This window comes from Carcharodon carcharias, chromosome 15, assembly GCF_017639515.1.
Source record: "Carcharodon carcharias isolate sCarCar2 chromosome 15, sCarCar2.pri, whole genome shotgun sequence".
NCBI lineage: Eukaryota > Metazoa > Chordata > Chondrichthyes > Lamniformes > Lamnidae > Carcharodon > Carcharodon carcharias.
In genome coordinates this window covers 107,721,014-107,859,190 of record NC_054481.1, presented here as the reverse complement: position 1 = coordinate 107,859,190, position 138,177 = coordinate 107,721,014, and the positions used below count along the sequence as shown (strand labels likewise).

General features: G+C 43.4%; 3 protein-coding genes and 1 long non-coding RNA gene across 4 annotated transcripts in view; all 4 read right to left on the bottom strand.

Annotated features, from left to right (window-relative positions):
* LOC121288446 (tumor necrosis factor receptor superfamily member 4-like) overlaps positions 1 to 9,161 on the bottom strand; it is a 17,767-nt gene extending 8,606 nt beyond the window's left edge. Inside the window, exon 1 of the mRNA XM_041206979.1 lies at positions 9,020 to 9,161. Coding sequence (XP_041062913.1) covers positions 9,020 to 9,161 — 142 coding nt within the window. The remainder of the gene's footprint in view (positions 1 to 9,019) is intronic.
* A 7,375-nt stretch (positions 9,162 to 16,536) lies between these two features.
* On the bottom strand, positions 16,537 to 21,706 carry LOC121288652. Its single transcript, XR_005945401.1, has 3 exons — positions 21,636 to 21,706; positions 21,078 to 21,207; positions 16,537 to 17,909 (listed from the first exon to the last, which is right to left on the bottom strand). It is a non-coding gene; the product is annotated as an uncharacterized LOC121288652 (long non-coding RNA).
* Positions 21,707 to 24,470: 2,764 nt separating this feature from the next.
* On the bottom strand, positions 24,471 to 101,880 carry sdf4 (stromal cell derived factor 4). The gene is made up of 6 exons (XM_041206616.1): positions 101,244 to 101,880; positions 71,137 to 71,273; positions 56,117 to 56,230; positions 39,724 to 39,882; positions 32,381 to 32,556; positions 24,471 to 25,775 (listed from the first exon to the last, which is right to left on the bottom strand). Exons 1-6 carry the CDS (start codon positions 101,606 to 101,608, stop codon positions 25,599 to 25,601), a joined length of 1,128 nt encoding a protein of 375 aa, XP_041062550.1. The 5' UTR covers positions 101,609 to 101,880; the 3' UTR covers positions 24,471 to 25,598.
* Positions 101,881 to 107,666: 5,786 nt separating this feature from the next.
* On the bottom strand, positions 107,667 to 118,273 carry b3galt6 (UDP-Gal:betaGal beta 1,3-galactosyltransferase polypeptide 6). The gene is made up of 2 exons (XM_041207211.1): positions 118,074 to 118,273; positions 107,667 to 113,035 (listed from the first exon to the last, which is right to left on the bottom strand). The coding sequence occupies exon 2, from the start codon at positions 112,999 to 113,001 to the stop codon at positions 112,009 to 112,011; it is 993 nt and encodes a 330-aa protein (XP_041063145.1). The 5' UTR covers positions 113,002 to 113,035; positions 118,074 to 118,273; the 3' UTR covers positions 107,667 to 112,008.
* Positions 118,274 to 138,177: the final 19,904 nt, after the last annotated feature.

Below are 138,177 nucleotides of genomic sequence, written 5' to 3'. Positions count from 1 at the left end.
AGGGGAATATCACACAGCTCAATACACCACTGAGTGCTGCATTAAGAATGCACTGTTTTACCATACATGAAATGCATTTAAGTTGAGCAGCTCTTTTGACAGGAATAATTTGCAGGACTCTCTGGAATGAGCAGTGAAGAGGGTCAAATTAAGTAGCTCCTACAAAAAGCCAGTACAGACACGATTGCTGAAAGTCCTCTTTCTGTGCCGTGGGACTCTGTGGTTCAACATTAGGTTGAAAGGCAGTTTTTTTTTTAAATGCTGTTGGAGTGTGACAGACTACTATTCCTCCATGTCCAAATATTATGGGAGCAGCAAAGCCTGCTGCATGTAAGTACATGTTCCATGGCTTATAGACGATGCTTATATTCTAAAGTGCTCCAAAACCCCAAAGGTATGCTTTTTGAGAAGGAAAAACAGATAGCTGGTTTATTTGACAACATGGAATGTGCTGTTGTATCTCAAGACACCTCTACACAACATTTGCAAGTACATCAGGGGACAAAATACATGTGGTATTTATGAACAGGGATATACACTGAGCAAACATTTAGCATGTTCAAGCGGCACATCAGGTATTTCAACCACTAAGCGAGCAAGAAGCCTACAACAGTCTTCACAAAATCAAGGCAAAATGATGGCGCTATATGTTTCATCTAGCACAATATGGCCAAAGACAGAGCCTAGTTTGAATAAGCAGCAGCACACCAAAGGGAGTAGAATAAAAGAGTTAAATATATAGTAACTGAACAACCACCATAAAGAGGGAGGTAGAGCTATCAGCAATTGATTCAAAGTGTCTTTCAACAGGTGCACATTAGCTTACCACAGGACATGCACATGTGAACATGGGTGCCTTTTGTCATGCCAGGCATTTGCATGCAAAACATCATAAAAGACCTTTTGTAACTAACTGGTGCTACCTTTTGTACTTCAATCGAGAGCTATTGATTTTTGACCATTCAATAAAATATACTTCTCTTCTCCGGAACATTGTGTATCTGTGCCAATTATTTTTACTGTATGTCAAAATGTCATAGTGCTCATAACTAAATCTGGCTTCAAATCTGCCCCTCGTTGTACTACTCAGTGTCCAGTGGGATGACTATAATGCCAAGTGCTTGCCAAGGTCATCTATCTATATCTGTAATGGGTAAAATCATGTTTTTGCATAAATCACCAGTATGAAAGTGAACTATAGTGCCATATATTCATACGTCCAATGTCATTCACACATAACAGCAGAAAGCAGAAGACAACTTTCCATTCTGTTAATTCTATAGTCATTGAGTACTTAGCTGTATTCAGGTGATGGGCATTAACCGGGGATTCACTTGGGCTCCTACAAATAGGAGCTGACTACGTGACGGTTGATTTAGGAGGTACAGGTTTGAAATGTCTCTTTGTAAATAAAAGCTTGTAAGTGTGTAAAGATTAGGCTTCAGTTCTATCCTTCATGACCTGGCTAACTGGAGTAAAACAAATTCAATCTGTGGTTGTAAGTAACATGTGCTTTCTTAGGACCAAAAATAAGAAACAAGGTGCACACAGCAGCCACTGCCTGCTCATTGAACAACCTGGAACCCAAAGTACTATGTTTACTCGTCAGGAATTCATGGGTGAATTGCTTTGCTTTTTAATGCATGCATTTTTTTTTACTTTTAAGATCTTTGAACTGCAAACAGGAAGTTTCTGAACCTGAATTGTCACAAACTATTAATAATTTTAACATGCTGCAGTTTGTAAAAATATCAATTTTTGGAAATTATAGAGGCAGTGGTTATTTATTTTAATTTTAGCAAAGTACTCATAAAATAGGAATTTACAGATATATAAATGCTCATTGATGAAACTACTGATAGAAAATATTATGGATTTCAATTTCTAGTGGAAACATTCATTTCTAGATGTTTACTGCAATGGAATTTATGATGAGACCATTTATAAACTTTCTTCACAAGTGACTCACTTACCTTTCATATATTTTCCATAGCAATCTGTCTGCAAAGTCTCTGGATCGCCCACTTTTTTTTAACATCTACCTTTTTGCTGTCTACTCCTCATAAGAAGCAATAACTGTGTTTTCTTCTTCTTTGGTACATTCTTTCAGTCATAGTTATGCACCAACCTTTTTTGCTATTGCTGCCCACTTATGTTGTGAAGCTATTAATGTATGTAATATTATTGGAAAATATTTTTCTTTTAAAATAGAAGTTTAGTCTGTGGGTATGCCTTAATTGGATTAAAGCCAACTAGTCTAGGTGCTTTGATGTGTATTAGCTTTGATATGTAACAGAGATAGAGGGCATTTGCACTTTTTGAATAAAGCATTCAAGAAGGTGAGTGAATTCTGGCACCTAGCGAACAGAGACCAAGCAATATGTTTATATTACTAATAAAATTGATACTATGAAAGGGGTTTTATTATTAAAAGGTGGAGTTCAAACAGGCTGGTGATACATGAGAATTTACATTCAATGGGCTATGCTAGGTATAACTTCAGCAGTTTTGTGTGTAGAGCAGAGGCAATGTGAGGTCAAAAGCAGCTGTAAGCCTTCAGCTGTCTCCACAGGAAACCAAAGTGAAAAGAACCTCATTTGAATTTGTAAGGTGAAAATGTTTTGCCTGGTGTCTGGTAACGTCTATGGGTTGCTGTTGCCTTAATGGAGATTGGTTTGGGAATTTGTTAAAAGTTATGATTGTTATAATTTGTAGCCATGTGTATATATTTAGCTTGTGTAAATTAATAAAATGTTTCACTTAGTTTAATATAAATCCTCTTGAGAACTGGTGTTTTGTTTCCTGAATTTAGAGTTGCATCTCAAACATAACACTTACAATTATGACAGTTATTTAAAGTTTCCCTCTGGGATTTTTTTTAAGTAACAGCTTTACCAACTGCTCGGTCATAACAACTTACCATTTGGTTCTTCTGATTGTCTTGCCTACTTCAACACCATATTTGGTTTATAAGTGCTTTTGGTCCTTAAAGCAAGTTATAAATGACTGATTAGTGTCTTGCATAGCTACTTTCTGCTTACAATAACTGACTGTTATCACTGAATGTTTCATTTCTTTCAAATGACTGAAAGCACAACAATTCTGCCTTTTATTCACATTGTTAGACTGTGCAAATCAAGTCCTAGTAATAGCCTGTAATTAGGTTTTATTAAATAAAAAATCAGACATCAGAATGGGATAATTTACATGTAGTGGATGTTGCCCACATATTTCTTGCACTAACATAGCCAAGTTACACCATTAGTGTCATGCAATCATTCTGTCAAACCCTTCCAGTGAACTTATAGTATTCCTGGCTAATTAGCATAAACATGTTAAAGCAAGTGAACCTGTTTGTACACTAAAGCTGCATAAATGTTCTTAATGCTCTCAATCCCTGAATCTTATGGCCAGTTCCAATGACTTTAACAGGCTTGGTTGAATAGATTTTTTTCTGTAAATTATAATTCAGCCTTAATCTTGATGCAAGGTGCACAGAAATGCAGCTACTTCAATACTCCATTTTATTGTACTTGGTTGCAGTATCAGCGAAACAATGCTTTAAGATTATAAAAATAAGGCTGCCTGGGCTAGCTGTAGTCCCAGCTACAAATTTCTTTAGAAGTGCTATTTGCAGGTGGGAAAAATATAAGTTCTGGCCATAAAAGTACCAAATTGAAAGCCTGCAGATTAAGCTGGGCACTCCAATGATTATGATGTTTTGAATGCAACATGATTCCTAAATATGAGTTAATAGAAGCAAAGTGCAGGCTTCTGAATGAAATGCCCTTTTTTTTCTTAAAACCATTTCTGTTCCATTTCCTTTGTTTTGCCTAGCTATACCACACACCATCCCCTTCCCCATCTGTCAAGGCAGGGTGACCTACTCCCCAATCTCTCCCAATGCTGCTCTGGACTGAATTACTTGGAGATGATAGATACTTGGATCTTCTTTCTGTGAGGAGTTGTCTGAACTCCACTCAGCACTTCCAGCGATGATCGAGCTGATACCCGTAGCACAGTAAGTGATTGTAATCCAGTGCTCTACCATCTGCTGGGTTTTCAATGCACCATACCACTTTAGTGACTGTATTAACACATTCTCTTTATCTGACATCATGAAGGTTATTTTAAAGGTTAGATAGTTGATCAAATATTCTTAACCACACATCATCATTTTATAGTTATGGACAGTAGTTACAGTTATTATTTTTAACTTATAGTCTAACGTTTGCTACAGAGGTCCCATCGTCATGCGCCCTCTAAATAAGGGTAACTTGCTCTCCCCTACAACTTAGAAGGGGTTTACTGAAATGGCAGCTGAAAAATAATGATTGCTATAAATGTCCAACATTCTCTTCACGGAGGTAAATTTGTAAATGCATTGTTTATGAATGTATTTGCTTTGAAATACACAACGGAAAACGGTGGGGATTGTGTGACACACACATTGGATTGTGTGGGAAATGAGTTGCCGTGCCCACATTTATTGGTCTTGAAAGTCATCAAAGTCTTTCTAAACGTCTTCGTATCAACAACTGAGACATTGATATTAAAATGTCAGACCACTGGCATGTCATTGCAACTGTTTTATCACCTCGACAGTCTAGTGGTGTAGTGGTAATGGCACGGGGATCATAATCCAGAGGCTCATGTTGATGCTCTGGGGACATGGGTTCAAGTTCTACTGCAGCAGCTGGTGAAATTTGAATTCAGTTTACAAAATTTGGAATATAACGTTATCCATAGGAATGTGGTCGACTCTTAACTGCCCTCTGAAATGGCCTAGCAAGCCACTCAGTTCAAGGGCAACAATTAGGGATGGGCAACAAATCCCTTGCCCACATCCCATGAAAGAATACATTAAAAAAAAACACAACTGTAGACTGTAAAACATTGCATATGAAGACTCTAAGTCATTACACATACATAACTAGAAAAAATGGCTCCCACCACCCGGCTCGCGGTATATATCTTCAATATCTGCCCATTCGCTCTTTCCTCACTCTCAGACACACACATTTCCTTTTCATCTCACTCACACCCGGTCACGGAGATGAAAATCGCATCACGAGATTGCTGAAGTTAAGCATTTTTTGCCGGGCGTACTTTTTGCTCTTTCGGTGAGGTTTGTGTGTCTCAACCCTTAACTCGTAACAATTTGTCACAATTCTGAAAATGAAGCAGACTCAACGGAACGAAGATATCCTCTGAATATTTCCTGATCAGAGGTCGCCTTCCTCTTCCTCCTGTGTCACCTCTTCCCTGTCCCTTCTCGTGACTGAAATTCCCCCTCCCACTTCAGACAGATTCTGCTTCAAATATTCCCTCCTCAGCCCACTTCTGGACTTGTTCCTTGGTCATCTGAAGCCACCACCTTCAACCCATGACTACTCTGACCTCTAACTCCGCAGTGACTGCCGCACTTTCCGCCTCCGTCTCCTTTACTTTGACAGAGGTTAGCTGGTGGCAGAGCCACTGCAGAAATCTCAGTGCCATGTAAAAGTGCTACAGTCCTTTCACTGAAGTTCAGAATCCCGGAATCATTTCGGATAGTTTCACAGCCAAGTAGGTGCCATTGAACGGCCGTGCAAGAAACTGCAGGGGCTGCCCTGGTGGGGGCGGAAATTGAGCTAACAATTCAATGCTAAACGTGAAAAGATGCCAACTATCAATGAATTTATCACGCCTGCATCAGGATTGGAGAGGGTGGTGCACCATTGACTGGATATCAGTAACAACCAACTCAAATATTGTTTCTCTATTTTCCTGTTGTGGTCTAATGTCATGTGTCCATGTTCTGAACAAACAGAAGATAATATAAAGAAAACACACGTGAATTAAACATGCCAACATATCACACCGAAAACTTAGGCAGCATAGGAACATGGGAGCATAGGACTTAGGAGCAGGAGTAGGTCATTTAAGCCTGCTCCGCTATTCATGGCTGATCTGACTGTGGTCTCAACTACACTTTCCTGTCTGCACCGCCCATCCCATCCCATCCCATCCCCATCCCCATCCCCATCCCCATTATAACCGTTGATTCCCCTGTCTATCAAAAATCTACCTAATTCAGCCTTGAATAAATTCAATGACTCAGCCGCCACCGTTTTCTGGGGAAGAGAATTCCACAGACTAATAACCACCTGAGAGAAAATAAATTCTCCTCATCTCCATCTTAAAAGGGAGACTTCTTATTTTTAAACAGTGTCCCCTAGTTCTAGTCACCCCACAAAAGGAAACACCATCCCAGTATTCATCCTATAAAATCCAGCGCGCTATCAAATCCTAAGTAAACTTGGTTAAACATTCAGTATAGATTATGATTCCATTTCACTTGCTGCAGTTGACTGTCTCTAAGCTATACCAGCGACTGCAGAGCTTTAACAGTGGCCCCTTTATGTCTTTACCTTTACTTCCAGGTATCTTTTTGAAAGCAACTTCTACCTGTCGTTATCTTTTTAAGCTGTTTGTAACATGTTGGTTCTAAATCATTAACAGATCTATAACTATAAGTTTGTCAATCTCCTGATGAGTTAGACACAAGACTGTGTGTAGTCTTCGGGCGAAACTGGATTTATTAAATAAAAGCAACCACATGACCATTTTAAAACCATGCCCTCTGTCCAGAGTTTATAAACTTTCATTTTATCGCTATAAAGTAAAATGTTTGGCAGTTTGGGAAGTTGGGATTTCTTGCAGCAAAGGCTGATGAACTGGTGGACAACAAAACTAAGATGCTACATCTCCCTCATTGGTGGGAGGGTGAAATTACAGCATCACAAGTTTACATAGGCAGTTTCCATTATCAACTGGAATCTACAATGGAAAAGTTGACAGCATTGCATGCAGATATAAGAATTTAAATATAAGATCTATTGATAACAATGAATTGAAAGACATGAATATCTGTACTTTTACCCCACCATTGCTCCTTTCAGCTTTGTCTTCTGCTGTAACACCTTAGTGAATATAAGATTCTTCAATAAAAGACCAGTGGGCTTACAAGGTAATTATGTAAGTCAAATACATTCATCACATCTTAGTTCATTCGTTCGGAAAGATTCTCAAGTCCCCAACAATTGCTGCATACTGTTTCTTGAATGGTTCCAAGATCTTCACATTTCCCAAAAGCCATGTATTGATGATGCTGTATGTGAAGATCATCCTACTATCAGTCCTACTTTTGCCATTTACATGTTTGAATTTGTGAACCTGGTTCTCCTCTTGCAGTTTAGTTACAAATATTTATCTGACATTTGCTTTTCTCACATCATTCATTATCTTACACATTTCCATCAGATTAATTCTCAGACACTTCTTGGTTGAAAAGCCCAATTTTCATCATGACTCATGGCTTTATTAAATGAGACCAGTCTTGCAGTTCTTCTCTGCCTATAAGTGCTGGAATGTCTCCCTTGTCTTTCAGTAACCAGAATGGCATTACTTGAGGGGTAGTATAACCAGAGCACATTACAGTTAGATTGCATCTTCCTCTGACTTTTATTCTTCTGACCACATAGCGCAACTTCATACTAATTTTGATCCCTTTTGTTCAACGTTGTTTGGGGGTGTTGATGGTGAGCCTGTCGAGACTGCTATACCTCTCAATGCTGTTCTTACCCATAGGGAACATGTGTCACTTATAATTCTCTCTTATCTGAAGAATGCTACAATTGTCTTCATTAAATTTCATCCAGCAAGGTTCTGCCTGCTTATGCATTTTGTCTAACTCATTCTGCCATTTTTGAGCTGCCTGTTCCATTTCTACCACCCTACTAGTTTGGTAGACCAGCAAATTTGACTAATTTTCATTAGTCTTCATCAAGTTACTGATGTGAACTAGAAATACTAGCTGCCCTCATTATTCAGCACTGAAGACAACCCATTCCCCACACCCCAACATAACTCCTCTAGCAAGTACCCATTCAGCTAGTTTTTTAAATGCATTCATTGCATAACAATACATACCATCCTGACTTGGAGTTATATTTCTGTTCCTTCAGTGATGCTGGGTCAAAATCCTGGAACCTGCTCTCTAGGCCACATGGACTGCAGTGGTTTAAAAAGGCAGCTCACCACCACCTTCTCAAGGGCAATTAGGAATGGGCAATAAATGCTGGCCTAGCCAGAGACACCCACATCCCGTGAATGAATAAAGTGAAATTCCCAATGTCCACCTAGCATCACGACAGCATTGAGCTCAACTAATAGACCTTTATGTTGAACTTTGTCAAACACCTATTGGAATTTTAGGTATGGTACCTGGCATGACTTCTCACTTGGGTTGGCATGTCCTCAGGTTGGTCTGGGACCATCTTCCCCTTTGAACCCATGTTGCCTACTGTTGAGCAACGCCATCGTTCGACAGGTCAACCACACTTTTGAAACCATATCCCCAAGGTCCCTCTCCAAGCATTACATGAATTAGACCGATATCCCCGATAAGGTTCGAAGGTCTGGGCGAAATATCTTGACGATTCTCCCAGTTGGAACTGCTTGGTGGGTTCAATGGCCCCGGCTGCCTTGCTAACACTCTGGCAATTGTGACGGACACAAAAAACCCTAATAACAGGAACGCACGATGCTCCACCAGGCAGTAGCACTTCCTACAAAATCAAGAAATTGCTATTCCACCCTGTGTACATCGGGAAGGGGAATCTTCCTGTTTTAAGGAAGTTTGGTGGAATCTGACCATTAACTGAAGTTATACTTCATATATCAAACGTACATCAAAACCTTTGAAAACAGCAACAGAACTGAAAGCAGGCAACGCATCCGCGTTAAAATGCTTGTTTATAAACAGCTGAGCCGTTCTAGCGGACGACAGGGCACATACAAAATCTCATTTCAAACTCATCTGCCCGGACCCTGCAGCCCCTGTCACGGAGGGACAGGCTGCTCTGCTCGGATGGTTCGGCGAGAGCAAAGGGCTTTGAAAGCCATCTATTGAGAGCCCAGGGATGGATCTTGAGAGCGTTTTAGAAGTTGGTCCCCGGCTATGTGAGGCACTTACCCGCTCGACACTTGGCGCAGCAGCCCTCGACACCACCGATACTCCATCTATATTCTTCGAATCGACAGGATACAGTTATACCAGGACGAACGACCAAGAAAACTATTAACAGCGCTAGATGTTTGGAAACTAGAGGGGACATATCGCCTTTCTGGTGTCAGACAACCCCACAGGAAGATGTTTGTCAATCAGGCCCGAGCAGCCACCTAAACTTGCTCTTTATACAAAGCGCAGGGAACTTCCCTCGTCCCTCCCTATCCCACTGAAAGTTTCCTCTGAATAATCAATCGTGTCAGCTGGAACTTATAAGTACAAGAAATTCAAGAGACCAGAGAAGCTGCAATTATTCTCAGAGAGGGGACGTTGAAAGCGGATTCATAGAAATTGTGGAGAGTTTGTTGTTGATGGGATAGAGGGAACATTGCTTCCCATTAGCAGGAGGATCGGTAACCAGAGGACGCCGGTTTAGAATAATTGGCAAAAAAAAACAGGCAGCTGATGAGATTTTTTTTTACCCAGCGCGATCTGGATGCACAATAATAACTGTCAGATAGAAACTAGATATATCCTTCAAAAAGCTGAAATCCCATCTGCAGGGCGATGGGGGAAAGAGCTGGGTGATTGGATAGGTCAAAGGACAAGCAACAAGGGCTGAATGGTCTTCTGTACTCTGTGATTTGCTGAACAAGTGTCATAGAGAGGAATCATAGAATGGCGCCGATCGAGGCCATTCAGCCCGTCCTGCCTGCACGGGCACTCTTAAGGGGCTCACTGAGTACCAGTCCCCTGCCTTCTCTCCGTACCCTGCACATTCTTCCTTTTCAGATAACAGTCTTGAATGTCTTGACTGAACCTGCCTCCACCACTCTGTCAGGCAGTTCATACCAGATCCGAATCACTCGCTGGGTGAAAATGTTTTTCCTCATTATCCGGTTGCTTCTTTTACCAATTACCCCAAATCTGGGTCCTCTGTGTCTCAATCCTGCCACCAATGGGAACAATTTCTCCCTATCTACTCTATCCCTATGTTTCTACCAATCCACTCAATTATCTTCCTCTATCCCCATGCTCCTGCTCTTTTCCCATGCTCCTGCTCTTTTCCCGTGCTCCTGCTCCCTCCCCATGCTCCTGCTCTCCAGGTGCTCCTGCTGTACTCATGCTCCCACTCTTCCCATGCTCCTGCTCTCTTCCTGAGTCCATTTCTAACTTGTGTGACACTAACATGTGGCACTGAGGTACTGTCATGAATCTAACATTTTTTCATTATACTGTTGTGTTTTATTGTAAAATAGGTTTACATGTGTGAGCGTAAGTGGCTCTGTCTTTGTGATTGAATTAGAGTAGAGTCAGATAGATTGAAAACTTGAAACTACCAAAAGAAGTTAGAGGTAAAAGCATTTGAAATGCTTATCAGTCAACATAGATGACGATATAGCATGTAGGGTGTGTCGGAAATTTTCATTTTAGATATGTGAAGTGGTTGTTTGTGTTTCAAAGTGGGGACAGGATGTTTACACCTCAGAAGATTAAACAAGGCCAAGGAGCATGTTTAGTTCTTTCCCAAAGGTACTGAACATATTGGTAACATGAAAAAATTTTATATTATGGGAAAAGTAAATTTCCAAAGGCATATAGAACAATGTAATTTACAGATTAAAGGGAGAGAAACTTATATAAAGAAGTAGGGAAGGTTATGTTGTTGGGCCATGTAAGATCTGAAAGAACAATATAAAACAGTCTTGGGAGACCCTCCAGCTACTTTTGAAGAAGTCTAGTAACCAAAGATAGAGTAAAGCCTTTGCGATCCCACTGTCGAGTTGGTGCTGTGGGAAATTTGCTGGCTTGCTGTTTAAATTTATAATCTATTTTGGACTGTTGCCTTAAAGGGATGTATAGTTGGGAGTCAGGTTAATTAGGAATTTTGGGATTTGTTACAGTATTAAGTAACTGTAATCTTATGCATGTGCTTGAACTCTTCTTTTGCTAATAAATGTTTTAGTTTAGTTTTTAAAACCTCTTAAGATGTTAGTGGACCATTACTTCCGATTTCAATGCAGAAATCTTCTTGTAATAAATGCAAATTGCAAAACCATAGTGATAGCATGGCCAAGTTTCCCTAATGGATTTGATCTGCCTGGCACACATCAGCTGCCACGTTAATACAGCATTGCTGTTTATTCTGGATCAGGTAGTTACTGTCATCTCTCAGAATAGACTTATGCATGCCACGTGGGATCTGAAATCTGCCATACTCGCCCACTTACTGAGATTGAAAGGTTGGATAGGTGTTTCCAAAACTTAAGACCATAAGACGTAGGAGCAGAAGTGGGCCATTCAGCCCATCGAGTCTGCTCCCACCATTCAATGAGAACATGGCCGATCTGATAATCCTCAACTCCACTTTCCACTAACCCTTGATTCCCTTCATTGCACACTTACAACCACTTGTCCTACAGAATAGTGGGGGTGCTGGGTAGCAGAACCATTGCAATTGGCAGTGGTACCATAGGAGAGGCATTTTTCAGAATGGCAGCACACTTGCTCCCTTGCCACCCTGGAATGCCAACTGAACTAGACTGCCCCAGTAGCAACGAGGCATGACAGTCTATAGCATTGACTTCCTGATTCCAAATTCCTCAAGGACTCCAACCACGGTCAATGCAAGTGCTCTCATTGTGGGCAGTGGAGCCTGCCACATTCCAAGCTATAACCCCTGGGAAAATGCCTCATAGGACCATAAAGGGTGGGTGGAATATAAGACAGGCATTAGGGAACTGAATAAACATTACTCCCTGTATGTGTTACTGATATTTGCATATTTATATGGCTTTCATGTTGTGTTGTGTTTTGATAGGAGATTTGAACAGTGACAGAGAAAATTCCCATGCTGGTGTTTGGCAGGAGGGTATTGTATTGCAGAATGGAAGGACAGGGTGTTTGAGGTGCAGGTGGGAAGAAGTGAATCCTGCAAAGCTCCCCAGGCTAACTTGCTCAGGTGGAGCATTAGCTGCAGGTGGGGTCACTGACACTTGGGCTCTTCATTGTCACCCTCCGCTCACTCCAGCTCCACAACAGCTAGCTTCAAGGCTTGCCCCATTTGCAGGAGCAGACTGCTGTGCACAGGACACCATGAAGATCCTCAACATGTTTTAGCTAGTAAATCAATCTTGTCTTCAGCATTGCTGCTAGTTTGTCAATAACTGCTAAATGTGTACCTCTGTGCAGATGCTAACAATTTTTTAGAGCCTAATCCCAGCTCAGGCCTTGAAGTGCTGTGGTAATGTCCCCACCTCTGGGCTAAAGGCTCTGGGTTCAAATCCCACTCCAGGCCTTGATGGCCATGGAAGGGAAGGTGCATTCATAATGTGGCCAAACAGGTTGATTATCAAGCTGTAAATCCTTCCTATATGTCTATGGCCATACTACAGAGGCAATGGCAACCTATTGCAGTACTTTGCCAAGCATAATCATGGACCAATCAAATGGAAGTCCATGGTTGCCAATGCCCTCTTAGGGCATGGGACCTGAAGGTGGAGGAATCTCCAGCCCATCAAAACAAAAACAACCACCCACAGACTATGGCAATGTATTCTTCATACCAAAAGGCAGGACTCGCACAGTCCTGATGACATCAAATGCTGAGCTCAATTGGACCTCTTCACTAAGTCCACCATCCAATAAGCCTCAGGTTGACTGATATTTAGTGCGCCCTAGTTTATGAATCTCCTCTCTGCAAAGCTTAAGCACCAGTCTTTCTCAAGTAATTGATTTTTACCATTATCTGTCCAAACCTCTTATGATCTTGCCCTTCTTTAGGACCACAAGTGATTGCTGATGGCATGGTGAAGGATGGCCATATTATTCCCAGGTTCAGCATCTCCTGTGTTTCCTGAGCGATGTGCTCCTACACACCATGCGGTATGGAGTATCCATGTTGGTGCATGGGGTATCTGTTGGGCCTGGGATATCAATGCCAGACAAGAGGCATTTGTATGGGGTATCCATGTTGGTACTTCAGATCGAAGTGCTTGTGTTCATCTCAGCATAAACCACTTAGCTAGTTGATTCTGTGCAGGAGATAACAGATAAGTTGATTCCGTAACCTTATCCACCAAAGAACTTGTGTTACTTCTGGGTAAGAAATTTGCAATCTTGCCTTCTTGTAATCTTGCCCTTGCACGAGGCAGTGACAACACAGACTCCATCGCTTTGCGGGACTGATAGAGTTTTGCAATAAACTCACCGCTTGTCTGATCGATTGAATAATGAGTTTTTACAGTAATTTGAATGCCAAATTCAATGGTAATTTGAATGACAAGAACATTGCTTACACCCACATGCCCTAAGAATCCAAAGTGAATATGGCAGCATACATCCCAACATGGCAGTCAGTGTACCTTCAAACCTCTTTCTCTGAGGATGATGGGCGGTGACACCAGTGCATTGACTGGTTAATGGATATTGCTATCCCAGTGATTGAATAAAACACGGCCAAAATGCATTTCACCAGTTTTACATTCAAAAAATAGGTACAAGGCAAATTAATTTAAATAGGATTTTTGTTTTTATTTGTTCTTTCATGGGATATGGGCTTTGCTGGCAAGGCCTACATTTGTTGCCCATCCCTAATCACCCTTGAACTGACTGGCTTGCTAGGACATTTCAGAGGGCAGTTAAGAATCAACCACATGGCTGTGGGCCTGGAGTCACATGCAAGCCAGACCAGGTAAGGACGGCAGGTTTCCTTCCCTAAAGGATAACATGGCCTGCACTCAAGCTGCACTGGGGTCAGACCCCCTGCAAAATTCATGGGCCCTGTTTTTCAAGACTCCAGGAAGAATACCTAAAACAGATGATGGACCTGTTGAGTACATTAGAAGCCTAATCCCAGTTGGGATCCCTTTACAATTTTTGTTCTGTATGAGTGGGACAGTTATCAGGATTGCCCAGGTCCAAAAAGCCTTGCTGATGTTGGGTCTAAGAGGCATTCATGTTGATTGCTCTTTGTCCCTGAGCCCTAGATATCCTCAACCTTGCAAAGAGTATTCTGCATAATGGAATCTCTGTCCACAGGGCTGGGGCTCAGGGGATTCAGCCAATCAAAGTCCTGCTCTGCTCCCATTGCCCTCAGAAATGGGGTTGCTGTAGATCTTTTACCACAAAATGATGGGGAGATCCCTCTTATTCAACTTAAGTTCAACATGCAGCAGATTTTCCCATTTTTCATATTACAGATTGTCCAGTTAAGCATGCAGAGTTCAAAAAAGCACAAGTCAAGGAAGCTGTACAAAATACATTTGCTGAACATTTTGCCACTTTTGTTCCTGTCTTTATTGCTGCACATTCACTCATTACATATCTACCCATGCATATTTGCAAAGACGTACAGTACAAAATTTGAGCTGTTACTTTGTGTTGATGCTGGTACTAATGTGTCTGTGGAAAAGCCGAATTGTTTTACAAACAGGAATTTCACACCATCTGTAGATTTGTCAGATAAATCCGGTTTACCAAATGAGAATGAAAGCTGACTATTCATCTCCCTTACTTTGAATAACTGGGAATATTGGAGAATAATACTCACTCACAAAAAGGCCATCATGAAATGATATAAGAAACAGTATAAGAGATGGCATAATGTTAAGAAGGGTATATAGACCAAATCTAATTGTCACTGTAAATGCACAGGAACTGAATTTTCAAAACACTGCCAGTAATGCAAATCATTTATATGCATTTTAGTGCAAAATTCTCATCTGCAATTTTAGCACTTGCGTGCTATTCTTTTTATATTGGTGTTAAAGGCTATTTTTATTCAAGGTTAAGTTTGTGACAATGCATGTATACACATCGAAATAATGAATAGGGCCAGAGAGAGAAAACAGCTCAAACATCTTTGGTTTTAAGCCTCTTGACAGTTTTCTGCCGTTAGAAATCAAAGAAATTCATTGGGACAATTTAGGGGGCAGTTTTGGAAACAATTTTCCTTGAGTAAACCATGTGTGCCCTCTTAAACTAAAGGGCATCAAATAATGGAAAAAAAAGCCAGCATTTATTTTGATTTCTAAGTAGCTACATCTAGATGGTTGTAGGCGTACAAATATGAAGCATCGCAGTACAACGTCACCACAATGAGCACACAATGTTCACAAAAGTTCGTAGGTAGTAGATACTATTTACATTATGCTTTCAAAGTCCTTGTTATCATTTGCAAAAAAAGGTCTTTAAATGTATGTTTGGAAAGTATCAATCATTAGAGTACTCATTATCCATACAAGGGCAAATGAAATTCAGGGACAAAGCAGTCATTCTGATCTTCAAAGCTGACAACCCTGGTGACATTACTGTCCCTAGTGTTTTCACTGATTATTCCATACATTTACCTCTCTGATTAAAGTTCTTCTCTATCAGTTTTAAATTTCCTTTCTGACAATTTAAATTTGAGTTTCTTCAGTTTATTTTGAATTATATTTCTGGGCTTATCTCATCTGTATCATTTTATATTTTATATACTTTTAAGTGGGGATCCCTCTTAACCTCCTCCTGACTGGATTGTAAAGCTCAAGATTCTTTAATTCTTTCATATCCCTTTACGCTTGGGTATCCATCTCTCTTTGGGGTTATCTCCAACCTTTTATGGATGGCCTGAACTGAACACAAATGCTCCGAGGCACTGCATTGTGAAGTCTTAACATACAAGGGAGCGTAAGGAACAATGAAAGTCAACAGATCGGTTAGATGGAACTACTTTACACAGGGATGTTGATTATATGAACTGACCAACTGGGGTGTAATAGAAAACTGGATAGATAGTTAACAGAGTATAAGACTGAGTATAGGTGGAGTAGGGGTTTGGTATTTTTCAAAGCTTGCAACTGATCAGAGAGATTGTAATGGCCTCTGTCTGGTTCCCATATTCTCAATCTCTCTAGATTTGTATTCTGCTGTTCTGGCTGGACAATTCTACTAGTTTTTGAAGTTGGTTATCACAAGGTCCAAAGATTGAAAACGACAAGTCTACTATTACACCAGGGATCTTTTCCAAGTCACTGGGTGGAATTTTACGGTCCTGCCAGTGGCGGGTTTTGTGGTGGGTGGGAGCGGAAAATTTGGAGAGGAGCCAAAGTCGGATTCCCACCGGCGGGAAACCAAGCCGGAGTTTTTCCCCTCGCTACCTTCATGGTGGGATCATGCTGGGCCGGCTTTCCTGCTGATCCATGTCAGGAATGCCATTTGCATGTATTATCATCTCATGAATGCTCATTAAAAATGCAACTCGCCGGAATCACGCTTCTCCTCCTAATTATGTGCCACGCCAGCGGGAAATTAGACCGGTCTGAATCACGACCGAATATAAGTGGCGTGCAGCTGCCCACCCTCACTTCGCTCGTGACTTCGAGGTGACGGCCTCATTCAAAGTCGACCTGCAACAGCGTTGCTCTGGTTTCTCACCGATGCCAGTGTTAGCCCACACGGGTGGGGGGGTGGGTGTAGGGGTGGTCTGCTCACAGTGGGTGTCTCTGTACTCCAGGAGGACAGCAATGAGTGCGTGCTGTGGATCTCAGGCAGGGCTGCACTCAGAAACAAAAACCAGCATTGCAACTAAGGGCTGGGGGTAGAGGGGGGAAAGATGACAGAGACATGAGGAACAATGGGGTATGGTGGGGTTGGAGAGGGGGAAAGGATGACAGAGACAAGGGTGTCAATGGGGTATGGGGGGCGGGGGAGGGGATGACAGAGATATGAGGGACAATAGGGTATGGTGAGGTTGAGGGAGGCAGGACGGTGGCAGGCAGAGGGAAGACAGAGGGTGTGGAAGTTGGAGCATGACATGGAAGACTAGAACACAGACACAGGAGGGGGTGGATGGGAATCGAACAGTTTGAATGGGAGGAGATGCACACAGGCTTGGGAATTGGGAGGGTGGGCGGATTGTGTTAGTGTGGCACAAGAGGAATGGATGGGTTGCACAGAGACTCATGGAGTGGAGGGGAGAAGGGAGACTGTGTCATGATCAGTTATGAAGGAACTGGAGAGCTCATTGAAAGACACTCATAGTCCTGGTATGGGGTCAAGGGGTTGGAGTGAAAGATGAAAGGCAGTCCTGAGGCTTTGCAGGCCATGCTACAGGGCTATGCTTGGCACGCACGTCATAGACCCACTCCAGGGAGGGGCAAGGCCTGCGTGATCAATTGGGATAAGGCACAGCTTGATGTGCAGGGTATGTTCATTGTCTTACTGTTGGTGGTGATGGGGTTGTCCGGCTTGGTGCTGGGTTGCAGATGGGATGGTCATGGTTAGGGGAGGCGTCTGCAGTCTCTAAGTGGGGAAAAGGTGATGTCGGGGGGTAGTCGAAGCTCTCCTGGAGGTGGGATGGTGGGAGAGTTGGCTGGTGTGGTTGTTCTCCTCTGTATGCAACCGTGCACACAGCCTTGAGATGGGGAGGGGTGAGGTCCACATGGGGCATGGGGATATCAAAAGTGATGGGTTCAAGGGAGAGGGCAGGAATGTCCATGACAATGACAATGGGATCCAGGGTTACTGGGGGAGGCTGGAGAATCACTGGAGGGAGTTCTACCTGCACACTGTGAGGTTCCAGGAAGATTGGAGGGATCCTACAACATCTATGTCAACAAGGTGCTGAAGCAGTTCCACCCCGACATGAGGTGGAGATCTCCAAGGCCATGAGTGTCATCAACTCATCCGTCAGCGACATCTTCGAGCGGATCACCGGCAAGACTTCCAGCCTGGTCCATTACACCAGGCAGCAGATCATCTCCTGCAGGGGGATCCAGAGCGCCGCCTGCCTCCTGCTGCTGGGGGAACTGGCCAAACACACCATCTGAGGGCACCAAGGCAGTCACCAAGTACACCAGCTCCAAGTAGAGCTCTGCAATTAAGAAAAAAGGCAGGGGGAGGGTCAAAGCTGGTCTCAAAGTAAAAATGCAGCACCACCATCTTGAAACCTCAAAGTTATTGTGCAGTTTAAAATTGTAACTGGGAAAGAATCTGCCAGGGAGGGGGTTGAGGCAGTGTGGGAGGACCCCATGGCGGGTCTAAGGGAGCACCCTCAAACTGCTTAGAGTCACAACATAGAAATAGAGTCAGAGTTGAGAGAAAAGATGTAGACTTCCTTGAGAAGATGCAATTGGAGCCACTGCCTTTTGGTGCACTTTAACGAGAGACAATGCAGGAGTCAGCGACTTCACAATACAGTTGCTCCATTTGAGCGTTAAAAGAGAGGTTTATGAGAATGGAAAATGCAGGGAACTGTTAAGGAAGCACAGCTGCTGCATATCTGCCAGATCATCAATGAAAGCCTCCAATGTGCTTTTCCCAGTTGGCATGGATAACGGGCCAAAGATCATTGCTGAAGTGCAAGTTGAGCTTAATCAGCATATGAGATCAGATATTGCAGGAGTGCCTTTGCTAATGTGGCACACTCCATGAATGTGTCGAAACTTCTTCTAACCTCTGTGACATTGAGGTGTCAAGTATCAGGGTTGGCATCTTGGTCACCTAGATCTGTGAGTTTGTGCCTGAGCTGCAAGGATGTATCAGCGATAAGCTAATAGCGCAGATGCAGCTCTAGGGCATGACAGTGGCTTTCTGTTTGCGAATGGGAGGTCTACTATATTTACCCAGTAATTCATTAATCTGTTGCATCTATCAGTCCGCAGGGAGGAGGAGGATTAAATAATGGAATCTGAGCTCAATGCTGCCTTCTTGATGGCAATGATCCGACTAAGGAGGAGAAGAAGGGCCCGGCTCTGCCCAGCACAGCTTCGAGAAGAGGCCCGGCCTGGTCCTGGGGAGCCCCAGCAAGCCCTGGAGGATGAGGAGGTCAGACACATCCCTTGGAGGCAACTTGCACAACCAAGGGTCTATCAAAGATGCCTTTCCTATCTGGAGATGAGCAAGAGACAATGCCACACACATCTACGCTTGTCAAGAGATGTGGCGGATCATATCTGCCACATTCTGCAGGAGGATCCAACGCCCTGTAGACTGGGTGGGACAACTCCTGCCAGTGCTCAATTTCTTTGACTGAGGATCATTCCAGGGATCCACAGGGACCTATGTGGCATCTTGCAGGCCGCCCCACACATGAACAAATCACAGAAATGACGGATGCCCTCTACAGTGAGGCTCATTATTGTGTGAAGTTCACACTGGGTGAAGCTAGCCAGGCTGCTAGATTCCAGGGTTTTGGAGGAGAGATACAACGTGGCGCATAGTTTGATAAGATCCATCATAGAGCAGACCATTGGCATCCTTAAGGTGCACTTCCGCTACTTGGACCACTCAGATGGGGCTCTGCAGTACTCTCCTGAGAGGGTTCGCTGCGTCTGTCACTTCAAACGGGAGATCCTTTGTCAGAGGGAGACATGAGGGAGGCTGAGAGCTCCTGTGACCAATGAAGAGCAGGAAGGGCAGGAACCTGAAGAGGGAGATGAGGGTCAGCTTCCACATGATGATGCCATGGAAGAAGCCCAACGTGGAAAACGCGTGCCATGCTGATAGCCACAAGATTCCAGGAGTAAGGTGCAGGCAATGGGACATGGCCACACTCCCCCTGTCCCTTAGCACAAGGCCTGTGCACAGAAAGACCTTTCCAACAGTAACATCGAGAGCAAGTTCAGCATTTAGACTTGCACTTTCAACCCTCATGATTCACCAGGCCCTAACCTTTGGAAAGGTTAGTGGCAAACCCTGTATCTGTACGCTCTGGGAAGTGAAAGTCGGCACAACAGTGCAAACGTCGAATCAAAGGACTTGATGCAGTCATCACTACATTAGTGAGAAACTACAGCGCACACTGAGACACTCGCATGATTGGAGAGACCATCGTGGCTGCAGGTCTTGTGCCTTGATACTACCAAAGAAGACAGCCATCTCATTTTTAGAAACAATTACAGCTAAATTTCCAAGGCTATTGAGCACTCCTAACTCCATGTTATCTTGTAAGAGTAGAGGTTACTAATACATTATGCACTTCCAGTAAAGAGTTTGACACATTTCCCTGACATAACACAGGAGCTGAGTAACTATTATGACAGCTACACTTAGCACGATTGTGAGGCTCACACAGGGAGGCAATCACGGAGTTGGAGCATGTCTCAAAATGCACGACGCTTTCAAACAACGAGACCATTCTCATGAACAGCAAAGGTATTTACAAAGGTGCATGATATATACACTGATTGAACACCTATGACGCAAAAGCGATGTCAAATTTTCTTAATTTTTCTAACCGCACTGCTATGTCTAGGTGCATCCCCAACACCTGCAGGAGCGGTGGAGGCAGCCTGCTGACTTCTATGCCCTATTGTCTTTGATGGCTTTGTTGGGCGTCCTCTAGAGGGCCAAGACCTTGAGTGCCCTGGCCTGCTTTGGGTCTCCTGCTGTGGGGCAGGTGCACCCTCCTCAGCCTGTACAGCTGCAGGTGATGGTGTCACAGGCTGAGGGAATTGGATCAGCTGAACACTCTCGGAGTCACCTGGGTGGATGGCCCCAGGGTCTCCAGTTGCTGGTCCTCCTCCCTATGAGCACCCCAGGGCTCCTGACTGGCTCCCTGAGGACAAGACGCTCCTGGAGGGAGGTCAATGTGTCCTGCCCCCCCTTTCACCTAGCCACTGATGGATCCCACCAATGCCTATGGTGAGGGAGTGCAGGCCCAAGTGCAAATCTAGCAGATCTGCTGGACCAAGGTTTCCAAGGCAGCTGCCACGCTTCTCATGCAGACTTCGAAGTACTCGCATGTTGGAACATTGGACATCAGGCAGAACGTGGACGGACTCCTCCACCCTTCGTTCCACAGACTACCTCTCAACTCTACCTGATTTTCCACCACCTGTTGTTGCACCTCCAGCATGTTAGAGACGGCCGCTTCAGGGGCTCATCATTTGGCTTGGGCTCGGCAGGTGTCTGATCTCCAGCAGTCTTCTGAGTGCCAGAGACCTGGGCTGTCATTGCCTCCAGCTGCTGCGGAGGTGTGTTTGTGAGGTGTTCCCCAGAATGTGACCCCGAACCTATTCTAGAACTATGTATGACCCACCGGCATGTGTGTCTTTGCACTGGTTGAGGATGCAGGTGAATACTGTGATGGCTCCTCATCCTCAGCATCCTCCTCTGAGGTGGCCTGGGGATTATGGCAGCTCTGGTGATCTTCCTGGACCTGCTGGTGCCTTTAAGAGAAAGAAGATAGATTTAGTTCATGAGCAGGCTGAATGCAACATTGCATGTTTTTTAGCCCTTACCACTACGGTTCGCACTCCCTTTGACCTTTTGTTGATGACATCTTTAGCAACCTCCCCTTTGCCCCCACCTATCGCTGGCCTTCTATCCAACTTCAGCTGCTCCACCCACCTTAAACAGTATAAATTTCACCACATTCCTACTTCTCCATAGCTCTGAAGAAGGGTCATTTGGACTCAGAAGGTCAACTCTGTTTCTCTCTCCACAGATGCTGTCAGACTTGCTGAGTTTTTCCAGCATTTTCTGTTTCTCATTGCACCTTACTCCCTGAGAATATCAAGATGTGGTCAACACATGGAGGGCTCATCCATACTGGCTTGCTGGGAGAGGTCGATTTCGCCTTCCCCACTGGACCGACCTTTGTCTTCGCCTGCCAGCTCGGCCCCATCCTCCTCAAACTGGGGCATCTCCTGGATGTCCGCTGTCTGTCCTCCGGTCTGGGATATCAGCCTCCGGCTGTGGGCGAGTTTGGCCTGCATGAAGAGAAATGGATGGAATGTGGTGAGAAGGGACGGAGCAGAGGTTGGGAAGCATGCATGTCTGCCGTGTGTGCTCTGCCCTCCCAGTAAAGGCTGAGGATGGAGTCTGTGAAGCATGGTAGATGAGACGCTGGTGATGTTAAAATGTCTGTGAGACGATCAGTGCTGATGTCCCCCCCCCCAACTAATATTGTGTGAGTTCCCTGAGCAGTGTAACCCTTTGAGTGCATGATGCCATTACGAGAGTGTGAGATTGGACTGAGCTGAATGTTGACTTACCCTGGTGGTACAGATCAGATCATTCACCCTCTTCCTGCACTAGATGGCATTTCTCCGGCAGGCGCCCGGTGAGCTGACCTCCCTTGCAACTGCCTCCCAGGTCGGCGACGTGAGGCTGGTGGGCCTCCTGAAGCCATCCCTTGGGTAGAGGACATCCCGGTGCTGACGGACTCTGGTGATGAGGGCATCAAGGTAGTCACTGCTGAACCTGGGAGTAACTTTTCTCTTTGGTGGAGCTATATCGGGAAGTTCCCTGCACATGGCTGGCCTGCTGAGAGTAATGCGTGTGCTCGGGTGGTGTTTAAATGCGGTGCCCAGACCATCGACCCGTTAGGTAACAGCGGGGGAGCCGAATCACTTCCTGCCCTGCCATGTGATTCAGAGAGCTGCTCACTGATGCATAACTAATGAGCTTCTGAACATGAAATCTGACTTCACTGCTTTCTCTGTTTCATTCTGAAAAATCAATACTCGCTTTTGGTGGCCAGGTCAGTTTGTGGCTCATGTTATCCCAGATTCCTATGGCTTCCAGGTTATAAGGTTAGGTTGGACTTCATGAAGCAAACCAAAAAAAAAGTCAAAAATCCACCATAAAATGTACAAAAAAGTGCATTTGGCAAGCAGTTGGAAAATCACAGTTCTGTAATAGTGTGAATTTTACATGATTTGGTTACACAAGCTTGCAAAAACAATGCACGTGGGGCATGATATCCCAAAGTGGGTCATGATGTAGGGCTGCTCTCTCAAGCCACCTTAAAACACAGTGGGCTGAATGTTATGTACCCCCGATGGGCATATTTCCCGTGGAGTGGGCACATAAATTGGGGTGGGCGACCATCCTGTCACCTTCCTGCTCACATCCGAGTTCACCAGGAGCTGCCCCAGTTTGAGGAGGATGGGGCCGAGCTGGCAGGCAAAGACAAAGGTCGCTCCTGTGGGGAAGGCGAGATCGGCCTCTCCCAGCAAGGCAGTATGGATGACCCCTCCATGTGTTGATCATATCTTGATATTCGCAGTGAGAGGTATGCACTGTTGTATTCTGCCTGCTCATGAACTAAATCCGTCTTCTTTCTCTTATAGGCACCAGGGTGTTGCTGGATGCTGAAATCTGATAATACACAGCTCGTACCATAAAATGTTTGGCATGGGCAGCAGAGCAGGAAGCTCAATTTTTAACCTCAAATGATCAAAGGGCAAGAATGGGGGTGGATGGAGTGTTGCTTTTCGGGGGTTGCCCTTTGCCGATCGCAGGGCGGCACCTCCGTTAGACTACCTACTCCTTCCCTTAAACCCACCCCCTCCCTCTCTTCCTAACCCTCGCGGGCCAGGACTCCGGACTTACCTGCTCTGGGAGGGTCCTAGGCCTGAGGCGTTACCTGCAGCCAGATGCCACTGACACCTTCCTGGCACCGCAAGACTGAGGGAGCTGCCGGCCAATCCGATTAGCCGGCAGCTCCAGGGGGCGGAAGTCCCACTTGGCTCTCGTTAATAAGCCCCGCAGTGCTTAATTGCTGCAGGGCAGGTCGGCATGGAGCGTGTTAGCCCCACGTTGCTGTGGTTTTGTGCCATCTGCCCCCCTGCCCCATATTATTCCACCCACTGGTTCTCATTTAAACACGTTCCAAAAAGTTATTCACTATTTTCTTCAGTAAAAACACTCTTGTTTCTCTAATCCATGATTTTATTTGATTTGGTAAGTGCGTGTGTGATAAACAGATTCACTTGAACAATAAATATTAAGAACAATAAATGTAATCAAAGTCAAACCTAAAGAATAGCAAGATAAAGCTGGTTGAAATTTTTGAAGCAAATGTTCACATAATAAATTATCAGGCTTCCCACTGGGAATTCAACTGGGATTATTATCCATGGTGGTTTATTGAACTTCCAGCAGCACAACAGCATATCATGGCACAGTTTCTATTTTTAAGAGAATTATGTCGGAGTTCATTCTGGAGTTGCTTTCCTGTGGCCTGAACACATATTACAAGCTTTCTGCAAAACTATGAAATTAAATACTTAAGTAGCTGTTGCAAAAGATAATTCTAGAAAAAAAATTTCTGAAGTAATCCCTCATCGTGCATTACCCTGATTATCTGCCACCACAAAACAGTTGAAAGATTTCCTTGTTGATATAGATATATCAGTTCAAATTGCTGTATCGGTTGCCAAACACTAATCTTGCTTCAGAGGGTAACACTTAGATTAATACTAAAGATCACCAACTATCTCCTTCAAGCACAACTCAGTCTCTGGTAACTACCATTTCTTAATTGCAAAACAAAAACAGAATTACCTGGAAAAACTCAGCAGGTCTGGCAGCATCGGCGGAGAAGAAAAGAGTTGACGTTTCGAGTCCTCAAGTTCTGTCGAAGGGTCATGAGGACTCGAAACGTCAACTCTTCTCTGCCGATGCTGCCAGACCTGCTGAGTTCTTCCAGGTAATTCTGTTTTTGTTTTGGATTTCCAGCATCCGCAGTTTTTTTGTTTTTATTTCTTAATTGCAATCTGGCAGTGTTCTGCAGTGCCTCTTTATGGCAAATGAGCTTAAAACAAAATGACTCGAGCTGTGTACATTTTTCGATCGGGAGACAATTCTTTTGCTTATTCACGTAAATCTGTGGTGTAGTAATCACACACATAAAGCCAGAATTCTAGAAACAGAATTAAAGAATCCTGCGTCCACAACTGGATTAAATTTGCTCTTTTGCACTTACACTATTTTTGCACTTTCAAAGATGTAACAAACCAACTGGCTGAGCAGGGAAACACTCTTTCAGCCCAAATAATTGACCGTCATTATGAACACATGCCATGGAAATCAGGAGAAAATCCCATGTAGCATGTCTATGGGCTATTTCAAAACACTTTAGTTAGTGATCATGGTTAGAAGTCTCACACTCTTAGCAGATGCTGCTGTATTGGCTTCTAGACACCTTTGAGGTGAGTCTTAGCAGATCCACATTGTGTGTCAACAAACTGGAGCTGCCAGGTAGCTTTTAAAGAAAACTAAGATTTTTGACCATTAATGGGACATGTGGTACCAAGTAATTAAACAACTGAGTCCTGGTTACAGACAGCAGTACCCTTTCTGATTGCAGGATGAGCTAGAAGCTCTTCAGCACAGCCTAGTGGTGTTTCACATTCCATTTAAGCAACAATGTGCCAGTGGTAACATGCTCATCTTGAAGATAAGTATAAGCTAGACATGGTGCAGCAAGAGTCCTCTGTGGACCAGCATGGCCCAGTGATGCATAGTGCAGTCATACTCATTGCTCCCTGAACACTGCTCCATCAATCTCACTTTGCGGCCCATCAAAAATTATAGCATTAAAGCAGGGGCTGTTTTGGCCTTTTCTTTGATACGAGATTTTAAACAAAGCAATAAAGTGGTCTTACTGCTTTAAGGTTAAGGAGCTGTCTCAAACAGTTGGGAAAATTGTACACACACAGGATACAAACAGCAGTATTACAAATAGCATTTTGTTTTGTTAAGCAACATTTCTGGTTGATACAGCTTAAGAGATTCCAAGTATATGATTTTGATAGGGGCTCCTCACTCTTCAGAATTCTTCATGTACGCTCTGAGCATAATTCATCAGTTTACTTCCTGTGAAGTACTCGCTGTATTTCAGGATTTCTTCCAGTTCAAGATAGTGGTCCTGGTTCTCATCTGCAACAGCTATCATCTGCTTAGCCTCATTCAGGGCACTGTATTCGTTCATGGGATCCATGTATTCCTGTCAATCAAACAATAATGAGTTAATTATACCTGATTTTCTTTTTCTCTATGCGGGAGAGCGAAGCAGAAACAAGAAGGGGCAGAATTTTTTAAAATTAAAAGGGAAAGCAATATTAAAGCCATAATATATTATTATTTCAAATACTTATCTCAATTTAGCTGAAGATTCAGGTTTATTGGCCTCAGCCTATTGTTGATAATGTGGTGTTATTTATTTAATTTTTGGGGGTATGATGGTAAGCAGCAACGTAACCTGACACAACATCTAATTCAAGCTGCCTCTCCCATCTCTCTGGGTCTGGGAAGGAGATCAGATGCAGCTATAGTGTTACACAAGTGTAATACTTTTCATAATAATTTTCTGATTTGTTGTAAAGTAGGTTTATGGGTATGAGTGTAGATGGGTTTGTCTGTGTGATTTAATTACATTTGGAGTCAGGTAGACTGCAAGCTTGGAATTATCAAAAGAAGCCAGGTGTAGAAATGTGTTTGAAATGATAATGAGTAAATGGATGCTGGTTTAGCATGTAAGGTGTGAAGGGAATTTGCATTTTTAGATAAATGAAGGGATTGTTTGGATTTCAAAGGGATGTTAGTCTGTTTACAACCAGCCAGATAAGCAAGATTAGGGAGTGTGGTTATTTTTCCCAATGGTTACTGACAATATTAGCAACATGGAAGTTTTATATTATGGAAAAGGTACCGTTCCAAAGACATATGGGACAATGGAATTTATATATTAAAGAGAAAGAAATATATATAAAGGAGAATGAAAGGCTATGTGAGGAATGGTCCATGTAAGATCTAACAGGAGTGTGTGAAACAGCCTTGAAGAAGCCTCTAGCCATTTGTGCATAAGTCGGCTATGTCCATGAGCTGAAGCTGGAGAAAAGCATTTGGAATTCCATTGTCAAGTGGGTACTGTGTTAACTTGCTGGTTTTATTTTTAAATCTAAAATCTATTTTGGACTGTTGCCTTAAAGGAGGTGTGTAACTGGGAGTCAGGTTAATTATGAATTTTAGGGGCAGAATTTTGCCCTTGGCGGGCTGGCTCAGCAGGGACAATCAGGAAGCTGACCACCACCCACGATCAGGACCAGACCACGATTTCATGCTGGCAGGCCAATTAAGGCCCACCCACTGAGAAACGCGAGCAGCAGCTCTGTGCTTGGGGGAGGGGGGGGAAGGTGGTGCTGATGAGTGTGAATGGGCTGAGTGTGAACTTTGTGCATGCGTGCAAGTGAGCACTTCATAATCTCCCCGAGGCACAGAGATGAAGCTCAGGGAGATGAAGCACTGTTTAAAAAAAAGGAAATGAAGAAAATAAAAATGTAAGAAAACATGTCCCCTCATGTCATGAGCAGGGGCATGTTATTAAAACAATTTAAAAACTTTTATTTTATCTTTATTTGCTTTTGGAAACCTCATCCCACCATTAGGTTGGACGGGCAGTGAAAAATTTAAGTTAATTGATTAGTTAATGACCTTAACAGGTCTTTTAATTGTTGGCGAACGCACTGACAGCTCTGGCGCGTGCCTGCCAACTGAACTATCGCGTGACTGTGCATTGACGTTGGCAAGCTCGGCTGAAGTCAGTGCGCATCATTTCAGCTCGAGCAGGTCGGGAACGCGCCCGCCCGCCAAGTAAAGATTTCTGCCCTAGGATTTGTTATAGTATGAAGTAATTGTAGCCTTATGTACATGCTTGAAACCTTTTATTTTGTTAATAAATATTATCATTTAATTTTTAAAATCTTTTAAAGGTCTTGGTGGACTCATTACTTCTGAATTCAATGTACACATCGTCTCGTAATAAATACAAATTCCAAAACCGTTGTGAAAGCCTGACCAAGTTTCTCTTGTGAATTTGGTCCATCTGGCACACATCATCTGCCAGGTCGTAACAAGAGATTGTGGGAAGAGCTGAGAAAGGGCTGAAGAAGGGGTCGCGATTCATTTTGATCACTTAAATTCTTTTCTCTTGCTGACATGAGGCTCTCCTCCATGTTTACTTGGTCAAGCTATCACAACGGTTTTGGAATTTGTATTTATTACGAGAAGGTGTGTACACTGAATTCAGAAGTAATGAGTCCACCAAGACCTCTGAAAGATTTTAAAAATTAAATGATAATATTTATTAACAAAATAAAAGATTTCAAGCACGTACATAAGGCTACAATTACTTCATACTATAACAAATCCTGTACTTGAAGAACATTCTGTGACTCTGTCCTCCAAGCATTCACCCACTTTCTCTCAGGTTAATATCCACATAGAGATGGAACCATTTTAACAAATTCAAAGCTGTGCACTTTCCTGCTGTCTGCTTATGGTCACAGTCCAGCCCTTGTTGCCTCCAACTTTGTGCTCGTTCAATTCGAACCTCCTGCTTCTCTTTGCTGTGTCCTGGTTGGCTGCAGCTTTTGAGGGATCTGGCTAATTAGCTTCCAGCAGCAGTCTTACCGTGTCAGCTGTGGCTTGGTTGATAGCACTCTCGCCTCTGAGTCACAAGGGTCAAATCCTACTCCGGGGCTTGCGTACAAAAGTCAAAGCTGACACTCTGGTGAAATACTGAGCTAGCACTGTTGGAGGTGTCGTCTTTTGCATGAGCTATTAAACCCAAGGCCCCATCTGCCTTTTTGGGTGGATATTAGAGATCCCATGGCATTATTTCGAAGAAGAGCAGCAAAGTTATTTGTGGTGTCCTGGCCAAGATGTACCCTCAATCAACATCACAAAAACAGATTATGTGGTCATTATCACATTGCTGTTCATGGGAGCTTGCTGTGCACATACTCTCTGCTACTTTTTCCTACATTACAGCAGTGACTACCCTTCAAAAAGCACTTTTGACTGTGACATTTTTTGGTTATCTCCACCTATCACTGGCTCTACGTGTCCCAACAGCACCCCCCCGCACAGCCACAAACCCCCCCCCCACCCCCCACACACCCACCAACCACCAACCAACCAGCTTATATTTCACCCCTGTTCTATTTTTACTTAGTTTTGTTGAAGGGTCATTCAGACTCGAAACATTAACTGTGTTCCTCTCCACAGATGCTGCCAGACCTGCTGAGTTTTTCCAGGTATTTTTGTTTTTGTTTTAGTACTTTTGAGGTGTCTGGTGGATGTGAAAGGCACTATATGAGTTGCAACTCTTTCTTTCTTTTAAAGCGGATTGAGGTAGCAGCTTGTTCCCTTTGGTTGCAGGCTACATTCTCTAAGAAAGTAGAGTGGCTCCCATAGTCATTTATGGCAGTTCCTCAACATCCATCCTGAAGGGAGCCAGGAATCTGAGGGAAGCACCTTGCCTCTATTGTTTGCCCAAGGTTAGAAATTATTATTTAAAACATCCAGCAACATTATGTGCCCTGTTCCTCAGAACATTTGAATGTCAATATTGGACACCAGGCCTCACATGCATTTTCTTACAGCAAACATTGGGCAGACATTACATTGGCTGCTGGATTGGCAAGGTTTATTTCAAGGGTCACCATTCTGCTGGTTCTGCCTCTTTCAATTACTCCAACATGGCAAGGATATGGGATCAGGAGCAGCTGCACCATCGCGGTTGGATGTGCTCTTGGTTGAAATGATAAACTGAGATCTGTGTCTGTCCTCTCACGTGGATACAAAAGATCCCATTGCACCATTATGAAAGCAAGCAGGCGAGTTCTCCCTGGTATCCAAATCAATGTGTATGCCTAAGCCAACTTGGCTAAAACAAATTACCTACTCATTATCATAAGTATATTCATAACATTTCTCTGATTTGTTGTAAAGTAGGTTTATGGGTGTGAGTGTAGACAGGTCTGTCTGTGTGATTTATTTACATTTGGAGTCAGGTAGACTACAAGCTTGGAATTACCAAAAGAAGTTAGGTGTAGAAATGTGTTTGAAATGCTAATGAGTAAACAGATGCTGGTTTAGCATTTAAGGTGTGAAGGGAATTTGCATTTTTAGATAAGTGAAGGGATTGTTTGGATTTCAAAGGGATGTTAGTCTGTTTACAACTAGCCAGATAAGCAAGATTAAGGAGTATGTTTATTTTTCCCAACGGTTACTTACAATATTAACAGCATGGAAGTTTTATGTTATGGGAAAGGTACTGTTCAAAAGACATATGGAAGAATGGAATTTACATATTAAAGAGAAATAAACATATATAAAGGAGAATGAAAGGCTATGTGAAGAGAGGGCCATGTAAGATTTAACAGGCTTTGTGAAACAGTCTTGAAGAAGCCTCCAGCCATTTGTGCATAAGTCGGCTATGTCCACTAACTGAAGCTGAAGTAAGCCATTTGGTATTCCATTGTCAAGTGGGTACTGTGTTAACTTATTGGTTTTATTTTTAAATCTAAAATCTATTTTGGACTGTTGCCTTAAAAATGGGGCATGTAACTGGGAGTCAGGTTAATTAGGAATTTTAGGAGCAGAATTTTGCCCTTGGTGGGCGGGCTCAGCGGGGACAATTGGGAAGCCAACCGCCACCTGCAATTTGATATTGGCGGACCGATTAAGGCCCGCCCAGTGTGAAACGTGAGCAGCAGTGATTGAGTGCTTTTGTGAGCAAATTACAACATAGGAAACACAGCCGCCAATGGTGACTATATTTTAAAGGTACTTAATTGACTATAAAGTACTTTGGGACATCCTGAAGTCATGAAAGGCTCCATTTAAATGCAATCTTTATTTTCTTAGTCATGAAGTGACTTTGTGACTCTGAATCCAAGTCCTGGAACTGGAGTGTGGAAGAAGAAACATTTAATTGGAATCATTACCAACTTGAATACCCTTGGAAGGGGGTCTATAAAATGGACCTTACAAAGAAAACATCAAACATTCTTATCACTCAGTAGAAAAACTATTAGCAAGAAGCCATACCCACTTCCCTTTGCAAAAGGTAAGGCTCACAGTATCTAAACGACTCCTTAAAAGTGGTAAATTCTGTTCTCAGAAACAGATTGCTTGGGTTTTACACTTAAATGAAATTTAACCATAAGGTCTTTATATCTTTAATCTTTATCAACGTAGTACAAGGGCTCTGTTATGATGTGACTAACCATGCAAAAAAAATCCGCTGGTTCATTGACAAGGCTGCAAAAACACAGATAAAAGCACATGTTTCAGAGTTCTATTTCCTTTTTTTTTAAATTAAACTGCGCTAGAGCGCATCACGTTGCTTGTGATAGGGAAAAAGTCTCCTCATTCAACAACTGGACAATTTGTTCCATCAATGAGGTTCAGCCAATGGTCAACATTCTAAATATCCCTTGTAGAAAGAAAAACTCACATTTATGGTGCCTTTCACCAGCTCAGGACATTCCAAAGCACTTTACAACCAATGAAGTGGAGCCACTGTTGTAATGTACAAAGCACAGCAGCCAAATTGCACACAGCAAGCTCCCACAAACAGCAGTGTGATAATGACCAGTTAATCTGTTTTTGCGATGATTGAGATGTAAATATTGGTCATGAGACTGGGGAGACCTCCCCTACTCTTCAAAATAGTGCCATGGGATCTTTTCCATCTCCGAAAGGAAGATAGGGCTACCTAGGTTTAATGTCTCATCCGACAGTTGCATCTCTGACGGTGCAGCACTCTTTCAACACTGCTGCCGTCCTTTAAAGGCACTGAAGCTCCTAAGGCAGGCAATTAACTGCCTGATGGGCATCAAATCCTGTGATGGCTTCCAAAAGCAGACATAGCAGGGTCCCCTCTGGCTTTCTGGCTGGTGGATGGGGCCATCTCTGCGGCCATTAAATTCAGCCCATAGAGTCAATAAGACCAATTGTCGTACGTGAACTGCTGGCTAGACTGATAGTAGGTAACTGAGCAGAGACTGCGGATCAAACCTAGACCTTGTGGATAGTTATGACTAAATGCTACACCAGGCAGTGCTTTCATGCTCTGGACCTTTACAGAGTCGGCATCAGGGATTTTAGTTTGTTGCTGGAAGACTAAAGAGTAATGTTCAGCAGGCATTAGCCTTTCAAACAGTTAACTCTCCTTAGCTGGCAGACAGAGCAGAAGAGGATACTAACCACCACCTTAGGCAGTCGCTAAGCCATCAGGAATTATCTTTAAGCTCTTACAGTTTACAGCTGATGAATCAGCCCAGTAGAGTTCAGGAAAAAGTTAATCATACTCTCTGGATGGTTTTTGTATGATGCTTATTTGCCTAAGTTTTGAGGCAAAATAGGTTTCTGGAGGTTCATAATTAATAACACAGAAAGAAGTAAGACAAATAACACAGAGCCCATTTTACTATAAAGCAAATACGTTTGTGAGCTGCTACAGATTTGCACCCAGAACTGAGGTTTCCAACATCGAACGTAGATAGGTGTTGATCTCAAATGTTGATTGAGGGGTGGCGGAACAGGAAAACAATACACCAATTTAAACAGCAAAAATTAAAATGCTTGCATGGCGTCCACCAATTGTGTGGCTGCCAAAGTCTTCCCTTCAATAATAAGTAATTTTACATTGAATCAGCTGAAGCCAAATATTCACGTTTTCAATACAAAAGTTCAAATAAAAAAAAAGTAGCTGTGGTTTAACAACTCTTACCATAAAAGAGTTTTGAAGAAAGTACTCACCTCCAGCTCTTCCATTGTGACGATGCCATTTCGATCAGCATCAATAACCTCCTCAAACTCCTTTCTTCTTTCTTTGACCCAATCATCATCAACATCTTGAGCCTCTTGGTTTTCCACTGTGCCGACTGGCAACGAAATGAACTCTGATACTGTCAACCTTTTGTCTCCATCTTGATCTGCAGGAGGGAACCCAGGTCCATTAGTACCGTAGCACACCAGAAAAAACAAAATTCCATCAAGCAATGGTTGGGACACATTTCAAACCCTGGCATTTATTGTTCAACCGTACTGTCTGTATAACAGCAGAACAATAAAATAAAAAGAGATGTCGTATAGAATTCTAGTGATCAAAGTATCAGTGAGGCACTAACTGCGCATTATACTAAGACTTTTTAAATGCCAAAGTGTCTTTGTATTGTAGTTCAGAGATCCACTATTCAACCTTCTTCTCTAATCATGAAAGGTTTTCTACAGCTTCCTTTGTGGGATGTCAAGGAATTCTTTTTTTTAGTTCATGCATGGGATGTGGGGGGTCACTGGCTAAACCAGCATTTATTGCCCATCACTAATTGTCCTTGAGAAATTCTGCCCAACAGAGTCTTCTTCCATCCCCAAAAAGGGATTGATCTACCTCTCGCATGCTCCTGTTTCAATTCCCTTTTGGCAAAAAAACTGCTTTACAGGTTGGCAATAAAGTGTTTTCTACTCACATCTTCAGCCCATTCAAAAGGGTGGCAAGGCTAGGCTGCGCTCTCTCTTCCCCCACTCCCCTCCACCCAACAAAGAGGCAGTGTAGTTCTCCCATTTTCCAGCATCATTTTTCAACAGGTGCCTCTGTTGTGCTTCACCTGGCTTGGCCAGGCTACCTTCCCCAAGTGTCACAGTGGACCCCACCCTGGAATTTGGGGCCCATTTAAGATGGGGCCGATAGCCTTCCACAGAGGTTACCAGAAGCACCGTCACCAGTGCTGGAGCGACATTCCCGTTGAAAAGCTATTTCATATTCTCTCTTCACTCCTTTTCTGAGATATCTCAGCAACAAGCACCATTTCCCTGGCAACAGTAGGTAATGTTTTTCTGGGTTAAGGGCTTCTCAGTGTGTGTCATCGGATTCCATATTCAGTTAATGCAAATTTCCACGTACTGGCAATGTGAATATGTGACTGATCTAGATACAAGAAAACATCACAGGAACCCACAGAATGGGTCCTTTTACAAAAAGGTGAAAAATAACAATGGGATCACTCGCCATCTTTAACCTGTTAGCAAGTTTTTGGGGTCAGCTGTGGAAAACAAAAGAATTTCAGAGCTATTCATTTCAACCTCCAGTGGTGCCACCTAACTGGCTTAAAAAAAACCCTTGATGGAAAACCTGCATTTGTATAGAACCTACTACTCTCCAGGATGTCACAACACACTTTACAACCAATTACGATATTGGTTGCGGGACAAATGCTGAGCACGAAATCTAAAGGGCTCCTGGGCCAGAATTTTCTGTTCGGCGTGAGGGGGCTGGCCCCGCACGCTGACACGTAAAATGACGCGTGGTGACATCAGGCGTGCGTCCCGTCACCGCGCGTCATTTTGATTTTTCATTCGGCGGGCGCGCACCAGAGTCAGCTGCGCGCCCGCCAAATGGTCAAAGGCCTGTTAAGGCCATTTATAAACTAATTAACCTAATTGTCAGGGCTGCCCATCCAACCTTAAGGTTGGCAGGCGGGCGAAGAGCCCAAAGCAACCTTCGCATTTTTCACGAAACCTCATCCACGGGCGGGATGAAGTTTCATGAAGGGTTTATTAAATTAATAAATATTTTTCAAACATTCGATAAACAGGTCCCGGCTCCTGTGACGCTGTCACTTGAGGGGACATGTGGAAATGATTTTTTTTATCTTGATGTTTCAATTGAACATAATCTCCCTGAGGCAGCTCTGTGCCTCAGGGAGATTTCTGTGCTCTTTCATGCGCATATGCACGAAAGCGTGCAGGTCCCGACTCTCCGTCCTCCCCCCACCCACACAGGTAGCTCTGAGCACTACCAGGCGCGCGTCAAACTGGGTGGGCCTTAATTGGCCCACCCACGTAAAATGGCGACAAGCAGCTGATTGCAGGTGGCGATCAGCTCCGCGCCTGCCCCCTACTGGCCCACCCGAAGGGGAGGAAATTCTCCCCCTCATTTTCTTCAAATGATGCCATGTGATCTTTTACAATCCACCTTTATTTGTTTGTATGGCTGGGGAAGCAGTTGTAGCTCAATGTCAAGGTTTAACAATCCCTTCAGCGGCTTCAGCTGACGTAACGTAAGTTTGTAGGGTGTGGAGTGTAGGGGTTAGGGTTTTCAGAGGTGTGTGTGGGTTTTTTTTTGAGGTCCTGTAACAATGGGAGAGCTTCGTTAGCTGCGAGTCAATAGCGTTGTTTGAGGAGAAGGTTTTCCCCTGGGACATCAGGAGGTTCAATGCGCGCTAACACCGGAAGCTACTCGAACATCCACCTAAACCAGGCAGATAGAGACTCTGTTTTAAGGCTCAGCAGAAAGATGGCATCTGCAACAATGCTGCACTCCTATGGTACCACACAGTTGGGTCATGTTAGTGTCGTGATGTGTATTTTTGTGAGATAGTCAAAGGCTTCAGTCCTAGTCCTATGTTCTAAGGATGAGTATGAGACTGGCAACCAACTATTTTCCTTGTTTTTTAAGACGTTCACAGACAACACCCAGGTAGCATAGGCTGATATGCAGAGATGCTCTGCTGCACTAGAACACATCTCGCAGCTGGGTGAGCTCAATCTGTGCTCCCCTCTCTCCTAATTTATGGCTGTGCACTCACTCTATTACCACTGCTTCTAACTGCAATAACCTGTAAGCACCTGCAACCCATAATCCTTTATCCACTTCTGATACCAGTCTGTACCAGCGGGCATTAGACATTCCAGGCTACCTAAACATTTCCCTCCCTATCTAGTGTTCATCGTTTTGCAAGGGAACAGAAAATCACAACCTTTCGGGTTAGCAAGACACAAAAAAGGAGTGTGGAGTCTGCAGTTTACAGGGATAAAGCAAATATAAATGTATGCATGTGCAAACTGGCCTCAAAGACAGCCGTAGCTTACATTTAGATAGGCCAGGAGTCTGCAACCTGCAGCCCCAGAGCCGCACACGCTCATTCACGCACACACGCAGCTCCTGACTTTGATCGAACGAACCCATTTTGATGGTTAGTAAATGGCTTGATTTGTTTTTTAAACTTTTAATAACATCGAATGATACTTTCTCAAAAGTACAATTAAGAACTTTTTTGTAAAAACTTTTAAATGCTGTTGATTATCAAATTCCGTCTTTCATAGATATTACGAATGATATTTGGGTAACAGGATCTTGGCTCTTAAGATAATGCATTTTTGACTAGGTTTAATAAATGGTTGTTTGTATAATTAAGGTTACTGACCCCTGGTACAGACTTACTGTTGGCTGCATTTGCAGTCTTTCAGATATAGACTTCTAACTATAAAGCTTAATATGAAGTGAAACTTAATATTAATTAATTATTTTCATATAAGACGGATTTCTTTACTAACTCTTGACCCTGATCTCGAACAATTTGCACTGAAGCTTCCAACTCTGAGGTGACAGTGCTGCTGACTGATTCAAACTGATACTTGAAACCTCAAATGAACTTATCTTTCTGCCAATGTCTCTGCTTTATGAATGACTTGTCAGGTGCAAGCTTAAAGTGCTCTGCAGCTGAACCACAAGAGTTGTCCATGGGAGGCTGGAAAGCATTTCAACTGCTGTATAGCAGACCTACTATAGTGGCACAGAAAGAGATCTTTGAGTCAAAACCAGTCAGAAATCATATTCAAGTTCTCAATAGCATGCGTACTAGTTTAACAAGAAAAGAAATAACCTTTCAAATTCTGCAAGCAGTGGAGTACAAGCAAGTTGTAAAAATGTGGAGGACTGTTTACAACATGTCAGCGGAAAACCCAAAGTTGAAAGGAAGCACGTCATGTCTCAGAGTATCTGCTCTGTAAAAGTGTTCAGATGGAAAGTGCTACATTTTGAGAGGCTCTTGTATAATTTGAGTTTCTCAGCGTTTTTCTTGAAGGTCTATAATTTTCCCTCAGCATCTTGTGTCGAAATTCCCTCCACCAACTGGGCATCAGACCTGCTCTCAGCCTTCTGCCAATCTTGCTGCCTGAAAGCTGGTGTCAGGGCAGATCGGGAAGGCAGTGACCTCATTTTCCCTCGCTCTCCGACTCAGCATTTCCCAGCACATCCCTAATGGTATCTGTGCTACAAGATAGTGATCACTCACCACACCCTACTGATAAAAAAAAGTTTGCGTGTGTTCCTTGGCAGCATATTACCGCAGTGAAATGGGACATTTGTTCTTTACACAGACAGTGCAAACAGGTTAGATATACTACGAGTTCGACACAGGGCAAAGCTTGCTCTACTTCACTCAGTAATGTCCTTCAAATCCAACTTCAGAACATCATTTCCAAGTGCCCCTCTGTCATACATCACCCAGATTAGAACAGACATTGCCATTAGATGGAATTTCCTATTAGGAACATTGTGAGAACGCCATTACTACCAACCTGTAGACCATCACCCTCTTAGAAATGCGAAAAGGCAACAAATGTGGCCTAATCTGCCCTTCCAACAACCTGCAAACAAGCTTAAAAGAAAAAGCAGTGTGTTCAATTGCACCAGTTTGGTATTTCAGCTTCTTAATTCTCCTGGCCTCAGAGCAAGACTGCCAGCCCTAACCCTGGCAACAGCGAGCTATGGGACATTTCTGTCACAAGACCCCATGAGTCACCTCAAGCACAATTCTTGAAGACTGGACACAGGAAACTTTGATCAGTCTGGTTCGTTACCATACCATTATTTTTCATTGTTTCATTTGAAGGTCTTCATGAGCTCCAAACCAACCTAGAAAACTAGTAAAACTTCACCATTTAAAACCAGCTTTTCTGAAGTGTGAACATAATCTATATGTATGCTCAACTTATCAGCAATTACAGAGCAGAGGAAAATCATGGGGGCTCTCCTCATTTTTGTGGAGAAATTCTGGGCTTTGTTGGATATGGATTGATAAGCTCAGCCGCTCAGACTGACTGTGTCAGAATGCTTTTAAGGTTGTCACATGGACACGTCTCCTCTCCTTAACTCCTAGGGCATTCTCTATGCCCTTTTCTCCTGAATACTACTGGAAATCATCACCCATTACCCACCCTGCCCCCCCACAGTTAGTCTTCCCCCGCTCCTCCTGAATCGCTCAGGCCAACAATCCCAACAGTTCCCATCCGGATTATTCTGCTCACTGTGTCCTTCCAGTTCATGCTGTTGTGAGATTCCGACTCCAGATTCACAGCAATGTGGTTGACTCTTAATTGCCCTCTGAAATGGCCTAGCAAGCCATGCAATTCAAGGACAATTAGGGATTGGCAACAAATACTGGCCTTGCCCGTGATGCCCACATTACATGAAAGAGTAAAGAAAAAAAAACAAGATAAAGGCCGTTTGACAAGCATCGTCCAAGCGAGGAATTAAGAGACTGTTCCCCTCCAATTGGTGTGTGAGAATGTGGTACACAGTAAGAATGGATATATCGGTTGAGCCAAGAGCAGGAGTGTGGAGATGGGGCAGTCGGAAACAGGAGGCAGAGAGTGAAATCTCCAGGATTAGACCCCAACAGAGTTTGCAACCCTTTCCTGTGTTGTCATTACCAGAATGGTCATCAGCCAGGAAAGTCCGACCTGTTAAAACTGCAAAAGGTGCCCACCTGTTACATTTGCAGGCATTGTCACAAAGATGGCGAGGAGCTGGGTTTCAGATCAGTAGAGAGCCAGATGCAGAGTTAGTGCCATCTGCTACAGGTAGAGCTGCCAACATGTACCATCAGGCTGGCACAGCCAGTGACTCAACTGATCAGCTGTGGTCTTATACCCGCTACCATCCCCTTCCAGGCAATTGACAGGACATATCTATGGGAATGTCAAACAGAACAACCATCCTCGCAATGAGCTCGCACAGCACCATCTCCATTTCAGCAGCCACTAAATAGGGAGTTGCTCGTCACTTCCCTGTAGACACCTTGACTTTCCTTCCCCTTCAATTTTGCCCATAACCTCTTAGGCTGACACAGATAGTGGAGGGGATGAGTGGGGGTTGGTGGGGTGAGGAAGGAGAGAGAGATAGATATTAAATTAGTTACAGCACAAAAGGAGGCTATTCACACTGTTTATCCTTACCGACTCTCTGCAAAAACAACTCAACTAGTCCCTTTTCTCGCTTCAGATAAATCGTTTAGTTTCCTTTTGAAAGCCAAGGTTGAATTTACCTCCACCACATTCTCGGGCTGGGATGTTCTAGTCCAATCTACGGTGAGAATTGTCGCAGGCAGGATGGAAAATTCGGAGAGGCAGCCAAAAGTCCATTGACTTTGGGTGGGAGTTTCTGGTCCTGCTGCAGACGGGACCAGAACATTCCGGCCTCAGGCAGTGAACTCCAAATCCTAAGCATCCGTTGTGTAAAAAAGATAATTCCTCGTGTCGTTTCTGATTTTTTTTTTGCCATTTCACTTTAAGTTGATGTCCTCTGGTTTTTGATCCTTCCACCAATGGGAAGGTTTCTCTCTATCTACTCGGCTCAGACCCCTCATGATTTTGAACACCTCTATCAAATTTCCTCTCAAGCTTCACTTCCCTGAGAATATCCCCAACTTCTCCATTCTATCTACGTAACTGAAGTCTCTCATATCCCCGGAATCATTCCTGTAAATATTTCCCGTGCCCTCTCTAATGCTTTCACATCCTTCCTAAAGCGCGGTACCCAGAATTTGACAATACTCAAGTTGAGACCAAACTAGTGTTTTATAAATGTTTGTCATAACTTCCTTGCTTTTGTACTCTATGCCTCTATTTACAAAGCCCAGGACCCCCGATTGCCTTATTAGCCACTCTCTCAACCCGGCCTTTTATAAGTGATTTTATTCAAGAAAATCTTGTGTGTAATTTGCATCTGTTCCATACTAGCCATCGCACAATGAAGAACATACACAACGAGAGTCAGTCTCTGATCAAAATTCACAAAAGACTCCAATCTGCAAAGTTCCCTCATCAAGCAAGAATTATACTCCAACTGACCTTAAGCCTTGTTTATTAAAAACAGGCTGGTGCATTGTGCATTACAGGACAAGGCACTACAGGTCTTGCAATTTGCAAATCAGACCCCGCATCGCATGTGCTGTGAGCAATGCCCAAGAAGCTCAGCTAATTTTAATTAAAGTAATAAAAAATACTCACTCCATTAAAACGGTTGAAATCATTTTTACCTAAATCACGGATAATCTCCTTCACCATGAATTTGAGCATTCCACGGCTGTGTTCTGGGTGAAGAAAAGCCAAGAATTCCTCTTCATTCAGGAGATGGTCTGCTGGAGGTTCATCAGCCTGAAACCACCGATCTTTCAGGTTATCCAGGACTTCCTGAGCTGCGAGCCAACAAAAGCAGAATTTACTAAACATAGTTTTTAAGGAAGACTTTCCACTGGGGGACCCAAAATGAATGCATTGAATAACAGAACATTTCCAGGTTCATGTCCAGGGGATAAAGTTAATGCGCAATCCGACACCATGCTTAGTACTTTTGTTGGATAATTCAACTTGGGTTTTTATGGAATTAGCATTCCCCTCATCGTTAGTTTTTCAAATAATAACATCTTAGACAGTACAATTAAGGTGTGCCCGTCAGTCGCAACAGCCACTCCCAGTGCTCCAGAAATCAACAGCAAAGTGGTTCCAGTGCCTGGACCGCTATACGTAACGCGTGCTGGGCCTATGTGCTCACCTTGTCACACAGGAGGAGGTCAGCTCATTCCCACATTTAGTAGGGCCTCACAGCACCCAACACCCTTAGACATGGGTGAGTTGCAAGGCTGAGGGTTTAACGTTTGGGTACCAGCAGCTGTTAAAGGGCTGCTGGCTGTCTGTAGAACTGTGACTGTGTTTTCTGAGCAAAGAGGAGAAAAATAAGTCGGTTGGGGAACCCGGCTCCATTTACTGATTGCAAAAGGTGCTAGAATGAAGGGTTGCCTTAACTGCACGGAAATGGAGTCGCACACATTAAAACCCGAATGTGACCTATTCAGTTTTGGCAATGCTGTAAACCTACATTCAGGCCCATTTTAAAATTTTTTTTAAATGGAAATTTTTATTGCTAAATTGATATGAAGATCACAGTAATCCTCTGTTGGCGATCGCAGAGGGTTTACAATAATTTCCTCTACTCCTCTCTGTAACGAATAGGTGGCCTTGTGGAGCAGTGGGTAGGGTCCCTGCCTCTGAGCCAGAAGCTCCGGGTTTGAGTCCCACTCCAGGACTCGATGGCCACAGGAGGCGTGTTCACAAAGCAGCCAAACAGATTTGACGATCAACCTGGAAACCCTACCATCACGCTTATGGCAGGCAGTAAGAGTGGGAGAAACTGCTGGTAAGCCATGTTTGATGTGGAGTGGTGCCTCTCAAGCTGTAGCCTCTGACTTCAGGCTAGTGACATGTTCCAGGAAAAATAAACTATGGAAAGCACGTGCTTTGTTTGCTTCATGTGCCTCTACATGTGGGAAGCCTTCTAAGTCTAAGTCTCCATAATGAATCTCTTGGATCCTTTACAGGGACACTGCAATATGTTATCATTGTGCATTAGGATTGGAGTCCAGAATTGCATGCTTTTTGCATTTTGGCATCAATTACCAGTTTTTACAGTCACGACTGACAACTTTGAATAAATACATGCGGCCAATCTGCGAAACGTTGAAAAAATTAAACAGAACAAGGGCAGAATTTTACGGCCCTGTTTCAGTGGGGCCGGGGCTGTAAAGTGCAGCGGGCGTTATAAATCCCATTGACGACAGCGGGAACGTAAAATCCCACTGTCGTAAAAATCTGCCCCAAGAGTGCCTTTCCTAACCAAGAGTTTCCTTTCCAGTCATTTCACCGACTGACCTGGGTTCACTGCACTAATACGGCAATGATCCATACCAACCAGATTGCCAGTTACCTTATGACAATAAAACTACAGAAGGCACGCACAACTTGGTGGTGAGGTTGAAATTTGTTTAATCATCATGCCAGTTGGCCACACGAAATAAAAAAGAACGCCCACTAAATCACGTAACACAATTATAAAGGAAGTGTTTGGCTAAATGTCAGTTCAAAGAAGTACCTAATCTCTGGCAAAGATCCAAAAGATGAAAAACTAAAGTTTAGAAAGCGAAGTCGGGGGTTCTCATCACCACCTGGTTCGTTAATGCTCTATAGGGAAGGGAATCTGCCATCCTTACCTGGTCTGGCCTACATGTGACTCCAGACCTGCAGCAATATGGTTGACTCTTAACTGTTCTCTGAGACAGCCTAGCAAGCCATTCAGTCCTTCCTACTTTAAGGGTCAAAAAAGTAGTAGGTAGTAGTTACTAGCCCAGATTTTCCAACCTATTATGCTGGCTGATGGCAGCCTGTTTTAATGCCCTGTCCAATTCTCTGCCTTTATTTCTAGTGTGTTTAAACAGTGCAAGTGCTAGGGTCCCATTTTTCATCATTGCCACCTCATTACAATCAGCAGTGGTCAAACCTGTGGAAAATTGCGGGGTAATACAGAACAACTAAAAATGGATATTAGATAGTCACTTGCGTTGCCATAGCCTCCAAGGCTATGGGCTAAGTGCTGCAAAATGGGATTAGTATAGTCAGATCTTTGTTGACTGGCGCAGACACAACGTGCTGAATGGCCTCCTTCTGTGCTGTAAACATCTAAGTCTATGAGTCTATAAAGCAGGTGCTTTACAAACATATGAAGATACTAAATAGGAGCAGAAGTAGGCCATTTGGGCCCTCAAACCTGCTCCGCCATTCAATAAGATCATGGCTGATCTGTTTGTGTTGAGTTCCACATTCCCATCTACCCTCGATAACCTTTGATTCCCTTGCCTAACAAGAATCTATCTACCTCTGCCTTAAAAATATTCAGTGACCCGGCCTCCACTGCCTTCTGAGGCAGAGAGTTCCAAAGTCACACAACCCTCTGAGAGAAAAAAAAATCTAATCTCTGTTCTATAATGCCAACCCTTAATATTAAAACAGTGCCCCCCTAGTTCTGGATTCACCCACAACAGGAAGCATTCCACGTGCTCCTTGGCAAGACCATTCAGGATCTTATGTACTTCAATCAAATCACCCCTCACACTTCTAAACTCCAGTGGAAACAAGCCCAGCTTATCCTTATAAGACAACCCACTCATTCCAGGTATCAATCTAGTAAACCTCCTCTGAACCACCTCCAAAGCATTTACATCCTTCCTTAAATAAGGAGACCAAAACTGCGCGTAGTGTTCGAGATGTGGCCCCACCAATGCCCTGTATAACTGAAGCGTGAGATTCTTATCTTTATGTTCAATTCCTCTTGTAATAAAGGAGAGCATTCCATCAGCCTTCTTAATTACATGCTGTACCGACATAATATCTTTTTGTGACTCACGCACGAGAACACCTAGATCCCTCTGTACCTCGGAATTCTGTTGTCGTTCTCTATTTAAGTAATACTCTGCTTTTTTATTCTTCCTACTAAAGTGAACAGCTTTATATTTTCCCACATTATACTCCATCTGCTAAATTTTTGCCCACTTACTCAACTTACCTATATCCATCTGCAAACTCCTTATGTCTTCTTCACAAGATACTTTCCTACCTATCTTTGTCTTATCTGCAAATTTAGCTACCATGTCTTCACTCCCCTCATCTAATTCATTGATGTAAATTGTAAAAAGTTGAGGCCCCAGCACAGACCCCTGCAGGACTCCACTCAGCACATCCTGCCAATCAGACAAAGACCCATTTATGCATACTCTCTATTTTCTGCCAGCCAGCCAGTATTCTATCCAGGCTAACATGTTACCCCCTAGATTATGAGCTTCTATTTTCTGCAATAACCATTGATGTGGCGCCTTATCAAATGATTTCTGGAAACCACGTTCACAGGAAGCTTATTTCCTGGCCACTTCTGGGCATTTATTTTACAACTAACAAGTATTTTATATTTTATCTTTTGTGTTTCTGTTCTTTGTTTCCATTTTGAACACCCACCCCTGCCAAATCAAAGGGGCTTCCCAATGTGAATATTGTTTTTTGGAACAGAAATAACAGGGAGGACAAAGAGGTTGGGCAGCCCATGAGGCACCCGGCACCCACCTGAAATACAGAACACCAGGTGCACCAAGCTCCTATCCTTCCTGAGTCAGAATCAGTGCTTGGGGAGACCACACTTTGTGAAGGAAGCCAGCAGACTCTGCAACCCCACTAGACCAAGTCCATCACAGGTAAATAAAAAAATCGCCACGGATTTTTATGCAATAAGAAGCATTTAAATCTACCATTGGGAACATCAATAATATTAATCAATTAGCTGTGCACAGAAAGCGGGGAGATGTGGCACAGTGGTAATGTCACTGGACTGGCAATCCAGAGGCCCAGGCTAATACCCTGGGGACATGGGTCCAAATGGCAGCTGGCGGAGTTTAAACTCAATTCATAACATTTGGAATTAGTTTCATGGTCACCATTACTGAGACTATCAGTGTAAAAGCCCATCTGGTTCACTAATGCCCTTTAGAGAAGAAAATCTGCCATCCTTACCGGGTCTGGCCTACATGTGACTCCAGACCCACAGCAATGTGGGTGACTCTTAACTGCCCTCTGAAATGGCCTAACAAGCCATTCAGTTCAAGGGCAGATGGGGATGGGCAACAAATGCTGACCTTGCCAGTGATGCCCACATCCCATGAAAGAATACACTTTTTAAAAAGATGCAGATTTAGGTTACTCCCTACAGCCATGGCTGGTGACACCTCAGCACTTTCCCAGGATAACAGCTGAGCATCATTATTAGTAAATCCATTCTCATACCCATGCCATTATAGAGACCATAAGACTATAAGACGTAGGAGAAGTAGGCCATTCGGCCCATTGAGTCTGCTCCACCATTCAATGGGATAATGGCTGATCTGATAATCCTCAACTCCACTTTCCTGTCTTTTCCCCATAAACCTTGATTCCCTTACTGATTAAAAATCTGTCTATTCAGCCTTGAATATACTTAACGACCCAGCCTCTACAGCCTTCTGTGGTAAAGAATTCCACTGATTCACTACCCGCTGACAGAAGAAATTCCTCCTCATTTCTGTTTTAAATGGGCGCCCCCTTACTCTGAGATTATACCCTCTGATCCTAGACTCTCCCACAAGGGGAAACAACCTCTCAGCATCTACCCTGTCAAGCCCCCTAAGAATCTTATATGCTTCAATAAGGTCATCCATCATTCTTCTAAACTCCAATGAGTACAGGCCCAACCTACTTAACCTCTCCTCATAAGAAAATCCCCCCATACCCATGATCAACCTAGTGAACCTTCTCTGGACTGATATCTTTCCTTGGAGAAGGGGACCAAAATTGTTCACAGTATTCTAGGTGTGGTCTAACTTGTGCCTTGTATAGCTTTAGCAAGACTTCCTTATTTTTACATTCCGTTCCCTTTGAAATAAAGGCCAACATTCCATTTGCCTTCCCTATTATCTGCTGAACTTGTATGTTAGCTTTTTGGGATTCATGCACAAGGACCCCCAAATCCGTCTGTGTTGCAGCCTTCTGCAGTCTTTCTCCATTTAAATAATATTCAGCTCCTCTATTCTTCCTGCATAACCTCACATTTTCCCACATTATATTCCATCTGCCAAGTTTTTGCCCACTCGTTTAACCTGTCTATATCCCTCTGTAAACTCCTTGTGTCATCTTCACCACTTGCCTTCTCACCTATTTTTGTGTCATCCACAAACTTGGTGATAGTATATTCACTTCCCTCATCTAAGTCATTAATATATATTGTAAATAATTGAAACCCTAGCACTGATCCCTGTCGTACTCCACTAGTTACAGCTTGCCATCCCGAAAATGCCCCCCTTATCCCAACTCTCTGTTTTCTATTAGTAAGCCAATCCTTTATCGAAGCTAATGTACTACCCCAACACCATGGGCTCTTATCTTATTAAGTAGCCTTATGTGTCTCCATATCGCAAGACTTTTGGAAATCCAAATATGTTACATCTACTGGTTCCCCTTTATCTATCCTGCTTGTTACCTCCTCAAAGAATTCTAATAAATTTGTTAGGCATGATTTCCCCTTCATGAAGCCATGCTGACTCTGCTTGATTAGATTATGTATTTCTAAATGTTCTGCTTTTACGCCCTTTATGATAGACTCCAACGACAGATGTTAAGCTAACTGGCCTATAGTTACATGTTTTTTTATCTCCCTCCCTTTTTGAATAAGGATGTTACATCAGCTGTTCTCCAATCCTCTGGGACTTTTCCAGAATCTAGGGATTCTTGGAAGATTACTACCAGTGCATCCACTATCTTTGTAACTACTTCCTTTAATATCCTAGGATGTAACCCATCAGGTCCAGGGGACTTATCTGCCCTTAGCCCCATTAATTTCCCCACCACTCTTTCCTTCCTGCCGGTCCTTTCGAAAAGTCACATACCCCTGAATATTTAGTTCCCAGCTATGATCTCCTTGTAACCACGTCTCCGTAATGGCTATAAGATCATACCCATTAACCTCGATTTTTGCTGTTTATTCATTTATTTTGTTCTAAACACAATGCACATTTAAGTAAAGGGCCATTAATTTTGACTTTCTACCATTTTTCCCCCTTTGAACCTATTGGCTGCTTTTTATGATGTTTGTACACTCTGTCCCTTCCTGTCACACTCTGGGTGTCATTACCTAAATAGCTGCCCTGCAAGGCTGCCATGTCCTTTTGCTTTGTAAGCCTATGTATCCCCTTTCCAGAACCCTCCCCACCTCTACTTAGTTTAAAGCCCTCTCTACAGCCCTGGTTATTTGGTTTGCCAGGATACAGATCCCAGCCCGGTTCAAGTGAAGCCCGTCCCACGGGAACAGCTCCCTTCTACCCCAGTACTAGTGCCAGTGCCCCATGAACTAAAACCCATTCCTCTCACACCAATCTCTGAGCCACGCATTTAACTCCTTGACTTTATTTACCCAATGCCAGTTTGCCTGTGGCTCAGGCAGCAACCGTGAGATTATTACCTTGGAGGTTCTGCTTTTTAATTTAGTTCTTAACTGTTCAAATTCTTTCAGCAGAACCTCCTTTATAGTCTTATCAATGTTGTTGGTACCAACGTGGTTGACAACAACTGGATCCCTGCCCTCCCACTCCAAGTTCCTCTCCAGCCCTGAGGAGATATCCTTAACCCTGGCACCGGACAGGCAACACAGCCTTCGGGACTCATGCTCATTGCTTCATAAAACAGTATCTACCCCCTAATTATACTGTCTCCTACCACTACTACGCTTCCATTCCCTCCACCCACTTGAATGGCTCCCTGTGCCGTGTCAGTTCGCTCATCCTCCCTGCAGCCCCCACTCCTGTCCACACAGCTTGAAGAACCTTGTAACTGTTGGACAGATGCAGGGGCCAAGGCTCCTCGAACTCTATCCCTGAGTCCCCATACCTGCCTTCCCTGCGGTCACAACCTCCTGTCCCTTAGTACGTAATCTGAGGGATGCGACTGCCTCCTGGAGCAAAGTGTCCAGGTAACTTTCCCCCTCCCTGATGTGGTGCAATGTCTGCAGCTCGGACTCCAGCTCCTCAACTCGGATCCGAAGTTCCTCGAGCTGCAAACACTTGGTACAGATGTGTTCGCTCTGGATCACCTTGGTGTCCAGCAGCTCCCACATGCTCAGCAACACATCACCCATCCTGCCATCATTATCGTATTTTGTTCAATTTATCAATTAATTACTCTAGCATCCCTGGTCTTTATACTTTATTGTAATTTTTTTTATATACACACCAGTATCAGCCTTATACTTAACAAGCTATCTTTAACAAAAAGAACGAAAAAAGACTAGAGATCTAAACACAAATTAAAGACCTTACTTTTACTATAAAGACTAGAAATACTCACCAATCCTACTCACCAATCAGCTGCTCTTTTCCCTCTCATGCTCTTTATTGGTTTCACACCTTTCTCTCACTGTTAAAGGCTCTTCTTGCACTGGCTCCCTGTAAATGACCATGCTGCTTCTCTCACACTCTCTCCCTGTAAATGACCATGCTGCTTCTCTCACACTCTCTCCCTGTAAATGACCATGCTGTTCCTTTCACATTCTCTCAATGTAAATGACCACGCTGTTTCTCTCATACTCTCTCAATGTAAATTACCATGCTGTTTCTCTCATACTCTCTCAATGTAAATGACCACGCTGTTTCTCTTGCATTCTCTCACTGCAAATGACCATGCTGTTTCTCTCTCACTCTGTAACTGACCACACTGTTTCTCTCTCACTCTCACCCTGTAAATGACCACACTGTTTCTCTCCCACTCTCTCTGTAACTGACCCACACTGTTTCTCTCACACTCTCTCACTGTAAATAACCACGTTGTTTCTCTCTCACACTCCCGCTGTAAATGACCATGCTGTTTCTCTCTCACTCTGTAACTGACCATGCTGTTTCTCTCACACTCTCTCACTCTAAATGACCATGCTGTTTCTCTCTCACTCTGTAACTGACCACGCTGTTTCTCTCACATTGTCTCACTGTAAATGACCATGCTGTTTCTCTCTCACTCTAACTGACCACGCTGTTTCTCTCACTCTCTCACTGTAAATGAGCACGCTGTTTCTCTCTCACTCTGTAACTGACCACACTGTTTCTCTCACTCTCTCAGTGTAAATGACCACACTGTTTCTCCCACACTCTCTCATTGTAAATGACCATGCTTATCTCACTGTAAATGACCACGCTGTTTTCTCTCTCACTGTAAATGACCACGCTGTTTTCTCTCTCACTGTAAATGACCACGCTGCTTCTCTCTCTCTCTCTCTGTAACTGACCACGCTGCTTCTCTCACACACTTTCAATGTAAATGACCACGCTGTATCTTTCACTGTAAACGAGCATATGACTGAAATGTTGAAGTGCCTGTATCAGTCTGAGCAAGCAACGTTATGAGGGAACGCTGCATTGTCAGAGGCATCATTATTTAATGAGGCCCCACCCAGTCCACCATTCAAATGGATGTGAACAATCCCATGGAATGATCTGAAGAACAGGAGTTCACTTGGTGTCCTGGCCCATGTTCTTCCTTTAACCAACAGAACTACAACAGGTTGGCTGGTTAATCACCGCATTTGATGCTTCTGCCGCCCTGCCGAGAGCTGAGCGAGAGGCTGGCACTGTGGTAATGTCATTGGACTAGTAATCCAGAGTCCAGGCTAATGCTCTAGGGACACAACTCCCACCATGGCAGCTGGTGGAACTTAAATTCAATTAATAAAAAAATCTGGAATTGAAAGCTAGTCTCAGTAATAATGACCATGAAACTGCCATCAATCGTCATAAAAAAACCCCCATCTGGTTCACTAGTGTCCCTTTGGGGAAGGAAATCTGCCACCCTTACCTGGTCTGCCTACATGTGGTTGACCCACAGCAATGTGGTTGACTCTTAACTGCTCTCTGAGATGGCCTAGCAAACCATTCAGTACAAGGGCAATTAGGGATGAGCAACAAATGCTGGCCTTGCCATCGACACCCACATCCCATGAAAGAATAAACAAAAAAATTGACTTCTGCATTTCTCTACATTGCAACAGTCAGTGTATTTCAAATGCAATTCATTGGCTGTAAAATGGGATGCTGGGGATGTCAAAGATGCTATATAAATGCAGGATCTTCTCTGCAATGAAGAGCTCCAAGGGTCACTGCTGTGTGCTGCCTGCTGTACAATTTTGACTTACAAAAGAGGCCTCATTATAAAGCCCCTGGAAGAGGAAGGCAGCAGCAGACAGTCTTGGGCTGCTGTTTGATAGTCAGCGTGACTGGAGAATAAGCAAGAAAGCAGGGGGTTTGAGTGCAGGAAATGCAAAACGTTCCTGCAGTTATCTGCTGAGTATATATCTAAGAAAGCTTGGGATACTTTGTTATATCAAAGGGCAGAATAAAGGTGTAGATGGTGATGCAGAGAAAGGTCCCATTCCGTGGATAATTATCGTTTCAGTTAAAAGACGAGTAAAGCCTGTTGGTGATGTTGCTCTGACACTGGGAACATTTCTCAGGTCTCTGGAATTTCTCTGAATCAGTCAGGAAAATTTGATTACTATGAAGTAATGCTCCTATGAACATGGCACCGTGAATTTTCAGTTCCTATTCAAAGTCCAGTTACGTTTCATTCTTTTCATTTTACCAATTCAGTTCTGAGTATTCAGAGACACAAACTCCCCCATTAGTGATAATCCCCTTACCTTGTAGTTATGCTGCATATGAACAGCACAGCGTACATCTGTGTAACATTCCTGGCATGGAGAGCAAGTATGGTGAGGAGACTATTCAGCTCCTGTACCCAGATTCTCTCATCATGGTACCCAACTGTAGTTTTTTTTTATTATTCATTCATGGGATGTGGGCATTGCTGGCTAGGCTAGTATTTATTGCCCATCCTTAATTGCCTTTGAGAAGGTGGTAGTGAGCTGCCTTCTTGAGCCACTGCAGTCCATGTGACGTGAGTACACCCACAGTGCTGTTAGGGAGGAAGTTCCAGGAATTTGACCCAGCAAGAGAGAAAAACGGTGATATATTTCCAGGTCAGGATGGTGAGTGACTTGGAGGGGAACTTCCAGGTGGTGGTGTTCTCATGGATTTGCTGCCCTTGTCCTTCTAGGTGATAGTGATCGTAGGTTTGGAAGGCGTTATCCAAGGAGCCTTGGTGAGTTCCTGCAGTGCATTTTGTAGATGGTACACACTGCTGGCACTGTATGTCGATGGTGGAAGGAGTAAATGTTTGTGGATGGGTTGCCAATCAAGCGGGCTGCTTTGTCCTGGATGGTGTCAAGCTTCTTGACACCATCCAGGCAAGTGGGGGAGTATTCCATTACACTCCTGACTTGTGCTTTGTAGATGTGGACAGGGTTTGGGAAGTTAGAATGTGAATTACTCTCTGCAGAATTCCCAGTCTCTGACCTGCTCTTGTAGCCAGTGTTTACATAGCTGTTCTCGTTCAGTTTCTGATCAATGATAACCCAGTGGTTGATATTGAGAGATTCAGTGATGGTAATGCCATTGAATGTCAAGGGTTTACCATTCATAGTTTGAATAACCAAAGTTTTTTTTATCTCCATTACCTGGACTGACATTAATGACTTATTTCAAACATCTGAAATAAGTCATATAAGCCAAAAGTTCTTCATGATGCATCGTACAGCACATTTGGAGACCATTCAGTCCATCTTGTCAGTACTGGTTCTTTGGAAAAGGGTTATGCAATTTGTCCCGTGACCCCATTCTTGCCCCATAGTCCTGTGACTCGCCAAGCCTCCTTCCACAGCACCTTCCAAACCCGTGACCTCTACCAACGAGAAAAAGGGCAGCAGATGCATGGGAACACCACCATCTTCAAGTTCTCTCTCCAAGCCAACACTGCCTTAACTTGGAAACATGTCTCCTTCACTGTCACTGGATCAAAATTCTGGAACTCCCTCCCTAACAGCACTGTGGGCATTCCTACACCACATGGACTGCAGCAATTCAAGGCAGTGACTCTTTACCACCTTCTCAAGGGCAACTAGGGATGGGTAATAAATGTTGATCTTGCCAGCGATGCCCACATCCCATGAAAGAATTTAAAAAAAAATCATATTTCCTTTTCAAGTTTAGATCCAATTCCCTGATACACATTTTAAATTTATTCTTCACTAATTTCTATCGATGTCCTTGGAATATGAGATCATCTATTACTCTCATTAAATTAGACAGAGTCATTTACGACACAGAAGGAGGCCATTCAGCCCACTGAGTTCATGCTGGCTCCCTGCAGAGCAATCCAGTCAGCCCCACTCCCCGCTCGATCCCCATAGCCCTACAACTTTAGTTCCTTCAAATGTCCGCCCAATTTCCTTTTGAAATCATTGATTGTTTCTGTTTCCACCACCCTCGTGGTCACTCGTTGCGTAAAAAAGCTTCTTCCTCACATTCCCCTGCATCACTTGCCCAAAATCTTAAACCTGTGACTTTTAATCCTTCTACCAGATGCTTTTCCCTGTCATAATCTCTTAGGCCTCTATCAAATCTGCCTTCAATCTCCTTTGCTCCAAGGAGGACAATCCCAGACTTTCTGGCCTAACCTTGTAACTAACCCACCCCATCCCTAGAACCATTCTGGTAAATCTCCTCTGCACCGTCAAGGACCTTCACATCCTTCCTGAAGGGTGGTGACCAGAACTGGATGCAAAGTTCCAGCTGGTGCCTATCCAGAGATTTATAAAGATTCAGCATGACTTCTCTGCTTTTGTACTCGATGCCTCTATTTTTGAAACCCAGGACCCCAAATGCTTTGCTAACTACTCTCAATATGTCCTGCTGTCTTCAAAGATTGATGCACATGCGCCCTCAGGTCCCTTGCCTCTACATACTCTTGAGAATTATGCCATTAAGTCTTTATTTCCTCTTCATATTCCTTCTTACAAAATGCATCACTTTGCACTCCTCTGTATTCAATTCCATCTGCCACTTGTCTGCCATTCTGCTAGTCTATCTATGTCCTATTGTAGATGATTCATATCGTCCTCAATCTTCCAAGTTTAGCAAATTTTGAAATGTTATCCTGTATTCCAAGATCCAAGTCATTTATTTATAGCAACAAAGCAGTGGTTCTAGCACTGACCCTTGGGGAACACCACCGTCTCCCACTCTCTCGACTGTAAAACAACCATCTACCACGACTTGCTGCTTTCTATCATTAAGCCAATTTTTTTAACCAATTGCATAACTGGCCTCAATTTTGTTAATGAGCCTTTCGTATGGTGCTTTGTTAAGCGCTTTCTAAAAACCCATATAGACAACATTCACCTCACCTCATTCCCTTCACCAAACCTCTCTGTTACTTCATCAAAAAAAAACAATTAGATGTGGAAAAATGACTCTAACATCAATGACTGGGGAAAAATTGAAACTATTCTGAGCAGTAAACATGAAGGTTAGCTAAGCGAGAAGAATCAGGTGAACAACCAACACAGCGTCAAAAGGGGAAGATCATGCCTGAATGACAAACAATTTTTTGAGGAAGTGACAGTGCAAAAGCTACACAACACAGCGTCAGTGCATTTTTGCAAGATCCTCGATAAAACCCCTCCTGAAAGCAATAGAATTTTAAGAAAAGCCTCGTCTTGATTAACAGTAAACTGAAGGAAGGGGAGCATCAGGGACATCATGATGGAGGGAGGAGATAACTAACTGGAATGTCCCATGACTTGATGATGGAGCCCTTACTGTTTCTAACCTACAATAACCACCATTTCAGAAATTCAGAAACCAAACAATGGCTGCTCAAATTCTCAGATGATGCTAAACTAGGGGACAGAGTCCAGACAGAGAAAAGAACAAGGGACCTACACAAATCTCAAAGAGGCAGATTAAGCTCAATGAGGGCAACTGCAAATGTTTGGTCACCATTTAGTGGCAAGAGACAAAGCAGAATTACCAAGCTCCTTACCCACCACTTTCAATTCCACTGTTCCACCGAACCAACACCCTCATTTTACCCTTTCCTCCATGTTGCAGGTTTCAAGCTTGCACTAGATACTTTCTTAGGCTCCTTATCATTGATCTTTCCCACAATTAGTCCCTATGTCCCTTATGCTTGTTTCATATCTTCACAACCACTTCTTTCCCTTTGGGGAAATAGCGGGGAAGTGTTGGAAGGGCTAGCAGACTGATTAGCAGCTTATTGAATGCTTCTTCCGTGGCCAACAAGTCCTCGAGTGGGACTTGAATATGGAGCTCCTGTCTCAGAGGCATGGGCACCACAACACTTTCTATGCTGCTTATGACCAAGAGTTTACCATTACTGGCAAATAACTTGTCCATGATAATGTGACTTGGATGTAAAGCACCGAAATGATTTATTTCACCATTATGAAGAGAATGGAGTAATATTTGCAGTAAATCTAATTGCAGTACAACCAAATTTCAGTAACACTCCTCGCAACAAAGAAAATAACAAAAGGTGCCACATTGTCCTAGCCAGTGGGCGAAATATTTACTTTTCTGGCCAATTTCCTTTTCTGGTTGTATCTTAAGGAGACCTTAGGCCCATCTATCTCTCTCAGCCGATGTTCTAGAACTGTCGACTGTCTGCGTCCATCATTTTACAACCTAGTTGGACACAGAAGACAAAAGGATTAATCACCAATGCTCCATCACCTCTCAGTGCCTGAGGGTTGGCCAGCTAAACTGACTATCGGCCTTATGGATACAGCTTTCAGCTAAACAACCTCATGCTGAGGATGGACAAACTTGTTCCTTGCAACACCTGGTTTTGTGAATGCCAACTGGGCGTTAGAGGGTAGATGATGGTCTAGTGTTAATGTCAGTTGACTAGTAATCCAGACACTCAGATTAACGCTCTGGGGGCAAGGGTTCAAATCCCACTATGGCAACTGGAGGAATTTAAATTCAATTAATAAATCTGGAATACAAAGCTAGCCTCAGTAATTGTGACCATGACAACTATCAACGACTGTTGTAAAACCCATCTGGTTCACTATTGTCCTTTAGGGAAGGAAATCTGCCATGCTTACCTACATGTGACTCCAGGTCCACAGCAATGTGGTTGACGCTTAACTGCCCCATGAAATGGCCCAACAAGCCACTCAGTGCAGGGGCAATAAGGGATGGGCAACAAACGCTGGCCTTGCCAGTGATGCCTAAATCCCAGCAAAAAATTAAAAAAGACTGGAGATGCTGGAGTATGGCACACAAACCATCCGTTGTCTACCTGCCCCTCCCATTACCCAGGTCGCAAAAGAAAACTGTTTCAAAGACTGGATCATTAACCTCCAGGGGAGTTCCTTAATATCCCTGGCCTCTCTACACCTCTGTCAAGGTAGGAGAATAATGTTGATCCATTGGAGTTAATCCCTAAGGGAGCAACATCATTCTTCTGCCTAATAATAGTTTTTAGAAAGTCAAATTCGGGTGTTAATCCCCAAATCCCTGAATGTGACTTCCCATCAAAAACGGCATCATCACTTAAATAACAAAACGAGAGGTAAATTTAAATTATTTTATTATGGATTATACCAGGCTTTTTCTTTGAGGAGGTGGTCAAAATTGCTGTCCCTGTGTATAATCCTCTTGAGGTGCAAAGAGATTCGGGAATCCAAGTAAACAAATTATTAAAACACATCCAAAGTGCAAAAGCAGAAAGGATAATGGAATGTTGGCCCCGGGGGAGCTGGAATATGGAAGCAACGCTTCAGTTGTATAAAGACTTGGTCAAACCCCATCTGGAATATGGCGTTCAGTTTTGGGTACTGTACCTGAGGAAGGATATACTAGCTTCAAAGCAGGTACAGGGTAGATCTACCGGTATGATTAGCATGGCAATAATTATCCACACATTGATAACATACAGGACTATTTGAGGCATGTTTTTAATGGCGATTTTGCTGGCAAAAAACAATGCCAGGAAGTCCTGTGTGCAAGGAATCCTAGGAGCATAATCGTTTGCAACAGTTTGATTCTTGTGCTGTGCTTTTCGGCACAAACAGGGAATGGGTTAAATAGAACAGCACAAAGCCATAGGATTGGGAGAGGTAAACCAATAATGTACTAAGACAGTGGCTCAGTAAATACTCACAATACTCAGCTCACAAACAAACCCATAAGTGGAACAGAAGGTATTTTCAATTAGCTGACATCAAAATTTAACCCCATCAGTGGTGGATTAGGCAACAGAAAAAGTTCCCCAGATGTAAATAACAAATATCTACCTGGTATTTCAGATCAAAATGTTTCCATTGTTTTACAGGCAAAAATTGCTGACTTCGAAGTGATGTTTGGAGCCAAAACTGATAACATCTCCAATGTGACCATAATTACCCTTTCATGAGGGGGTGCTTGGGTTTTCTGCAACATTTAGCTTCACGGGTTCGCAAAGAGAAAGAAAACAGGAAGCACAGTAGGTTTCAGAAGGTCCGGTGTCCTTTTTTTAAAAGGTTAAGGTGAATGGATCATTCTTTTGCTTCACATTGAACCTTTCCACCCCTGCTAAGTGCACTTCCACAGATGCTGACCGCCCTCCAACGGCCCCATTCTCTATGTACGTGGGTGGACAGCAAGGCTGCTCAACCACCAGAGGCATCACAACAGTGCCTGATCCAGTTCTAATCATGGTCCACATGCATTTTCCAACAGGAGTCACTGGACGGCATTCAGGAGTAGGAATCCTGGCTGCTATTACTATTTTTTTTAAAATGCGAAACCAGTTCACATTAAAGGGGCCCATGATCCCGAACAACTCCTCTCACCCTGCTAGGTAACAGAGACAGAAGGCAAATTACCTGCTCCCAAACCTCTACTAATGCTATGTCTTAACCGAAGGCCATTAGGTACACAATAGCAGTTTAGGCTGATTGAACGCTGAGTGTCTACAATGAGACCACGAGTCTTTTCATAGGGAATCATATATACAATTCCAGAAGAAGCACTCTGTGATACAGTGCATCAGTCACAGTAGCAATGTTTTTCACTGCAGTGGAAGTGCACAGTAAGAGTTAAATGTGTGCATTTTAGGTTATTGCCAAAATATACTTACTTTCTTCATCAATCTTCAGTTCCTCGTTATTTTTGATTTTCTCTGCCACCTCTTTCTCATTAAACCCCTTGCTTGCCAGAAACTTGATTCGATACTCATCCCAGGACACTTGACCTACAGGAAGATGGCAAACGTTTAAAGAAAAATAAGAGTGCTTGCAGAAAATTGTATGGTACAAAATGCTTGGATGTTTGTGGAAGAAATTAAACAGATTCTGCCTAAGGCAGCAAACCTGAATGGTCCCAAATCCAGAAATGACTGAATTGTGCTCTCTCCAGCACCACTCACTCACTCATTTCTTTCATCAGAAAAAAATGACCCCCTCTTTCACTTCTTTTTCTCCACCCTCTAGCCCATTGGTCTGTCCAAAGCATTCATCATCCTCTGAAGTAGCAGAGATTAATTCAGATTAAAAATTGCTGGAATGGTTGGAGTTGTGGCTTGGGGCACAAGAAACAGAGGGGACAACATTAACCGAATGCGTCCATCCAGAAATTGTTCCTACCCGGTGCAAAGCTGGATTTCCACTCTGCTCAATTTGACTCTCCAATGGAGTCACTCCATCGGGCAGGGTGTAAAACCAGCCTCCCAACCCGATACCATGGGTTTCCTGCCCGCCCCCAGAGTCTGTTAAAGGCTGGATGGGCAAGTGGAGACCCACAGGGTTCTGTAGGAGGATGAGTAATCTTCAACACCTGGAAAGAAGCATGAGTAGTTGCATCTCAAAGTTGAAAGATGAAGCCAAAATAGCAGGGTTAATTAACACAGTGAAAAATGAGGCCAAGATATTGGGGTTAACGGAACAATTTTTTGGGAGTTGGGCCAACAATTAGCAAATTAGGAGGAAGATTTACATTTCTATAGTGTCTTGTATGACATCAGGACATTGCAAAGGGTTTTACAGCCAATTAGTACTTTTGTAGTATAGTCACTGCTGTAAATGTTGGAAACACCACAGATAGTATATGTACAGTAAGCTCCCATAAACAGCAACGTGTTAATGACCAGATAATCTGTTTTAGTGATGTTGGTTGAGGCGTGATTATTGGCCAGGACACCAGGTGTAACTTCCTTGTTCTTGTTCAAAAGCTGTGGGATGTTTTAGATCCACCTGTGAGCTCAGTTTAATGTCTAATCTGAAAGATAGGACTTCCGACAGTGCAGCACTCCCTCATTACAGCACCGGGAGTTTCAATCTTCACTTTCATACTCAAGTCTCTGGAGTGGGACCTGAACCCACACCCTTCTGACTAAGGGGCAAGAGTGCTACCAACTGAGCCATGGCTGGCACCATAGATGCAGTTTAATGCAGATAAATACAAAGTCGTACATTAGGAATACAAAATAAGCTGTGTAGGACCATCTATGAAGCACAAGTCGGGAGTGTGATGGGATACTCTCCATTTGCCTGGATGATGCAACCCCGACAACACTCAAGAAGCTCAACACCATCCAGCAGCTCACTTGGTTGGCACCCCATCCACCATCTTAAACAATCACTTCCTCCATCACTGGTACATGGGGACAGCAGTGTGTACAATCTACAAGATGCACTGCAGCAACTTACAAAGGCTCCTTCAACAACACCCTCCAAACCCACGACTTCTACCACCTAGAAGGACAAGGGCAGCAGGTGCATGGGAACACCACCACCTGCAAGTTCTCCTCTAAGTCACACACCATCTTGACTTCACTGTCACTGGGTCAAATCCTGGGACTGCCTCCCTAACAGCACGACGGGTGTACCCACGCCACATGCTCTGCAGCGGTTCAAGAAGGCAGCTCACCACAACAACCCCAAGGGCAATTAGGGATGGGCAACAAAAAGCAGAGATGCTCCCATCTCAAGGGCAAAGAAAAAAAATGAAGGAAATATAAAAAGGCAAATCAGGAAAGAAATCAGAGATTGAAAGTTGATCCATCCAGTGTGTAGCCAGCTGTAAAGAAATCAAATAGGCTGCTAGGTAGTATAAAAAAAAACAGAACGAATATGTAGAAGAATTTTGAAATGTTGTGTCCGGTAGGATGACGCAGGATAAGTAATCTGGTTTGAATTAACAAACAGGGTAGCAATAGGGATACAATCCATATTATCTGGCAGGATGAAGCTGGTGACATCATATTATTCAGGGAGTGACGGGGTTGGTTAATTTGTCCTTACTGTACCTCCTTCATAAGCACATCCGTTCATCCAGGGACTATGCAGATTTCAGGCCTGGTGGTGGGGCTCAGTGGTGCAAAGATGACCCCTTTCTGTGCCACAATGACTCTATAAGCTTTGCAACTCTGTATAATTGGCAGTTGGTGCAGGCCTTAGCTGTTAAACCTCCTCACGATTAAAGTTTAGCAGCGAAGCCAACAAAATAAACCTGGACAGAAATAATTTCATTCCAAGCACTAAAAGGTAAATTGGTTTATAAAAGAATTTATACTTTTTTATTTAGCAGATTGTGCAAAGATTTGCAGCTTGGCTAGACTGTGACAGGCAATGTTTCCTATATGTCCAGGAAAGCGATTCTTTTTCTCTGTATCAGGTGAACTATGAATTCCCTGGCTCGTGCAGACGTCACTTCAGGCAGGGTGGGGGGAGGAAATGAGTCACCTCTGAAGAGATGAGGTGTTTAAGAGCTATCAAAGGAGACTGATGTTAATTAAGCTGATCAGCCTACTTGTGGCGGGTGAACTACTTATCACAGCCATCACAAATACATTTATATAACATCTTTAGAAGATAAAAATAATCACCAGGTACTTCACAGCAGCGTCAGCAAAAGATGGGCACCAAACTTGGTCTCCTTAATGAAGCAGTTCAGAGAAGGTTCACCAGAATGAAGGATTATCTTATGAGGAAAGGTTGAGCAGGCTGGGCCTATACTCATTGGAACTTAGGAGAATCTTATTGAAACATAAAAGATTCTGAGGGGGCTTGACAGGGTAGATGCTGGGAGGGTGTTTCTAGAATTAGGGGGCAACGTTTCAAAATAAGGGGTCTCCCATTTAAGACTGAGATGAGGAGGAATTTTTTTTCTCTCAGAGGATTGTTAGTCTGTGGAATTCTCTTCCCCAAAGAGCACTGGAGGCTGGGTCATTGAATGAATTCAAGGCTGAATTAGACAGATTTTTGATCCACAAGGGTGTTGAAGCCTATGGGAGGCAGAAAGGAAAGTGGCGTTATGGCCACAATCAGATCAACCATGATCTTATTGAATGGTCAACTCCTGCTCCTATTTCTTATGTTCTTATACTCTTAAACCAACAAGGAGATATAAGAGAGGACTAACAGCCTGGGATGGGTTTTAAAAGGTGGTGAGGGAGGTGTTGAGTTGGAACCTGCTTCTAAAAAAAGAACAAAATAAAAGGAGACTTGCATTTATATGATGCTTTGAATGATCAATGGACGTCTCAAAGTGCTTTGCAGCCAATGAAGGTGTAGTCACTGTTAAAATGTGAGAAATGCAGCAGTTAATATGTGCACAGCAAACTCCCACAAGCAGCAATGTGATAATGGCCAGATAACCTGTTTTTGTGATGTTGTTGATTGAGGAATAAATATTTGACCAGGACAGTTGCTATTCTCTGAAATAATGCTGTGGGATCTTTTACGTCCACCTGAGACAGCAGATGGGGCCATGGTTCAAAGTTTCATCGGAAAGATAGCAGTTCCAACAGTGCAGCACTCCCTCAGTACTGCACCAGACCATCAGCCTGGATTTTCGTGCTCAAGCCCTGGAGTGGGTCTTGAACCCAGAACCTTGTGACTCAGAAGCAAGAGGACACAGGGAAGAAATATAACTTTTGACCTAAGGAGACAATTGAAGACCAACAGTAAAACAATGAAGTGACAGGTTTTCTTTGCCAAATATACACAGGGGGTTATTAAATCATTGCATGTACTACAACAAATAGTGGCAGCAGCATAAAGTTAAAAGGGAAATGAATGAATATTTGGTATTTTCTTTGTTAACACTACACAGGAAAGGGCAGGAGAGTGGGACTAAATGGGTAGATCTTTCAGAGAGATAGCACTGGCACACTGGATTGAATGGCCGCCTTCTGAGTCACAAAATTCTACACGACACCCATCAAACAATTTTACATGAACGGGGTGCTCCTTTTAAAGTAAAATGCTGTCCCACTTATGGTTCTGGAAAGACTCAGATGAATGCAGAAAATTGGCAAATATTTAATTACAGTTTACATTGGATCAGGAACAGAAAGAAAGTCAGATGCTCAACATGCATGAACAACAACAACAACTTGTATTTATATAGCACCTTTAACATTTTAAAACAAAGTCTCCACATAAAGAACTACTACAGCAAATGACCAAAAGCTTGGTCAAAGAGGGAGCATCTTAAAGAAGGGAAGAGAGGCAGAGAGGTTTATGAAGGGACTTCCAGAGCTTAGGACCTTGGCAGCTGAAGGCATGGCTGCCAAAGATGGGATGATTCAAATTGGGGATGCTCAAGAGGCCAGAATTAGAGGAGAGCAGATATCTCAGAGGATTGTGGGGCTGGAGGAGATTACAGAGGAAGGGAGGGGGGCATCCATGGGGGGAATTTGAAAACAAAGATGAGAATTTTAAAATCAAGATGTTGCTTAATAGGGAGCCAATGTAGGTCAGCAAACACAGGGGCTGAAACGGGGACTTGGTAGGATTTAGGATACAGAGAGCAGAGTTTTGGATGATCTCAAGTATACAGAGAGTATTGAAAGTGGGACACGTAATAGACAAGCACGAAAGTGTCTCCTCGCCATCGAAGAGCTCATTTGTGATCCCACAATCCTACTTGAAGCGAGTTTATCTGCGAACGAATTGGGAAACATACTGGACCTGTGTTTGGCTTTTCACGATTCCCTTCATTGAATTATACAGTCTTTACTAATTGCTGCTCCAACAAGCTGAGATTAAGCTGGTTCGCATCATGCAGTACAAGCTCAGAAGCATAAACCACATCTAAAAAAGGATTTTTTGATATCACATGCATCTACTGTAAATAATGGCCCAGGAAATTTGTTTCACCGCGGCCACCGCCACCCAAGCCACAGTTTCACAGGACACAATCTCATGTGGTGATTAATTAACCACTACAATTAAATGTGATGCTATCACAAGATGGATGTGATAGTTTACTTTGGAACAGAGATTTAATAGAGATGTTCAGAGTCACAAAGGATTATGCAAGAGTAAGGCGAGGAGCAACAGTTTCCGGTGGCAGGAGGGCCAGTAACCAAAGGGCACAGGTTTACAAACATACCAATCAGGAGGAGTAGGCCACTCGGCCCCTCGAGCCTGCATCACCATTCAATAAGATCATGGCTGATCTGATTGCAACCTCAATCTCACATTCCCGCCAACCCCAATAACTTTTCACCCCCTTGCTTATCAAGGATCTATCTAGTTCCGCCTTAAAAATGTTCAAAGACTCTGCTTCTACTGCTTTTTGAGGAAGAAATGAAAAGAAATAGGAGGAAGATGAGGACATTTTTTCCAAATAAAGGCAGCAAGCTCTGATGATCTTGAATGCATTGATTGAAAAGATGGTGGAAGCCGAGCCTATAGTAAGTTTCAAAAGAGAACTGGATAAATATTCAAAAAAGGAAACAAAATCAAAGGCCATGGAGAAAGAGTAGGGGAGTGGGACAAGACTGAACAGGGCGTGCAAAGAGCCAGCAGCAGGCATGATGAGCTGAACTTCCTTACATTTATTAAAGTGTGACACCAGCTCCTTTCCTGTATTTATTTTTGAATGCTGTATCTCACTACATCTTATCTTTATTATGTAATAAAGAGCACTCAGCACTACAAGAAAGGGTCACATTCATCGGCATAGAAACAGCTCTCTGAAGGACCATAAATTGAGGGTACTGCGTGAAATTTAACGACAAATTAGTTTATGGCTTTGTTCTGAAACAGGAGAGCTTTTCTAAGGATTATGGTCAAATGACATAAGGAGTGTTCAGAAATGACTTAACCGTGCCTTTCTCTTAATATGTTTATATTTACTGTTGCCATGCCCAAAATGATTCCCCTTCATAAGTACAGGCTGTTTAAGGAAAGACAGCAGCTATACTTCTAATCCCTTCAAACTATGACTCCTTTATTATATATTGACTCAGGTATCAAACAATAAATGTTGTCCCCATTCGAAGGCCAAGGTTTATCTTGTAGGTCCACAGTGATCAATTCTTTAGCTGGGACTTGCCCTGCATTCAGTTGGCCGTGTAATACTCTGTTTCCAACAGCAGGAAACCATCATTTTCAACAAGCAGAATTAGGTAAATAACACACTAGAACCAGAACTCAAATGATCTCAAAACCACCATTCTAAACAATATCAGAACCTGGAATGAGGTTAAAACAGGGAAAAATATGAAATAAGGTTGGACCAGAAATTAAGTAAATCATTACCTGACTTGCAGGGAGCACTGCTGCAGCTGACCCACTAGAATTAAAACTTGCATTGTAAAATAACTGAAAAAAAACAGATTTATCATCTAATTTTCAGTAACGTGTGAGGTAGAATGAGGGGAGCATCGTGATTCCACTGATAAATGCTGCTTTAAAACAGAAATGATCAAGAGGACTTGCAAATGGGCAATGGCACTAAAATACAGGTATTCAAACTTTGAAGATTGCATAGAAATTCTGGAACAATTAATTGGCATCTTGGTTGGAAGGCCAAGAGTGGAAAAATTGAGAACTAGAGAAGGGTTTGTTATTGAGGCTTGAATCGAAATTCATTCTAGCTGACTCGAAGCTAATTAAGCAGAGATCAATATGGCCAAACAGAGATGTAAAGGATAGTATTAGAGGCAGTCAGGGGGCTTTCAAAACTTACTAGGAATCTAGAGGGCTAAAGTATTGTAAAGACAAGGGTGGAAGTAACACCAATTGAAAGATTCCTGAGAATATTGGAACTCTAACCGTTAATGGTCACCAAGTGCTTTCAAATTTATATTCAATAAACAATGGATAAAGGAAAGTATTGATCAACTTGAAATTGACAATCAAAGGCTGGAATCTGGAAACACACTTGCATACCACTTCTAATCCACACAGGATGGGAACGAAACAGAACTGGGCTTCTGAAGAAGTCATACAGACTCGAAACATTCAATCAGTTTCTCTCCTCATAGATTCTGCCAGACCTGCTGAGCGTTTTCAGCACTTTGTTTTTATTTGAGAACTGGGCTTTTGAAACTACCTTGGAAATATACTCGAGCGAGGTTTCAGTATCACCTCCCTCATAAATCAAAGGAAATGTGTAATAGTGACGACTCAAGTGTGCTCAATGTGATTCAGCGTGATCAAATGTTACAGTCGTTAGCTGAGAGAATTTTAAAGTTCAAGTAAATGCCTGAAGGCCAGCGGCATCAACTCCTTTACTTGGCACCAGGTTGGTACAAAGGGTTCACTTAATGCCACAAACCGGCATCAGGATTGCTGTATTAGATCAATGAAGTTGAAATTGCCAGGTCACAAAGGCATTCTGAAAGATGGTGTCCTGCTTGTCAGAGGTTTTGGATCAGGTACAATGCTGAGGGGCTACCCTCTCCTCTGCTGGTGCCATTTTCCCGAGGGAAGAAGCTTGGACCCATCCCATACAACCGTGTTGTGCCTGAGCTAGAGGCAATGGAGTTGGTATCAGTCACAAGGCTGGATTAATTATATTTTATGTGCAGCATAAAGCCCAATCAAGTCCTCAAGATAACGAGGCCAAAGAGGGATAAAATAAAACAAGTGAAAGAGAAGTCTTCACATCTCCATGGCAATAACAGTGAGCTTTTTATGAGGAAGTTTTGTTATCAAAAACAAGGAAGCCTATCAATGGCTCAGATTTTAAAACTGGGGGAGGGAGGGGGGCATATAACCTACAAAACCCAAGGATACACAGGTATTCCTGATCTTAATGGCCGGTCCTCGTTTAAATAAAAGTTCCAGGAGTCCCAGGGCTGGGAATTTGGTGGCAGACAGCCAGGGACCCATGGGACAGTCCCAGTCACATTATTCCTCTCACGAGTGGTTGCATTACCACCATGATTCAGGCATCATGTTTCTTGTTTGACTAAGGACAGGGAGCACGGGTAACGTGCAAGCAAAGGGATGCTGGTGGGACAACTGCTTTGGTTAGTCAGCAGTTGGGGAGAGAGGCTGTAAAGTCCTCAGCTGCCATCACCGGGTGTGCTAAGCAGCTTGTCTGAGGGCTGAACACATCAGATCAAGCAACAGATACCAGCCAAGTATAGCATGTCACCCCATGACAAGCTTAAGATGCAGAAGATTACTAAACACAGACGACAGAAAAGCCTCCACATCCTGTGGAATGCTGTAACGGAGAAGACTTGCAGACATTTTTCTGGGGCATTCCCCTGAGCAAGATACACTGGGAGGAATAGAGATTTCTGTATTGTGTATTGCTAGACTAGACTAATTAGAATACAACAGATTTGAAAGATCCCTTCAGTTCAATGCATCATTACAGGAGAGCCTTTCTATCTGCTGTGAGAATGGTTACTAACAGATGGAACCGGCTAGGTTCATTAACATATTCAATCCATGGCCGAGGTTGCTTTTCCTCATTGCCGCCTGTTCTGAATTAATTGTGTCCTAGGATTACCTGACACCAGTATCTTTTCAGCGCCTAAGGCATGCAGGAAAGGGGCAGGCAGAAGAGGAGGAAACAAATTTGTTACTCTCGATATGACAGAAATTCTGTGAAGTGCAAGACAGATCTTTCGGCATCTCTAATGGCTAAAGACAGGTGAACTTATCAGATTGCAACTCTTTGTCAGAACTGAAAACTCGAAAGATAAGAAAGCCACCGAAACAGTGCTGAACACGTAGAAAAAAGGGGCGGGGGTGACAGTGCAGCAGGTATTGCAATTACAAGGAGAAAGTTAATGGGCTGTATGACCTCAAAAGCATGAAATTAAGCAATTGATTCAAGAGGTCTCAGTAAGACAATCAGACAACTTTAAAAAGGACAAAAGAATGTGGAAATAGCTAAGGTGGTAAGAAGCCTTAGGAAAGTCCCACATGAGGAGCTAAGTACCCTGCAGCAAGTAATTAGGAAAGCTAATAGAATGTTGTCATTTATTGCGAGGGGAATTGAATACAAAAGTAGGGAGGTTATGCTTCAGTTGTACAGAGCACGAGTGAGACCACATTTGGAATACGGTGTACAGTATTGGTCTCTTTATTTAAGTAAGTATTGGTCACTTTATTTCAGGAAAGTGTTCAGAGGAGGTTTACTAGACTAATACAAAAACAAAAATACCTTGAAAAACTCAGCAGGTCTGGCAACATCTGCGGAGAGGAACACAGTTAACGTTTCGAGTCCGAATGACCCTTCAACAGAACTAAGTAAAAATAGAAGAGAGGTGAAATATAAGCTAGTTTAAGGGGGGGGGGGGGTGGGACAAGTAGAGCTGGATAGAGGGCCAGTGATAGGTGGAGATAACCAAAAGATGTCACAGACAAAAGGACAAAGAGGTGTTGAAGGTGGTGATATTATCCAAGGAATGTGCTAATTAAGGGTAAAAAGCAGGACAAGCAAGGTACAGATAGCCCTAGTGGGGGTGGGGTGGGGTGAAGGAATCAAAAAAGGCTAAAAGGTAGAGATAAAACAATGGATGGAAATACATTTAAAAATAATGGAAATAGGTTGGAAAAGAAAAATCTATATAAATCTATACAAACTCTACTTGTCCCACCCCCCTTAAACTAGCTTATATTTCACCTCTCTTCTATTTTTACTTAGTTCTGTTGAAGGGTCATTCGGACTCGAAACGTTAACTGTGTTCCTCTCCGCAGATGCTGCCAGACCTGCTGAGTTTTTCCAAGTATTTTTGTTTTAGTTTTGGATTTCCAGCATCCGCAGTTTTTTGCTTTTACTAGACTAATACCTGGAATGGGTGGGTTGTCTTATGAGGAAAGGTTGGACAGGCTACGTTTGTATCCGCTGGACTTTAGAAGAGTAAGAAGCGACTTGATTGAAACATATAAAGATGCTGAGGGGTCTTGACAGGATGGATTTGGAGAGGATGTTTCCTCTTGTGGAAGAATCTAGAACTAGGGGTCACTGTTTTAAAAGGGTCACACATTTAAAACAGATGAGGAGAATTTTTTTCCACTCAGAGGGTCGTGAGTCTTTGGAACTCTTCCTGAAAAGGTGGAGGAAGCAAAGTCTTTATTTTTAAGGCAGAGGTAGATAGATTCTTGGTAAGCAAGGGGGTGATAGGCTATCAGGAGTAGGTGGGATGCAAATTTCAGGTTACTATCAGATCAGCCATGATCTTATTAAATGGCGGAGCAGGCTTAAGGGGCTGAATGGCCTACTCCTGCTCCTTATTGGTAGGTTCGCATTCAGGAGTTTTGAAGGCTGGAACATTGGGTCCATCTGTATCCGAAAAGGGAAATACACTTTCACCACTCTTGCTCTGAACCCAAAGGGAAGAGGCCTTTTAGAAAACGGACAGGAATAGAAAAGGAAAAATGTGTTTGGTGGTGGGCTTACATCGTAAGTAACAGAAACGGTAAGAGATGAGCTGCTGAATGTAGCGGCTGGTGTTGGAGCCAAGAACGATGAAATGGGTCTGACATCATCACAATCAATCGCTGCTAGAGTTGCCAACTGTGATTAAATCTATTCCTGGAGGTTTCATCAATGACTTGCCCCCACACTCCAGCCATTTGTTGGCCAACACATCTATCCTTGTAATGCACTGTCTTCCTACACCAATTGGAAAGCAAAAAAAAAACTCATTACCCAGTTGGATGACTGTCAGCTAAAAAGCCATTTCCCCCCCCCCCCGCTAATTTTCAATATTTTTATTTGTGGTAAAGAGAAATATTCAAAGAAAATTATGAAAATAAAACCCTTTTTTAATGTCCCAATGATTTTTCTCTAGGGTTGCACATAGCAGTGTCCTGGAGATTGATCTTCAATTCCTTGAGACTCTAGGCCAGTCCTGTTGGGTTGGCAATCCTAATCACTGCTAAGGGGAGAGAAAGGAGGACATATCAGCTCTGGTGTGGAATGTGGAGCCATCTGAGCAGATATGGCAGAGACAGTGACATGGGGAGAGAAGGATAGAGTGCTTATAATAAATGGAGTTGTAATGAGAAAAGCCCATTACAGGGAAGGAGGGAGAGAAATCAAGGAAGGGAAGAGTTGAGATGGACAACAAGAAAAGACAAGTGGAAATGAAAACGTTATTCAATTAAATAATCTTGAATTTTCATCACCACAGTGAAAGTAGGAAGCTGCACCAACATCGACATCAATGTGACAGAAACAGAGATCCTCAGGATAGGGTGGGAGAGGCGCAGTGCAGCAAAGAATGTTCTGCATTCTCATCCATCCTTCCAAGCAAAGGTGCAAACATGACCAGGTACCCCCATGTTAATCTTTTGCAGGAGGGTTCCAGTGGGTACATAGGTAACTGCTGAGGCTGCTCTGTGCTGGGAAAGGTCTGCTGCAAATAGGACAGGATATCGCAGACGATTGAGTTTTGGACGAGTTGCTGGTTCTGGATTTCCTCTCCTTGCATTTTCTCTCTGCCTCTGATATACGCTTGCTTTTGATGGAGTTTTTTATTTGGTCGTGTCAGATGCAGTGATCCTGAATGAGCTTCTCTCAGGACTCAAAGTTGATATCAAAACTCTGAAGTGAAGCCTTTAGAGTGTCCTTGCAGTGCTTCCTTTGACCATCATTAGAGTGTACCCCCCAACACTCAAACTCTCCATAGACGATCTGCTTTAGTAAGAGTGTGTCGGGCATTCTGGCTACATGACCAGCCCAACTCAATTACAACTGTCTCCATATGTTGTGGATACTTGGCATGTCAACTTAGATGAGCACCTTACTGTCTGGTATTTTTTACTGCCACCTGATCTTCAGAAGATTCCAAAGGCAGCTCATGTGAAAGTGGTTGGGCTTCTGAGCATGAGGCTGAAACACCATCCAAATATCACATGCATAGAGCAGAGTGGGCAGGACTATTGCCCTTATAGGCTTTCAGTTTGGTAGGCAGACTTACTCCTCTTCATTCCCAGACATAATGTTCGAAGTCTGCTGAAGGCTACACTTGTTTTGGCAATTCTTGCATGTGTCTCATCGTCAATATAAACAGCTCAAGAGAGCATGCTGACGAGATGATCTATCCACTGCTGACAGGTTCTGATCATGGACTGAAACCTTGAGTTTAAGATAGGGCTTTCCTGGAGCAGGCTGGTACACTACTTCAGTTTTATTTGTGCTGATTGTAAGGCTGACTTTGTCTTATGCATCAGGGAAAAGTCCAGCTCTGAACCAGCAGCTAGTGCACAGTCATGGGCAAACAGAAAATTAAGTATGTTCTTCGGACACACACATCCTTTAGAAACAGACCCAGACAAGTCTTGTATCTTTAACTTCACTCATTCTCTCCAGATAAACAAAAATGAAGCATTTGGAATTTGGCAGAGGAGGATGCTGGTGGATGGGAATTGTTTGGGCTGCTATTCAGGTAGGAAGCACAGGGGTCTGGTGAGGAATGGAGGTGAAGAGGAACTTGATGGCAGTAGTGAAGAGGAGATAACAGGAGCCTGACAGCCTAAAATCGCTAAAGCAGTAGAGGGACATAGGCGAAGATGCGGAGAGAATTTGCTCCTTACTGGGCTTTCTTATCCTTCGGTTTCTGATTCTGACCAAGGTACTGCTGTATTTCTGGGGCCTCTTATTATTACTTTAAGTGTATCTTTTAGATGCTGTATTTCAGATGACTCTTTTAGAGAGGCCTCACTCCCTATGTTTCAGAAAGTGCTTTCACTTGCTCAGATAGGTTGGTAAATTTGTAGTGTGCCCAGTGAATAAATTGTACTTCAATTCCTGATTTTACAACTGTGCCCTCATCTTCAGAAGGTAGCTGAATAACTACATTCCAACTTTAGACTGCGGCCCAACTGACAAAGAGTCATGGAATATGTCATGAATGCTGAGCTTCACAAGATTGTTATGTTTTGAAATGTACTTTTAACTCAAAGTAAAACAGAGCATTCCGGATAAACTTCTCTGCTCGGGTACATGTCCATATGATCTGGTTGCTATTGGGAGAGAAACTCAAACAGAAGCCCTTTGAGGCGGGGTGACTGTTTTAACATCTTTTCATTGTATCCTACAGAGAAAGGATAGCTGCTATTTGAGATGGAGAAACAAAGAAGCTACAGCTGTGGGCGAGCAGGGTGAACTGCTTTCATGTTAACAATTAAGCAGGATGCTTTGGAGAAAAGCAGAATACTGTGGATGCTGGAAATCTGAAATAAAAACAGAAAATGCTGGAGATACTTGACAGCTCAGGCAGCATCTGTGGAGGGAGAAACAAAAGTAACATTTCAAGTCAATGACCTTTCATTGGAACTGGGAAAAGTTAGTGATGTAATAGGGTTTAAGCAAGGGGTGGGTGGGGCAAGGACAAAGGAAGGTCTATGATAGGGGCAAAAGACATGGAGATGGGGCGAGAAAAGAAATAGAAGATGTGCCTAGAGCAGGTGTGCTGCTGTCTGAAGCAAAAATAAGAGAAAAACCAAAACATGCAAAATAAGGGAAACAAAAGGTTTATGGTCTGAAATTGCTGAACCCAATGTTGAGTCCAGAAGACTATAAAGTACCCCATCGAAAGATGAGGGTTCCCCTTGTTCTCACCTCCCAACCCACCAGCTTCTGTATTCAATGGTTCATTTTCTACCATTGCTATCACCTCTAGCATGATGCTACCACCAAACATATCTTCCCCTCTCCTCCCTTTTCAGTATTCCAAAGGGATCATTCCCTCTGTGACACCCTAGTTCACTCCTCAATCACCCCCAACAGCCATCCCCTTCCCATGGCACCTTTACATACAAATGCAGGAGATGTAACCCCTGTCTTTTTACCTCCTCTCACCTCATTATCCACAGCCCCAAACGCTCCTTCCAGGTGAAGCAGCATTTTGTGTGTATTTCTTTCAACTTAGTCTACTGTTTTGCTGCTCACAATGTGGTTTCCTCTACACTGGGGAGACCAAACGCAGACTGGGTAACCACTTGGCAAACACTTCCGCTCAGTCTGCAAGCATGACCCTGAGCTTCCATTAACCTGTAATTTTAATTTTCCACCTTGGTCTCACACCAACATCTCTGTCCTTGGCTTGCTGCAGTGCTGTAGTGAAGTTCAATGCAAGTTTGAGGAACAGCACTTTATCTTCCTCCACAGTTGCTGCCTGACCTGCTGAGGATGCTTTGAGGAGTTTGTTTTCTGTTCAAAAGAAAGGAACAGAACAGATGGAGCTCTTGAAGATTTAAGGGATGGTGGTTGAGTGGGGGGTTGAAATCGTCCAGGTATGCCCTGCTGGTGATAACTGCATTCAAGAAAACTTGGGCTGAGCGGAACGATTGTCGAAGGACACTGGAAGATTCAATCTGGCTTAGTGGGCAGAAGTGAACCTCCACTTGAGAGCTGGGAATGAGTGTTCCTGTAATGCTACACTGCTAGAAGGCTGGTGCCCAGTAAAAGGGTTTTGTCAGACATATTTTGTTTGCATTGGTTAGTCGGTTTTAATTTGTTTGTTACAGTACAAATCCTATAACACGGAATCCTGTCCTTTGGTTCTTTCAATCGGTCACTGGGAAATTAATCTTTTTTTTTTAAAAAAAGTTATCGGACTCTACTATGGTCAAAGCAAATACTGGCTGTGGACCATTTGGCATCTTAAGTAATTTTCTTGAAATTCTTTAAAAAAAAACATTGGGATTGCTGGTCTTACTTATTTGTTTATTGGAGTCCATCACAAAACTACTGATATTACAACTTTCATATATCACAGTTAAAGCTTCATAAGAGATATGGGGGGAAACAGACACTGAGCTAATGGAAAAATAAAGGAGAGTGATCAAAGTCACAGAAGTGGGCTTTAAAGGGAGGATGTTATAGATGGAAGGGTGGGAAGAGAGGTTTAGGGAGGGAAGGAATCCCACGTACACAAATAAATTGCATTACCATTTCCATCAGGATCTACGGCTTTGAAGTGTAGTTTGTTCTCCTCATTGGCCTGTTGGAAATGCTCCTCGGTCTTTTCCATAATCCATCTTTGCATCTCGCTTGCACTAATTTTCTTGTCAACATTGACATCAACCCTGAATAACAAGAATACAGTGAACTGGTGAACATAATTGTCCAACAGAAAACAATTCTGTTTTTTGGATCACTGACACAGTGATTCTGCAATCAGATTTCAAAGGCGATACATTTCTTCGATTAGTACTCTTGGTCAGCATTCTAGTCATAACCTATTTCGGCCCTGACTTATTATCATTAATCAGCTTGGTTATTAGGCAGCGATATTTGTTTTCTAACTGTCCATCAGAGGAACTCCCATTCTCATTCCCTTCAAAAAGGTTTGATCCCTGTTGTAGACAAAAGTAGCTGGGGGTGAGCATCCAGGTCTTGGAGTAGGACTTGAAGATACATTGATTCAAAATACTCCAAGTTTCTGGAGGAAGCGAGTGGAAATGAGATGCCAAACATAGGCTTACGGCTGACAAGACTGCGCAATGTATTATATTCAAGGATGTCAGTTGGAGAAGGACAGAACTGAAGCCAATTTTTATTCAGTCTAACAATGATTTACAGAGTGAATCATTATAGGCATATACCTCCCAACTCAATTACCCCCACCCCACCCCAGTTTCAGTGTCTCTTTATATTTTCTGAAGTGAAACCCCAATTAATGCCCTCCACTTGTATGTAATTAAACACAATTAATATACATTTATTGTAATGAACTTCCCAGAAAAATTAAATCACCTTACTAAAACTATACATGCAAAGTTAAACTCAATTTCTAAGCTGTGTTGTACTTTTAGACATGTTGTAAAATTGAATGCGTCTGTTTAGCCGAATAAACCTTTTGTTTTAATGAAGTCTTGAGAGCAGTTACCAGCATCAGATTCTCCAAAGAGGAATAAAAGAGGCGTCAAATAACTAGAACAATTTGTATTTATATAGTGCTTTAGAGAAATCAAGCTAGTTACCTGGTGAGGACTAAGCATCCCCTGATGTTGGGCCTTAGATCTCACTACAATAAAAGCTCAGGTCGCTGTGCTGCCCTGATATGTGGGCAAATCTTTGGGTTTGGGAGCATGGGTATTGGGCAGCGATCCTGGCCTTTAGGACGAGGGAGAATAAAACAGGCCTCGTGAGGGAGTGATCGGGGTCCTGAAGGTCGTGGTCAGGGGCTGGGGGGGAAAAATGCTGGGGAGGGAGATCAGGGGTGGCAACTGGAACAATAATTGTAGTAAATGCTTAGCTTTTTCTAAAAACAAAATGTGTGCAATGTTCAGTAATGAATCGGAGAGAACCAATACCACACCTAATGGCTGGGTTTAGAGGAAAAATACTCTTTAACTGATGCTATAAACAGGCAGGTTTTCACACTGTAATGTATTTGTAAGTAACTCATATCTATTTAAATGCTCCAATAATTTCTCTTACTGCTGTTGACTTGTATTATATAGTAACGGAATTAACTTGAGCTCAGCGGTAACAATCTGTAACTATTCTGAGAGAAAAAAGCCTTGAAAATTTAGCTTGTGCAGCAGAGGGAAATAAACCCTGTCAGAAAAAAAAGAGAAAATACTGGAAATGCATTGCCAGTCAGTCAGCACTGGAGTGAGAAGAATATGTTAAGATTTTGGGGAATTGGTAGAAAGGGGAGCCTGGATCAGATTTTTTCAGCCCTTCTTTTCCTTTCTAAGAAAATTCTGCAGCTGATTTTTTTGTTATTCATTCATGAGATGTGGACATCGCTGGCTGGACCAGAGTTTATTGCCCATCCCTAAATGCCCTCGTGAAGGTGGTGATGAGCTGCCTTCTTGAACCAGTGCAGTCTATGTGGTGTAGGTACACCCACAGTGCTGTTAGGGAGGGAGTTCCAGGATTTTGACCCAGGGACAGCGAAGGAACGGCGATATATTTCCAAGTCAGGATAGTGTGTGGCTTGGAGGTAACTTCCAGGTGGTGGTGTTCCCATCCATCTGCTCCCTTGTCCTTCTAGATGGTAGTGGTCATGGCTTTGGAAGGTGCTGTCGAAGGAGCCTTGGTGAATTCCTGCAGTGCATCTTGTAGATGGTACACACTGCTGCTACTGTGCATCGGTGGTGGAGGGAGTGAATGTTTGTGGATGTGGTGCCAATCAAGTGGACTGCTTTATCCTTAATCATCGGGATTCTTCTTCCTTCTTTGTGAATTTACCGATCCTAATTTGGTTTATCTGTCTTCCTGGTCAGTCTCCTAAATTACACCCTCTGTAAAACTGAGCTCATCCAAACTCTGCTGTCTATATCCTAACTCGCACAAAGTCCCATTCACCCTGTGCTCACTGACCTGCACTAGCTGCTAGTCCAATGATGCTTTGATTTTTAAAATTCTCATCCTTACTTCCAAATCCCACCCTGGTCTCACCCCTCTCAAACTCTGCAACTCTTCCAAACCTCCAGCTATTTGAGATCTCCGCGCTCCTCCAATTCTGGCCTGCTGCGCATCCTTGATTTTAATTGCTCCACCACTCGATAACCATGTCTTCAACTACCTAACCCCTGGAATTCCCTCCCCAAAACGCGCCCCCCACCACCCCAACTCCTTAATTATGATGCTCCTTAAAACCTACCTCTTTGACCAAACCTGGTATCTCAATGTGGCTCGGTGTCAAATTTTGTTCAATTACCCTGGACTGCGCACCTTGGGACATTTTATGATGTTAAAAGTCACTATATAAAGGCAAGCTGTTGTTCTGGGTCAACTGAGGCTCAGTTGGCAGCATCTCATCTCTGAGGCACAGGGTTCCAGGTTCAAGTCCCACTCCAGGGGCAGGATTTTTACCTTGTCAGGCAGGCACAGCAGACAGGCCCAGGAGCACAGAGCTGCCTCGGGGAGCTGAAGATTTTTAAAATCAGAAATAAAGAACTTACACATGTTAAAAATATGTACCCTCATGAGCACTCTGTCAGGTGAGCAGGAACATGTTATAAATGATATTTCAAGATTTTTATTTTATTTTTGATTCCTGTTGGAAACCTCATCCCGCCCGTGGATGAGGTTTCATAAAAAATCCAAAGGCCGCCTGGGCTTTTCGCCTGCCCACCAACCGTAAGGTTGGACAGGCAGTGAAAAATTGCATTCAATTAATATTTTAATGGCCTCAATAGTCCTGTTAATTGTCGGCGGGTGTGCTGCCGATCCCGCATGCGCCCGCTGACCAAAATGTTGCGCGAGTGCACGATGACATAGGGGCGCTCGCCTGATGTCATCGCCTGTCATTTTACGCTCGAGCGGGTCAGCAAAAAAAATTCAGCCCCAGGGCTTGAGCTCAAAATTCAGAGCTGGCACTCCAATGCTGCACTGTCAGAGGTGACGCCTTTTGCATAAGATGCTAACTCAAGACTGCTCAGGTGGATGTAAAAGATCCCATGGCACTATTTTGAAGAAGCACAGGGGAGTTATCCCTGGTGTCCTGGCCAACATTTATCCCTCAATCAACATCACAAAGAGCAGATTACCTGGTCATTATCAATTGCTGTTTGTGGGAGCTTGCTGTGTGTAAATTGGCTGCCACATTTCCTACATTACAACAGTGACAACACTTTAAAAGATTTCCATTGGCTGTAAAGTGCTTTGAAACATCTGTGAGAAGTGCTACATAAACCTCAGCTTTTTAAAAAAAATTAGTTGCTCCCTCTCCACCCAAATTAATTTGGAGTGAGCCATGAGTTTCACAGCCAGGGTTACTATTGTTGGACTAAGGAGAGGACGTGAAAAGATACAAAAAGAAAAAAATGGCCACTCAGTAAAAAAAAAATGCTCGAATTACATAACCTTCTGATAAGGAAAAGGCTGGGGAGAAAAGGAAGCTCGTTCCACCTCTTCAACTACAGACAGACCCAATCAAAATAGTGCCATACGGGCTCTTTTACATCCACCCAAGCAGGCAGACAAGGTCTGAGTTTAATGTCGCATGCAAAAGACGACACCACCAACAGTGCAGCACTCCCTCAGTACTGTACTGGTTGACTTTTGTGTTCAAAACCCAGGGTGGGACTTGAACACAGAACCTTGTGCCTCAGAGGTGAGAGAGCTACGAACTGAGCCACAATTGACCCAGAACAACAGCCTGCTTTTATATAGTGACTTTTAAGATAGTAAAATTTGTATTTCCAGCATTTTCCGTTTTTAATGAAAGATAAAGGAGGGCACAAGGAAATCTTGCTCAAAACTGCAAAAAGGTAAAGTACGTCCTGAGAAGGAAACTGTCTACACTTTGTAAATACACCTTAGTCTAACTCTGTTGTGGGTGTAAAGCAAAAGGCACAACCACATAAATTTCATATCTTAATCATTCTTTCCAAAAATCTCAGACTTCTGCCAGCCATTGTTTTCTTTTGATGTAGTTTCAGTGTTATTTTAATCAGTCGCTTTATATCTTTTTCCCCACCCCCACTGCATGTACCATTCGCCAACCCAAGTGTGGGGGCAGGAAACCTGTTTCCAGGTCTCTGTGAATGCTGACTATGAACTTTTACAGCATTGCTGGTCAAACACTGCCTTGCAGCAAGCAGATATAGAGATCGCCCCTTAATTAAATAATGGGAAAGGATTAAATATTTGGGAGGTCTCAGGTCCCCAGTGTTGTGGAGGTTCCCTAAAACTGATGAAAAAAGACTATTTCAAATCCGAAGTGATGTATAATATCGGGGGGCTGGGGTGTCTCACCCCTCTCACGGGCATCCCAGCCTCTCATAACCCCTGCCCCATGAGCTACATTCCATTGAAACCGATTATCGCAAAGCACTTTCATTAAAAATGGAAAATGCTGGAAATATACGTTTTACAATGTTAGAAGTCACTGTTGCATTCTGTTTTCTTTCAGAATGCAGTTTTTTTTTTTCATTTTGCACCTTTGCATGTTCCTTTCCTTTGTCCTTGTTTCATTACAACCACCTTCTGACCCGTGCAGCTCTCCCAATGACTTAAGATGGTTTGCAACTCTAGAATGGCTCATTGTGAAGAAGAGCTGTGTTATGTGAGCTCGGGTAGGTCCCAGGTTCCAGCCTGATCTGCAGCAAACCAATTGTTCTCGGCTTGAGAGAACTGCAATTGGCTGGGGTGTCTTTGGGACAGGAGTTGGGGCGGGGGTGGGGGGAAACAGGGGAATAATATTAACTGTTATCATTCTTCTAGTGCTCCAGGGACTGTACCCCACTGTAAAGTGCATTTGCCTTGATGCTGAAGGAGGGCAGGGTCAGGCTCATCTGGGATGCCCAACGTCACCCAACGCCACTTAGTTCTCACCAATTTGCAGGCGGTTCCAGAAGGTGGCCAGTACCAATGGAACTCATGTAAGAGGTAGATGACTAGCTACGATCTGTTTGAATGGTGAAGCAGGCCCGTTGGGCCGAATGGCCTTCCCCACCCTTATTTCCTATTTTCTTAACTGCATCTCTGTGGTTTCAGAAAGGAGAAAACACAGGGGCAGATAAAACACTTTGTATATTCTTCTCAAGGGGCTCAAGAGGAAGACCAAGAAATACCTTTAAGAAATGAATGGGATAAGAGGAAGGCTGGGAAATGGAACTTGACCGAGGATTCATAACTGTGCAAGGGGAGAGCATAGAAAAACCATTGATTGAGCCAAAATGGAACTGGTTGAGACACTGGCAATTGGAACGATTGCTTCCCACTCAGATCAATAGAAGGATGAGCCTCTTAGTATGACTTGGTTGAGAGGGTAGTGGTGTTAATGTTGTATTTGTGCTGCAATAGAATACATAATTTAAGCTGTCCCCAACTGGGGGAGGATTAGGGAATCATCACAAGAGTATATAAACCAGTTCACTCTGGCTGTCAGAGGAACTGGGAGAGTCTATGACTTTACTTTGCTGTCTTGAAAATAAACCTGTTTACAGGCTAGCTTCAGACTCATGCTCCGCAACTTACAATTATTGGAATTAATAAGTAGGATGTCTGTGTTCATTTTCACCCATCGATCACCCTGGCCATTCCTATGATGGACCGGAAGGGTGATCCAGGATGCACAGTGCCCACGATACAATGAGAAACAGTGCATCACACTGTGCATCCTCCCTGGTTATTTATGGAAGGGTGTTCAAAAGGAAATAAGCAGTACAAACTGGAGATGCCGCATTCTGAGGAGGATACATTAAAAACAGCTCGAGTTGTTCTCTTCCTCTGGTGCTATTTTAACATACTGCTTTTACAATACTGCTGGGGTTGTCCCCAGCAAAACTCTGGCTTCATAAAGAAAAGCACAAAATATTGCGCTGGGTGAGTAAAAATAAGTCTCAGCACCAGAGAAAGAACTTGCCTTTATATAGCACCATGTTGGAAAAACATCTCAGTGCTTTAGAGAGGAGGATGGAAAATTCTAGCCTGTAGCAGAGGTGTAATATAATATTAGAAAAAAAGTACAGATAAGCTCGTGGCAGAGAGGTTAGAGAGCAGATAAGAGCTTATAAAGGCAGTCAGTCAGCTAAGTGTGGGCGGCTAGTATAATTGTCTCTTAATAGGAGCAGTTCAAATGCACGAGTATAGAATAATAGCGGACATCTGAGGGTGGGGAAGATTCGAGTGTTTAGATAGTACTATGACATCGCACATACAAAATTTTAAATACCAGGAAATGCAATTTTGAAATCAATATTTCACTTAGTGAGCACACTGAAAGGGTGTCAAATTTATACAGTCCTTGCAAGTATGTGTTATTTTATCTTCTCCCTGTCAGCTTCAACATTGTTTCCAGTACTTTGCTGTGGAATTTTAACCACTCGAATCAACTTTATACCATCGGAGTTTCCCCATTGCTCTAGGTGCTGGGACCAACTGCGCAGCAACTGCTATCAGCCCAGACAAACCACACAGTGCTGGCAAAGTCGGTCACTGTGCGTTTGCAAATCAGTTCCAGATAATGGATTCAACAGTAACCGTAAAGTAGGTCCCAAATTTATGCAAATGAACAGCTAGTGCCAAATCTGGCATTGCATCACAAAGCTCCTTTTGACTTGGAAATGAGCTGTCCCATACTGTGCTACAGTTAAAAATAATAACAGGAAGGGAACCACAAATTAAACTCTTTGTAATGTATCCTCAGTATACAATATAGTTGTCACCTGACGCTTACAGATACAAACACAACCCCAGGGCCGATTTCCCGGTTGAAAGTAGCTATGAGCGAGATATAAAACATAGCCTGGGTATCTGGAACCGTGTTCAGAGGAGATGGCTTCCTAGAATTCCCATTTCACAGTCCATTGTGCAGCAGTCTCAAAGAGCCAATCAGACAGAATGCAGTCATCTTTAAAACAGCTGGCTTATATCATAGCAGCCCCTGAGGTGGGGGGGGGGTCTCAGAACTCACCTTTCTAGACCCTCTTTCACTACTGCAGGATGTCGGAAAGCGCTATAGTGCCAAATAATTATTACTGGAGTGTAAAGTCACTGCTGTACACTTTAACTGTTGTCTCTGGAACTCTTGTCCCTAACAGCACCGTGGGTACACCTACACCACATGCCCGCAGCAGTTCAAGAAAACTGCTCAACCCCACCCCATCGAGGGCAATTAGAGTTGGGCAATAAACTCTGACCTAGCCAGCGACGCCCACACCCGGCAAAAGAAAAAAAAATGTAGGAAACGCAGCAGCTAATTTGTGCACAGCAAGATCCCACAAAGAGCAATAAAATAATGACCAGATAATTTATTTACTGATGTTGGTTGAGGGGTAAATATGAGTGAGGACACTGGGGAGACAACACCCCCGCCCCCCCCACCCACCACCTCACCCTTTGGGTTTTTTTTTACATCCACTGGAGGGGGAAAAGACAGGGCTTTGCTTATAATGCCTCATCTGAAGAATGGCACCTCTGACAGTGCAGCACTCCGTCAGTACTGCACTGGAGCATCGGCCTAGATTTCGTGCTCAGGTCCCTGGAATGGAACTTGCCTCAACGACCTCCAGACTCAGCAGCAGGAAAGCTACCAATGAGGTACGGACGACTTAGTCAGGGTGAGGTGCTTCATTAGAGATTTTTCTGCTTTCTTCTGCAAATGGCAATAATGGTGAGAGACATATACATCGTGTAGTCAGGACAATGTATCAGGAAGGGCCGGATCAGGACAATCTCTCGGCAAGCTGGGCTGATGGCAAGAAGGAAATCAATAATAACAAAATGGCTGCTCATCTCAATAACTAGCACCACTTTTGCCAAGTTGGAAAAGACTCACCCCCCCCTTTTTAAGGAATAAACATTTCATCGAACGATTCCTGCACGCCCTGCAGTGACCCGAGTATAGCATGACATGACCCAGGCAGAGCGTCTCAGGTTTACCTGGGCACCTGTGAATCACTCTCAACTAAGCCAGAAGTCAGGGAGTTAACCTTGGCCTCAGTACCACCGTGTGTCAGTTTGGGAGCGGTGAGAAGCACAGGGTGTCGGCCTCCGATCATCCAATTACCCTTTCTGTGTCCAGATGGCTGAAAACCATCTCCCCCTCCAGGTCCTGTTTTCTCAAATGGCCAACATTCCAGCGGAGGACAAAGAAAACGTTACCCAGGCACTCTGAAGCTCTCCACGAAACACCGCAGCGTTGACATCACTGACCGTGGGAGGGAGCTTGCAACCAATTGTTCAAAATGGCGACAACTCGTCCACCAAGCGGCATCACGCTTTGAATCCCAACGTCCTAAAGGCAGGGCAGAGAGAGAAGCAATTCCTGCGCTCCGGGTCCTGCCTCCTCGTGGGACGCTCTGCCCCCTCGTGGGACGCCCTGACCCCTCGTGGGACGCCCTGACCCCTCGTGGGACGCCCTGACCCCTCGTGGGACGCCCTGACCCCTCGTGGGACGCCCTGACCCCTCGTGACCAAGCGGGTCGAGAATCGGCCCTGTTCCGCCACATTGGCGGAAACCAGGGGACCCTCGAATCGAGGGGGGCAGCCGTCAACAGCGGCCCTTCCTGGAAAGCATGCGAATAAAAAACATGGAACCATTACTGTTTGCACGCTCAGCCAAAAAGAGAGGACGTCAGCAATTCGTTTCCGGCTGTACACAGCTCTGAGGCTGACGGAGTACAAGAACGCTGAATAAGGACAAGACAACTAAAAATTTACAGCCGAGTGAAAAAAAGTGTGAATGAGCACGTTTCGTGTGGGTGGGGATGAAGAAGCAGACAATAGGCAAGGAATACGTAAACTGTGGGGGAAACTGATACCAAACAAACAGCTCGAATCAGCAAAAAAAATGAAACAGAAAGTGATGTTGCTGTCTACACTCCGAATGCCTCATTACTGCCGGGAGCTAGGGCCAGAAAAACCACGTTCAGTTTTTGAATTAATCACTTGTTTGTTCATAAAAGGACTGATTACAATGTGGGGGTGCTTTTTCCCTGAATCAGGAGCCTGCTATAACTACATCCCCCATCCCTTAATACTCCCCTGGTCTGGATAGAGAAGTCCAAGCCCTTGACTGCTTGGGTGCAGAATCTGCAGGTTTCCTCTCTTCTCCCCCAACACCACCCCCCCACCCCCCTCCCCCCACCCCCCCACCCCCACCCCCAACCCATGCACCCCTGACCCCAACCTACCCCCACCCTCCCACAAAAATGAATATTCTAGATCTCCACCTCCTCAATCTACAAATGAATTTCAGGATTTTTTTTTTCAATTCCAGAATTAACCACCTCCCAGACTTGTCCTCATCACCAGAGGGAGACTTGCTAAACTGGGCAGTTTTATGTAACAGACTCACATTGGAATCGAGGTGGCACGAGTGTAAACCGTTGAGGTGAGGCTATCAAAGGCAGTTCTTTTGTTTGAGGTCAAGTGAACATTATCCACAACAAGGAATCGGTGCATTAAGCCCTCTCATTTCTCTGCTGGCTATGTCTGTGTCACTGTACACAGCCAGAGAGAGAGAGAGAGAGACAAAGACACACAGGAGATATTCCTTCCAGCACTCTCTGCGTTGTCCCAGATGTGAAAGATGAGTGTGATGACCCATTCCCCCTGCATTAAGAAGTTTGATAGTTTTTCTACATCCCTTTGGTTAACTACCTTGTGTCTAACCCCATCACTGGTTAAAGATGAAAGGCTGACTTTCTCCCAGGTATCCACCAATGTCACCCTCGTGCTGGCCATGAAGCATCTACACAGGTAACCTGGTTGCCAACACAACAAAGATGGGTGAAGTGACTATGAGGCCACAGTCTAAGACCCTCACACCACAGCCCACCATGGGGCTAGAACCCATGGGAAACGCCTGGGGCTGATTATAACGAAGAAGGTTTGCCAAGAAATGTAAATGGTTATTGTAAATATAATCTGTAACTGGAAGTGTAGTGAGGCACCTCAATACACGTGCTGCACTGAAAGAAACTGAACTGTATTGTATTTTGTGTAATGTCAAGTTTGGACTATTATGCAACGTATTTTTACAAACTTAATGCGTGAGGTGTAGCTTTTGTAAAAAAAAAATAATGCTGATAAAGGAAACTGTGGAAGCAAAAGACTCCTCCCAATTGCTCATTGCACAACAATTTTAAAAAATTTATTCTTTCTTGGGATGAGGGCATCACTGGAAAGGCCAAGACTGATTGCCCATCCCTAATTGCCCTTGAACTGAGTGGCTTGCTGGGCCATTTCAGAGGGCAATTAAGAGTCAACCACATTGCTATGGATCTGGGGTCACATGTAAGTCAGACTAAGTAAGGATGGCAGATTTCCTTCCCTAAAAGACATTAGTGAACCAGACTGGTTTTTACGACAATTGATGATGGTTTTGTGGTCAATGTTACTGAGATTAGCTTTCAATTCCAGATTTTTAAAAAAAATTAATTGAATTCAAATTCCACCAGCTGCCGCAGTGGGATTTGAACCCTTGTCCCCAGAACATTAGCCTGGGCCTCCACATTACTTGACATTATTACTATGCCACCGGGGTCCAGTTCCATGCAGACAGGCAGCCCTCGTACCTTGTCTGAGAGAACCCAGTCTGCGTCCCCAGACTGTAGGAGGATGACTTAGCTGAGCTCGATTCTGTCCTCATTGGTAGCCCCCCTGCCTCATAAGATGATAGCTAAGTGCCGTGGCAGTCAACTGTGTTTAGCACTGCCTGGTGAAGCTGGCATGGCATTTGCTGCAGAGGATGACAGGGAGCTGAGACAGTGCAGGATTCACTGGCCCCCGTCTTCTCTGGGTCCTCTTTTCTGCCAACTGGGCTTTTAGTTTCTGCTCGGCTCTTCCAATGCCCCTCCAAACAGTTGATCTCCAGGGGTCACGGCCGTCAGCAACTGTCTCCCGCCGCCTGTCCTCAACAGCCACCCCTACACACATTTTCCATAAACAAGCCCTCACGAGCAAACAACAGGGAAAAATCGGACAGGATTTCAACCATCTGTAACCCAGATAAACAGATCATTTTAAATAGATTTTAATCTCGAGATGTAAAACTGAAGACACTGCCCAGAGTCTAGCTGTTCTTTGCCAAATCTCTGCTTGGCCACATGAGAGATATTGAATCTGGAGTGAAGCCAAGTGTCTGTTTCCTGAGCAGGGAGAGAGTGCGAGAGTGAGAATCCACCTTTGTTATTTGAACACATCTACTGACCATAAACCACAATAATTGACCAGCCCACTATCGAACAGTTTCCAAACAGGTTCAAAGGTTTCCTTATCAGGTGTGCTGACAAGAGTTTCACAGTGATTTTCTTCTAACTTCCTAAGAGACATCACCGCACTTTCTGCAAGTGTTTGAAATAAGGCTCACACCACAGCTGACTGCCTCTGACTCATTGGTTGACGCAGCAGTGACAATACTCACTTTCACTTTAAACTCAAAGTTCCTTTGCACTAGCAGGTGGACTCGCGCACACAAACACTAGACAGGCTTGTTGGGCTGAACGGTCTCTCCTCATCACTGTATATTCTTATGTTGACAGTGCAGGGAAAACACGCAACATTGAAGCGGCTGAGGGAAGAGAGTATAAAGGACAGTTTTTTCCAAAAAAACCTTGGCCTTATTCATAAAATTTGTGAAGGTACATTACATAGGTCAAATTGTTTAAAAAACCATTCATATCTGACATAAGGTGCAAAGCTGATCAGTTTCCTCTATACAGTATGTGATATACAATTACAGGCTATATTTACAATACTATTTCCACATCAAACATCCAGCACAAGAGCTAGGATGACGATCACAAACTAATCCACTGGAACCCAGGGCAGAGAGAAAGTGGGAGAAAGAGAGAGGGAGGGTGGGGGAAAGAAAGAGAATGGGAGTGAGAGAGAGTGGGGGCGGGGGAAGGGAGAGAGTGAGCAAGAGAGAGGGGGTGAAAAAGACACCGAGGGAAAGGGGCGGGAGGAAACAAAGAGAGTGAGGGAAGCCGAGGGAAAGAGATAATGTGAGAGAGGGGAGAGGGCGGGAGAGAAGGGCATGTGGGGGCATGAGAGAGGGGCACGGGTGGCGAGAGAGAGGAGGAGCGCTGGGGGGGAGGTAGTGAGAGAGAGAGAGAGCGAGAGAGAGGAGCGCGCCGGGGAGGGGCGAGAGAGAGGAGCGCGCCGGGGGTATCAGAGAAGAGTGTGGTGGGTGAGAGAGTGGAGCCGGTGGTTTTGGGGGGCGGGGGGGGTGAGAGTGGAGCGCGGGAGGGCCGGGTGAGTCAGGAGCTGTGGGGTGGTGGTGGGGGCAGGTGAGACTGGAGCCGTGGGGTGGTGGTTAGTGATTGAAGGTATAGCTTTTTCTCCTGCCTATAGTGGGGTCATGTGATTGTTCTGACGAATGAGCCCAAAGCGTAGGTAATCCATTGGGTGGAGCTTTCTAGATGTGGATGTGGTTCAAGTATGTAGCTTCTGAAAGAGCTCTCTGTAATAAAGCTATATGTTTCAAGTAGAAACCTGTCCAGTAAGTCAAGTCACTACATTTGGCAACGAAAATGGGGTAGATCTGATGCTGCACCTCGCCGTGTTAATGTGAGTACACCATTCTCAAGACAAAAACGATTGGTATACTCACCAGTCATGCCACTCGTCAGCAGGATTGGCCCTTATGATGTGTCTATGGAAAACTAGAGGCAGTACATAGAGCGCCTTGGTTTTTATTTCGTGGTGAAACAAGTTACCGTGGAGGTGAAGCATAAAGCAAATCTTTTGAGATCATCCACAATGTGACACCTCAATTCGATATCTGTTAACAAGCTGCCGGGCCTTGTGAAGACACATTTTCAGCTGAAGCCATCCATAATAACGCAGAGGTTTCAGTTTAACTCCAGAGTCAGCGCCCCGGGAGAGCCAAACAGAATCTATATAGCAAAGCTAAAGCAGTTGACTGAGCACTGTGACTTCAGAGACACACTCAGTGAGATGCTGCGGGACCGATTAGTTTGTAAAGTTCAAGGTGACACCATTCCTCGGAGGAGTCAACATCGATTTGAAACACGCCCTGGAAATAGCACTCGCCATGGAAAGCGCTGCGAGAGACTCGCAGGCTTTACAGAATGTGCAATACGGTACCATTCTTCAGGTGGGGTGGGAACCTGCCACAGGGCATGGCGCAAAAACCAGAGACACAGCAGCACAGTGACAGACAATCTCTGCTGCTCGAAGAACGAGAAGACCTAGTGGAAAAATTTCAGCAGCGACACCAAAGTTCATCTGTTATGGGGGTAACCACGTACTTGACACCTGCAGATTGAAGGAGGCAGAATGCCAATACTGGCAGAAAGGGTGAGTAATAAAGCAATGCAGGGCGAAATCGAGACAGCCCCCATAAGCCAGCAGACCAAGATGATTGAAGTGAATAACATAACACAATTTGAGGCTGCCAATACCAATATTTATTCCCTGTACAATATCAAAGCGGCAAAAACTGAACCAATAAACATCAAGTGAATGGGAAGCCACAAGTAATGGAGGTAGACACGGGAGCCTCAACCACAGTGGTGGGAGAGCACACATTTAAATACCTAAATAAAAGGTACCCAGCTACTGAGTCTGGAGAAAACCATGGCTCAGTTGAAGCCATACACTGGAGAGTCAATACAGGTAAAGGGCATCGCTTATAGGGATCGTACTACAGGCAACAGACAACCCAGCTTCCAGTGATCATAGTGAAGGTCCAAGTCTTCTGGGCCGAGGTTAGTTACAAAAAATAAAGCTCGACTGGTCTGAAGTATTTCACATGAAAACAGGAGGAGGAGTTCCTGAGCTGCTAAGGAAACACAACAGTGTACTTTGTGATGAATTTGGAAAGTTAAAAGACTTGCAAACAAAAATATATGTAGATTCGCAGGCGCCACCCTGTTCCATTAAGGCCAGGCCTGTGCCTTGTGCCCTAAAGGAGAAGGCGGATACAGAATTGTGCTGCTTAGAAAAGCTAGGCACCATGTAGCCAGCCCAATTTTCAGAATGGGCAGTGCCCACAGTCCCTCTGATGAAATCTGATCAAACTATTCGCATTTACGGGGACTACAAATTGACAATGAACAAGGCAGCTAAACTAGATAAATATCCTATCCCAAGGATAGACTACTTGTATGCAAAGCCAGCTGGAGGCAAATCCTATACCATACTGGACATGAGCCATACATGCCAACAGCTAGAGCTGGATAGCAGGTCTAGTGGGTATGTAGCCATCAATACGTACAAGGGCCTGTATCAATATACACACCTATCCTTTGGGGTATTATCAGCGTGTGCAATCTTCCAGAGGACCATGGAAAGTCTTTTGCAAGGACTTCTCCGAGCAGTAGTATACCTAGATGCCATTCTGATCACAGGGTCAGTGGAAGCCGAGCATTTGGCCAACCCGGAGGTGGTTTCGGAAGCCGGTGCACGATTAAAGAAAGAAACGTACGTTCCAAGCGCCAGAAGTCACCTACCTGGGTCACCAAGTGGATGCCATGGGGTTGCATCCAGTAAAGGAGAAAGTTAAGGTGATCAAAGAGGCACCCTCTTCATCCAGTGGAACTGAACTCAAAGATAAAAACAAAAAAACTGCGGATGCTGGAAATCCAAAACAAGAACAGAATTACCTGGAAAAACTCAGCAGGTCTGGCAGCATCAGCGGAGAAGAAAAGAGTTGACGTTTCGAGTCCTCATGACCCTTCGACAGAACTGAACTCAAGTCTTTTTTGGGCATGATTAATTATTATAGCTGCTTTTTGCCAAGCTTGTCAACAGTGTTAAAAGCAAAAAACTGCGGATGCTGGAAATCCAAAACAAAAACAAAAACAAAAATACCTGGAAAAACTCAGCAGGTCTAGCATCATCGGTGGAGAAGAAAAGAGTTGACGTTTCGAGTCCTCATGGCCCTTCAGCAGAACAGGTTCAACAATTCTATTGAAGGGTCATGAGGACTCGAAACGTCAACTGTGCTCTTCTCCACCGATGCTGCCAGACCTGCTGAGTTTTTCCAGGTAGTTTTGTTTTTGTTTTGTCAACAGTGTTAGCACCATTATACTTGTTATTAAAATAGAATCATTGTTGGTTGTGGAATTCCCAACAAGAAGCCTCCGTGAAAGTTAAGAAGCTATTACATTCATCATGTCTACTGGTATTTTACTGATATCTACATTATCACCCATCAAAAGAATTAATATCAACTTGTGCTGCATCCCCTTAAGGTGTGGGAGCTGTGTTATCACACATGATGGAAGATGGCTCCGAAAGGCCAATTGGTTATGTCTCCAGAACCCCCTCTGCAGCTGAGAAGGATTGTTTACAACTGGAAAAGGCAGGTTTATCAATAATGTTTGGAGTGAAGAAATCCCACCAGTATCTGCATGGACATTTCACCATTGTGTTGGACCATAAACCATTAATGGGTTTATTCAGTGAGGATAAAGCCATTCCACCACTAGTCTCAGCTAGAAATCAATGTTGGGCTTTGATATTATGTGCGTATGAGTACACCTTTATGCATCATCCTGGCTTGTATATTGCAAATGCGGACACACTCAGTCGTCTCCCATTACCAGCTAGCATTGTATGTACTCCAGTGCCACAAGAAGTTGTGCTTGTGCTGAATTTCTTGGACTTTTTGCCCGTGTGTGTGAAGCAAATAACGAATTGCTCGAACAAAGATCCAATTTTGTCGGAAGTCCGAGACCCTGTATTGCAAGGGTGGTTGAATTCACCAGTATCTGAAGAGGTAAGACCTTCCCATGCCCGGAAAACAAAGTTAAGCTGTCAATATGGAATTTTGTTGTGGGGATTAAGAGTCATTGTCCCTTCGCAAGGAAGAGAGTCACTCTAGACAGAGCTGCACAGTGTGCATCCAGGTATGTCAAAGATAATGTTTGTGCGACGCTGTCAGGTGGCCAGGCATTGACAATGACATTAGAAGCATGATCAAGCACCGTCTCCATTGTCAGCAACTACAGAAGTTGCCCGTTTCAGCTCCACTGCATCCGTGGGAGTGACCTGGTTGACCCTGAGTTAAACTAGTTATTGATTAGGCAGGACCATTCTTAGGTACCATGTTTTTGTAGATCGTAGATGAGCATTCTGGATGTATATGAAAGTCAGATCACCAACACTGAGTGCAACTATCGAGAAACTGCGTCATTGTTTGAGCGTACATGGGCTATTGGAAGTCAGCGTATCTGATAACGGTACAGTCTTTACCAGTACAGAGTTTCAGAGATTCATAAACTTAAGTGGAATTAGACATATTAAAACAGCCCCATATCATCCCTCATCAAAAGGTTTAACTGAAAGAGCTGTGCAAACTTTCAAATCAGGGATGAAGAGGTTATCCGAAGGTATACTAGAAACTCGACTTTCCCACTTTCTTCTCAGTTATTGTACAATACCTCATTCAACTACGGGTTCAACACCCTCTGAATTATTGATGAAACGCTGCCTACATACAAGTTTAAGTCTGGTATTCCCAAATTTAGAGGGGAAAGTAAAGAAGAATCAGAGTAATCAAAAATTGAATCACGATATTCATAGCAGAGCTTGAAGTTTTACTGTAGGAGATATCCGAGGTGACAGATCAGCCTAAAACAGACATACCCAATGTCTCTATAGAATTGCCTAACCCTGAACTGCCACTTTAAGGATGTACCTGATACTGCAGTTCCTGATCATGTCGATCCAGTGGGAGACTCTCAAGTGGTAGAGCTACGCCACTCTAACCAAATAAGAAACCATCTCAGAGACTTAATCTTTAATCACCTGACCTGTGTATATTATAAGCTGTGGGTTAAAATGTTCTTTGTAAATAGGAAATGTGAAAAAAACTAAAGGGGGAGGAAATGGACTGATTGAAGGTATAGCTTTTTCTACTGCCTATTAGGGGTCACCGTGATTGTTCTGACGAATGAGCTTTAAGCGCAGGTAATCCAGGGGGCATGGCTTTTTAGTCATGGGCCTGGTTGAAGCATGTAGCTTCTGTAAGAGCTCTGTAAAGTTATCTGCTTCAAGTTGACACCTGTCTGGTACGTCAAGTCATTACATGGGGGGATGAGAGCGGGGGGCTGGGGGGTGTGTGGGAGATGAGGGCTTACGAGCGGGGTGGGTGCGAAAGGGTGGGTGAGCAGGATGGGCCCAAAAGGGCAGGCAAAGGGGGTGGGCAAGTGAGGGGAAGACGAGCAAGCGAGCAGCCAGACAGCAGGCGGCATCAGTCCTGCCCTCACCTCTTCCAATCTGCCAGTGACCTTGCTGTTGTATGTCAGCCAGCCAGCCCAGACTATTGCCACCCATGCCAAGATGGTGCAGTCTGAAGCCAGGCCCTCTGGGGCCCAGAACTGCTCAAGGTTGCCCTCTATCTGCAGTCTCCTCAACTGGAGGTTGGCAGCCTTCCACCAGCCTTGATTCAGCCACTAGGAAACCATCTTGTAGGAGCATGAGAATAGATAAAGTCAGACACTAAGAGAGTGCCCAATGGTACTTAGTTCAATGCAGTATTTAATGATTGGTTTGATAAATTTGGATTTGAGTTTACAGTGGGTGCTAGTGTTAATTTCTGTGGTGGACCAAGGCAGAAACCAACAAGTCACAGTGGTCAGTGAGAAAGAGATACGTGGCGTCAGACTTTGAGTGGGGAGGCGTAGTTGAGCTTTCTGTGCATGAATCATCTGATCACATAAGTCCCTGGCAGAAAGGTCTTCACTGTGGCCTCCACTTCCTCCTCCTCAGGCTGCTGCTGGTGAGCATCCCATCTCCCGTCCAGGTTACACATGTCTGGAGGCAACTTTCTTCAGCACAATATTTTAAATGTCCAAAAACGTCTGCAGAGTGACCCCGGTACACGACCAAAATTTTGGCCAAGGATACGAATCCTGTAATCGCACCAGCATCCGGAATAAATGACCCAGCGGGTGACCCATCATCATCATGATCTGTACCTCGTGATCCCTTTAAAGAGCACTGGAGGTGGTTGATGGAGTGGGGTGGGGTGTGGGGAAGACTCCAGCCTGCCATTTAACGTATTGGCTGGTGTGGAGTTCCAAAGCAGCACTTGTGGCTTCACATTGACCCACATCATGGTTGCTGGCCCCCATGCTTCCTCTGCACTATCTGTCGGACATGTGCTCGAACATCTTGGACCTCATGTTGGAACCTGAGCTGGCCACAAAAATGAGCATTGAGTGGCCCAAGTTGATCCAATTATATTTTCTAATTTCTTTCCTACAGTTGGGCTCATTAGCCGATGATAAAGCAATGCTTCAGGTTAATGCACTGCCCTAGCATGAGAACTCACCCCAGAAACTGATAATTGAGCCACACTAGCTTAGATTTCCTTTGCGATACAAGGTTGATAATGTAACGGAAAAAAAACGATCGACCAGATAAAACCTGAACTGTCAAAATATATAGTTCAACTCTTCCACCTAGTGGACAACATGAAAGAAACTTGCATTCATATAGAGCCTTACACAGGATGTCCCAGGGATTCCACAGCCAATAGAGTTTTTGCTGTTGTAATCTGGATACAACACAGCAGCCAACTTGCGCACAGCAAGTCCCCACATTCAACAATGAATTAAATGAAAAACAAATAAATGAAAATCAGTTCTGTTGAAGGGTCATGAGGACTCGAAACGTCAACTCTTTTCTTCTCCGCCGATGCTGCCAGACCTGCTGAGTTTTTCCAGGTAATTCTGTTTTTGTTCTGCTTTTCGTGGTGTTGGTTGAAGAATAAACATTGGCCAGCACACAGGGAGGATGCCAGTTTATTGCATGTGAACGCTTCAATGTGATTGGCCACTTACCCTGACCCCAGACCACTGACATTGCTCCTGCCGCATGGCCAGAGATCCCCTGGATTTGGCGCCAGATTCAAACTGCGTCGGAAAATGGGAAAATCACCCCAGCGAGATCACTAGATCTTGGAGGACAGCTTTCTTTGGAGGCCAGAGGTGAGTGCCTTTGCTTTGCTGCTGGCTGTAAAATCCAGGTCACTATTACTTTTGTTCACAGCAGGACAGACAGCTGCATTGACCATTTTCCAATATGGTTAAGGAGGGGAAGGTTTCCTCAGTATGTTTTGCCATCCTCTTCCTGTTAACTGTCCTCCAGGAAACCTTTACTTTAACCGACGCTGTCCGTACATGTTGAAATTCGATCATAGTCAGCAGCTGCAACACAGTCCAAGCCCATCCTCATCTTAGCAATGACGGGGCTGAATTTTCACAGCTCAATGGAGACGGTGAGGGGGCAGATGAAAATTGGGAGAATAGTGGGGGGAGCCACACTGGGGTGGCTCCCCCATGCACATGCACCTCCAGGGAGACTCCTAGAGGCCAACTGGGAAGTGGGTCAGCTGCCCATCTCCCCCACAAGGCAGCCAGCCAATTAGCAGAATTATGGCTTCACTTAAGGGCTATTTTGCAATGTCAGCAGTATTTTCCCCATGGGTCCCCCACAACCCTTTCAATTGAGGCAGCCCTCCTGGTGACAAGCCAGGGAGCTGCACCAGATCTAGTGGCTTCCTGCCCCGATGACTGGGCTGTGGGGATTGCAAGGCCACAGCCTTGCCCGTTACTATACTGTGAACTCTCCACCTCGATGACCCAGCCAGCTTCGAACCTTTTTAATTTGCTGACCTCCATGCAGGTATCTGAGGGGGGGGTTCTCCCATGTTGAGACACCCTCACATCCGCCTGCCTCAACACTACCCATCTTTCTCAGGGGGTCTGCTGGCCTGACCTCGCTCTGGTCGGGCCTCCAGCCTCGGGAACTTACCCGCCATCCTTCATAAGATGCCAAGTGTGGAGGTGGCCAGGCAGTAGGCCGCCTGCTGGAAGGTACTGCCAGCAGTAGTGCTGATGATATGAGCAGGTTTGGGGTCCCCCACATGGGCAACCAGTATTGTGGCGATCCCATGTAGCAAAGCTGAAAGAACAAGAGAACGACTCTGGTAAAGGTGCAGACCAGGAATGTCCTAGGAGTGTGTTAAACTTTTGCCCACCATTATCAGTAACAGCTCATGTCTCCACAACAGCGAGCACACAAGTTAACTCGATAGGAATCATTAGGCCACTAATTTGTTTCAAATCCTGTGAATGAATTCTGCTTCGTTTTCAGTCAGTTCCACCAGAGGAAAGTGGCTTCAAGCAAACAGGAGTTAAAGTGCGGAGCTGAGCCAGCTGAACTGAGCCTGGAGAGTGCAGAGAAGATTCACGAGAATGGTTCCATGGATGAGGTCCTTCAGTTATGTAGATAGATTGAAGAAGTTGGGGCTGTTTTCCTTGGAGGAGAGAAGGTTGGGAGGAGATTTGAACAGAGTAAATAGGGAGAAAGTGTTCCTATTGGTGGAAGGATCAGGAACCAGAGGGCACAAATTTAAGGGGAATAGCAAAAGAAGCAATAACAACATGAGAATTTTTTTTTAAATGCAGCAAGCATTTAGGATCTGCAATGCACTGCCCGAGAGTGTGTAGAGACAGGTTCGATCATTCCGGAAGGAATTAGGATGTTAGCTGAAAAGGAAAGAATGTGCAGAGTTACAGGGAGAAGGCAGGGAATGGTGCTAGGTGCATTGCTCCTATGGAGAGCCAGTACAGTCATGATGGGCCAAATAGCCTCCTCTTGCGCTGTAACAATTCTGTGATTTTACACATCCCAATTACAGGAGATGGAGAAGACAAGCCACAGGAGGAGTGGAGAGGCAGCTACCTTTGTCTTTTAATGCCTACATTTGTTTACAAAACACAGATTCTCCTATAGAAGCTAAGCGAGGGAAACAAGATAAAGGAAAAATGCTGACATTAGCTCCAGGACCAACAATGATCAGTTGAAATTACTGCAGTTTGTAACAAGTGAAGAGGGTACTCAGTACAGTGCATATCTCCACCACATGGTGTTAACTCAATGTTATTACAATTACACAGCCCTTCCTTGAGGCTTTTCCCTGCCTGGTTGATGCTCTGTAACTACAAAGCAGAATTTTTTTTTTTTAAATTAGTAAGAGCTTCCATCTCACTGAGGAGGCTTCAGGCCAATCTACATCCAACAACTCTGAAAACTCTGCTCACATTTTGACAGCCGTGACAAATTCCACCATGGCAACTGAGACAATCCACAATTTTCTAAAACAATTAACAACATTCTAAATAGAACAACCCACAACATTCTTAAAAAAAAAAAGTTGATTTGCCCTACTCCCCAGATTCCAGGATCTGGATCTTCACCAAAAATATCAGTGTACCAAGGTTTGATGAAAGTTGTCCATTAGTTTTTAAGATATATTGTTAACAGACTAACAAACAGAGGTGAAAACATTACCTCTGCTCGCCTCCAGTAACACTAATAACTGCGCTAAACAAACAAACCAGCACGAGCTTCGCAGTCAGGTCGTATTTCTGCTGCTGAAGGAGGCCAAGATCACATTCAGCTCTCCTCATTCTTAAAAATGTGTGTGAAGTTTAAATTATTCATTAATTGGTCTCCACTGGCACCAACATTTCAACTAGTCATTAACGGAAGGGTAGAACCATAGAAAAGTTATAGCGCAGAAAGAGGCCGTTCAGCCCATCGTGTCTATGCCGGCCAAACAAAAAAGAGAAAAAAATAAACTAGCCGTTTATTTTTAATCCCACTTTCCAGCACTTGGTCCATAGCCTTGCAGCTTACAGCACATCAGGTGCAGATCCAGGTAACTTTTAAATGAAAACAAGGACATAAAATGCTGGAAAAACTCAGCAGGTCTGACAGCATCTGCGGAGAGAAAGACAGAGATAATGTTTTGTGTCATGACACTTCAGAGCCAAAGAGAAGTAAAAATGTGGTGAAATTTATACTGTTAAAGGGGGGGGGGGGTGAAGCAGGTGAAGCTGGATAGAAGGCCAGTGATAAGTGGAGACAAAGGACAGATTGCCAAAGATATCATAAACAAAAGATGAAAGGGGTTGGTGGTGGTACTGGCTAAAAGAGGTGCTAATGGTGACATTAACGATAGAAAGTAGAAAAGTAGAATGTGATAATAGCTAGACAAGGGTAAGCACTCTGGAAAGAACAGCATGAGCAAGTGACAGATGGCCCGGGGCGGTGGGGGGGGGGGGGGGAGAGATCGAAAATAGGCTTAAAGGTGGGGATAAAACAATGAATAAAAATGAAAATAAATTTTAAAAAATGATAATAAAAATAAAAAATAAAAAAATAAAAATGAATATTGAAAAAAGGAAATTAAAAAAAGAGGGTTCACGGTCTGAAGTTGTTGAACTCAATGTTCAGTCCGGAAGGCTGTAAAGTGCTTAGTCGGAAGATGAGGTGTTGTTCCTCCAGTTTGCGTTGGGTTTCACTGGAACCTTGCAGCAAGCCAAGGACGGACACGTAGGCATGAGAGCAGGGTGGTGTGTTGAAATGGCAAGCAACAGGGAGGTCTGGGTCATGCTTGCGGACAGACCGAAGGTGTTCTGCAAAGCGGTCACCCAGTCTGCATTTGGTCTCTCCAATGTAGAGGACACCGCATTGGGAGTAGCGAATGCAGTAGATCAAATTGAGGGAAGTGCATATGAAGTGCTGTGAAAGGGGTGTTTCAGCCCTTGGACGGTGAGGAGGGGGGAGGTAATAATGATTAATACTGATCTTTGAAACAAATAATTGAAATCTTAACATTTTATCGGTGAGGTGTGTCTAGTGACATACAAGCTATTACAAGTGTATGGGATGGACTGGAGGAACCAGAGGGTCTTTTACCTGGATGTTATAGTTCATATGTTAGCTTCCACCACCCATATTTTGAATAATTCAAATTTGGAAGTGATAATAATTACTTTCATTGTGACATCTTGAAATAATTAAATTGAACAAGTATCCGTGGAATTTACGGATACAGAATGAATGATACTTAACAATAGGCAACAATTTGCAATTGGACAGAAATCCTTACATCTCAATGTGCAAAACAGTGGATGCTAAGCAGCAGCAGAAAGCCTAAAATCAAAAAGGACATAGGGAAACGAAAGACACAAATTGAGAAGTACGTTGTAGGGATTTTCTTTTAAAGCAGAGAGGATAGAGAGAACTGAATAGAGAGGGTAGGAGTGCAGCGGCTAAATAAGGGGCCATTAATAATGGAGTAAAGGAGTGAAAAGCAGCAAAAAGCTTGGTGTTGGATGAGTAGAGGGACCATGCAAGAATTTGAAAATTAGGCTGAATATTTAAGTCAGCTCCCTAGAGCATAGGAGCCAAGTGAGACTAACTAAAGGTCGGCACAGTCACGTTGGGCTGAATGGCCTCCACCTGTGCTGAATCATTCTATGAATTTTTTCATGAACCAATCACAGTTCGATATATCTTTTTCTTTAATGTTAAAATCAGGAATATAATAAGTTGAAGATAATGAACGAGAGAGAGAAAGAGTACAAATTTGTACAAAAGTACGAAATTAGTCCAACTTGGAGAAGATGGATGAAAGCAGGGCAAATGAAGACGTGAGCTGCAGACTTGAAAATGTGTTGAGGCTTGTGAAGGGCTGTGGAAAGGAGGTTGGCTAGGAGTTAGAGAACTTAAACCTGGAGGTGGTGATGCATGAGTTGGGATTTTAAACGGAGGCAGGAATTAAGCAGACAGGAGACAACATTAAGCAAAAGAAAATTTGTACTATTTCTCTCTCTCTCGTTCTTTATCTTCAACTTATTACATTCCTGATTTTAACATTAAAAGAAAAAAAATTGAACCGTGATTTTTTCATGAAAAAAATTCATAGAATGATACAGCACAGAAGGCCATTCAGCCCATTGTGACTCTGCCAACCTTTAGTTAGTCCCACTCTCCTGCTCTTTCCCCCAAAGCCCAGCAAAGATTTTCTCCTTCAAGTTAGCCCGTGGTTCAGATCCAGAAATTGTCACTCGCAAAGTCTGTTGATTTTAAAATTTAGTTTCCATTTCTAATATTCCCTTAGCAGCGCTTTTCTTTCCCCTGTTGCTGTCCCCAACATGGGTCACAACAACAATCTCCAGTACCCTGGCACCAAGCTGGCACCCCACCTTCATGAACTCTTGGTCACAACTGCAGAGAACGTTGTCGACCCGCTAATTATTGCGTTCCCTATGACTGCAATTTTTCTAATCCGTTCCTTTCCAACACCTTGGACTGCCTCCTGCTACATGGTGCCAAGGCTGGCATTCTGCCCATCCTCAATGCAGGCTTCACTGTTATCCTCACTGGGAGCAAGTGTGTGCGCATTTTGGATAGGACCAGTGCCTGCAGGGCATTCAGTTCTACTTCCCCTACTGATTAACAGTTACACTTGCTCCCTTCCTCTTCTCTGGCTATACTCCAGAAAAAACTATGCAACTGCCTGACACAGGACGGATAGTCTGTAACTTGCTTTCTAGCTCAATAACTTTGAGCCTGAGTGACTCAAGGCAGAGACATTTCCTGCAGATGTGCCAATCCACAAACTCCCACACACACTGCCTGGTACACTCTCTGTATACCCTCCTGGTGGTTTTTTTTTTTTAAAAACAGGGGGCAATGAATTAGAGGTAAAGCTGCAAATAAAAACATGCAGGAACTTTTACTCTCAATTGGATTAATTCCTGCCCAGATGCTTTGAAGATCCAGAACTACAACATTCCTGTTATAAACATGCAAAGGGGACAGGATTGTTTGTTTTGCACCTTCATTCGCACACACACTTTCTTCCCTTTGGGGAATAGTGGGGAAGCATTGGAAGGATGAGCAGGCCGATTATCAATCTGTTTGAACACATTGTTGTGGTAAAATGGAGTACCATGTACATTTATGAGAATGCAAGTGGACTAACCATGTGACAGTGCTGACCAATAATTGTACAGCGCAGGCTACTGATTAACTGCAAGTCTAGAGCTGGAGGTGGTTGTAGGGGCACGCAAGGATTTAGTGCTCTGCCTCCTGTTGCAATAAACAATCACAGTTTGTTCTTATGTCGGTCTCTCTCCGTTATTGATAGTGAACATCAACTAACAAGTGTACACGAAGGCGCGCAATTTGAGTTTACTCAAATTCATAGACTCAAGACATAAAAAACATGAGCCCACCAACAAGTCTTGGGATGGGTCCTGAACCCGGAGCTTCTGGCTCAGAGGCAGGGATGCTACCCATTGCGCCACAAGACCTCCAGGGGGCAGGATTATCTCCTCATGATGAACTCACGGTAAAAAAAAAGAGAACGTATGTGGGAGTTTGTGGACTGGAGGAAATGGTTTCCCGGAGTCTTTCAAAACATTCTATTTGCACGGACAGAACGTGTCTGCTTGCACATCAGACTGGAGGCTGTGCTCTCTGCAGCCACCGAGCTCACTGAAAAATTTAAATCAAATTTAAAAGCACCAGATCCAACAACAACAACTTGTAAGTACATAGCACCTTAAAAGTGGTAAAATGTCCCAAGGCACTTTACAGAAAGTGTTATCAAATAAAAACTGCTGCCAAGCCACACAAGAAGAAATCAGGGATTCATAGTCCACTCGACTTTTGCAATTTAACCAGCAGTGTAGAAAGCAGCAAGGGCACGAGGAGCCTCCCAAGAAGAAATGGGTTGAATTGAATCACAAAAATGAAGTCCAATGAGTTAGCCTTCACCATTTGTCTCTAAATTTAACATTGCACTCACCCGCATTCTCTAACCCGAGTATTTCTACGGTTCTTGAGAAAGGCAAGAATTTCTTCTGCTCTCTGCTCCTAATCTGACCAAATTACATATTTTATTCTTTATCCCATCTGCCTCCTCGGCCACTGTCTCAGGCTGAACTGGACAGTTTGAAAGCTCAACATCCTATTCAATCCGAAGCTGCATTTTTGACTCCATAACACTTGCATTTATATATCACCTGTAATATAGTAAACAGGAACATAATCAGACTAGAATTTGAACCAAAGATGATAGCATTAGGACAGTTGATGAAAAGCCCAGTCAGAGACAGGTTTTTTAAGCAGTGAACCAAGGATATTGCTACAGCAAAGGATAGACTCTGTCATAGATCACTGAATTCCACCTCTTACCTCTGCCCCTACCCCATCTGCTGCTGAACCCCTCCCTTCACGCATCTGTCACCCCCAGATTCCACTATTTCAATGGAAAAACTCAGCAGGTCTGGCAGCATCGGCGGAGAAGAAAAGAGTTGACGTTTCGAGTTCCTCATGCAGGAACTTTTACTCTCAATTGGATTAATTCCTGCCCAGATGCTTTGAAGATCCAGAACTACAACATTCCTGTTATAAACATGCAAAGGGGACAGGATTGTTTGTTTTGCACCTTCATTCGCACACACACTTTCTTCCCTTTGGGGAATAGTGGGGAAGCATTGGAAGGATGAGCAGGCCGATTATCAATCTGTTTGAACACATTGTTGTGGTAAAATGGAGTACCATGTACATTTATGAGAATGCAAGTGGACTAACCATGTGACAGTGCTGACCAATAATTGTACAGCGCAGGCTACTGATTAACTGCAAGTCTAGAGCTGGAGGTGGTTGTAGGGGCACGCAAGGTTAGACTCGGGTTAGAGAATGCGGGTGAGTGCAATGTTAAATTTAGAGACAAATGGTGAAGGCTAACTCATTGGACTTCATTTTTGTGATTCAATTCAACCCATTTCTTCTTGGGAGGCTCCTCGTGCCCTTGCTGCTTTCTACACTGCTGGTTAAATTGCAAAAGTCGAGTGGACTATGAATCCCTGATTTCTTCTTGTGTGGCTTGGCAGCAGTTTTTATTTGATAACACTTTCTGTAAAGTGCCTTGGGACATTTTACCACTTTTAAGGTGCTATGTACTTACAAGTTGTTGTTGTTGGATCTGGTGCTTTTAAATTTGATTTAAATTTTTCAGTGAGCTCGGTGGCTGCAGAGAGCACAGCCTCCAGTCTGATGTGCAAGCAGACACGTTCTGTCCGTGCAAATAGAATGTTTTGAAAGACTCCGGGAAACCATTTCCTGGTTTCTTGGTCATGAGGACTCGAAACGTCAACTCTTTTCTTCTCCGCCGATGCTGCCAGACCTGCTGAGTTTTTCCAGGTAATTCTGTTTTTGTTTTGGATTTCCAGCATCCGCAGTTTTTTTGTTTTTATCCACTATTTCAATGTTGTGTGTCAGCCTCCTACCTTCCAATCCCCATAAACTTCAACTCATCAAAAATTCTGTCGCCCATATCCGATTCCACTCCAAGTCCTACTCACCATCACCCCTGTCCTTGCTGATATACATTGACTCTTGATCCCTTAACACCTTAAATTTAAAACTCTCATCCTCATCTTTGAAGTCCTTCAGGACATTGTCCTTGTCATATGGACTCGAAACGTCAACTGTATCCCTCTCTGCAGATGCTGTCAGACCTGCTGAGCTTTTCCAGGTAGTTTTGTTTTTGTTCCTTGTCCTTCCCTATTGCTGTAAACTCCTGCTGTCAAACAAACCACCCCCACCCCCAAACTCTTCATTCCCGTGACTCCAGACTCTATACCTCCCTCCTTTCAAACTACCGGTGATCATGCCTTCAGTCACTTGGGTCCCACCCTCTGGAATTCCCTGTCCAAATCCTTCTGCCTTTCATTGTAGACCATTCTTAACTCCAAGCTTTTGATTACAGCCTCATATTTCCTTCTTTGGCTTGATGTCCAGTTTTGAGAAGCACCTCTACTTTTCTATATTAAAAGGCAATTTAAATGCAAAGATGGTGTCCAGAGCCCAACCATCTTCAGCTGCTTCAACAATGATCTTTCCTGCATCAGGTGGTCAGAAATGGGGATGTTCACTGATGATTATAAAGTGTTCAATTCCATTTGCAGCTCCTCAGATAATGAAGCCACCTGTGTCTGTGTGCAGCAAGATCTGGATAAAATTTAGGCTTGGCCTGACAAGTGGCAAGTAACATCCATGGCACACAAGTACCAGGCAATGACAAGAGAGCATCAAGCCACCTCCCCTTGACTTTCAATGGCATTACCATCACTGAATCCCTCACCACCAACATCCTGGGGGTTACCATTGACCAGAAACTGAACTGAACTAGCCATATAAATACTACGGCTACAGGAGCAGTCAGAGGCTAGGAATCCTGCGGTGAGTAACTCACCTCCTGATTCCCCAAAGCCTGTCAACCATCTACAAGGCACAAGTCAGGAGTATGATAGAATACTCTCCACTTGCCTGGATGAGTGCAGCTCCAATAGCACTCGAAGCTTGACACTATCCAAGGCAAAACACCTTGCTTGATCGGCACTCCATCCATCACCTTAAAACTCCACTCCCTCCACCACTGATGCAGAGTAGCATCTACAAAACGCACTGCAGAAACTCACCAAGGCTCCTTTGATAGCACCTTCCAAACCAAACCCACAACCTTTGCCACCTAGAAGGACAAGGGCAGCAGACAGATGGGAACACCACCAACTGCAAGTTTCCCTCCAAGCCACTCACCATCCTGACTAGGAACTATCTCATCATTCTTTCACTGTTGCTAAATTCCTAGAACTCTCTGCCTAACAGCACTGTGAGAATACCATCACCATCATGGGCTGCGGCAGTTCAAGAAGGTGGCTCACCACCAATGTTCCCTCTCAGATGTGGGGCTGTGCAGAAAGCCAGAAGTCATCACGGAGCTGAACACAAGTCGGTTCCTTTAAGATATCGCTTGTATACGTGCAATAAAAAGGTTTCGCACACTTAGATGAATAGGACATGCACAGCAACAAAAATTAGAGGTGCTCATCACCAGCTTCTCAAAGGCAATTTGGGATTGCAGTAAGTGTTAGCTTTACCAGCAACTCCTGCTGCATAGAAACCATACACTCTCCACACACACACAGAATAGTTCTCACTAGACATTACAGTGATATTGTATAATTATTAACTCACTCAGTGTAGACATCACAGACAGAGTAGAATCCACACTGAGAATGTAGCTAAGGAACAAAAACTTGAGAGAGCCCAGCAGGAGGTTCAGTGTGCCCAACAACAACAACTCATATTTATATAGCACCTTTAACATAATAAAGCATCCCAAGTTGCTTCACATGTCGCTGAGGCACAGGAGATTTTAGGCCAGATGTCCAAAGGCTTGGTCAAGGAGGTAGGTTTTAAGAAGTGTTGCAAAGCGAGGCAGCGAGGTGTAGAGAGGGAATTCCAGAATTTGCAGCCTTAGGCAATTGATGACATGACCACCAATGATCAAGCAATTAAAATTGGGAACGCTCAAGAGGCCTGAATGAGAGGAGCGCAGATATCTTGAATGGCTGTGGAGCTGGAGAAGATTAAAGAGACACTGAGGAGCAAGGCTATAGGGGGGTTGGAAAAAAAATGAGAATTTTAAAATCGAGAATAATAAATATCACAGACTCTCTTAAGTGGCATCTCACTCAGTCTTGCCTCGGGGATCAGTGACAAATATAAAGTAACACCTCAATTACAAAATTCGCATCCTTGTTTAGAAATTAACTACTGCCTAGTGGAGGGTAAGATGCATCAGTACTGGATATTCAAGGGCTTTGCATTTATTCTGAATTTACTGTAATTTTAAAAGTTCTGGCATGATCCAAAATTACATATATCACTACTGACACATCTATAATCACCAGCAACAAACCCCCACCCCCCATCCCCAGTGAAACACGACTCACTTTTCAAATATGCCAATCAGCTTCTTTCTGTTTCTTATGGGCTCCGAGTCCTCCTCAAACTCCTCCATCTCTTTGCCAAGGAAGACTTCCTGGTGAAAATCCTTGTTCAAGACACCTCCTTTCTCCAGTTTGAGGCCGTTCAGGTGGTTCGGCGGCTGGATCTCGTTCTCGTCCTTGCTGATGCTCGACTTTTCCTTCTTGATGGCCGAGTTGTTGGCGGGCCGGGCGTAAACAGCGACCAGCAAGAAGACACACAAGGAGCCTAAGTAAAGGCTGGCGAAGACGCCCAGGACCGACTTGACCGAGGTCATCCTCAGTGTGTGTGTGGGTGTGAGCGAGGAAGTAACAAGGGCCGAAATCAACATGCACTGTCACAAACTGCGTCAATTTTCAGGTACCTGTCATATCAGCCTTGACACAGAGAGATTCACCCCCCTCCTGGAATTAACTGGGGGAGAGAGAGAATGTGTTCGTGTCCCCACAACCTGACTCTTTTGTACACGTGGCTGTCCCAGATATTTCAGCCGCTCTTACACGTGAAAACCTGCAATACAAAAGGATTGGGAACAGGAAGCCGAGCCGGGTGATTAAAATAAATAACCCATTGGAAGAACTGCTGAACAAGATCTGACTTCAGTGAATGAGGAAGTACCTGCTTTGGTCAGCTTCTCTCTGGCTCTCCCTAGCCTGGATGACTTCACTTTCTTGCACTGTGCACCCACCAGCAGCCTTTGGGGAAATGACTGCACTCAGCTGGGGTGGGTTTGGGCACAGCAGGAACTTTAATTTAGAATGAAAACAGAAAGCGCTGGGGGAGGCGGTGGTATTATCACTGCACTAATAATGCAGAGACCCAGTATAGTGCTCGGGGGACCTGGGTTCGAATCCTAGCATAACAGATGGTGGCACCACTGATGGTGAAATTTAAATTAAATAAAAATCCAGGATTAGAAGTGTGTTGAAACCATTGTCATGAGGACTCGAAACGTCAACTCTTTTCTTCTCCGCCGATGCTGCCAGACCTGCTGAGTTTTTCCAGGTAATTCTGTTTTTGTTTTGTCATAAAAACCCATCTGGTTCACTAAGGAAATTTCTTATAAGGAAATCTGCTGTCCTTACCTGGTCTGGCCTACATGTGACTCCAGACCCACAGCAAATGTGATTGACCTTTGAATGAGGGCAATTAGGGGTGGGCAATAAATGCTGACCTAGCCAGTGATGCCTACATCCCATGAACAAGTAAACTCAGCAGGTATGCCAGCATCTGTGGAGGGAGAAAAACAGAGGGTTTCTCATTGGGCTTGAACTGTTAACTCTGTTTCCCCCTCCACAAATGCTGCCAGACTTGCTGAGTTTTTCCAGCACTTTCTGTTTTTATTTCAGATCTCCAGCATCCACAATTAACTTGCATTTATCTATCACCATTAAAGTAATAAAATGTGCTAAGTTGCTTCACAGGGGCATTTCATATACATATAAAGCCACATAAGAAGACATTAGAGCAGATGACCAAGAGCTTGGTCAAAGAAGAAAAATAGTTAAAGTTGAAAATGACTGGCACTGGTCCAAACTGGTCTTGTATACCTTAAAATGGAATTCCAGCTCAGAACAGTACCAGTCATTTGCAAGTTCTACGTTTTTCTTTCCCTTTAAAGGAGAGGCAGAGAAGCTTAGGGAGGGAATTCCAGAGTTTAGGGCCTTGACAACCGAAGACGTGGCCACCAACAGTGGAGCGATTAAAATCAAAGATGCTCAAGAGGCCAAAATTAGAGAAGCACAGATATCTTGGAGGGTGTGGAGCTGGAGGAGATTACATGGATAGGGAGGGACAAGGTAGTGGAGGGATTGGAAAACAAAGGATGCGAATTTCAAAATCCAAACCTTGTTTAAACTGGAGCCAGGGTAGGTCAGCGAGCACAGGGGTGATAGGGGAACAGTACAGTGCAAGTAAGGAAAGCAAGAGTTTTGAATGACTTCAAATTTACAGAGGGTAAAATGTGGGAGGCCAGCCAGCCAGCAATGTATTGGAATAATCGAGTCTAGAGGTAATAAAGGAATGTGTAAGGGTTTCAGCAGCAGATGAGCTGAGGCTGGGCAGAGTTGGGCGATGTTGCAGAGGTGGAAGTGGGTGGTCTTCATGACCATTCATGACCCACTTTCAGCACATCCTGAGATCATATTCAATAAAGGAGCTTTCATCAGAATCACAATATAGCAGGAGGCCATTTTCTGCCAGTGCCAACTCTGTCCTGTAACACCATTCCCCTTCCTAAGATCCTTTGATATACCTCCTTCTCAAATACTTCTTACATTCCTTTTTGAACAGGAGGAATTTCCCCCCTATACTGTTTAAGTACTGCCCAAGAAACACTTCTTCATATTAAATCACTTTAAATGATATTTTGTCTCTATTTCAATAGCTACATGGTGAAGAACCTTTATGGTGGAATAGTCTTCCGTCCAAAAACCTTCCTTATTGGCTGTCTTCCAGCAAAAATCTTTGTTTTGTCCCCTTGCTCCCCATTCTCACACCAGTGGAAACCATCCAACACTAGTGTATACCAAAACAAAAACAAAAATACCTGGAAAAACTCAGCAGGTCTGGCAGCATCTGCGGAGAAGAACACAGTTAACATTTCGAGTCCTTCAATAGAACATACCAACTGGGCTCAGTTGGTTGCACTCTCAACACTGGCTGTGGGTCTAAATTCCACTCTAAGACTTGAGCATAAAAATCAAGGCTGACACTTCAGTGTGGTACTGACCTGTCAGAGGTGTTGTCTTATGGATGAAACATTAAACCAAGGCCCCATCTGCCCCCTTAAATGGATGTAAAAGATCCCTTGACACTACTTCAAAGAAGAGCAGTGGAGTTATCATTAATGCCCTGGAAATTATCTGTCCCTTGATCAATATCACAAAAACAGATGCTTCAGTTGTCATGGGAACTTGCTGTGTGCAGTTTGATTACTGTGTTCTGACATTACAAAATTGGTTACACCTCAGAGCTATTTCATTAAGTGTAAAGTGCTTTGGAATGTCTGGTCGTGAAGGGTGCTATATAAATGCAAGGCTTTCTTTTTACAGTAAGATCCCCAACTAAGTTTCACTTACCCCTTCACCGGCTGCCCTGCTCTTGGTGCTGCTCCCACTCACCACATTACAGTAGCTGCTGTTCCCAGCTCTGCAGGTCCCCACACACACCCCTTTCCTCTGTTTCCCTCTCTTCTCCCTTCCAAGCCCCAACTCCACCTGACCTCTAGCCCCCTCCTGTGATTTCTGACCCCTACCACCACCACCCCCAACACCCCCCACCCCACCACCCCCCTCACCCCCACCCCTCCCACACCCCCACCTCCCCCACCCCCGACTCCCCCACTGGTTCCAGTTCTCTTCAGTGACAGTGGTGGCTGGTGGGAAGGAGGGGGGCTGTGAGGAGGGGTGATGCCACTGAGTTGGGCATAGAGTGTGGATGGTCGCTGCTGTTGGGGGAAGGTTGGCAGCCTTAGTATGAAGATGAATTCCTGTTAATCATCCTTCTCTCTTTGAATCTGTGTGTCCTTCAGCTCCTGAAGCTCAAATTCAATGACTATTGTGGGTTAATTTTCTCCATCAAACTTCTACTCCACTGTAAGATCACCTCTTAGTCACCTCCATTTCCTCAACTGCTTGCAACCTCAACACCCTATTTGACTCTGAGCTGAGTTTCCAATCCCATATCCTCTCTATCACAGAGGCTGCCTCTGTAATGATGCACATCCCCACCCCTGCCTCAGCTCATCCGCTGATGAAACCTCCATCCATGCTTTTGTTAGTATAGATTTGATTATTCCAACTGTCTCCTGGCTGCACTTCCATCTTTCATTCTTCATACACTTAACCTCATCCAAAATTCTTCTGTCCATATGCCAGCTCACACCAAGTCTGGTGTACCTCTCACCCATGTGCTTTCTGTCCTACTTTGGTTCCTGGTCCATCGATGCCTCCATTCTAAACCTTCTCAACCTGGTATTCAAATTGCTCCATGACCTTGTCACTCCCTATCTTTGTAACCTTCTACCATCCTCCAAGATCTCTGTGCTCCTCCAATTCTGGCCTCTTACTCATCCCCAACTTCCTTCACCTTACTGTTAGTGGCTATGCTATAGGCTCTAAGCTCCGGAATTCCCTCCATAAATTTCTTCACATCTCTCATTCCTTTAAGGAACTCCTTAAAACCTGTCTTTTTGACCAAGCTTTTAGATAGCTGCCCTCAAATTTCCTGCTTTGGCTCAGTGTCAATTTTCAACTGATTATGCTGCTGTGAAACTCTGGAAACATTTTACTACTTCAAAACTGCTGCATAAATGTAAGTTATTGTTATTTTACCCAGACTAAAAAGCTTAAGTATCTTGAGTCATAACATAATAAAATAGGGGATCAGCCTTATGCCCTTTTGGTGGATGGCCTTCAGAGGATGAATGTTTTTGTTTCATGGCAGCCAGAGCAGTACACAGTAATCAATGTGGCACTTTGATCATTACTACCTCTGACACATACTCTATGTTGTTCAACATTTTATTGGCTTTGTTGATTGCTGCTCTGCATTTGTTGGACATGTTTAGCATTGAATCAATGAAAACTCTGGATCTCTTTCAACTTCATCTTTAGATATTTCAACGCCTTCCTAAGTACGCATGGCACCTAATATTTTCTTACTATGTGTAGTACTTTACAATTGTACACTACATTAAATTTCATTTGTCATTCTTCTGCTCATTTACTTACCTTGTCCAGCTCGCTCTGCAGTTTGAGTCCTCTGTAGGACAAGGTGCAGACAGATCGTTCTTACAAGTTAAGCAAGATGACCCAGTACAGTGGGCTAGTGCATGTGTGTTCTTTGTTTTTGTAACAGTTCATGAATATAAATGTTACCAAATGTACCAAGAGACTCTTATCGTCCTCTTTCTGCTTTTATCTACCTTTGAATAAAGCAGCTTATGTTTTATGTTAGCTCAGTCCTTTGTCAGAAGGATTGTTATGCCTTGTGCCTTCAATCTGCTCCAGGTCACAAGGGAGGTTCATTGTTACAATCCACAGGTAGTAGCTAAAGGGCACAGGGAATTCTGTAGAAGGAAATAGCCATTCAGAACATTTAAGGGAATGACCGACACCATTTAACCTGATAAGGTATCTACAACAGACCAAAATCGCTAACACTCACATTGGATTTGCTTTCATGATGTCGTTCTCTTCCAGTTCAAAAACATGTTGATGGTCCTTACTGGAGGCCCAGGAATTGCATTGTTCTCTCCTCCTCCTATCTCCATTTGCCTACATTAACTACTTCAGTGGCTACACTTAAAAGTAACAAATTGCTTTGTGAATTGCTATGGGATATCCTGGTGATGTGAAAACCTCCTTCTTGTCTAATCTAGCTGAGACTCTTGCTGGTCTGATTACTCATCCACAGCCAAGTAGTTAACTCAATCTTACTGTCGAAATATTTTGCTTTTCATTTCATTCTGCATTTTAAGTATTTAAAGTGCCTTTGGTTGACAGGTGCTATTTAGTGTCCCGACCAAAGCTGCCACAATTGATACAATCTCTGGATTTTTATATTAGATATTTGTTGGGTTCAGTGTCATATTTCACTATTTAGGCTGATCTGGTAGTGTCTATAATCTTTGTCTTGCCCATTGTCTCGATAGGCTTTAGCAGGAAATCTGGCTAGACAGCAGCTCCCAAAATGCTGCTGGCCCTTAAAGAGGGTGTAATTTCTGTTAGCCAAGAAATGAGCCTTTGCTGACCAAATAATAGGTGCCAAGATAAATTTGGGCAAAATTGTCCCATTTGAAGATGATCTCTTAAAGTTGCAATTGCAGGAGGTGATATGAAGGAGGGTGACTGTGCAAGTTGCATGGAGGGAATTGCCCGATTGAGTCAATACAATTGCCTAAGTCTGTCGCGGTGGATGAAAACAAGGAAGATGTTTGCTGGTGTCAGGGGGACAGGAAGAGGGTCTCCATCTTTGTACATATTTCCATTGGGGCCCGTCACATGTAGCACAAATCTAAGTTGTAAACTGCAATTCTCTCAGGAGGGTTTCATTTAAACTCACTTCCAAGGCATTCTATCCTGAAATACTTATAACAACTTATAGGAACAAAAGGGATGGGAGTTTCCCTCAGGCCTGTTCCACCATTCAAGTAGATCACAATTGACCTGCACCTCAACTCTATTTTCCCCCATTCATGCTATATTCCTTGAGACTCTTACCAAACAAAAATCTATCTGTTTCAGCCTTAAAAGCTTGAATTAAGTCAGCACGCACAAGCTCTCAGGGAGGGAGAAGGGGGAAAAGTGAAAAAGAAAATTTCAACTATGCTTTGTGTGTAAAAGGCACATAAATAAGCAACACACAACGACCAACACAAATGGGTCTGCATACTTGGTTTTAATTTATTGACCATAAATTGTGCAATATTTAAACACTATCCTCTTGTCACAGCTTTTTACATAATGATTCCAGCATTTTTAAATAAATACAATGTAATGTTTTTATTGATCATAAAAATCACTGCATAATATTTCAACAGAATTATGCAAGAGCTTCTGTGGAATTCCTTTCAAAGTCCACTTGTCCTCCCCCATTGCACCACTGAAAATCTGAGCTCTAGTAATGAGATCATAAGAGGAGCAGGAGTAGTCAGAAGGCCCCTTGAGCCTGCTCCACCATTCAATTGGATCATGACTGGTCTGCTCATGGATTCAACTCCACTTGCCTGCCTGTCACCACAAACCACGCCAACCCCACACAATCACCCTCGACTCCCCTATAGTTCAAAAATCTGTCTATCTCTGCTTTGGAATACATTCAATGGCTCAGCCTGCACCACTCTCTGGGGCAGGGAATTCCAAAGATTCATGACCCTAAGAGAAGAAATTCCCTCTCATTTCTGTCTTAAATGACCAGTGCTAGTCGAGGACAGGCCAGGGACTTTGCATAATGGATGTGTACAGGTTTCAGTTGGCTGCTGTTTACGGGCAGTCACTCGGGCATAGGCTGCCCATGGGCAGAGTGTCTGCTTCATCATATGCTGAAGGATATGTGCATTAGCAATGGTGATGGTTAGCTGATAGCCAGGCACTGGCGTATGGAGAATAAGCAGAACTGATCACACCGGGAGTGGTGTAGGCAGAGAAGGGCAAGAGTTACAAAAATGGGATGAGAGAGAAATGGTGAATATGTGGGAGGGTACCAGACAGAAGAAAGGTAAAATTAGATTTTGGATCAAATCATAAGCTGCATGATCAACATCTCTAGCTGTGAAATGTCATGGGAACATCCAAGGTAATTAATCTTTTTTGTACTTTTCCAATTCCATTTATTCTACATGGAAGTTGTAAATTCACAATTTCATAGGTTTAGGAGCTGTATTTAGGTCCTCTCAAAATGAAACAATTGAATAATGTGTGATTTAAATAAATGAATAGCATTAATAATGCAAAAGAACATTTCAAAAATTCACTATTATTCCTTCTCTTGCTCTGAAATGCTGAGGTCTACATATTATATAGAGTATTAAACTTCTACACTCTCACTACATTGACAAATATAAATGTAACATTGTAACTCTACAACCGACAAGTAACTTTGAAAGATTCCAACAGTACCACAAAAGGAAATAAAGCTTCAAGTTCTGGAATTTAACCTAGTGACTGATAATAGAAATTATTTGTTTTAGCAGTTAGATGGTAAGAGCCCTGGATGCAAACAATGGCGAGGATGAATAGCATTTTTGATTAGATCTGTTTTATAGGAAGAGACCTGTATGAGGTCATTTTACAAATTTACCATCACTCGCTGAGAGCAGCTCTGTGGGCATGTCCAACAATTATTTGAAAACAATGAGGTTCCCCAACAGAAGTGTGGAGGCAGAAAATTCTGCCAATAGCGGATCTCCTAAAGTACTGCCCTCAGGAAGTGAACTATCAGAGAGCTTCTGAAACTCAAATCAAGGTGGCAGAAGTGTGCAGCTGCAGGTGTGACTGTGTGACGGGTAACTTTCTTATAAGGAAGGTCCCATCGAGATGCCAGCAAAAGACATGGTGATGCCCAAAATAAGGAAGGCACACTATCCATGGCAAATTCATCACAGATCACCAGTTCTCAGGTCTGGATGAAGGAGAGACTGTTTTGTTACTCATTTCAAAAGTCACTCTGGATGGAAGGTTTGTTGACCATTATTAACCAGTACCAGGCTTTATTACCAGAATTATATGCTGCCGTCATAGAATACTAATAAATAATAGTTAATTTAAATTCATTCTTATGGTTTACTCTCTAAAGCATTGTTCAGTGAGAGGAAATATCAGGAATAGCAGCACAGTGAATGACACAGCACTCAGAGAGAGGTACACAGTACAAGTCCATCAGCTTGGCCTTGCTGAGTTAAGTAAGTACATATACAGTTTAACATTTCCAACACAAGACAAGAAGCGCAAGAACTCAAGCCCTGATTTACACGATCTTCTCAAGTTGTGCGAGAGCAGAAGCACATTTGGAACAAACAATGATCTTCCTAATCTATGCACTTTGAGACCTGCGTCTAAGAAAAATGTTTGCTAGGTCAAAGTTCGAAGACACAGTGATTCATTTGTTTTTGTATTATTTGTCCACTCTGATCCCAACGTAAAAGCTTTCTCCTTGGGGCTAGCCACTTTAATTGTAAGTTCTCAATGAATAGTAAAGGATGTGATTTGTCATGGGAAATTCCACCAAAAATTACTCAGCAGTTTTGCATAAAAAAAAACTACACAGTCCCCAAAATGGTGTCCACATTGTCTTTTTCACCCATGTGGCCAGCTGTGCTTCTGAAATTGTCACCAATCACAGTCCTGGACCGTAAATGTGCAGACCAGTGCTCAGAGTACACAAGGTATATGTTTCCTGATATTAAGCCACTGAGTAACATAACTTACCAGACCCTGCCTGTCATGTCATTGATCAAAAGGTGCTTGTGTGTGATGGAACTCTCAATTTCAATGGTCATCTGCTACGTAAGACTTGGATTGCAACATGCAAGCAGCCTGATTCTAATTGGAAGGCTGCAACATGAACAATACTCTTGGGCTGGACAACTGTAATGGATTGGAATTGTGCACTAATTTTTGGCATCGATTAAAAAAACACAAAAACAACCTAGCTCAGATTGCCTCTCTAAGCTCAAATACCGATTCTTTTTACTTGGCATTCTGAGCAGAAGGAATGATATTTTCAAAAAAAGAATAATTTACTTCTACACAAAGTCACACTCGTTATAAGAATCATATGTTGTTCAGTACTGTAACAAATCTGTATCTTTTCTCAATTTGGAAGGTTCTCAATTTCTTAAAAATACACGTCGGCAGAACGGTAAAATGTCAAACATGGATACTCGGAATTTTTCTGAATGTTTTATAATTTACAGCACTGGCTGGGGGAAAATATATCCTCAGGATTAAGTACAGTAGATTATTATAGGACACACCAGGATTGTTGCAGTGTTTGTATTAAATTGTTGCCTAACACTGTTAATTGTCAATAATAACAATTTCTAAAGCACCAGAACTATTATTAAACCAAAAAATGTTGACTCCAGGTGGTGGAAATCGGCCCAGCAAAAGCCTGGCACTGATGGGTTCTCACTGTAGATTCTCATATTTCCAGAGAACAGAATGGAGCTCGGTCTCCTACAGCTGAACCAGCAAAACTACTTTTTCCCCCCAATGCCCAGCAAAGCTCTACTTCAAAGGTGAAATGATTCTGCACCAAGTTAAAGAGAAAAGCACAACAATACCAGCAGCTAATCACGCAACACCAGGACTCTAGACACAGGCAAACAATCTCCATGCAAATTTAGTTGGACGAGTTCAAAAAAATCCTGTATTGTAAATTGTTAACACAAAAACTGTACCTGGGTGACTATTTTTAAAAGGTTAGCAAGGCAGCAAAAGGTCAGGGAAGGTAAAACACTTCCTAGACATTCTCAAGTTTTTTTTTAAAAAAAGCCTTTTTTTGCAACTCTTACTTCAGGAAATGTTTCTTCCTGCTACCTGGTCAGATGAGGGAGAATTCTAACTAGCGCCAGTTAGATGGGAGCAAGCTGTGATGAAATACATGGCTTGGAACCACTTTAAAGGCTTCTACTTATATAAGCAGCCTATAAATCTTTACACACACACACACACACACTTATGCACAACACAGGCATACAGATACATATGTACATACATGAATACAATAAAATTACTTTTACTATAATGGGATTACACACAAATCCCAGAACTTCAGACTCTTGTGCAATTAAATACAACATACTGTAAGACCAATGGAACTATCTGTGAACTCTGCTCACGTTGCCATAATGAGATAGGATTAGGAACACCAGGTGTTCTTTGGTGTTTCCTTCGCACAGGGAAACAATGGGAGAAAAAGTGACCAAAATTTAAAACCCAAACAGGAATTGAACCCTTGGCACTACATTGAGCTAATCTGTACTCTGATCAGGGAGAACAGCAACTTTGTGCTTTCTGGAGAAAAACCACTCAAGGTACAAGTTTTAACCTCTCGAATTTGCAGACTTGGTATTAATGTTACGGTCAGAAATACTGAGTAGGTGCCATGTCGATGCTGGAGCTCCTTTCAGGAGAAATGTCCTGCATTAACACATATCCACATTACTGTTTTGAAATCACCATGCAGATCTCACTGTCTCCTCCTCTCCGGCGCTACGTTGTAGTGTCAGGGTATGCCATCTTTTCGCTGGCAGCACTGGGACGGTGGGACGTACCAATCATAAATATATGACAGTCGTGCTTTAATTTCTTCTTTGCACAGTTTCCCTTCTCTTTGGAGTGTCTGATGCTTTTCCAGCATATCCTCAATGCTCTGTTTGTGCGTCACAATGTACTTGTTATTGCACCCACGCGATTTGTACTCTGTATCAAACCGTGGATCATGCAGGCGTTTGACATCTACTGGTGCTAGCCAGGCCCCCAAAGAGACATCCTCACTCTGCCATACCTTCAAATAATCAATGTTAATTCGAATATAGTGCACCAAATCAGCAGACAGAATATATCCACCCCCTAGAGCATAGGGCAAGTAATAGTCGCACAGAACCCAAGTGCTCTCCTTCCATTTTCCCCCAGACTTAACCCTTCCTCGTCCAGAAAAGAAACCCCAGTAGAGTTTCTTTGGCTCTTTTGCCTTCAGTTCTTCCTTAATGATATCTAACCTGGCAAAAGTGTCATCATCTGCTTTCAACACAAACTTACAGTCGACGTTTTGGTCTACCCAAGCATACATGTGAAGGATCTTGTTGGTAAGGTTTTCATAGGAATCCTTCAAGTCCGGGAGCAGCAGGAGGTCACGGTGCCGAGCATTCTCTTGCTCCAAATTTTGAACTTCCTCTGCCGCAAGCCCACTGGTGCCGATGGCAAAGTAAGGGAGGATTTCCGGGTCCCGGTTGGCCAGCCACGTGCTCCTGATGATGCTTCTCCTCTCAGTGTACTTGGGGCCAGTGGTGATCATCAGCACAAGGAAAGCAGACAGGCCTTTGGTTCTGCTGTGGCCTTGACTGTCGCTCTGTCTTTCGACCCCATGAGGTAAGCCTGGGGTCTTCAATGTTTCCGAGGTGCATTTAGCCAAGTAAAGCAGCATCAGTGCAAACAAGGAGAGGGTTGCAACACCAAGAGCTGTTTTGTGGCGACAGACAAGTCGAACTAGATTCATCGTGCAAATGCTTGAGTTTCTGGAGTGCTTTCAGCTGGAGAGGAAAAAAAAGAAACAGATAAAGGTTAAAACAAGCAGGATTGTTTCACGTTAATAAGTAGCTTGATTCCTTGCAAACAACCCCCAACAGCAAGCTGTATTTGGTGATAATGCAACCATGCCATGGCTCCTATTAATTACTCTCTGAAATGAATTGTTTGATTTTCCCGATTTCACGTCTGTTACTTATTTTGATTTACCTTCTGATAACAGCAGTTTGTGTGAGCAGCATCAACTAATGTGATATAAATTAGCTGAAGAGACAGGCAGACACGTAAATAAGACAGGCTGATGGATACCGGGGAGTAAATTACAAGAAGATAGCACCTTGCTCATGATTTCTAAAATAAGTATCTATGCAAGCTTGAAATTAGCTTTGAGTCCTCAGTCCTCTTCCCTTTCACAAAAAAAGCTTAAATATTTATAATTTTTGGAAAAAATTTAGTGTATTGCTATTCTTGGAAGTTGTTATCTAAATAAGCAAGAAGGCAGTTCTCAGTAAGACAAATTAGCAGCTACCCTGTATCTGAAGGGCATTGCAGTATAAGTCAAAGCAAGTTCATTGATGTTTACTCTATCTATCTAATGTAGATAGGATCTACGTTATGAATAAGGATTCAGCTGTTTATCACAGGAGAAAAGTCCTGAGAGGACATATGATTCAAGTTTTCATTGAAGGATATTGATATTGTTTAGATAGGTTGGCTATATATCTTGTACAGGGAGCACAGAATTACAAAATCAACAAGCCTTGACCAAGATTAGAAATTTTGGTGCACAAGTGCAAAGAGTGGTTAACCCCAAGTCAAAGAGCTGTCTTAAAAAGAAACTGGATCAATATTTGTTGAGAATGCAGATCAGCTCAGAGAAATTATGGCATTGTGCATGAGCTATGGAAGGAGCAGACTTGATGAGCTGAATAGGCCCTTCTTGCCCTTATCGTTATCTCACAGGAGGGAGAATGTCAGCATAATGGCTGACATTTAAAAATCTCTTGCATTAATGCAATGTTAAATGATGTTTATGAGAAGCCATCACTCCTCTATTGTTGTTACTGCAGACTTGCCCGGGAAATATTTTGTCATTAATTTTTGGGACCTGATGTGCTGCCACCGATTCCCTGGATTATCTTGACACACCAGCCAGAGCTTTCAGTCAGCTTCTCTCAGAAGAAATGGTTTTAGAATGGAGAATTCCATGTACAGCTGGGGATGAGTTAACCAATGTGCAAATGAAAAAGAAGGTCTCGCATTTATATAGTGCCATACACAGAATATCATAAATTGCTCTGTATCCAATGAAGTACTTTGGAAATATAGTCACTGTTACGATACAGGAAACAGTAGCTTCACTCCATCCCTCCTCTCCCTATGGTGATCCTGCTAATTGCACTGATGTGAGAACAAAGATTTAAAAAAAAGACTATTTTCAGATTGGAGGTGAAAATAGGCTCTTGGTTTGTTACAGCACTCAGAGTTAATGCTACACATCTGTGTAGAATTCAGACTAAGTGTTAGATCAGTACTGGGAATCCAGAATGAAAAGAGAATGCATTGGAAGAAGGTTAGGAGTAAGTGGGTGGTGGGGTAGAGTGGTCTATCAGGATCATGAGGTCGCTGGTTAAGGATGTAATGCCCAGCTGTGCACAGCTTAAATGGCGAGTTCAAATCACACCACTATTCACGGGGATGTGAAACCAGGCTGGAGTAGAGTCCCAAGATACCAACTGGGTGGCTACGAGAGTCAAGCACTCAGCTCAAGGTCCTGCACACTACTGTTGTGGAGAGGAGGACAGGTGGACCACAGCAAGAAATGGGCAACCAGGCATCCATAAACAGGCTGGGCAGGTAGAGTGTGTTCTCAGTACCGGGCCTGGGCAGTGAGCATTGTATAAGGGGTGCTGGAAACCTGAAAATAGGGTTTGAAACTGCACAGAAATTGAAGAACAGAAGTAATCAGTTCCACTAGTGTTAGCTGAAATTAAAGCTGATGTTGACTGGGTTCTCCCCGTTATATATATAATAAGCGTGACTCAAAAAATCATGTCATAATCCAGACAGGAAGCACACACCAAATGCAAGACTTATATAAGATACATTGCCATTTGGCCCAACCAGCCCTTGCTGGTGTTTATGCTTCATTTGAGCCTCCTCCCATCTTTCCTCATCTAAAGGTATCATTACAACTGTCTATCCCCTTCTCTCTTACAAGCTTGTCAAGCCTCCTCTTATACTGTTTGCTTCAACAGATCTGTGTTCAGGAATTGGGCTAGAGAACTGCTGCGATAATGTTTTCAAACCATCATCCTAGTGCTTTTTACAAATAGTTTTAAATCATTTTTATAGTAAACTGCGTCCTTTTCTGTGGCTACATAAAAGTTACAAAGGTCAACTCCATTTAGTCTCAAAAACAATTCTGTAACAGAAGTCAAACTGCAATGTTAATAAGGTCACTTTAACAGATGGATTCATTCAGGTCTTAAGAATTCAGCATAAAACTGCTGATCTTGGCTCCTCTCCCAACTGTCCAAATGTTCCGAATCAATGCTACTCCAGATCTTATAGTCTTCGATACGATACTATTTTCCGTAGGTTGGAAGGACTGTCACTGCTATAAAGATGGATTAAAATTCTCAGAACAAATGGCCCACAAATTAAATCAGGGGTTTTTAATGCTGATCACTGCAGCTTTAGGATTTCACACCTGCGTTCAGCAGGCACCTAATAGTGACCAGTCGGTTCACTAGTGACAGACACTAATGGCTCTGTGCTGCCAATTAGCAGTCCCAACACACCTGGTTTGAAGCCCTCAGTGATTCCGATGCTAAATTTTTCACTTACATTGCACACCAAGAACCCTCTTATTAAATGTGATCCTATGTCAGAGCAGCACTGTATTATTCTGTGAATTACAGCTGCATAAGTATTCACAAACACATTTTTGCTATTCAATGCAGCAAAATAATATCAGTCAGCATATCACCCCTAATCAGGTAACAGTAGTCACATTTGGCTCAGCAACATAGAAATATTCAATACAGCACTATTATTACTCTACAGTAGTAAGCAGCATTATTCAGTGGAACACAGTATTCTGCTATGGAATTGAAAGCAGGCTGTGTTTTTGATGAAAAGGTTATGGTGTCTGATGTTCAGCTTGGGGTCAAATAGGACACCGAGGTTGCAAACAGTCAGGTTCAACCTCAGACAGTGGTGAGGGAGGGGAGGATAGAATCGATGGCAAATGAATGGAGCCCGTGACAGGGGTCTAAGACGATGGCACCAGTCTATCCAACATTTAACAGCTTATCCAATGCTGGATGTTGAATAAACAGTCTGACAGCAGAGGCGGTGGAGAGACAAGATTGAGGCAGAGCTGCGTGTCAGCAGTGTACATATGGGGCCTGACTCCATAGCTTTAGATGATGCCACTAAGAGTCCGCATGTCGTTAAGGAAAGCAGGTCAAAGATAGACCTTTGAAGGGTTTGAGGGGTAACTGGACAGCATTGCTGGAGATATTGTAACTATAATTGGAAAGATAACAAAAGAGCCAGGCAAGAGCAGTTCCACTCAGCTAGACAACAGAGGAGAGGCACTAACGAGAGTGCAGCTGACCATGTCAAAAGCTGTAAAGAGATTGGGAAGGATGAGAAAAGATAGTGCATTATAGTCAAAGTATTTTTTTTGTGTCTCTAATTAGGGATGTTTCAGTGCTGTGAGTGGGCAAAGACCAGGTTGGAGAGATTCAAACGTGTCTTGTACAAAATATAGTTATGAATTTGAGAGGTGACAATATGTTGAGGGACTTTGGAGAGGAAAGGGAAGCTGGGGCTATCACTTGTAAAAATACTTCACTCATCTGAATTACAATAATACTGTACTAGCCTGAACAATAATATTGGACCTCCCCAAATAATACTGAACTGTTCTGAATGATATACCTTGAATAATATTGCACTACACTGAAATATCACATCGCACTGTTCTCATGAAAGGTTGTCAGTCTGAAATGTTAACTTTATTTCTCTCTCCACAGATGCTACATCACCTGCTGAGGACTTCCAGCATTTTCTGATTTGATATGAGCTCCTCAGGTTTAAGGAGACAGTTGACAGTGCAGTAAAAATGGCAGGGTTATCTTTTCTCTACAGAATGATTTCAGAACAGTGAGTGGCTTTGGCAAATAAGGGGTCTGGTAATGAGTGGCTAGTTACAGGAGGAAATGGGGTTGGTAAGGGGCTGGGGAAGGGGGGGGTGGGGGGGCAATGGCTGCTGATGGCCCTGTATGTGATTCAGAAAGTAACAGTAGAGGCAATGTTGAGGTGGGAGGCGTTTGGGGGGGGGGGGGGGGTGGTTACCACGACTAGGGATAAGAGTTTATGCTGAGGGAGAAAAACCAGAGAGTGGTAAAATCAGAAGAGGCCATGAGTCGAGATGGAGATTGAAACCACTGAGAACGATGCATAGTTCAATGCAGAGGAGAAGAGGGAGGTTACCTCAGTGAGATACTCAGGTGGGGTGGTAGAGAATGAGGGTTTTAATGGCAGCGAGAGCACTGGAACAAGATGAGGATTCAGGACTATTCACCACAGTGACAGTTCAATGCACTGCAATATTATTAACACTGCATTATTATTCAGAACAGTTCAATCAGTAATATCCAAGGCACATTATTATGTAGTTGAATTATAATTTAAAACATTACCATGCAGGAAAGTGTAGTTCCATCATTTAGGACAATATTTTTCAGGACACTGCAGCATTATTGTTCAAGTGAGTGAAGTATTATTTGAGGCGCTGTGGTATTATTTAAGACGTTATTATTCAGTGGACTTAGCTGTCAAGTATTATTTAGAGCAATGCAGTATTGAACTAAGCATCATTATTTAAGACAATGTAGTGTTATGATCATAGGACAATATTAATCAAGGCTGCACAATGGTGGGATATTATCCAGTGCTGTACAATATTATTATTCTGCATAGCTCAGGATTGAGTAACTTCGATGAAATGATGGAGGTTCTGCTACTTACCGCTCCATTGAATTCTGAAGCAATGGGACCGATTGCCCGACGGAAACCGTCGATCATTCAGAGAGGCTGCAGAGCAGGCCCGTCCAGCGCCTCTCTCACAACCGCTGCTGCTGCCACCTCCTGGGCCGCGATCCCTGGGGAAAGGCGCAGCAGCGACACCATGCCCGCAGGCGAGAGCCCGGCCAACATTACGGGGAGGGGGAGGGGGTGGAGACTGGTGTGTGGAGGAGGGGAGGCGGTGCGGGGGGGGTGGGGGTGGTGGTGTTGGTGCTGTGACGTAATGACGTATACCCGCGCAGTGACGTGGCGCCACTGGAATTCGTCGCACTGGCTGTTTGTTGGGGGGGGGGGGGGGGCAGTTGGTGCGCTGCGTGCTCTAGCTCCTCCTGTGGCTCGGAAGAGCCACTGACTGAATTTCCTCTCTGGAACAACAATAACCTACATTAGTATAGTGGTGGAATATTTTATTTTTTAATCACTCCATCATTAGTGGCTATGCCTTCAGTTTATGCCCTAAGCTCTAGAATTTCGTCCTTTCTAAAATCTACCTCTCGGTCATCTTGGCCTAATACCTCCTGATGTTTACTTCTGTAAAGTGATTTGGGATATTTTGTGATAAAGGTGCTATATAAGTGCAAGTATTTGATGTATGTGGGTGCCGTGGGCCCAGCTGTTCTGCTTTTTCGGCCCCCAGGTCAAATGCTTTCCATTTGATTCTTTCAAACCAGAGCTAGATCTGTTTCTGCTTGGGGCGGACTTCAGTTCTTTACTCAGGGAATTCAGGGCCAGAATGATCTTCTGGACGAAAGACTCCAATTCAGTCCATGAGATAGGCCAGAGAGGAATATCCCAGAGTGCCCCCGACTGGTGAGATAACCCTTTGCTGCTGCATCTCTTCAATTTTACCTTTTACTTTGTCCAAGAGTGGATGAGGGACTTTCTTCAGTGTAAAGAGGCAAACTGGTTTAGCATCAACTCGTAGGGTACTTGGTCTTTAGCTTCCCTAGGCCTGTAAACAATTTTGGAAATACATTTCAAAATGTACTGTAGTAGCTCTCATCAGGAACTCATCCACTTTTTAGATTAATTTCAGTTTTAGGCATGTCTTTCTGCTTATTGGAGAGCACTCTTGATTTTGAATGACATCGAGTGGTTCAAGGATTTCTCAGTCTTTATATTTCCGCTTTGCTATGAGTTAGCCTTTCACTTCTAAAGTAGTCCAACCAGTAATTTGATAGAAGAGGGGTGAAACTTTAGCTGATGAAACAGATGCCCCTGTTTCTGTGTCTAGTTTAAACTCTGTTGGGTGTCCACCCACTTCAAGTCTAAAACTCCAATTCTTGTTTTCAGTATCATTTACCTTCCCCAAGAAGGTTAATTCCTTTCCTTGTGGTTCTTCCACTTCTTCTATGTAGCTCCATTTTAAAATATTTTATCTCTATTTACAGATTGTTAGTGTTTTCGAGCAACAGACAGTTTTGAAGTAGCCTATTTTTCCATAGTTGTGGTACTCTGCCCACCCTGCTGGGCTTTGTTCTCTCTTGTGTGGTTTGTTCCCGCCACACCAAAGATATTTCAAAATGGCAGTTAACATGCTTTTCTCTGTTTTGGAGGGCTTAGGCTTTGCCATGCTTTCTATCTTATGGTCTACAAGCTGAATGGCCCCGCTCAATCTTCTCCACAGGACCTCTCATTCCCTGTGAACAAATGCCCAATTCTGTTTCCTGAGTTCAGTTTGCCTCACAATCTGCACTGCTTTCACGACTGTTAAATCCTTTCTTGTCTGTTAGAAATCTGATAATGCTTCATCGAGGACCCCAACTACAATTCTGTTGTGAATCAGCTCATCCTTTAAAATTCCAGTAATCGCAGTGCCCTGCCAGCCTATAGAGATCTTTGATGAATGAATCCATGCTTTCACCTGGCCTTTGCTTTCTTTAATTAAATTTAGCCCTCTCTATTATTAAATTCTGATGGACACTGAAATAAGAGTCAAAAGCTTGCAAGACATCTTCATTAGAAGTTGAAGTCTCAACAATCCCTGCCTTGCTATCACATCATCAGCAATAGATCCTACTGCATAAAGTAGTGTTATGACCTTGTTTTTAAAAATCTTTTTTGTGTAATCCTGAAGCTGTTCTGTACCTTGTGAATCTTTCTTTCCAGTTGTCCCAGTTCTGGGTCTGTTGCAAGCCTTCTGCAGTCTGAAATGGTTTTGGTAGTGTAGACTCCATTCTTCTACTGAGCCCTGAAATTGTTAATGCTTCTGTGCTGCTGCTTGCTGCTTTGGGCCTGTGCTCACTGCTTTCTGGTCTCCACGTCTGTGTCTCAGATTGTGTCTGCTGCTCCTGCAATGTTCTGATGCCTTAGTGAGTCGTAATTCTTATTCTTTTACCCTTCCTTTGAGGATCTCTTTTCTTGCCAGCCCTGTATCTTTTTAAGATATTCTGGGTCTTTTACTTGCTGTTACCATATTTCGTTGTGTGGTCAAGGTCTAGACAGGGGTTTTGGAGATTGTCTATTCTTCGCTGCTCGAGTTCCCAAAACCATTACTCTTTATTTGCAGCAAGTATTTACACATTTGTCCTCCACACAAGGTTAGACCATAAAACCACAAGACATAGGAGCAGAAATTAGGCCATTCAGCCCATCAAGTCTGCTCCACTATTCAATCATGGCTGATAAGTTTCTCAACCCCATTCTCCCACCTTCTCCCCGTAACCTTTGATCACCTTACCAATCAAGAACCTATCTATCTCGGTCTTAAATACACTCAATGACCTGGCCCCCACAGCCTTCTGTGGCAATGAATTCCATAGATTCATCACTCTCTGGCTAAAGTTTCTCCTCATTTCTGTTCTAAAAGGTCTTCCCTTTACTCTGAGGCTGTGCCCTCGGGTCCTAGTCTCTCCTACTAATGGAAACATCTTCCCCATGTCCACTCTATCCAGGCCTTTCAGTATTCTGTAAGTTTCAATCAGATTCCCCCTCATCCTTCTAAACTCCATCGAGTATAGACCCAGAGTCCTCAAATGTTCCTCATATGTTAAGCCTTTCATCCATGGAATCGTTTTTGTGAACCTCCTCTGGACCCTCTCCAGGGCCAGAACATCTTGAGATACGGGGCCCAAATTGCTCACAATATTCTAAATGTGGTCTGACGAGAGCCTTATAAAGCCTCAGCAGCACATTCCTGCTTTTATATTCTAGTCCTCTCGAAATAAATGCCAACATTGCACTTGCCTTCCTAACTACCGACTCAACCTGCAAGTTAACCTTAAGAGAATCCTGGACTAGGACTCCCAAGTCCCTTTGCACTCCAGATTTCTGAATTCTCTTCCCATTTAGAAAATAGTCTATGCCTCTATTCTACCTACCAAGTTCATGACCTCGCACTTCCCCATGTTGTATTCCATCTGCCACTTCTTTGTCCATTCTCCTAACCTGTCCAAATCCTTCTGCAGCCTCCCCACCTCCTCCTCAATACTACCTGTCCCTCCACCTATCTGTATCATCTGCAGGATGTCCTCAGTTCCTTCATCTAGATCATTAATGTATAAAGTGAAAAGTTGTGGTCCCAACACTGACCTCTGCGGAACTCCACTAGTCACTGGCTGCCATCCTGAGAATGACCCCCTTATCCCCACTCTCTGCCTCCTGCCAGATGGCCAGTCTTCTATCTATGCTAGTACCTTGCCTCTAACACCATGGGCTCTTATCTTACTGAGCATCCTCCTGTGCAGCACCTTGTCAAAGGCCTTCTGGAAGTCCAAGTAGATAACATCCATTGGCTCTCCTTTGTCTAACCTACTCGTTACCTCCTCAAAGAATTCTAACAGATTTGTCAGGCATGACCTTCCCTTGATGAAACCATGCTGACTTTGCCCTAGTTTACAATGCACTTCCAAGTATTCTGAAATCTCATCCTTAATAATGGACTCTAAAATCTTACCAACGACCGAGGTCAGGATAATCAGCCTGTAATTTCCCGTCTTTTGCCTCACTCTCTTCTTAAACAGGGGGGTTACATTAGCGATTTTCCAGTCCTCTGGGACCCTCCCTGACTCGAGTGATTCCTGAAAGATCACCACTAACGTCCCCACTATCTCTTCAGCTATCTCCTTCAGAACTCTGGGGTGTAATCCATCTGGTCCAGGTGATTTATCCACCTTCAGGCCTTTCTGTTTTCCTAGCACCTTCTGCTTGGTAATGGCCACCATACTCACCTCTGCCCCCCGACTCTCTTGAACTTAGGGGATGTTACTCATGTTTTCCACCGTGAAGACTGACGCAAAGTACCTATTCAGTTCCTCTGCCATTTCTTTGTTCCCCACTACTACTTCGCCAGCGTCATTTTCTAGCAGCCCAATGTCCACTTTTGCCTCTCTCTTACCCTTTATATATATAAAAAAAACTCTTGCAATCTTCTTTTATATTACTGGATAGTTTACCCTCATTTTTAATCTTCTCCCTCCTTATTTCTTTTTTAGTTGTCCTCTGTTGGTCTTTGTAGGCTTCCCAATCCCCTGGTTTCCCACTGCTCTTCGCCACATTGTATGATTTCTCTTTAGCTTTTATGCTGTCCCTGACTTCCCTTGTCAGCCATGGTTGCCTCGTACTCCCTTTAGTATGCTTCTTCTTCCTAGGGATGAATTTTTGCTGTATCTCCCAAATTATTCCCAGAAACTCCTGCCATTGCTGTTCCACTGTCTTTCCTGCTGGGCTCATCTCCCAGTCAATTCTGGCCAGCTCCTCCCTCATGCCTCTGTAGTTGCCTTTATTCAACTGTAATACCATTACATCTGATTCCAGCTTTTTCCTCTCAAATTGCAGGGTAAATTCTATCATATTATGGTCACTTGGAGCTCCTTCCAGTTTTCTCTCATTGCTCTGTCATGTGATCTGACATCATTTTGACATAAGCATCATGTATGCTTCTGATGTTAACCATTTACAGGCCGATGGGTCTATTTCTGTGCTGTAAATTATATGCAAAATGCTGAAATGCTTTCCCTTATTTGGAAGAGGACCTTGGCTATAATTTGCAGTTTTCTAAGGGGTAAAATTAGGTCAAGAGGGGAATTAAGACAGTGTAGATTGGTTAAACAAACATCCTTCAGGAAATCCTGGCTAGAAAATAATGACTTGAAGTCTCAGTATCTATTTGTTAGTCATTATCCCCTGCTGACTCCCAAAAAGGCTTACCAGGGATTTTAAAATTGTACTTTGGCCTCTAGATCTGACAACTATATCTGAGTTGTATTTCAAGCATATATGTCGGGCTGTTAATAAAGGCAAGACTTCTGCCCCCATGTGGCAGGAAGTCCCACCGCCAGAAACTGCCAGACAATCAAATGGCCAGGAGCTCTCTCGTACCAGCTGCGCCACAGGGACTGGTGGCTAATGCTGGGATTACAGGCAGTCCTCAACACCGAGGAGCCATGGAATGGGAGGCCCAGCTAAGTATGGGGTTTCGTCAGAGCCAGGCTGGCATGCCTTGGCGCGAGGAGTGTTGACTGGGTTCGGGAGGGCAGATGGGGTGGGGGAGCAAAACTTGGGAAGGAGCAATTCTGTGGGGAGCAGGAGGAACACCGCTTTCTCAGCCTGTAAAAAGACCACCAGGTACCATGTGACGTTGACACCTTCTTCCACTGGTAACAGGAGGAGACTCTTAAGTGGTCTTTAATTGGCCACTTAAGAGCCTCAATTAGCCCAAGCGCAGGTGGACATCCTAATGCCTCTCCCGATGTTGGTAAAGTACTAGCGGAGGTGGATGGGCCACCATGGCACCTGATTTTACATCCTCCCTGCCTGCCAGCCTGTTCCTGGCAGTAGCGAGTTGCGGGTGGGTGGGGAGGTGGGGGGTTGGTGGGAGACATAAAATACTGGCCATTTACTCTGTTTCTCTCTGCACAGATGCTGCCTGACCTGCTGAGTCTTTCTGCAATTCTCTGTTTACATTTCAATTATAATTTGACTTTAGATTTCCAGCATCTGCAGAGTTTTGCTTTTGTTCTAAGAGGGAGGTGGGAGGGTGGGGATGTGGAGTTGCATAAAATTCCACCCACAAAGTGCATGGCTAGTCTGCGGCATGGAACTGATAGAGTAATAGATGTTTCTCCGGAAGGAACTTGCAGCTAAAAGATTTTTGCCTGTGGAGTGACCAACTTTACAAAATGTACTTTCCCATACTGTAACCACTCAGAAAAATGAATCCCCTAAGGGGAAAAGTTATTTATAATCAGGGGAGCTACTGATAGGATGGCGGCCGTTGACTAGTGGAGTTCCACAGGGGTCAGTGTTGGGACCACAACTTTTCACTTTATACATTAATGATCTAGATGAAGGAACTGAGGGTAGTATTGAGGAGGCGGGGAGGCTGCAGAAGGATTTTGACAGGTTAGGAGAATGGGCAAAGACGTGGCAGATGGAATACAACGTGGGGACGTGTGAGGTCATGCACTTTGGTAGGAAGAATAGAGGCATAGACTATTTTCTAAATGGGGTGAGAATTCAGAAATCTGGAGTGCAAAGGTGCTTGGGATTCCTAGTCCAGGATTCTCTTAAGGTTAACTTGCAGGTTGAGTCGGTAGTTAGGAAGGCAAGTGCAATGTTGGCATTTATTTCGAGAGGACTAGAATATAAAAGCAGGAATGTGCTGCTGAGGCTTTATAAGGCTCTCGTCAGACCACATTTAGAATATTGTGAGCAATTTTGGGCCCCGTATCTCAGGAAGGATGTTCTGGCCCTGGAGAGGGTCCAGAGGAGGTTCACGAGAATGATCCCAGGAATGAAAGGCTTAACATATGAGGAATGTTTGAGGACTCTGGGTCTATACTCGATGGAGTTTAGAAGGATGAGGGGGGATCTGATTGAAACTTTCAGAATACTGAAAGGCCTGGATAGAGTGGATGTGGGGAAGATGTTTCCATTAGTAGGAGAGACTAGGACCCGAGGGCACAGCCTCAGAGTAAAGGGAAGACCTTTTAGAACAGAGATGAGGAGAAACTTCTTTAGCCAAAAAGTGGTGAATCTATGGAATTCATTGACACAGAAGGCTGTGGAGGCCAGGTCATTGAGTGTATTTAAGACCGAGATAGATAGGTTCTTGATTAGTAAGGTGATCAAAGGTTACGGGGAGAAGGCGGGAGAATGGGGTTGAGAAACTTATCAGCCATGATTGAATAGTGGAGCAGATTTGATGGGCTGAATGGCCTAATTTCTGCTCCTATGCCTTATGGTCTTATGGTCTTTTGGTGCTGTGATGAGGCAGAATTTATCAATGATATTCCAAGGCTAATCAGTAGACCTTATGGTGAATCCAGTTCCAGCCTAGATAAAAGCTGATGTTCAACATAAAAATTAATGTTGGTGGAAAAGATTCAACTCATATGATCGGATGATTGAGAATCTGTTGGTGCTTCTCTTTGCTACTCTTATTTACTTTTTCAGTTCCCCTCTGAACCTTCTATATTCAGCCTGGTTCTCGGTTCACATCTGTCATAAACATATTTTTCTTCTTCATCTTAATCTCTATCCCTTCTGTCATCCAGGGAGCTCTGGATTTGTTTGCCCTACCTTTCCCTTTCGAGGGAATATACCTTGACTGTGCCCTAATCATCTCTTCTTTGAAGGTAGTCCATTGTTCAGCTACTGGTTTTCCTGCCAACCTTTGATTCCAATTTATTTGGCCCAGATCCATTCTTACCCCATTGAAGTGGCTTTCCCAGCTATTATTCTTACCCTAGATTTTTCTTTGTCCTTTTCCATAGCCAATCTAAATCTTATGATACAACGATCCCTGTCCCCTAAATGTCCTCCTAATGACACTTGATCCACTTGGCCCACCTCATTCCCAAGAACTAGGGTCCAGCAGTGCCTCCCCTCTTGCTGGCCTAGAAACATACAGCTGTAGAAAGTTTTCACAAGCACACTCCAGAAACTTTTGCCCTTCTCTGCTCTTTACATTACTACTTTCCCAGTCTATATTCAGTTAATTGAAATTCCCCCATTATAACTCATTTTTGCACCTTTCTGTAATTTCTGCTCTGCAGCCGTTCAGTGACTCAGTTGTACAGATACAAGGAAGATTGGAAGAGCAATATTGATAGGTGAATCAATAGTTGGGGCAACAGACAGGCATTTCTAAGGCTGCAGATGGGAATCCAGGATGGTGTGTTGCCTCCACCACCCCGGTGCCAGGGTCAAGGATAACACTGAATGGCTGCAGAACACCGTGGGAAAGATGGTGCAGCAGGGAGAGCTTCAAATTCTTGGGACATTGGGGCTGGCTCTGGGAAAGATGGGTCCTGAACAGACTGGACAAGTTGTACCTAAATAGAGCTGGGACTGAGTTCCTTGCTGGGAGTTTTGGCACCTTTTGTAGTCCAAAATCACAGGCTCAAGCTACCCATTCCGTTCCAACCTCTTTGTCTATTGTCTCCCATTCTGAGCCCTCAACTCTAATCACTTGCTATACTGTTTCTCTCTTATTTGCATGCTTCATGAGTTCTCAGGCAATCTGTACCCTTTATATCCAAATACTTCCTTGCAACTTCATATATGTTGGCTGGTATCTTCTGCATGCCCCTGGGCTTTAATGAAGTACAATATAGAAATTGATGGACTGAAGCTTGGGTGCATTTCTAGGTCAGGCAGAGTAGCACTGAGTATCTGATATAAATTTCCTTCACTTCACCTTCTTCCACTTGTCTCTCCCTCTCTGTCTCATTATTCTTGACTCTTCACTGCTTTCTCTTCCTTATCCACTAGATGGCAGACTGAGCAACCATTTATTTTTGCCACCGGTGATGCTTTTAATAAGAAATTTTGTTTTATTCGTCCACAGGAGATGGGCATTGTTGGCAAGGCCAGCGTTTAAAGCCAATCCTTGTACTTGCCCTTGAGAAGGTGGTGGTGAGCTGTCTTCTTGAACCGCTGTAGTCCGTGTGGTGTAGGTATACCCACAGTGCTGTTAGGGAGGGAATTCCAGGATTCTGACCTATTGATAATGGAGTAATCATGATATACCTTCAGGTCGGGATGGTAGGTGATTTGGAGGGGAGCTTGCAGGTGATGGTATTCCCAAGTGTTTTCTGCTCTTGTCCTTGTAGGAAGTAGATTCCTGTCATGGGTTTGGAAGGTGTTGTTATATAGTCAAGGCTGAGATAGGTAGCTTTTTGGGCTTTACAGGAATCAAGAAATGTGAGGATTGGACTGTAAGTGGAGCTGAAGTCAAAGATCAATCATGAACTTACTGAATGGCAGAGCTAGGGGGCTGAATGGCCTGCTCCTATTTCTTGTGTTCTTATGAAGCCTTGGCGAGTTGTTACAGTACATCTGTAGTACACACTTCAGCCACAGTGCATAGTGGTGGAGAGAATTAATGTTTACGGTGAAACAGGGTGGGTTGGGGGGAGGCTGTTCCCTTGGTGGGATGAGGGGAAGGGAGGTGGCGGCCATATCGAGAACCAGAAGACATAGATTTAGTGTGATTGGCAGAGTGGCGGCATGATTTTTTTTTTGTAGAGAGTATTTAGGATCTGGAATGCGCTGCCTGAGATTATGGTGGAGGCAGATTCAACTGAGGCTTTCAGAAAGGAACTAGATAATTATCTGAAGAGAGAAAAGAAATTGCAGGTTTGCAGGGAAGAGGTGGGAGAGTGGCACGAGCTGAATTGCTTTTGCAGAGAGCCAGCAGGGACATGATGGGCAGAATGGCCTCCTTCCGTGCTGTAATTATTCTATGACTATATGTTGAATATGATGCTATATGATTATATGTGCTGAAAGAGAGTTTCACTTTCCTCCAATAACAAGGAAGGGTGAGGAGTGACTGAGGAAGAAGTGAATTAAGAAAGTGTGAGAATTGTAGAGTGGACAAAAAGTGAGGGAATGGAGCAGGAGGAAAGAGCAGAAAGAATGAGGAAAACGTAAGCGAAAAAAGGCAAAGAGTGAAGGGAGTGAGAGAGAATGAGAGAGGGAAGCTTGTGTTGTACCTTTCCCAACTTCAGGACATCCCAAATCACTTTACAGGCAATGAAGTACTTTTGAATTGTTGCACTTTTGTGACATCAGGAACGCAGAGAAAATTTGGATGTGAAGGAGGAGAGTGAGAGAGAAGTGTAGAGTGAGAACCAGCATGGAAGAAGAGTGAGAGCAGAGCGGTCATGATCTAAAGGAAGAGAGCATGAGAAGTAGGAATGGGAGTAATATGTGAAAGAGTTGAGAGAATGTGAGAAATTGTCTTACATTTTCCACAGTCATTCTTTACATTTAGGGAAAGGGAGGGGGAGTGGGACTAGGTGGATTGCTCTAGAAGAAAGCAGGCACAGCCTCGATGGACCATATGGCTTCCTTCTGTGCTGCAAACGTTCTATGATTAAATTCTTTTTATTTTTGTCTTGGGAGTTGGTGAAAGAGAAAAAAAAAATTAAAAGATATGATTGAGTTCAAAACACAAAACTATGGCATCTGGGGCAACTGAGATAAAGTGCATCCAAAATATGAAATAAAGGATTTTATGTAACCATCTTAAGCTTTGAGCTACCAGAGAAAATTAAACGCAAAGAACATGGTGTCAGTTCTTTAATGTGAATTTAATATTAAAGATTGATATTTGAACTAGTATAGATTTAAATTCTTATTTTTTTGTTTACATATGTGGCAATTGTGCATAAAAATATTTTGTTATAGAAAATGACTTTTTCTACAGTTTGTACCTCTGCTCTGCCACAGGAGGTCACTAAGATACAGTACTTAGCATCTAATTAGCATTGTATAACACGCCAGCCTACTTCTGCTCCAAGTGTTGAAGTTCAATCTCTTGTTTTACTCTGCTGTCAAATTCCATATCCAAATAGAACTCTGAACAAAACAGAACATCTCTTGGTAATACACATTTCAGAATTCTACGTGACTGGAATTGAAATGCTAAAAAAAAATGGAATTCCTGAAAGCTAGGCGGCTGATAAAATAGTAATCTACACAGAATGAGCTTGAAAAGCATCTGTTGACATTAAACACATGGTTTAAATATGTGAATGTTGTGCAACCATTGATGGCTATGGATAACCGTAGTCTTGTAAAGAACAAAGAATTACGTAGAAGTTACAACACGGAAACAGACCATGTGGCCCGACCAGACCATGTTGGTGTTTATCTTCCACATGGGAAGTAGTGGTAATCCTGTATTCCATACCCACTTATCTTTGTCCTTCAACCAACCATATTCTTAAATGTTGATTTGTCTCTGCTTCAGTCACTAATTCCAGCTCTCCAATCTCACAATCTTATGGCCAGAAATTTTCCCTCATTGGATGGGCTCGGTGGGAGCGGGCGGGGGTGGTCGGGAAGCCGCCCGCCGCCCGCAATCGGCTCTGCACCGCGATTTCACGTGGGCAGGCCAATTAAGGCCTGCTCTGCTTGGATTGCGAGCGGCAGTGCTGAGCGCTGCCTGTGCGGGCAGGGGAAGGAGGGAGAGTGGGCCTGGTGCGCAGTTCACACGTGCGCACGAAAGAGCACTTCAATCTCCCTGAGGCATGGAGCTGCCTCAGGGAGATTGAAGCGCTTTTTAAAAAAAATTAATAAAGGCAGTAAAAATGTAATAAAACATGTCCCCTCCTGTGACTGTGTCACATGAGATGGGATGTGTTTTTAATTTCAAAATAAAGTTTTTATTTAATGTGTGTTAGCTTTAGGAAGCCTCATACCGCAGCGTAAATTTCAAGTTAATTATCATGTTAATGGCCTTTACAGGCCTTTTAATTATCGGCAGGCATGCATCCGACTCTGGTACGTGCCCGCCAAATGAAACATTGCACGAGTACGCGATGACATCAGGACACACGCCCGACATCATCATGCGTCATTTCTCACTTGGGCATGTTGGGCGCGCACCCAAACACCCAGCGTAATATTCTGGCCTATGTGTAAAAACCTGTTTCTCCTGCCCTCTGTTCTAAGTATCTGGTGTTTAATGTCGTATCTATACCCATCCTTCTAAAGCTCTTAGCCACTTGGGGAAAAGAATTGGCTTATTTCTATTGTTTCTGTCCGAGCTCTTCATAATTATTCTACCAAATCATGACATAATGTCCTCTATTCTTAAATAACAATGCCCAAATTTTCATGTGTTTTTTCCTATTTGTACATTTCCTCATACAAGGCAGCATACCAGTGAACCAGGCTTGTTTCATCTCTATTACTCACATCCTACCTACAGTGTAGCACCCCAAATTCCATGTAGTAATCTAACTGGGATCTTACTAGGGGTTTATATACATAACACATTTCTATTGACTCTTCTTAAAATTGTCAGCTTTGGTCACTGATTAAGTTTTTAATAAATCTTTTCTAAAACCATTAAAACAGACTATTAATGTGTTTTAACAATTGGTAAATGATAAGGGATGAAAGTAACTTTAACAATAACAACTGTATTAAATGGTCAACAGTCTATATGCACTGATTGTCAACATGCCACCATCTTGAAAATGGCAGCCCAAATTAAAGCTTCTTTAATCTATGTTAATGCCAGTTCCTAATTTCAAAAGTAAATTTAACATATTGATAAAAACTTAACACCTATGAGTTAAAACTACAACAGGGACAATTATTGGGAATAGACCCAATTAACTGGTGTTCTAATTAGTTACAAGGTGCACTCCACCAGCAACGAAAGTCACATTCAAATCAGGGTGTAACAATACTGACAGGCCAAAGCTGATATATTTCATGTCTTTGCTCAACCTGACAAGTTACCTTCTTCACCACCTTCTGTCAGTCCTGGCCCTGTAGGTAGCAGTCTCATTTTTATGCAGAAGGTTGTAGGTTCAAGTTCCAAACCGGGACTTAAGCACAAAAATCTAGGTTGACACTCCCATGAAGCACTGGGGGGAGCACTGCACTGTCAGATGGATGTAAGAGATCACATGAAGTTGCTTTGAATTAGAACCGTAGAGTTATTCCTGATGTCCTGGTCAACATTTATCTCTCAATCAATGTCAGAAAAACAGATTATCTAGTCATTATCACATTGCTGTTAGTGGGAGGTTGCTGAGCACAAATTAGCTGTTGCATTCCCCACATTACAACAGTGACTACACTTCAAAAATAATGAGGTAGATGTAAAGTGCTTTGGGATGTTCTGTGGTTGTGAAAGGTGCTATATAAGTGCACATCCTTCTTTTAAAGAAATATATTACCTTCAGCAGCATTCCAAGAACTATAGCAATTGTACTCAGGGCAGTAACTAACTTACTGAAGGCTTCAAACATCGATATGAAACGGGATTAAATTGGCCTGCAGGGAAACAAAAGGTTGGAGGTATAAAAAATGAATCTTTCCAGAGTTATGACAAGGTGACAGGTAAATCAAATTTTCACCGTGTGGCATGTAGGGCTTCAAAGTTGAAATGGCTCTTTAAAAGTCACGAGGTAAACGTGCCACTTTGCATTTCTATCAAAGCAAAGCAAATGTAATTGTCAACTGCACTCACTGTTCCACCTATTTATTCTTGTGAACATGAGTTGCCCTAAGCTTATTGTTCATTGATTTGAACCAATTGCTTTCACTGCAACAGCTGTCATTGCTGAATATCATTCCCTGCACTGAAGGCACAGTCAAATTCACATTCCCTCTGCCAAGTTGTATGCAGATCAGGTTCAAGGCAGTCACCAAGACGAAGAAAAATTAAAATTTAGTGTAACTGATGAAGTGTCAGGCTTGGCTTGGCTTGGCTGGTAGAACTCATGTTTCTGAATTAGAAAACTGAGTTGAAGATCCAGTGTAGACATGACCATGATAATCTTAGTTGACATATCGTGCTGCATTATCAGCGCTGCTAATGTTAACTTAAAGCTCCTGTCTGCCTGTTAAAGATTGAATAGCACTATTTAAAGAAGAGACGGGTACTCTTCTGGTGTTCTGATCAATATTCTTCCCTCAACCAAAAATATTAATTCATGCGTTGTTTGTGGGACCTTGTGTGTATATTGATTGCCACTTTTACCAAACAGTGACTACACTTCAAAATTGTTCCATTAATAATAACACACTCTGTGACACCCTTGGTTTCGCCAGGAAAAACGACATTAGCTTTCCCAGAAATGAAGAGAACGGAAATTTTAAGATACTTTCACCAAACTTCCCTTTATATTTTGGCAGCAGTCTTCCCTGACATTTTGAATCCAGCAGGGTTTTTTTCTTGTCCCATTTACTTTTTTTTTTCTATCTTTATTTCTCATGCCTGATCATATAGGGGTGGCTGTGTGAATCCTGTCAGTGCTTTTCTTGACTAGGCTGTAAGTTGTACATGAATGAACCTGGGTGACTCATGCTCCCTTCCTGTGAGGTCTAAGTTTCCACCCAGTGCCTCTTTCTACGAGGGCAGGATTTTTAGGTTGGCGTGCAGGCGCGATGGGCAGGTCTGGGAGCGCCCGGGGATTGGAGCACCGCCCATGATCGCCCCCCCCCACCGAGCGTGATTTCATGCTGGCTGACCAATTAACGGGCAGCCAGAGCGAAATGTGCGCTGAGATGCTCAGCGCTGCCGGTGTGGGGGCGGGCACTGAGGTAAGCCCGGGCGTTGGGGAGCATGGGATGAAAGCTCCCTGAAGGCAGAGAGCTGCCACAGGGAGCTCAAGAATTTAAAAGCAATAAATGATGATTTTAAAATCCGGAAAAAAATGTCCGCACATCAGAATCAGTCACCCGAACATATACATGATGAAAATTCTCTCTGTACATTTTCATATTTAATAACAGAAATCTCATCCTGTCCTTTGATGAGGTTTCATCAAAAATGTAAAGACCACCTGGCAGATTCATCCGCCCACCAACCATAACGTTGGACGGACCACAGAAAATCGGGGATAATTGGAATTTTAACGGGGCTTAATTTCCTTCTTAATTGCTGGCGGGCCCGCATCCGACTTTTGCGCGCGCCCAAAGATCAAAATATCACGCGCTATTTTACGCTCGAGTGGGTCGGGCATGCACCTGCTCGCTGAGCTAAAAATTCTGCCCCAAGTGTGGGAAACTGGCCATGAACTTGCGCTTTGTGAATCTCCAGCACAATGTTTTGGTGGAAATTTCAGCTGGAGACTTGGTTCTCATTGCCAATGCCAGTCATGTGTAATGTCCACTCTTAGGGATCAATTAATATCTTGCAATTGGGCACTCATCTCATCGAAATGGCTATAGAAATCATAGAAAATGTATGACACAGAAAAAAGCCATTTGGCCCATTGTGATTGACGACAGAAAATTTCAAAATGTGCAACAAGCCCATAATGAATCCAATAGTTGCCCTCACATCCAATAAAACCATATGTTCATAAATTATTGTCTGTTCAATTGACCAAAATAAATACTTTTATTTTTAAGTATTTTAAACAGTGTTTCACAGTGTTAGAAAAGCCAAAGTTTGAGCTCAAACTGTATGGTACAGCTCTAGCTGGATTCTAACCCTTTGTGAACTTGCTTTAAATTAAAGGCAGATAGGGTAGCACTTCCCAATAGTAAAAGAAGAATCACCAGAATGAGGGATAAGCTTTCTAAAAATCCTCCAGTATTGCTGTTAGCCTGCTAGGAGTGGAAAGTCCAAACAAGACATCTATTTATATTATTGTAAATATGAATGCAAACAAGTCTTGATCCAGTTTTGATGCTTAAGTTGGATATGATGAACTGAATACATGCAATTAATGTGATGATTTCATTATTTCATTTCAATGTTTTTTCTGTTTTAAAAGATTGAAATGAGATTTCTCAAGATGAAGACCACACATAACCAAATCAACTATGTCCACAGGCAACTCTGGCATTTTTTATTTTTACTGAAAGGCAAACATTTTGGCATTTAAACATATTTTTTTTTCTTTTTTTTATAGAAATGTGTTTGACCAAATCTTTTTCTGCTTACTCTGGTTTCTGATTAAAAATGACACACAGCCATTCTCAGGTGGAGACAAGCTGGATTTTCATCCACGAGGCAGATAGCGGGTATTCGGGAAAATTCCCAGCTTGGCCTGCCTGCCTCTGGAGAAAGTGCCCGCAAGGTCGGAATATTCATTGTGAGGGGGTGGGTGCAGGCTGCTGTTGGGCCAGCCAACCCAGGAAAATGTTCGGAGGCAGCCACAGTGGCTGCGGGGTGCAGAGGCAGGCTGTTACAACAGCAAATGCATTTAAGGGCTCTCAGCCAAGGCTCATTATGTATTCTTGGCTGAGAGACCAGGCGCCATTAGAATACGAAAATACCTGAGCCCCAACAAAAACATCACTCGATTGACAGCTCTGGTTTCTGATCTATGCTGTTAATTTCACAATGTTTATTGACACAACATAAAAATGTTTCAAGTGCTTGCAGTTTCCGCTTTTGATACTTTAAAGGGTCTGGATGATTGACATGTTTATTGGGCTGTAGTAAAAAGGAGGTATTTTAAGAATGTGGAAAGTTATAACTGCTTTTTAAAGCTTTTTTTTTACACATAATACTGTCACTACAGGGTTCATTGCTTCTATACAATGTATAGATGAATGGGCGTGGATGTGCCACTGCTTGGCATGGGAGGGACATGGGTGTCATTGGTATTCTTTGGGGGGCATATCTTTGCAGGGAGGAGCATGAGGGGCCATAGGGGTCATTTGGAGGGAGCATACTTTGGGATGGAGGGGCATGAGGGGGACATTTTGAACTTACCTTTTAAAAGGCCCCGTCATGGAGGTTCCTTAGAGCCTCCATGAACCAAGAGTTTTTGAAAAGCCGGCCCAACTCCATGAAAATTGCAGAGGACTAGGATACACCTAATCCTGCAGTGGAGCTGGCCAGGTTGAGAGTGCAGGGTACAGACTCGTAATCCGAACCAGGCTGCACCCTTAAAAGGCACTCCCAAAAATCAGAAATCCCGGGAATGGGGTTGGGAATCATGAATTGGGACACACCCGCCATTTTTAAAGAGCTCCCAAGTCATCCTGACTCGGTGTAAATCCAGCCCAATAACACTACTTATTTCACCTTTCTTCCTTGATGAAGGACCTTCATGCCATGCTCCATTCCTTGGTGCAAAGAGGGGCAAGGATTATGCTTTCAGGTCTTGGCTTTACTGCTTCAGAATAGTCCCATAATGTTGGAGCAGTCAAGGAAATAGTTATTTCCCTCACTCCCTGGTGGGAATCACCTTACAGGCATTTGGTGAACTTCTGAATGATCTGAGGAGATCAGAATCATACTGGATGGAAATATTAGAAAGAATTTCTTCACTCGAGTAAGGTGATTAACACTTTGGAATAATTTGGCAGGCAGAGTAGTGGAATTGAGGGATTCTCAAGATACAGCTGGATGCAGTAATAGGAGAGATAAGGTGCACCAGAGGTTAAAACCTTCAATGACTGAACAACCTAGCTTTTCTCATCAAGTAAATCTTTGCTTTAATCTATTCATTCAGGGGATGTGGGTGTCACTTGCAAGGCCAGGGACTGGTGCCCATCCCTAATTGCCCTTGAACTGAGGGCTTGCCACACCATTTCAGAGGGCAGTTAAGAGTCAACCACATTGCTGTGAGTCTGGAATCACATATAGGCCAGACCAGGTAAGGATGGTAGATTTCCTTCCCTAAAGGACATTAATGAACCAGATGCATTTTTACGACAATCTAATAGTTACATAGTCACCATTACTGAGACTAATTTCAGATTAATTTACGAACTGAATTCAAATTCCTCCAGCTGCCATGGTGGGATTTGAACTCATGTTGCCAAGTTTTTAGTGCAGGCCTCTGGATTTCTAGCCCCATAAGACTTCTGCTACTGTTTCCTCATGTACACACCACACTTCAAAGTGCCTTATTAATAAAGCAACCCACTGTATCCCTGCAGCCTGATTATATTGAAATATACCTTGTCATAACTGGGTTCTGTTCTGGTAAACATGAGAGTGAAACACATTTCCCTTCATTTACAGCTATTTGTGCAACACTTAGGCCCCACTCCAGATTTACTTTTTCCGATCAGAGCTAGCCACAGTCGACTCTTCTCTGTCCAGCGGAGGTGAGGTAATGGAATTAGGCACAAAGTAAAATTAAGCAAAATCAAAGCAGCTGTTGAAAATAAAAGCAGTGCTGGCAAAGTCACGCGGAAAGATGAACCCTGTGCTTTAATCAGTTCTCTGTCCCCTTTCCAGCATACAAGCCCATGGGAATGTTCATTAGAACCATAGTAAGATCTCATTGTCACATTCTTCATTGCGTTGTAACTCCTTTTATGGCAAATATCACTTATGGCTCTTTGATCTGGCACCTAAATGATATACTCTTTTTGCACTTTTTAATAAGGAGAGAACTTGGATTGCTACAGTACCTCTCACCTCCTCGGGACACTCTGGAGCACTTCAACACCAGCAAATTATTTTTGAAGTGTACTCACTGTTGTACATTGGCAAACTCAGCAGCCTAGGTCCCGTGAATAGCAGATGAGATAATTGTCCAGTTAATGTGCTCTTGGTACTGTTAACTGAGGGATGAGTGTCGCCCTAGAAGAACTCCCTCTTCTTCTTTGGGAATTTTTTATCCAGAAAGGCAGCATATACTTGGTTTAATGTGCATCTGAAAGAAGAGGGAATTCCTTACCCAGCGAGTGGTGACAATGTGGAACTCGCTACCACAGGGAATGGTTGAAACAAATAATATAGGTGCATTTAAGGGGAAGCTGGACACATATATGAGGGAGAATGGTATAAATAGCTATGATGATAGATTTAGATGAGAAAAGATGGGAGGAGGCTTGAGTGGAGCATAAATGCTGGAATGGACTGGTTGGGCTGAATGGCCTTTCTCTATGTCATATACCCTGTGTAATTTAATGTAGGCAGTGATAATGTAACGCTCCTCCAAAAACCATGACTTATCTTTTTCTTCCCCCCCACCCACTGCACCCCTCCAACTTCCCACCCCGCCCCTCCCCATCCCTAGCTCAGGTTGTATCACATGTACTGACTCCTGGCTGAGATCAGCTAACTCATGACAGACCAGGAATTGAAGCAATAATTTTCTCAGCCTATTTTTGCAGCCTCCATTGTATTAGATGGCAATGTCACTTTTAAAGCAAATAATTTGTGGTTGCTACTGTAGAGAAGATGGGCCGGATTTTCACCAAGTCGGGATGACGTGGGAGCCCTATCATGAAAATATAATAATTTTTATAAGGTGATTGGGATTTATTGTAAAGCAGGAATAGTGGGGTCTGGATAGTGTGTGCGTGTGTGTGTGAGGGACTTAACTGAGTTAAAGCTAGCTTGCCTGAAGGCTTTGATGTATCAGAAGAGAAGCTAGGTTTGAAATGCTACATAAGTAAACTTGGCTGAAGTTTTAGAATGTGTGGTGTAAAAGGAAAATTTACATTTTGAGATAAACTAGAGTAGCCATGAATTTCAAAGAGAGGGTGAAATGTTACACTTAGTCAGAAGAAGTCAAACAGTGTGATTATTTTTCCCAAAGCTTACTGATAAAATTGGTACTATGAAAGATTTTTATTATTAGAAAGGTAAAGTCCAAATACATTTTGAAGCAATGGGATTTACATTAAAAATGGAAATACATGTATAAAGGAGATGAGGCTATGTGTAAGGAAAGAAGGAATTCTAAGATCTAACAGTGTGAAAAGCCTTCAGCCTCTATGTACCAAGCTGCTGTCTGTAGGAACTGAAGCTAAGAGAATTCACTGTGAATACCCCTGTCCAGGGTAACATGTGCTTTGCCTAGGTCTGTTAAGATCTATTTTGTTTTAACTATTGCCTTAACATAAGTGTAACTGGGAGTTAGATTAATTAGGGGAGCTAGGAGTCATCATGGTAGTAATTTGTAAACCCATGTATGTGCTTAAAATTATTTATTTCATTAATAAATGTTTCGTTTAGTTTTATAAAAACTTCTCAGTCTCGGTAGATTCATTACTACTGAATTCAAGACACACATCTTGAAATCAAAATACAAATTGCAAAACAGTTGTGGCAGTTGTTTCAAGTTTCCCCTCTGGGATTTGGGCAGCTCAGCATTTACCATCTGCTGTGCCATAACAGCTTTTTAAAAATGGTGGCCAGGACCCTATT

Coding starts and splice junctions, on each gene's coding strand:
- b3galt6 (XM_041207211.1), bottom strand. CDS start 113,001: ATGAATCTAGTTCGACTTGTCTGTCGCCACAAAACAGCTCTTGGTGTT.
- sdf4 (XM_041206616.1), bottom strand. CDS start 101,608: ATGTTGATTTCGGCCCTTGTTACTTCCTCGCTCACACCCACACACACA. Junction 39,883..56,116: donor ACTGAAGATTGATGAAGAAA/GTAAGTATATTT, acceptor GTTGGCTCGCAG/CTCAGGAAGTCCTGGATAAC. Junction 32,557..39,723: donor GGAGATTATCCGTGATTTAG/GTAAAAATGATT, acceptor TCCCTCCTGCAG/ATCAAGATGGAGACAAAAGG.